The 144,179-nt window shown below is 42.2% G+C and overlaps 1 protein-coding gene and 1 long non-coding RNA gene across 5 annotated transcripts; one reads left to right on the top strand and one right to left on the bottom strand.

The window, feature by feature from the left end:
- Positions 1-36,110: 36,110 nt before the first annotated feature.
- LOC112992013 (uncharacterized) lies at positions 36,111-99,949 on the bottom strand. 3 transcript variants are annotated; one of them, XR_003261428.2, is made up of 5 exons: positions 99,780-99,949; positions 96,201-96,314; positions 82,522-82,569; positions 62,715-62,873; positions 36,111-38,401 (listed from the first exon to the last, which is right to left on the bottom strand). It is a non-coding gene; the product is annotated as an uncharacterized LOC112992013 (long non-coding RNA). The 3 variants fall into 3 exon arrangements; XR_003261425.2 differs by lacking the exon at positions 62,715-62,873 and having other exon boundaries at positions 99,780-99,936; XR_003261423.2 differs by lacking the exon at positions 36,111-38,401 and having other exon boundaries at positions 59,912-62,873; positions 99,780-99,938.
- A 31,038-nt stretch (positions 99,950-130,987) lies between these two features.
- Positions 130,988-142,516, top strand: LOC112991959 (nuclear receptor subfamily 2 group F member 1-A). Of its 2 annotated transcripts, XM_064502860.1 has the most exons (4): positions 130,988-131,507; positions 134,228-134,755; positions 139,442-139,629; positions 139,714-142,516. In XM_064502860.1, the coding sequence occupies exons 1-4, from the start codon at positions 131,060-131,062 to the stop codon at positions 139,720-139,722; spliced, it is 1,173 nt and encodes a 390-aa protein (XP_064358930.1). In that variant the 5' UTR covers positions 130,988-131,059; the 3' UTR covers positions 139,723-142,516. The 2 variants fall into 2 exon arrangements, with proteins under 2 accessions (XP_064358930.1, XP_064358929.1); XM_064502859.1 differs by having other exon boundaries at positions 130,989-131,507; positions 139,442-142,516.
- The last annotated feature ends 1,663 nt before the right edge of the window (positions 142,517-144,179 follow it).

The following is a 144,179-nucleotide window of genomic DNA, read 5'->3' as shown; positions in this document are numbered from 1 at the left end:
ACAGCTGGGTCCACAAACTATCTATGAGCATCTCTTTGGAGCTTTTATAATGCAAATAAGTCAATGCTCCGTAATTTACCTGCTTTTTCAGAGCTGCTGAGCAACTGTAGCTCGTATTGAATCCAATATAGAAAAGTGTCCAAGTGATATAAAGAAGGTGAATTTCATTATTTGTTTGAATATAGTTTGAAGGTTTCCTCTCACAGAGGTTGACCTGGATAGGTATTTACAAAGTCTGCCTGTGGCTAGCAACACTGAAACTGTGCATCTGGAGTACTGGCACTGATGTAGCGGGCTCTGTCATGAACACAAGAAGACCAAACCCTGCTAGAAAAGAGCGGTAGAAGCATGTCACTACTTAGAAGACTATTCATTCATATGGCCACCACTAAATGCAGGCGTGAAGTGGAAGCTGGGAATGAGATGAAGGAAAACAAAAAGGCAGATTGATACGAACATGTACCTGCAGCATCCACTTGGAATTTCTCACTGCAAAGGCAGAAGAAAAATACTGTGCACCAGTGAAAGGAAGCACGCTTGAATGTGAATAATATAACAGTCGGTAATGAAAAGCACTTTAATCTTTAGCAATAACTGAAGAACTTGGACTAAATCCTTAATAAACTTGTTATAAAATGCTATAATCCAGTTTAGAAAACATATATTCATCTTTTTATTTGCGTAGGCTTGTGGATATCCTGGCAAATACAAGCAAACTGATGCAAAAGCTTAACTGACAGCAGGTGGAATCTAATCTCTCAGCCTTCCCGTGCTGCCAAATAGGGTCATATCATTGCTGCTTTCGAACCTGGGCTGATTTGTCACACAACACATGGCCTATTACCTCATTATCTTGCAAGTTTCCTGGCAGAATTTCTACTCTAAAGATATCTTTTTTCATTGCTGAGATTTATAATATTATTATAAGCAAAACTTTGGAGATCTCTGGTGGGAATAGTCTCTTTTTGAAGAATGTTTATCGTCTGCTGTCAGAGCGACAGTCTACTGTGTATATATGTATATATACATGGCTGTCATTGCTTCTCCATTTCTAATTTGCCTATTTAAAAATCATTAAAACCCACAAAAGGTATACTGAAGCCACCGATTATATAAAACAGCTTTTGACGCACTCCCTCAAGTCTTGGTAAAATAACTCGTCCTGCGCTTATCCCTTCAGCCAGTATAACACATGCCCTCTCTCTCCTTCCTCCCTATTTTAAAAGCAAATTACTTTCCCGTTGCAGTCTGCTGTCCCTTCCTGGATCTCCAGGAAATCAAAACTGCTTTAAGATGAGCTTCGAAGGACGTCACATGTCAATGCCATATGTGAGTTTAAGTGGGGGTTGTGGCCAGTTAAGATCTTTAGCCTGCTGTCAGTCTGCTCTGCCTAGTTCTCTGAGTGTATTTTACCTCACCTTGAGTTCATGACAGCGTGTGGTTTTGCTTGGAGGTTCCAAAACCCCATTTTTTGTAACCAGGGTCTGGAAATCACAAGGCTAATATGACTCTCTGAACTGTTTTGTGGCTGTTTCTCCTAAAAATAGGAGAAAATACTATGTAACACGTCCTATTGGACAGTACTTTTGTATCACTGAGCGAAATGACACCATTTCCCAGAAGATGTTGAAAACTTTCCAGAGACATGATATATTCTAGAGTAACAACATTGGAAAAATAGGGGAGTATAGCTGAATATAGTACTAGGAAAGTAAGTGTTTCTGCTCACACGGAACAAATTAGGTCTCTCCCTGTATATTCAGAATCATGAGTTTGACTTCTGCTCTAAAATTTCCCTGGAAGTTTAAGCTAGTTTTTCCACCTCTGGAGTCCAGTGTCGCTAGAACTGGGGCTAGCTTCCTCGCTGTTGTGTGCTTGTGGTTACGGAGATGGACGTAGCAAAACCCACTAGTCCAATCAGTGAAATAAGGTTGCAGCAATGTATGCCAGTTTTTGTGCCAACAGCAGTCTAGACTATCCCCTGCCCAGTCCTTCAGTCCTACTTTGTTAGGTAGTCTTACAATAACCTAGAAACATTTTATTCTTGTATTAATACCAGAACAAATTTTATAGGCCAGACCTCTGTTTCATCAGTTACTAAATGAAAAATGGGATTAAGTGCAATGTGAGTAACCAAAGGAAGATCCTGCCAGACAAACTGACAGATCTTTTGGAAAAAATAAGTGATTTGCTTAGGCAGAAGAAGTGAAGTAAATCTCAACTAGCTAGGCTTTAATTAAGTGTCTGATAGTGTGCCATGTAAGAAATTATTCGTCAGGCTGAAGAGGCTAGGTCTGGTGTAAGAAACACTGTTTTCTGATTATATCAAAGACTTAAATGGTTTAAACTAAATTATTTGGGATGGAGGGAAGTTATTACTGAAGCTTCTCAAGATTCTTTCTTAGGACCAGTGGTACTTAAAACCCCTATTAAAGGCTGGGACACAAAAGTAAGAGTGTGGAAACTGTATGTGGTAACAGATGCTTTAGTGTCATTTTCAGTACAGAAGAAGAATAAAATATCATGTTGGAAGACCTGCATGACCTTGCAGATTGCACTGAGAAGAACAGGGATTAAACATGGCAGGAAAAGATGCAAGGTCAGAGACTTAGGTACCCTGGCCACATCCCAAATCCTTACCCAAAATGAGCCCATTTGAAGAAGAATTACAGCCACTTTTTGAGATCTATGTATACTAGACAAAAATTCTTTATATGGTGTATTGGATGAATTATGGCATAAGATTCCTGAGTTCCAGTGATCAGGGAATAATTACGCTGCATTAGTGAGTAGCACCAATTTTGCCTTTGAGCATGGTGTGGTAGAGAGAGGGGCAAACCCAAGATTTGGCCTTGGCCAGTCCCGTTCTCTTTGGCACGCACTGCAATCTGAAGTGCATTCTCAAAATTCAGGCACTCTCATTCCAGCAGCAATGGATAAAGGTTCTTTATACTCCTCCTCTCATCCTACTGGGTTCCCGTGTTAGCACAAGATGGAATTTGGCACAGAGGGGCTGTTTTATGCAGAGATGCTTACATCTATTTTAGGAACATCTGCTGTAATAAAAAAACTGTGGCATATAGTCCATAGCTTGCCATATAATCCTCATGTGACAAATAACTGAATATAAGATAAATCTGACAAAACTAATAAACTACAGCAATGCCAGGAATAATAATAATGTAACTCTGCTTTTAAGGGATGAAACATGAAGGTCATTTTGTGGCTAATTGCCAAAGTTGCAACCCAAAACATCACAGCCTATTGTGAGACTGTAATTTTAACTTCATGCTCAGTCAGATCACATCAGTGGTATGAGGCTCAGTGACCTTCTGCTAGTTGGCCAAGAACTCAAACAATAGGCCAATGTGGCCATTATTATACCTTCTAGGGCAGTGGCCATTAAGGCTTCTTTTTCCTAAGGAGTCATCAGACAATAATTGCCAGTTGAAACTACATCATGAAGAAATGAATTCTGATATCTGACAATGAATGCAAATATTTGAATTAAACAAATTAAAGGCAATTTAATAATTAGCAGTATATCTTAACAGGGAGAATTTGTGATGACATACATTAGAGCATGCTTTAAGATTTGTATGTGGCAAAAATTCAGATAGTAAGTTGCCCAGAACAAATATGGCAGAATAAATGAAAGCATTTTCATGTCTCAGCCCCTCTTGGCCTGTCTTAAAATCTTGGGGAGGCAGTACACAAACAGAAAATGTTCATAGAATCCATGTGCACTCAATATAATAAATATTAGATGAACAATGCACCTATGCTTCTGTCTTTCACCCCAGTGACCTCTCTGACCCTTTAGAAAAAATAAAGTCAAGTCATATTTTCCTTCAGTTCTTACAGAATGTACTCTGTACAGTATGGGCATAGGGGTTAGCATATATCTAATAGATAGCTGAATGTGTCAGATAGATGAATCAGCCTTCTGTGACCTGATGCTATACCGAATTATTAGATTATATGATATAAAATGTTCAGACATCCAAGGAGTTTTTGACTATTCCATAGTAGCAGCAAAGAATGAGAGAAGTCTTTTGTCATTACTACCTTCTACAAAAAAAATAGGAATGATATGGTACACTTATTATTTTGTTGTATTCTACCTAGGAAATAGGAAGCATTAGTTATATGATATGTGTCTTTTCAAGTTTCCCATAAAATGACCCTGCAGCTAGTCAGCGATGCCAGAAACATGATGATCAATTTTTATTCAGAACATTCCTATTCCACTACCAGTTCAGAAGTCATGAAGACAGCTTAGTCAGCTGTCAGCTAATAAAAGGCTGATCAATTTTTGTGACATGTTGTTTATATACCATTATGTGCATCAAAGGTGATATTTATGGTAGTTGTTTTAGCAAGAACACCTGGTTTCAAAATGATGGTCAGTTCTGTGTGCCTGAGTATAGTATTTAGGAATTCTCTACACCATCAGGTTTATATCTTAGAGCAAAACTTCTTGGTTTTTTGTTGCTGTTGTTGCTGGTTTTGTTTTTTTAAAAAAAAACTAACTTACTTGTAGAGCATATAAATATGTCTGTATTCTGCACTGAGTGTAACTTGACTAGAGGGAGCACATAGATACCTACGCAGCTGAAACTTGAAGAACACCAAAGGCAAAAAACCTGAATCAGGTAACCAGCCTCTTTGTGAGTCTGTGTTGCCGTTTCCTCCACTGTGCTAGAACTAGGCCCTGCTGGGTGCGGAGCTGTTTGGTCCTAGTCCAGCAAAATGTTAAACATGTGCCCAGCCTTAAGAAAGGTAGAAAGCCAGGTAAAGTCAGTGGAACAGTATTTGCATATTAAGGTCTAGCCTGTAAGACTGAAAGCTTGCTCTAAAATAAAGACTCATCAGGTAACTGGATGTATGATGTAACCTTCTTAAGTGAAAAACAAGGAATATCTTTGTCAGGTTGTATGAAATCCCTGACAAAATGCCCCCCAGGGCATACAGCAAGTGCAGCACGTTCTTGCACACCATTGTGGTAGGGATGTGCGTTCAAACTCCCCTAATGGGGGGGCAAGAGAAGTGTGTTTCACTTGATGATGCTTAATGTGAAATCTGTTCCTGTAACTCACACAAGCTCAGAATGGGGATCTGACTTGCTATGGTACAAAAAATGGAATCAGCCATAGATTTAATAACAATAAAAAAATCGAAAATAATCCTGAGAGGTGCACGTCTCTAATTCTCTGTAAAAGTGTCCAGAGCAGTTCAAAAAAGAATTTAAAGGCGCCTTCAGATCATGCAGAAGAATGTAGCTAGTAGGTGGGAATGAAGATGAAATGGAAATATTTAACATTCATTTCTGATAGAAGCTTTCTGTGAAGTGCAGGGAAATCCTCGGACTTACTTTTTCAAAAAATTAAGCAGAGAATGGGTGCCATTTTTTTAATCTAATACAGACTTTTGAAAGCCACATTTTTTGTCGCTGGCTTTTCCTAATAATCTTAGAATTAGTCTTAATTTTTAGAATTAGCCTTATTGCTCTTTCCTGCCAGTCTTGCTCTTCATTCCTATTGTGGAAGAGATCTTTGTGTGACGCAGGTAGTGCCCCGAGTGTTTGATCTTTGACCTCCACTCAGAGACTGTTTTATGTAGAAAAGCCCCGTGATTATTGCCATTACTTTCTTTAACCTACTTTTTCACCTTGAAGTGTAAAGGGTCACAGCTAGGGCCTGGCTCTTATTACAGGCTTTAGAAGAAGCATAGACTATGAAAAGAACTCTGTTTTTATTTCGTAGGAATTATGGCTTTCAAGCCTTTGAATTCCATGAGGATAATTACTGTTTTGGCCACCTTTTTGTCTGATATTTGATGCTGCTGAGTGGAATAAATTACCTATCTAACAAGGAGGGTTAATTGGTAGTTGCAAGCCAATGTGCGTGCTCTCTGCGAGCTCCCTTATTATTTTTTTTTAAACCTTCACGTGAACTGTTGCCACGTAGAATGCCTTGTTGTTTTAACCCTTCCCCTTGTAACACCAACCGTGGATGACTATTTAATTTTGATTATTGTAAACTGGACAGCAATTTAAAACGTTTGTGTGCCTATAACTCTGAGATTCATAATAAGCTGAGTCTATCTGTACATATATAAAGGGAAGAGGGTGAGAGAGTGAGACTTTAGATAAATAAATATTTTCTTAAAGTAGGCTCGCCACCTTACACAAGTCCTTCCCTGGCAAAGCTATGCCGAAAGGAGCGAAATCCCCCGATTCACCCCACTGCACATGACGTTACAGTAAGGCCCACAGTTGTCGTCTCATCGAGGTAACCCCAGATGACGTGACAGCCTGGAGTCAGAGCTGGGCGAGTTTGAAAAACCTGTGTCCCTCTCAGGTTAGCTGGATGCAGTCCCAGGAAGCATGCCAGAGTTCAGACTGAGCCCTGAAGTTTCCAGAAGGTAACTGTACCATCAGGACTGCTTCCTGTAGACCTGCTCCACAGAAGTCCCTTGAAATGAGTATGCTGCTTTTTTCTAATTAAAAAATAAGTGGGACTGAAAGTGCTTCACAAAGGTAAAATGTTAGTGCTAGCATTTACAGATAATTGTTTTGTGTGAATGAAACTTTTTAAGAGTGTAACTCCAGACAAAATTACCTGAAGTAGCTTAGTAAATGCCACAGAACATAAGATATATGTATCAAAAATGCGTTTGGGATGTAGCCTGCAGATTGCATCACTGACGTCCTTATTTAATATTGCCATATTTTAGCAAGCATCTGGCAATGGGAAGGTTGGGTAACGTGCGGTGGCTTTCATGTTGCACAAAATGAAAAATGTCTCACGCTTGGGTGTTCTAATAACCATGATATTATTATAACAATTACACCATTTAATATATAGGATTAGTCCTTCTGATAGTACCATTAGCCATCACTATACCCTATAATAGGTGGCTTCATCTTTGTTATGACATGATCTTTCCTACTGTTTATTGACTTTTCAATACAAGGGGGAGGGAACATTCCCAGCCCCCCAAACCTTTAAGAAGCTACTGTAAAGCTGCGGTTTTATTCTCAGCTGGAATGTTTAGAAACCCTTAGAGCTAAATACCTTGGTGTACTGCTTAAACACCAACAACAGCCTTATGGGGCCTTACCCGACTTTAAACACATCTTTTTTTGTTGAGAATATTGCATTCTGCCGCAATTCTGTAGGCTAACCCTGGGCTCACATTAAATATACCAGCTTCATTGAAGCTTACTGAATTGAACTGAGTTGCTTTTTGTTTTATTCTCTCTTTACTTCACCCCCGACTGAGACTGGACAGCCTTTCTTCTAGTGGAGCGTGCTTTAAAGTATCCCAAAGAAGAGAAGGGGGTGGAGAGGCTGGGGGAGGGGGGCCGGCTGGTTGGTAAGAAAACCAAAAGGTGCAGCTTAGGCCCATAATTAGTCTTGATCCTTAGAGTCTAAAATATTTTAACGCCAGGTTTCTGATTGCAGTGCTGCAAAGTGGATTTGGGAATGCAGAAAAGTAATTAGGTCTGTGCATTGAAGTGTGGAGAGCATTTAAAAGTGAATGGGTGGTTACTACATTCTTGGCAGGCTGTTTTTTATCTTTTCATGCTCCGCTGTTGTTAGAGATGATGGGTTTATTGCAGTTTTAGCACTTTGGAGGTGGCTGTGTTTTTCTTCACCAAGCCTTTCACTTTCTGTCTCTTAGAGGAATACTTGTGGCAGAAGGAAGAGTGAAGAAAATGTGAAATCATAAAAATAACGTAAGCCTAAAATCCCCCAAAATATTGTTCACAGAAGCAGAACAGGCAGGAATAAACCACAGCCCTGCAACAGGCCACTTGCAAAGAATCCGGGTTTAATTAATGACTCATTCTGTACAGAACCAGCTGGAGACAATGGTCACCCCAAGGAGAAGAAAAACAAAACATCTGATTCCCTGGCTGGGTATGTTCACATAGTCATCTGTGCAAACCACCAGACAGAAAGGGCTGGAACCATGAAGCTGCCTGTAACTTCTGACGGATTTCTTAATGTAGATGAAACAAGCACACAAATGGTGTGTGATAGCTTGTAGGAATTTGTAGTTACTGCAGCTACCCATTGCAATTAAAAGGAAAAAAAATGCCACATAATTTTTGCGGGGCTGACTGTTGTGTTTGTCATGCAAAGGCTCACTGGTGCTGACCTGAAATCATAGACCCTTTGTGTTAAAAAAAAAAAATTCTAAATTGAGAGAGGAAACTGTGTTTCAGAGTGCTTCCTAAGGGGGAAATAGGTTCTCTGGCTCTGTCTGACTGCTGCTGTAATTGTAGACTGCTGCATTAAAAAGCTATGACAGAAATATGAAGAAATACAGGGCCATAGAAAAATACAGGAAGGGCACTTATTAGCTCAGAGAAATTGCTTAAAATATTGGGAAAGATCTGCTGAGGTATGGGGAGAAGAACACATGGAAAGTGTACAATAGAAATCTGATAAACAGATAACCTTGGGGTACCATAATTGTGTTTTTTATCAGAGGTTTTCTTTTAACCAATTCAGTACTCTTTGTCAGGGACTTGGCTGTTCTGCGAAAGATATTTTAGGGTTATTTTCATTTGTTTTAATCAATTTTTAAATGATCTACTCTTTTTCTTTTATTTGGGATACCTTAAAAATTTCATTTCATCATTAGAGCCTCTAGATGTTTACTCTCCTAAAGGCTCTGTTTCATTTCCAGATAGGCTTTTGAAGGGGATCTAGTATGTTTTCCCTCTGTTTAGTCTGATGCTTGGGAAGTGTGTTATTTTAATTGGCTGCTTCTGGTAGCAAATATTCGTTTAAGTGATCTCTTGTGTATGAGAACATATGGTAAAAAGGGTTCAGCTCCTCCAGATATCTCTTACCTTTGTGGCTGGAGGAAAAGTGATGCTCTTAAATGTGCCCTGAACAGATGAATGTAATGGAGGCAGATAGAGCTCCATGTGATTTTGGTTTTGCACATGTCCATTGCTAGCTTTCAGCTTTATAAAACTGTCACTAGTCAGGCGATCTTGGCTAGGATGGCACCCACTAGACACTGAGTGAACATTTGCCGAATGACATTGGAAAACAACTTTCCCAGTTTCTTTGAAACTCTCGTGCTTCTGAAGTTCTTCTGTACTTTTTGCTATTGATTGCAGTGGCATGTCTGAATCCCTTATGTATCTTCTGTATTGCAAATACTACTTCTGGAGACACTAAGCCTTATGAAACAGGTTCCAGGAATGATGTTTAAGCGCTAGTGAAACAATAGTGAGACAACACTTCTGGCTCTGAAACATCAGTTTCTGAGAGTACTGTGTTTGAGGAGATCATAGTGAAGTGCAGAAATGACAGTAAAATGGAAGACGACGTAGCAGTGTTCCACCAATTGTTAAGCAGTGAATAAAGCCCGAGAAGCAGCCTGCCTGGTTGTCACCACAGTCAGGAGGGTACGCTCGCAGTCGGAGATACCTGCACTTTACGAAGAGACACTAAGTATCTTTACAACTTCTGGTTGCTTTTTGAAGCTTAGTGTTCTGTTCTTTGGCTATATATTTTAAGCTTGTCTCCACAGAGAAGGAGCAAGTGAGCATGTTAGCTCACTCTTAAGTTGATACGCATGTTTGGGGCAAGCGAGTTAAAAATAATGCTGAGCGAATGGCAGTGTAGAAGGAAGAGCTGGACAAGTTGATCAATAGTGCGAATGACCTCAGACAAAATCATCCTTGCTTGAGTTCTGATCGCGCCTAACAAGTCAGCGTTTACTAGCCTTCAGCACATTATTACCTGAGAATTTCCCATTTTATATATAATTGAACTAATGTTTCAAGAATCACTATGGTAAATGTTTCTGTTGATCTGTGAACTGCGTCTTCATGGACTTGGTGTCAGATTGCTGATGTGTAGGATGCCAGGTGAAATTCATAGGTAGCTGAGTTCCTGGGCTTCAAAATAATAGTAGTAGTAGTAGTAGTAATAGTAATGATAATAATAACAATAATAATAATAACAACAATAGCAGCAGAACAGCAAAACTTGTCATTTCTATGCTGTTTTTCTCACACAGGCCTTAGAGCACTATAGGTGCCACCAGTTTATTTTATCTATTAAAGTGGTAGCAATGTAGTGCTCTAGCTTGTCTGTGATTTGGCCAGGAAGAATCTAGTACAAATTACAGCCCTGACATCAGTTCCCTGAATTGTAGGAGTTGAGGCAAACTTTCTGACACACTCATATTTGGAGAGGGGGAGGAATGCAGTGATGTAGCAACTTAAGGGGAGTGCTGAAGTAAGTTTCTTGGCTATATTTCCTAATGCTGACACTGCAGAATGGAAATGATCTTTGAACCAACTCGGATGACCTCCTTCATGATTCCTGTGGCAAGCCTGTGTGTTCTCTGTAATAGGGATACGTGTGGAAAGAAAAACAGGAGTGTGCAAGCAGGTTGAAAATTTGTGGGCCATTAAAGGGAAAGACTCGGGAGCAAAGAAAGAAATTAAACCAGAATGCAGTCATGGAGGAAATGACAATTTCTTTCTCAAAGCAATCAATCAGTGTGATGAAGCCTGTGTTAAAACTTGTTTAATGTTCTCCAGGTAGCATATCAGTAGAAGCTAAGATTGTGCAAGCCTTTCTATCCCATGACAACTTGTGCCTCCAGAAGCAACAGAGGCTCTAGCAGAAGGTGAGTGAGAAGGAGGTTAGGCATTGCAGTAAAGCCAAAAGCCAGTTCTTTTTGACTGACTGGTAATCTGTCATTACTGATGCTGGAGTTGGTACAGGAAAAAGAAAAAGGGATTGAAAAAGACAGTTTGTTGAAATGGTAAGAACAAAAAATGCAACGAAGAAATAGTGTCCATTTAGAAGTAATTTAGGAGGAGTATGCCATACATCATACTGAAAGTCTGCATAGGTGCTTTGCTCTCTTGATAAGTAATTGGTGGGGTGAACATGCACTTATCTAACATGCTGATCTTATAGAGGTTTCTTGCTAAGATCTCTACCATTTTTATGAACAAATAAAAAGGTACTTAATATATTGAAACATATCAAAGAAGTAGTGCTTCTTCAGAGCCTGCCGTCAGCTCTATGCCTATATTGACAAGCCCAATAATTGGCAAGCCACACGCTTACCAAAAAGTGTGCCAGTGCCATCTAAGGCCACAGTGGTGGATGCACAGGACAGATCAACGTCCTGCTCAGTAATGTAGGCTGCAGATACAGACAGATGTCCCAAATGCAAAATTCCTCATTTTTTGTAAGGTTCAGAATCCAAACCCAGAGCCTGATTGCGTATCTTGCCTTTAGCTCTACATCAGCCGGAGCCAAATCCCAACTCCCGACACCAGTAACCTTGGAAGAACCAAACAGTTTATCTGTATTTTGCAGGGGCAGCCCGTATGATGACTTTTAAGTAGCTGTATGTTTTATATTACATACAGCAAGTTATAGAATACCTGAAATAATTTATCATTTTCTTTTAACTTCAAAATTAAAAAAAAAGTCTCCTAAACAAAGCGTAGAGGGTTAACTTACCTTTAACATGACACAAAATGTGACTGTAGGACAATATTGTTAAATGAAACACACATTTGAATGTAAATACTATTTTGCATCCAAGCATTTCAAAATAATATTCAGTTTTAAATTGTTCAATATACTTATTTATAGAACTTTCTGAATTGTGACATCTGTTAAAATGAGTGATGTTAAAATGAAATAGTCTTAGGAATGATAAACTTTTAAAGTGATGGATTAATTAGGGAAATGGTATTTATTTTGTTTGTGAAGACAAGCACTAAGTTTAGAAAGTCTGAAATCCTTGTTAGCATATATATACTGTGAAATATTTTGGAATGATGCAGTAGCTATTTTCTGCTGCCTGTTGTTTGAATTACTTTCTACTGTAAAAGCCCAGATGTGAAGTGGGATCTGAAATTATGTTCAGAAATGCTGAGAGAGGGAAAATATTTTCTTATGCTATTTTATGTAAGTAAGTGTATAAGTTGCATTTGTAATGGGGTCAAAATAGAGCTAGAACTTCCAAGAAGCCATGAGTTTCCCATAATTAAAGAACTTTGCATATCATCTAGGCAGGAATCTTAAAATTAATTATTATTCCTTTGTGCAATCGCATAGATTTGCCTGAAACTACTATAACCATGACAGATTGGTTACCCTTGCAAATTCTGTTACAGCATCAATTGAATATCTTCTGCAAAATGATCATCATCAGGTAATATTAACCCAAAAATCTGAAAATAAAAAAGAATATATCTTTCCACTCTTGCTTTTAGCTATTTCTTCAACCTGACAGTTGAAAGAAAATCAAGTTTCATTGATGACTGTCATTAGCCTAGGATGGCTAGATCTCAATTTTGTGACAAGTTTCAGAGAAGTCCCCCAGAGAACTTCTATTTTCGCTAAGATGCAGAACCTGAAAAAATATCTTCTCACTCTTTATTTTCTATCCCTGCTCAGCAATTCTCCGAGTCCCGTGAGAATTTCTCTGTTTTTTTCTGTCAAAATCTTGGGAATCTGCTCCTCTTTGCCTTTTTTGACTTCTTCACATGTAGGGTGCTATGTAAGTGTAAAGTGTGATTATTTCTTTAAGAGACATGAATGGAAGTTCCAGAAGACTGACTCTCTTAGAGTTCAAGCCTTTCCTAAGGGCTTGGTTAGGATGAATTAAATTGTTTTTTTCTTCCCTCTATAAGAAAGCAACCACACAAATAAGGTAGTGATTCGACGTCATCCTGCCTCCACAAATGCTACTAATTGTGAAATAATTATATTTGCTATGATTTGTCCAAAACCAGATTTAGTGAAAACAGGGAATTGCAGGTGGCATTGAAGGAACATTCCATAGTCAATTTTTTGTACCAACAATCAATGTGACAAGTAGTTTGCTATTGGCAATCTATAAATCAGGATTAGTGTCTTCCTAGAGGATATGCTGGTGCCAACTACTCAGAGTGCAGCGACAAACCACTCGCTTTCTGGTCCTGGCATATTTCTGACAGTATCCCTGATCTTGAAACTTCCTTGACCACATTCTTAAATCACACTGAAATCACTGCATTTTAAACATGCTTAAAACCAAAGAGGTTTTAACACTTTTCTGAATAAAGACAGATTTAGGTGTATGCTTAACTGATTTTTCTGAACTACAGCATAATCATGAAACTGGCTGATGAACTGATTTCATTGCTGAGAAGAGGCATAGAGTTGAACCAGTAAAGAAGAGGCTGTATTTCATCTGCACACAGTCTGTGTGCCACAGGGCTGTCTGAGGGTAGTTTGTATGTTATCTGAAAAACATAACATAGAAGTCATCCATCAGAAAAGTGTGCTGACCTACTGTCTCCTTAAACTTCGTGTCTGTTCTTCTTTCCCTTCTTAATCCATTTCAGTTGGATACTATTTTCATTGGGTCAAAAAAACAGCACAATGTGGTGAAACCCCACAAGACATTATAATTTTTATTTTTCAAAAATTCTTGTGCCGGATCCTGGTTTTATTGACACTGGCATTCCATGACTAAGAGTTAATTGCTTAGCATTTGTGCTGGATAGAAACACATTGGTCAGGATCAAGTTCGCCAGCACTAAGGCTTCTGGTAGCCACCTTTTTTTAATCATGTGTTTGACAGTTCAGTGGCAAAATCTTTAAGAAATGTATGTAAGGACTGGGATTGATAAGGTACATCTAAAGCCAACCAGTTTATTTGCTTTAATTTAATTGTTATTGTCCTTGTCAAAGTTAGCTGTAAAATATTAAAATAGTATATAGTTTAAGTAAATGCCAGCATCAAAGGAATCCCATCCTATGACTGACACTAGATACTTTCTTTGCGTGACTTTCACTTCTCAAACAGCAGAAAGAAGAAAACCTCTTGAGAACGCTGGCAGCTCTTCTAACTCGGAGCAGCCGTCAGTATTCTCTAATTTAAACTGGAACAAGATCAGCACTAAATTAAGAGAAGAGCAAAGGTGGTTTATAGCTATCTCATTCCCATCTCTGAGCCTCACTGAATTCTACTCTGTTGTGGCCTATAGCTGGTTTGATCTTTCTTCTTATTGCTCTACTTTTGAAATCAATTTATAGCCCAGTGGCAGGCAATGCCAATAGATATAAAGCCCGGTTCATGACTTTTTTCTCCTTGATGCTTACTTCTTCATGCAGTGTTCCCAGGCTCAGGGAATATTTCCAACACTGGTTCTGCTGGGAATAAGACAGCTTCTTTACCATTGCAAAAGCTGCAATCAACAAAATAACCTGGGCTGAAATCAGCAGCTTTCTGAATTCGTAATATCCATCCTCCCACCAACTGTGCCCTCAAAGCTAGTTTCACCAGCTCATACAATGCTGAGGCTGAGCGCATGCAGTGGCTTACTGTGTCATGTCTTTCCTGTTTCAGTGTAACTAAGAACACAGTAAAAGGCAGGGTGATGCTATTAGCTCTTGATTTTATTTATTTATTTGCCATAACCGTACAAGCTAAGTGTACAATCAGCCTTGAAGTTCCTCTAATATGGTGTTACTCAGTAGCATTGCCTTCAATGGCACCAGGCTTAAGAGGCACAGGGCAATAAACATCATTTCTCTTGTCAAGTTTGTGATCTGATGATAGCAGAGTTGTAGCCTGGGTAAGATGTCTGTTGATACTTGAAGGACAGTTGAAGAATGACCAAGGGTGTGCACTTCCCTTTTAAATAGATGATAGCTTATTCTTCTAATGCTCAGCTGTAAGTTATTTGGATATTTTTCATCAGCTGAAAAAATACAGTTCTGTTATTTGTTTCTTTAGAATTAACTAGTTATTGGGCTAGGGAGACCTCTCTGCTGTGAGACCTGTCTACTAGCAAGCTAGTAATGGCCAAAAATATTTGCTACTGAATGTGAAGAACAAGTCAGATTAAATAGTACATGTCTATTCAAAATCAGTTGCATTTTGACGTTTTTTTTTTAAATGGATGAGCTTTAGCTTTGAGTTAGAACAGAATATCAGCTTCCTCTTTGGAAAACCGGCACATCCTAGTCTCCATTTCTCCATTTAATATCTTAACTATTACAAGTTGCTTCAGTCAGTTCTGCTGTTCAGTCCCATTTACGCGGGCTGGGACTTGAGTTGCAAGGGAAACCCCTAGGACCAGTTACTGGGACATATGCTTGTACAAATGGAGGCTCTTTGGCAAGGCCCAATGGCAGGAAGGAAGATCTGTGAACAAGCCCATGGCAAAATTGGTATAAAGTTTGAGATAAACAATCAGATATAACCACCTCCTGTTTACTCCTAAAGCAAAAAAATGCCATTTTCTAGATTCTCTATTTTTTCCTGTAATCTTTACAAATGATCTTTCTGTTCTCACTAAGTGAAAAGATTAAGAAAAATACAAGGTTATGTGGGGAGGTGAGGTGAATCATGTAGAGCCTTTCATGTATGTTATGCCCCAGGTGTATAATACAAAATGCTTTGTGGAGCAAGCACTTCAGATTTGGATTTCAGTGTGAAGGCTGTGCGTGCATACTTTATCAAGGGTTTTAACTTCCCCATTTCAAAGGAAAATTATTTAAAGCTTGGGAATACAGCAACATGTTAGCCTAAGGTTTAAAGAACTGCCACTCCACATCAGTAGATGGAGATTTGGCCTTTGGTCAAAGACTGACTTGTAAATAACCTATTCTTCTATTATTATTTTTTTAAACTGTTTCTGTGACTTTTATGTACATTTCCAGAGGGGATGATCAGTTAGGGTTCCCATTTTTAAGAAGGCTCCATCAGGACATTTACTGACAGTGAACACCAGGGTATTTCAGATTTGAGAAGTTGTCTTGAGGCACTGGGTGACCTGATCCCTTAATCCATTTTGGAGAACTATACTCAGCTAACACACCATTTATTTTATGTATTCTCTCTGCTAGATTTACTTTTATGTGGGTTTCTTTTGTTCAGATGCCCTGCCTTACTCTGACAGAAACCAGTGAAGTTTTGATCAGTACAAAATCAGGACATATTGAATCCTTTCACATTTGAAAAATGGTATCTCTGCTTAAATCGAATGTATGATTCACTCACGGCTGATTTAGAATTTTATTGGACCTTGGGCAAGCAGCGTCTCTGTTCTGTGCAGTCAGAGGAGTGTGTGTCTGCCAGCCCCGTTAAAACAGCAGGCTTTTACAGTCTTTCTCACTGCTAGCCTCCATAAAACTTTAGGACTGCACAATAGCAATAGTGCTTGTTTGTGTTTAATATGAGAATGAATAAATAAATATTAAATCTCAGGAAAATGTTTTAATTATTATTATTATGCAGTAATTTCATATAATAGTTGCGCTCGATGGCAGACTTCAGTTAAGTTTAGGTAGCTAAAGCAAGCAAGATTTGCTTTATTAAATGTTAATTAAATGCAGATTTAAGAACCTTCCTGTTACATATGACTGGTACTATAGAGGGCAATAGAAACACAGGTATTAGTGAAAAGCAAGGTTTATTTTTAAATATGTTGGTAAAATGTCTGTTTAAGTCAGTCCATTGCAGTGTTGCAACCTATGCGCTCCATTATGCCCCTGCAAGTCCTGTGCCATATATGGCAACATAACAAATATTATTTGGGTTTTTACATTGGTGTTACTGAGGTGGTATTTGGCCAGAGGTGTACATAAATGAGGCAGAAGTCCAAGGGTTTGTTCAGTACCTGAATGAGTTCCAGGGGTTGCACCAAGAATAGTCTTATCAGCATTCAGCATCAGTGCCACAGACTGAAGGAAGAAAAACACCAAACCATGAGAAAGAAATGAGTACTCTAAAAGGTTGAAAAGGGATTTCTTAACTGAGCTGAGGATTTTCTGTTTTTCTATCAGGCTTCCTTTCTCAGTTATAAACTGGATCCTCATCCCAGTCCACCAAAAGATAGCCTATCGCTATGTGCATGTTTTGGTGGAAGCTGTACACGTGAAAGAGGTGAAAATTAGATCTTCAGAACAGGTATGAAATGATCTGGGGCTGGATCAGGGGTTGCACGCTGTCAGTTTTGTCTCCTTTGGCCACAGCTGTTTCAGCTAGTATTTTCCATAGGCAGCTGACTTGTATGTATATGCAGTTCACCCACGTGTCATCAGCAAAAAATACATAGACAAAAACAATATTCTTCTGAAAATGAACAAACTTTGTTCAGTTGCTGTGGGAGGCCCCTAATGCAACCATAGTAGTTAGATTCTTATATGTAAGAAGTAGATGGGAATTATGGGTTTCATCATAAAATTTTATTTTGTGGTATATGCACAGTGAACACTGTTAGAGATAAGTATTTCCAGGTGAGATATTTATAAATGTTGTAAGAATCTTTCCCAGTGTCATTTAGCCTGCTCTTAGTCTTTAGCAAGCTGTAGAGACCCATATAAAAATTGAAATTAGACCGTCATTTCCTACAGCTTTGTTAAATTCAATAAAGGCTAATGTATCAAAGTTTCCAGTGGTTCTAATTTGCCCTGATTAGTTCCCCAATGTATAGATATGTCTGGTCTGGCAACTGGGAGAGCACTGAGGATCTTTGTTGTGAAAATATTCCTGCAGTAAGCTATGTACATGGAAGATGTGCATCTGAGGTTCAGTCTGAACAACTTTGCCACATCTACCCATGCTTTGTAAAAACAAAAAAGAGAACAGCTAATGTTCATGAAAGGTCTCATATTTAATAGCTCTGATGGTTGAGGCCTTCCAGGTGGGCATGAAAGGCATCAGCAATTCAACATTTTCCAGCTTTGTACCAACGCCTTTCAATTCTGGCCTTCTATTGAACTGTATTTAAATAAGTATGATTGCAGGGACAAAGCCCACTGTCTTTGTCTGCCACCATTATCAGTGAAAATAGTTGTAATGTAAGGTCTTGTTCTCAGATACTTTTATGATGAGTTATTCAGACCTGGCTGAGTGATTTCCCATGGTGCTCAAACAGCCATTGCAATTTTGGGTGAATATGTCTCCAACAGTTGCTGCCATTACTGCAGTATTCAAATGCTACATGGTCATTCTTTTATATATGCTCATATAGTCATTCATATAGTATTTTCGAGAAGTAAGAGGATGTTACTATTCACAATTTATAGATGGAGAAATGAAACACAGAAGAGGTAAAAGATTTGCCCCAGGCTATAGAGAAAGGCTGAAGGAGTTTCAGGAAGTGAATCCAAGGAATATATTAATAAAATAATCATTGAACAATCCTAACCTAGACAGGTTAAAGCTGGAAACTTGGATGTGAATGCAATGTAAATGGGCAAAAATTCAATATATCACATTAATCCACAGTCTAAATGAACTACTACAGCTTCTGGTTTATTATATTTTAAAATAGATCCCTGTGAAGAAGCCCTGGTGTTTTATGATATCCATTGTATTAAGATGTCTGTATAAAAATCCTTATCTATCTCAATGCATAGTTCTTGCATGATTTTCAGGTAGCACTTTCTTCGTTAAGTATGTATTGTTTCTTCAGTAACGGAATTAAAAGACATAATTCTGCAATAGAGAACTATTATGAAAGTGACAGTGTGATGCCATGTGCTGTTAGGACAGTGCAGTGGACCTGAGATCAGTGGTGCTACCCACGTGCCTGAGTTTGTTAAAGTTAAATTGAATGAGACTTGGTCATGTTTTAATGACAGTATGTGCTACACAGTTGGTCAGGTTGTCTTTTTCATAGGGACTGAGACAATATAAGAGCCTAAAACATATTCTCAGAAATGATCAGGAAAGAAAAGATCCTAAGTTTTTCAATAGCTTGTGAAAATATATTTGAGAATTATTGTCTAGATATCACAGAAAACTGGGCTTTGGCAAAGAGCATAGTGAAACACTGCTGCTAGTTTTGGAAAGTCAGTCCACTTGCCCAGACTCCAGAGCCTACTTTTGAGCTACCAGCTTTGTAAGTCTTGGTCAATGTCTTGAGCCAACAAATACAGAAGCCTAGTGACAGTTTCCTTTCTTTTACCATCTCTTACCACACATGTAAGAGCATTGCAGGAGCAAATGCAGTTCCTCCGTGTCCCAGCACAGAGTTCAGGAACAGAATGGGGCCACTGCCTTGGTTGAATCGCTGTGGTGAGACGGAGATGGTGCAAAGAAACAAATAATCCCTACCTGCCACCTATGAAGAAACACAACACAGTGTTAATCCTGTTTGTGCTGCTATAATAGTCAGCTGGGAAACGAATCAAAAGTCCTATTATCAAACTTTGAAAACAAACTATACATTACTTTTTCATGTTTGTTTAAATGTTTCCTCCTCTTTCCTGTCAGGCAACTAGCTCTAGCAGTTTGGAAACAGAAAGAGCTCTGCTTGAATACACAATAGTCTTGAAAAAGCCCTCTGAGAGTAAATTACAGAAATAACTAAATATTAATTTCATTTTGAAAAATTTAAGCCAACCTTTTAAGATGTAGTGTTTACTGTAGTTGCTGTTTTACTATTGCATAGACATACAAAAAGGGCATTAATAGATTCGCTAAAGCCCAGACAAAAAGCTAAAGCTAATACGGCAGGCACTTCAGACCTTGTACACTCTGTGTTTTCTTAAAGCATAGAGTAGTTCTGTCTTTACATTAACATCGCACGTGTGAGAGAACCAAGTGTTCTGGGAGTCATCTCTGTGCAAATACGCAGACAGGAATAAGAACAATAGCTGTCAGCAACACAGCAGTTACCATAATGGTTCCCACCCAGCGTCTCTATACCTGCACCTAGCAGTGACCAGTATAAGGGGGGCAGAGCTGCACCACAGTAAAAGAAGCAGAAGAACATCTTCCTAATCCCTAGGTTGCCTTCTAAGAGTTTGCATACACAGTGTTTTGCAAGCTGACAGCTCTGCTCAAGCTCTCTCGCTTGGCTCAGCTCTGCTTTAGCTGAAGTACGCTGTGGGAGGCTGTTTCACGTCCACTGGCATCAGAGTACCGGCAGAGCAAGCTCGCATCTGCCTGGAAGAGTCATGGAGAGTCACACCTTAATTATTAGAGATTGATGTAAGACCTGAATGTGAGGCTTAATAGTCCTTCCAAAATGTTTGGTATCTTTAATTATACCCCTGACTCTTCCAGATATCCATATAAATGTCTAATCCTTTTTAAATCCTATTACTTCCTTGTCCTCCAAGAGTCTCTCTGATAAGGAGTTTCACAATTTTTATAAATCTTAAGTGAAAAATTATTTTCAGTTATGATTCTTGAATTTTCTACCTTTTGGTTTTATTGAATGCCCCCTTACACTTCTCTGATGGGACAGAGGGAGTGGAAACATGCGTTCTGCGTTCTCTGGAGCATTCATTATCTTGTATGCTGCCATAGTGTCTCCTCTCATGCATCTCCGCAGTAAAGGTCTGCATTCTGCAGAAAATGGGGTGTAGCGTGAGGTAAGGTACTGCTAAGTTAAAGAAGAACCTGGCATGTTAGAGTTCTTCACAGCAAACATGGCTAGATACCACAGAGCAGCTGACACAGGGTAAGTGTACCCAAGTAATTCATTTTTTTGCCAGAGCTCAGTCACCTGCCACATCTACGTATTCTGTTTTGCTTAGGGACTGTAGAATTAGATAGCCAAAACATGCCAACCAGTAGTGAAATTGCTGCTTGTTAGGTAAATTGGATCTTCCCTGAATAGCTTCTATATATTATTTTTATATCACACCAGCTTAAACTAGGAGTAAATCCAATTAATCTGATTTTAAAAATAGTATTACAATAGAACTGGTAAGAAAGGGCAATTAGAACTCAGTGGGGACACTGTAGAGCGTAACAGGTTAGAAATATTGCCCTGCCCTTTTGCTTCATGATTACTGTTATTACTGTTGTGGAGTTAAGTTGTTGCCTTGCCATTTCCAGTCAATCATCTGTCTCTTTATTCATAATGTGCTGCAGGCATACCTTTTAAGATTGTCCAGGCATTTTGTTTTTATAGCATCAGGTTCTGCATTATCAGAGTTGGCAAGTAAAACCACATGTAATAATAATAAAACCTTCTACAAGGAGGTGGGGACTCTGATGTTTGAGAATAATAATTTTTCACCGTATGTGTAACTAATCAGAAGCTAATGTGACAAAGTGTTGTATCCCCAAAGAGGAAAAGAGATAACAATGAGAAAGTCATAGTTCTCCCTTTTTTCAAAGAATCACTAAGAAATTTTGACCTCTTACATTCATATTAATCATGTTTTATCTAATATAATATTTCCTTTTATAATGTGAAGGTTTACTCTAGCATCCATATAATCTAATGTATGAAACTGAATATCGTAACACACTGGAGAAGAATACTTTGATGAAGTAGATTTTTGTATTATTCCTGAATGACTTAGGAATTTTACTCTCTTATGCTTTGATCCATTTCTAAAATTCAGTATAATTTATGAAGTTGCCATGAATTTAAAATTCTTGATATCATATTCGTAATACAAACAATCATATTATTAATTATTAGCTAATGTGCAGACATCTGCAAAATATGCTGATGTCTGACTACCACTATTTTTTACATGGAGGTAGCAGATTTACATATAAAATACTAAAAGATACAATCAAATACAGTAGCATTTATATCACTTTAAACTTTTGGACTTATCCGTGTGACTGAATTGGACATTCCTCCTTTTTATGTTGTATTGAATTGTACTTTAAATTACAGAATTAAATGCTCAAAGCAGAAACCTTGTCAGTTACAATGTCACTGAATCAAATGCTGTAAAGATGAAGTAGCCCTGCTGTTATTTCTGTCAAAGCCTTCTGGCTATACTTCACATTTGGTGCCTTTATTTGTTCCTCTATTTCTATTTTGCTAAATAAAATGTTGAAGCAACAGCACACACTGTGAAACACAGACTGTAAATATAAGCAGTGAACTTAGGCAGAGGTTGAACATATGAAACAAATACCACATGATTTGGAATTTGCCCCAATTTGGCAAACAAAAGTAATAATAATTTCCAAAGAAATATGTGAAAGTGTATATCAAAACTAAACTAGTGCTGTTATGGCATGTGGGCTGTAAAATAGTTATAAAACAGGTAATGGAGTCTCACACTAACATCCCATACCCCAAAATCTCCCAGGAGTTACAGGATGATTTTGGAGTACTTTCTGGTCTTTCATAGGTCCCTGAGTCTTTTTACCTCCCAGAAACACAGTTGTGAGTCGTTTATATTTCTGCTTAATGTTATTGAGAATATACACAGAGGTGGTACTGCTCAGAATGAAAGAATATTTTAAGAGATTATGTTGTTACTGCATTGTATTTTTCTTAGGTTACAAAGTGCTCTTTTAGAAAATGTTCTAAATAATTATGCTTCATTTTGCAAAATAAAAATAGCATCTTGTATTCAGTTGCTATGATTTCTTTCAAGAGAAGGAGTTGTTATCTAGTAGTCAGTGAACAAAGAGCTTTGCAGATGAGCTGATTACACTCTTACTTCATTTTTAAGACATACTTCTAGTAACACTGGTCTGAAGTTTTAAAAAACGCTTATCCGCTTTATGCCCAAAATTCAATTGCAAATCACCTGAAATTGTACATCAAAATAATCATACACACTATAGGGAGCCTCTTCTTGTAGCTTTTTATGTTTTGGTGGTTTTAGCACAGAAAGGGTCTTTTGCTGACAAATTTGCCGTAGTCAAATAGGATGGATTTGGGGGGACTGGCTGCCGCTAAGCTTGGATTCTACAAACAATTGCAGCAATCAGTTTTTATCAATGACTGATTATGGTATTGTTCTGGGCATGACAACAGAAAGGCTCAGTGTTAGGCTGAGATATTCAAGTTAGCTGTCACAGATGAAGCTAGGTATGGTAGTATCTGGACTATGTGAATATGCTAGCCTTGCAGAGGTGTGTCTACCTAGTACCGTGGTGCGCTATGCAGACATGCTTATGAATTGAAATGCCATCAGTTATAAATGCATCAAACTTTAGCAGTAGTAATACAAACCGTGCCGCATTAGTTTCCCATACCATAGCACATGTTGTATATGCCCTGTAAATTAGCCTAGTTGTCTGCTATATCTAGATGAACATGTATGTCCCACAACCCTGTGGTGAGCAGGTAATGTGCCCAGTCCTTTATGCTACCTTCCTGTGAAGACAAAAACAGCTTAACTGATTCTCAGTGGTCCACCTGGAACGATACAAGAAGAGTGCCTGACTAATTAAATTGTCCCGTGTGAAATTTCTGTGTTGCCAGCAACTCAAGTCTTCATGTGTTTCCTGTCTGCCAGTGCTAGAATTTTCTTTGATGAAAGCAGGGTTAGATCCCTAAGCCATGCACTGGGAATGATGTCCCTGAACGGTTTCCAACTCATAGGCTTCAAAAAAGGTGAAATTTTAGTCTCTGTAATTATTGTTCTAATTTATGATATATTTGACTAAATTACAGGCAGAACTTACAGCTTTTCAAGAGCATGATGACTGCAGTACTTTATCTCTGGCAACGGAAGACTTTAATATTAAACGACATAGATTCCAAACCTCAATCTTTGTATTCTTCTCTTACCCTGTGCAGTATGTGAAGTAAACCATTGGGCTGCCTAGTGAAATTTACCTTTCATTTTCCAGAATCCTTGTTTGTGCTAAACTTTTGAGTCTTGCTCATTAAGAGGTACCCTTCTTTCTCTTTTCTCCCATGGAAACACAAGAGTTTTATTTGTGATTTGACTGGTCGCCACTACCCCTAAGAATCCGCTGAGCAAACTTTCCCTTCAAACCGGGCTCACCTGAAGCACAGACACCAAGGCACTCAGAACATACAGCTGTACTTTTAAAACCAACAAATTCCTGTTTGCTCAGTGCTTACACAGAGGTTTTGCTCAGGAAGGTCTAAAACAAAGGGATAGCTTAAAAAATATTCTCAAGCATGAGATAGGACTGAATGTGCTTAAGAAGAAATGAATCAGAGCAGAACTCCTACCTGCATTTCTCGACCTGGGAAAGTTACTGTGATTCAATTCCTATTGTACAAGCTGGCTCAGCTATGACCTTGACCTCTTTATCTGAAGCTTTAAAAAGTGAATGCATCTAAAGAGGATGTGGCTTTCTGCTGGTCTGGTAAATTAGATATAACCCCCCAAAATGTATTCAGGCACATATTTAGATAGATGCAGAAACAGACAGATGGTTGTAACTTAGCCTATGATCAAAAGGGAAAAGAGAATCAGTCTCAAAAAAAACCCATTGTGTTTTTTAACACTTTCTTCTCCATCATCATTCCTAGCCAATTTCTTATTCTATATGTTCAATATTCTACAATCTTCAACTACAATTACAATTTATTAATATTTAATTGATTCTTAATTCTTTTGCATCTTCTGGCATTTATAATATCCTGAACAATAATGATACAATCATGGCCTGGAAGGAAAGAAGAAAATCTTTAATTAAAAAATGTTTGATTTTCAATTTTAAAACTATCATTTCTCCAAATGTAAGAGCCTTATTCAGGGCACTCTATAGTAGCATGCATTGTTTTTAATCAAGATATCCTTTCATATTTGCGTCATAATCTTATGGCTCTTATGCCATGAAAAAGGAGCATAACATTACCATTTAGTGGTTGCGCTCTGCCTTCATTTATATGTTTCACCTTTAAATATTTACTTGACAGCCTACTTGAATTCAAATATACCTGCAGTTGGGGAAAATAAAGTGTGCCATATAACTCAACCCAGCCGTAATTTGTGGAAATTTTACATGAGCAGATTGACATAATTTATGTTCCAAGTTTAACCCAGAGTCAAGAAACAGCAGGTATGAGTCACCCACTATTTGCCTGCGTGTGGTAATGCTCAACACATAAGACATGATCCCAGAAGGAGTTTTCTCTTTTGATGTTGCTTTTTGACCTTGCAGAGTGTGTGAAACTAAATCCTTTATAAAATACAGTGAATCTATAGACTTCTGAGTGTATTTTATGTATGTCCAGTTGGTGTTTGACAAGCAGACTGTATTTCCCTCCCTGTTTAAAAACTGCTAAAAGAGCTTACACAACGGAAACTCCATTGGAGGGAAGCAGATCACCCTGCCAAGGGCTGTGTGTGTGTATATATATTAAGAAAGAAGGCAGCTTGCTGGCAAAAAGGCCGTGTTCTTTATTCACGCTAGTCCTCCCTCTAATTTTAAGAGGACAACTCTGGTACAGAAGCATTTGTGAGGAGTTAACGCTCTGTATAGCAGGAGATGGACTACCTTAGGCCGTATCTGCTGAGTTCTTTGTCCTGCTAATCATAAGAGGATTACATAGAGTGAGGATTTCCAAGACTCTCTCTCTCCTTGTGCCCAGTTATTGCATACGTTCTTGTCAATGGTTATAGTAAGAGATGTTTAATAGCAGATGGACAACTTGCAATGTGCATTGTGATATCCATATTGTGTATACTTGTAGCAATTTTGCTTTTCTTTTGTTCCTTTTTACTATACGTCATCACCATCATACAGCTCATAGAGAAGTCGGCAATGACAGGCAGGTTCATATTTTTGCCTCAAATATGGTGTATTTTTAATTATTACTTCTATACTGAGGAGCACATGCAAATCTAGTGTCCAGCCTGCAGGACTATTTTTCAGATGTTCTAAGGCTTTGGAAACTGGGTGTCTGAATATGAATTTAGGTGGCTACTTTCAACATGCAAATTTGGAAGACGTGGGTGGGAGGAAGAGTATGTATTCTACTCACAGCGCACAAGCTCAGCCAGCTCAAAGAGCAGAAGAGATGGGGATTACTAAAGTGCATAAGGAATCAGAGGAGGAAGATTATTCATATGCCTATAGACTTGTAATAAGTACAGCCTGTTCCTGTTTAAAAAGAAAAATCAGTTCATCCTTTTTTTCCCTGGATGTGTTTATGAAAATCATAATGTAGGTAATGTCACTGCCGACACAACGCCTGCATCACTCTTTTGTGAGTTCTTCAGACCCAAAGGCACATTAGCATTTCAGTATGTTGTGTTCAGATTAGATCTGTAGAATTATTTGTTATTATAGCAAACTAACTAAAGTATCGTCTTGGAGTTTCAGAATTCTCCAAACTAGCAGGCTATTGGCATATCCTGACAGTTTGCTGCTTTGACTTTCATTTTCCATAGTGAGCTGTGTTCACTTAAGTGCTGCCAAGGTTCTTCAAAGTATTTGAATGAAACTCTTCATAAAACAAACAAAAAATCCATTACCAGCAGCCACCAAATGTTGTAGACTTGACAAATGGCCAACCTGGTAACCTAAAGGAAATTCGCTGAGCTGGAGTGCCTCTTGTGAAGGTGCTGTTTACTTAAGCAGTGTGTGTATACACTGCAGTATCACCGTTTTGAAAGTCTAGGTTCAGCCAGGCTGCTAATTAAAGTACAGCATCAATCCTGTGTGTTTTAGAATGGATTTGTAAATCCAGTGCTGTCAACTCACTCAAGATCTGAATTCATTATTATAATAATGTTTCAAGTTGTGTTGTCTGAGTCAGCCGACATGGCCCATCCAAGCAGCTGCTCTGCGCAGCTAAGGCTTAGAGGCACTTGCCACTGAAAGGCTCAGCAGCAGCTACTCTTATCGCAGTTTGCCCCAGCAGTAGTCACCTACTGTAGTCGCTCCATTGAAAATTGAAGAGAGGAGCACTACGACAGGAAAATCGGAATAAATTTTATACATATTTAAAGCTGAAATTACAAACCTCAAATACATATGCAGAACTGTAAGATATTGACTAAGTAGATTAGTATTGGAAAGCGCCTTAATAAAAGAAATCTTTGGCAACTTATGTTGAAACGCTGCAAAAGCCTACAGGGGTTAAAAACTTTTTAAAATCATTATTTAATAAGAAAGCCGTACCCTTTCCAAAGCAAGTACGCCCTTCTCACAGGACACGTGGTTTAATGTATTCGGCCTTCATCATGACACTGGCCTTGTTCCGCACGCAGTTGTTTTGGTAATGCGTGGTATCATTTTTTAGTTTTGTTTTTTGTTTTGCAAAGGAACTAACTGAACAGCCACTGGTCTCCATTTCATTTGGAAATACACAATTCTCTGTCTGTAACAGGCTGCGAAGGGGGTTGCCATTTTCCCATTTGTCCATTTAAATCTAGGAACTTCTCTGATTTCTCTGGTAGGAGTGATATATCGCTCAGCTTGTAGGCTCCTAAATATTGCCATAACATCCTTTTACCCCTGGCCCTGAAGAGATGAGGTAGTCAAGTAGAGTTTCATTTGTCTTCAGGTAGGTGAAGATTTAAACCTGAAGGTGGTTCAAACGTGGGACTTCTCTAACGTGTTTTAGCATCAGGACCAGGGAGCCAGTCACAGCACCAGGGCACGGGCGAGGCCAGCGAACACGACTCTCCTCTGAATCGCCTGCCACAGCCCCGTTTCGAACCATCCAACCTCTGCTTCTGAGCTGCTTCCAGAGCTGCCATAGGAGACATGATCTGGGAACCGCTGGCCTTGCCAAGTTTTACGCAGTCTCGGTTCCTCTGTAGCAATGGAGCAGGCTTGCACAGAAGAGCAGCTGCTGCCGGGACAGACGGGGCAGGAGGTAAGATGGCCAGCAGGACGGCGGCACCACAGAGCTGCTGGTGGGTACCTCCTCCCACCTCCGCAGCCCCGTGAACTGTCCCAGGGGCACAATGCAGAGCTACAGGATAATCTCAGGTTCAGGATCCAGTAGCACTTGCAGTACCATGCCCTTCCTGATGAACTGATCTCAGGAGATTGTTACTGTTTTATTGCTGCTGTTCTTACAGGATTATGACACCGTGAAATCCAAACCCGAACACTAGCGGCAATTAGAAGTAGATGAAGTAAACATAATTTAAATGTAATGTAGGCATCTATAGTCCATCACTGTGTAAAACCAAACTGCAGCTACCTGAAACAGAATAAAAAGCCAAATCCAGCTTGTTTTATGCACAGCCTCATTGAGGGTGGTAGAACTAATGGAGTGAGGAGGGTGAACAGAATGTAGCACAAATATTTTGCTTTGAGTTACTTGCAAATACCATGTCATGAAAGGGGAATTTCACACCTCACTTATTAATATTGTAGCCAAGAAATAAGAAATACATTTGCCTTCAGTGGACTCAGTTTTCCCAGTTGCTGGTTCAGCTGAATCTCCCCTACAACAATATTTATATAGGCCCTACAAATGAAGAAATGTCTTATCCAGTCCGAATGTATGAATTTCAAGATGCTTTTAATGCCCAAGTCAAGCTGTGTGTCCTCACAAAGAAAACTATACTATTTATGATGGCATATATGTGGAATTTAGGAACCTAGAGATTTGTATGAGGAAGTGAAATGTTGGTAACACCTCTTTTAGTCCTTGAAAGACAGATTGTATGCACAGCAGATGTCTTTTCTGTGGAACATTGTTCAAAGGGGCATTGTACTGCTGGCCCCTATTTGATTGCCTCTAGCTATCATCCTAGTGAACAGGAGAGAGGACTGTGAAGCAGCTCAAGCATGTATATACCAGTAGTAAATAAGTATTAATGATACCGATCCTTCCCTCCGCAACATACAAAAAATAAGCATTTTTATCATGTTATTTTAATAGGACATTTTCAATTACATTTTGGTTTGGGGCATGCTAGGTAAAATACTGACATGCCCATTCTCACATTTTCTTCCATATAATTTTAAAAAATGTCACAAAAAAATGATGTGTGTGTCAGAGAGTGGTTTTATCCTCATCCCCCAGAGATATAAGAATTAAACCTTCCTTTAAGCATCAATGAAATCTGAAAGTGTAGGAATAAAAGATCTATTTGCTAATAGTATATTTTCCATGTCAAAAGCTGTGTTTAAAAAAAGGTATGTATATATTCAGCCCTGGAAACCTCTGCAGATTTTTGTTACCCTGCAGTATATTGAAATATTAACAGAAATTGCCTCTATGGGTATTTCCTGTTAAAATGCTATAAGAATGCTCATTCTTCTGGTATTCTAGTGAAAAACAGAAGATTCTCCTCTTGGAAAGGAAAACCATTCTATTTAACTCTGTTAGTGTCCGAAGGGAATCCTGCATGATAATATTTATTTCTTCTGGGAGACATTCTAGATGCGCAAAGATGGGGCTTGGTCACTGGGAAATGATAGAAGGGCAGCTCTGAGTCCAAGACTGTATTTTATGCCAGTTGCTACAGTAAAAGGTTTTTTCTCCTGTAGAATAGCCAGTCCATAGTAAAGAGAGTATAGAGACATACAGAGCTCACTAGCTTGCTTACTAACATTCCTCCCTCCTATTTCAGCCTTTTTCAAATTGTTTTAATGAAAACACATTTTTTTCTGCTTGTAATTTCAGGAATTTTCAGTACTTGAGAATGGGCACTAGAGAATGAAATCCTACCACAGATTTATCTACAGATCAGGTATGGTATTATAAGCTTCTCCACAACACACACTTTAGTATTGACCCATAACACCTATTGCCGGGCAAGATTTGTCTCCCATTAATGCCTAAATGATTTTGTCTCTATTCGAATCTTTACATAAAAATGTGAGGTTTTTAAAGTACTTTGCTGCTTCCCTGAATGTAGTTCTTTGGAACCCATAGCATTTGATAGCTTTTCTTGTAAGTGGCAATTTCCAGCACTAACAGTTTGTGTTATAATTTTGGACTTAATGTAACCTCTATTGCCTGAGTCAACATAAAAATTTGACCGGTAGCACTTATTAAAAGGTAGGTTGTCTGGGACTTAATTATATATTGTCTGTCTTTCCTTTTCCTGTTTGTTGTCAATTGTAATATGCTGAACAGTTAAGGTTAATGGAGTTTTTCTAAGTCCTCTTTGAGGCTTTTGTAGTTTTTCTCATATTTATGCTAGCCTTTTCCTTTAATTATCTGTAAATTATTATTCTTGGCTAGGCTACACTTTCCATCATGAACTGTTTACCTTCCAAACAGGCCCTGCTTCCTTCTTATCTTTGCTGGCTTATTGATATTTCCTATTCCAACAGCTCTTTTCCTCTCTGCATACTGTGCATGAACATTCTCCTCCTAGCCAGCCACATCCTCACCTTCACAGCTCACTTCTTTCTCTCTTTCTCTCTCTTTTTGAATAACAAGCTATTTCCTCTCTCATTTCCTCTCACAGAAGATGTTTTTGGGCCCGTTCCCAAAAATGTCTGGCATTAAATTATGCCCATTCCACTTCTGTGTTTCCAGTGGGCAGGCTTCCAGATGTGTTTCATCAGTCTAGGCCTCTTGGCCTGCAATCCAGGGGTAGATCTGGCTTTGTAAATCATGTTCATTACTTGGTTAGCATTTCTGGCATCCCTGGACAGTGGTGACAGCATTGGTGGTGCTTGTCCCCCCTGGCAACAGGCTCTGTGGTTCATGTTTTCAAATCAATTGCAAGAAGTCTGTTGTGGTATAATATGAAACCAGGGCTTCCTTTTTATTGCAAGTGAAAAGGCTATTAAACTGGGAAGAAGAATGCTGAGTCAGTTCTATTTACACAGCTAAAATACATTTCTCAATTTATTGAATGGTAAGTGTATTATCCAATTACCTTCATATCCTTAACAAAGTTACAGGTCACTTGGAAATAAGTTTAACAATTCTAGACAAAAACAAGAAAGATCTATAAAATGAAGGATTCCTCATAGATAGAACTAAAGGAGATTGTATTTGAAAACTTACAGCTTTGGAAGAAATTGTATTTACTCTGCTTTGTATGATTTTAAGCAGTTCTATTTTGGCCTACACATTCGTGGCTACAGAAAAATACAAATAAAAAAAGAACTGTTTTTCTGATTTTTAGTTTCTAATTTTTTTTAATGACCAAGTGAGTGTTTAACTTATATCTGTGTTGATTTTCATGTGTGCAGTTAATAATGCCAATTTAGAGTGACTAGGCAAGTAAACAAATACATAAAGCGAAGGTCTTATACAGCCCAAAATGCACTTTTAACTTCAATGTAACTTTACACTTACAATGTTAAATGATTGTGATCTTCACCTTCAGATGCTGACAACTGAAGGCCTGAGTGTATGAATAAATTATCATCGGGTAAGCTTTTCTGTGAACTTACAGTGCAGCAACCACTCCATCGCAACTACCTCTGTACGTGACTGGAATAAAATACAAGGTGATTTGAGTTAGTTCTTCCCTGCCAGCAAAGGGGAACCCTTCACCCTCCCAAATACTGTTGGATAGGAGTGGAGATGTAGGAAGAAATTTTAACACCAAGGGCAAGAAGTTATCTCTTTTTGCCTGAGGCTTAGGCTAGTGCCCCTGAGCCAGCAGGGCCATACCCTCACATAAGCGCTGTTTGCCCCTGCCCTCCGATGCCCCCCCGAGAGCTGTGCCACTGCCCAGCCCAGAGCACAGGCACCGCTCAAGAGCAAGGCTCTCCCTCCTCAAGCTGCGGGTCAAACCTGCCCCCAGCAGCGCTTGGGACTGGCAGAGAAACTGCAAGCAGGGGGATAGATTCCAAATTTTTCCTTTCAAGTCCTTCTCTAATCCTACAGAGACTGGATTCCAAAATTCATCCTCTTCCTGGAGCCAGGGTCCTGTAGCAGAAACCTGTGAGCCATGGCCAAGCCAGGAAAATCGGGGCTTACGCAGAGATGCCTCCTTGGTGCAAGGAATGGCGCGTCCAGGTAGTATGAGCACCACATTTTGGCAAATGCGAATGCAAGTCTCACTCCCATTCCCAAAGCTCCAGTATTCAGTACAAGTCTTTATAGCTCTCACACTGCCCTTGCTACAGGTCAAGGTGAGAGGTTGTATGTTGGCAGTAAATGATGTACTGTGAATCCATATGAATTCACCTTGCACTGTCTCAGCGGTGACCTGCATTCTGAATCTCACTCTTTAATACCAGCATTACACTAGTATAGCCCAAGTAGGTGGAAGGGCACTGCTGAGACTCTGGTTTTAACAGGTGGAAAACTGATGTTTGGGATAACAGAGTGGAATATCATGCCCCTAAACTAAAGTGTTTCTGAAAAATAACGCAGTTTGAATGGTACTATGAATTTGTAAAAAAACAAACTGAAAAAAGCATACATTCACTTGGAATTTGGGTCAACTTCGACTAATGCTACAGAACAGGTTTTTTATGAGACAAGTTACTGTACTTCCATGATATGGCCAGTGGGCCCTACCCTCCAAATAGTTAGGCGCTGAATTAATTGATATTTCCTGGAATGAGACTTAGTCTCCAAATACCTTGAGAAAATGGCTGTGTTACCTGAAACAACAAGTTTTAGATATCCTAATTAATGAGAGACCTGAGGTTAAAGCTCATTTATAAACTCTTACAATGTTTAAGTCTGAGTTGCAAACAGCTTGTTTTAATAGATAATGGAGATGCAAAGAATGAAGTGGTAAGGAGGCCAGCTTTGATCCCAAACTAAGTCAGATGAGTTATAACATTGTAAAACCATCACAAGATGTATCAGAATTAGAGCTTGTATTTCAGTTTAACAGCTTTTTATTGAAAGGAGAGAAGTAGCATATCAGAATTACGTTACTGCCTGTATTAGAAGTATGGGGTTCATGTTTCATTGTCTGTTTTCCTCATAGATGATGCTGATTACCTTGTATAGGTTTTGTATTGTCCCCGCAGTTTTGATGTTACCCATTACAAACATAATCTCTAGGAACAATATTGAGACTTCAAAGCTTTGTATGATGAAAAACTCACTTCAGAGGTGGGTTAGATTTGGCCCATCTTTTTTTCCTAAGCAAAGCTTCCTACACTTTGCAAGGTATAATGGTTAACAACTGGACTAAGTAGAACTTTGTATTGGGCAGCTGATGTATTGATTGGCCTCATCATTGAGGCCAGCCCTGGGTGTAGATGTTAAACTAGGAACCAGCTGTAGAACCATTTGTAAAAAAAAGTGATTAGCTTTTGCCATGATTTCTCTGGCTTGAGCATTTCACTGAGGACCTTTATATCTGCATCTTACATTACTTTTCTATTTATTCCTTAAGATCAAACTTGCAGTCTTCAACATACTCGTTTGGCTTTTTCGTCAAAAATTTGCTTTCACAAGGGCCACAAAATGAGAATTACTGTGCCCCATTATTTCTAGATGGGCTTTTTTTTACTTTTCTTTTTATTCACAAGCAGTTATTCAAAACAAATGACTCAGTGTTACAGAATACTAGAATCACTTTTAAGCAGTGCCTTCACTTTCAAGACATAAATTGTTTTGGATGTTCACTTGGTTACCTCAGCATTTTCAGGAGGATCTGAGCTAATAGTCTACTTAAACTAGAGACTGAGAGGCATTGATTTGCTTATACTTTTTGAAAAACTCTTCATAGCTTCCCACAGGGCTAGTCAAAATGGAATAACTTCTGTGAAGTTATTTTCTGCTTTTACTTCCTGTTTCCATATAGGTCTAGTGTTCTGGTCTCTGTACATAGGTCTCTGAAAACCATTGCCTTTGATTTTGTTTTTACACTTTCTAGAAGTGGATGCACTCACCTTAAGCATATTGGCCTTTATCTCCACCTAAGGGAAAAGAATGTTTCTGTTTCATCAGATGTTTAAGCATGTGTTTCATCTGCAAAATTTCTGCCTATCCCCTGTTTTTCTCTGTGATGCTTCACCATTTTCCTCTGTGCATCTGATCCCCCTCTCCTTTAAAGACTGTCAAATTCTATGAGGTTTCAATGATGAGAGGAAAGAGAGAAGAGACCCTGTCCAAAATCCATGAACGTTCAGTTCATTAAGCTCCTTCTGTCACTTCAAGCCTCCTCCCTCACATGAGGTACCACATATTGTTCTGTTCTACTATTGCTTTCTGCTTTCTCCAAATTACCTGCTGTCATTCTTTGCAACCATTCCCCCAAAACATCCTTGTGCCTAAATCCCTGTGTAGATTCAGCCCTGAGTGGACTTGCATATTGCACAGCATTAGAAATTAAGAATGACCGTATTGTCTTTAACAGTATGCAGTTTCTTCTCCACAAGTAGCGAGATTCCCAGAAGAAGATTATAACAGACAGAGTAAGGGGCAGTACTTCACCTCGTGCGCTTGCCCAGCCCCTGGCATTCCATGAGTGCCTTTGGGATCTGCAAGTTTCAACCGTTAGTAGCCAGTAGCAAATCTATCAAGAAATTTATCCAGTTCTTCTCTGGATTCCATTATACTTTGGGACTTCACAGCATTCTGTGGCAATGAGTTCTGCAATTGTATTATAATGATAAATAATCTATAACTCAGGTGCTTGAATACTTTAACTAATAGTTTAACTGTTCTTCCTTTCTTCTCCCACACAAACAATTCAAAAAACTTTCACAGTAAGGTTTTTACAAATATAATTCCAAAGTATTATCACCATCCTTTTATGTGTCATCAAAACAAATGTTTTTTGATCCCCTTTGGTACAAATTACATGTGAAAAACATTTCTTTGTGTTAAATGTGATAGGAAAATTATTTTAAAACTTTATTGAGCAATTTAAGGAGGGAAAAATCCAAAGACAATAAAATCATGTTTTGGAGGACACATCTGTTTTCCTGTTCTCTTATTCAAGTGTCTGTTTCAGATGTTATTATCCCTGTGTCCCGTAACAGTCTCTCACTGAACATACCAGGGAGAATTCGTAACAATGGTTATACGGAATTACTTGGCTATGTGAAATTCCCACACACTTTGAGTAGTTCCACCTATAAGATCCAGATTCCAGTGATGCCAGCACTAACTAGTAACTTTCAAGAGCTAGTCTAAAAATGAACAATTTGTGTAGGATCCAGACAGTGATAAGTAGAAAACAGTGAAATAATAAGTAATTCCCATCGTTACATTTCTAACTTCTGTATCTGCAGCACCTTCTAATTTCAGTAAATAAGGAATAAATCCAATACACATAACTGTCTGAAAAGTTTGTAAAAGAAAAACACTGTTCTCCAACTTTAAGGATGCATGAGAACAGGAGATGTATGGAAGTGTCTGCTCTGACCTTGACAATGGCAAGACAGCCAAAGCTGCAAGAAGTCTCAGAATAGACAATTTACCTTGAGAGTAGTTTCTTCACAATTTTAGGCAGTTTGTGCTTAAGTCCTGCTAATTTTCTGATTTTCTCAGGATTTAGGCATGTTCATTTAATATTATTCTGGATATTCTTATCTTTAAAAGATTCCTCCTTTTCTGATCCTGTCAGTCTTTATGTATCAGTAAATTCTACAGAGTTTTTGTGTGAGAAGGGAAATTTCTTTTTATTTGCTTTAAAATTTTTGCATTTCCGTTTTACTGATTGGCCCTTTCTTTATTATAAGTGAGAACACAAAATGCGATGGACTTTCTCTGTAGCATTTATGCATGCATACATGTTTGTTCTTTCAAGTCATCTTCTGTATCTGTTCATGCTGCATAAAGTCAATGAGAGTTTTGCCATTGACTCCAGGGAGAACAAGATCAAGCTTTTATTCATTTTCTCTCTAATCTAATTGATCTCCTTTCACTTTGTCACATCAGGTCTTCCGAAGCTTCTCGTTACTTTCCCTACTAGTTTTGTTGCAATTAGCTATATGTTTTACATGATTAGTAAAAAAAAGGTTCCAATTTATATTTCAATGTGGGGTTCAGTAATCTAACCCCAGGTGCTTTTAAGAAAACAGTATCATTTTGCTTTTATTTCGTTCTCTGAGGGGTCTGAACCCCTCTCCAAAATATTCTGGGGTTTTGTAATCATGATTTTAGAGAAAAGAAACTGAGGCACAGAAGAGTTATGTGATTGATGCAAAGTTTTGCTTTGCAAGGCAGCAGATGAAACAGAAGGCAGATCCTCTTCATCTCACTCTTGAATCTTCTGTACTGTTTTAGAAAGAGAACTGGTTTTTTTGACTTTTTTTTACTTTATGGATAAAAGCTACAAATGATGCACTTAACTAAACCAACTCATATCATATACAATGATATACTAACTAAATTGACCTCTGAGGCTGGACATCTTCTCCCACCAAATGTCTAGTGAATTTTCCCCTATAACACAGTGACAGCAAGGAATTGTGACAGAAGAAAACTGTCATGTAATTTTAGTGTACGTATAAAATCCAAAGGGTATATCAGAGTTTTCTGTGCACAAAGGTGATGTGCAGTAACTGTTTTGCTACTGATGTTGTTTTTTAGACTGTATATACTCTTTAAATCTTAAAATTAAGAAAATAAGTATCCTGTGGGTGGGATGGGGCAGGTGGTAATGAAGTGCTTGGATTGTAGTAGAATCATTTTCCTTATCACCAACTACAGAGTCAGTCCATTAGTTGGCTGCCAGCAGGTCCAATCATGCTAAATCCATGTGTATTAATGGATTTAGAGTAACGGGTCAAGAATCACAAAAATTCAGATTTCTTCTTTCCTACTCCCTCAGTGATTAGTGTGGGTTTAGCACCTGGGAAAGCATCCTTAGCTTTACACTAGTTTGTCTTAAAGGGCTGGATAGCACAAAATATAAGCAGTAAAAATTGCTCTGCTGTTTTGAATGGAATATAATTTACAGAAGCATTATGCAGCATATTGAAGTTTTTCTTTCATTTTCCTTGCAAATAGAGCAAATACAGCAAAAGAGGTAATAAGCAGCATGTGCTTGGCAGTTCTGCCAGCAGTTCTATCCACTGTGACAGACAACACCTGATAAGCGTATGGCTGATGGCACCTTAGTTGGGTAGCAGCACAGGTAGTAGCAATGGAATGCAGTGGGTGGGAACATGAAACAGGGGCACTGGGAAATAGGACTAAGCTGCTTATGGTATATCCACTGTATGTAAGTATTTGAAAGTATGCATGCAACTAAGTATATTTTTAATCAAACCCCAGATGTTGTTCAGTATAGCCTTGGATTACAGCATGTTACAAATTCATTGCCTTGGCATCTATCCAGTATTTGACACAGTCATGTCTGAGTACTGATATGGGTAATAATTACATGATTTTGTGGAACTACTTCTCCTAAAAGTAGTTTTCTGCAACTACAATTCCAGAAATGTCTAGGAGTATGAAAGGCAATTAGGTTACTATCACCAACAACTCTGACTTGGGACTAAGCCCAAAAAAACAAAAGCATGAAGTGTGGTCATTCTTTTCTTTTAAAGCATGGCCACAAGAACAGTTGTTTTCTCTTCTGTCTTGGTAATAGCTCTGTGATGGGAGAATTTACCCCACATAAAGTCTGTCTTCTGCCTCTAGTACTCAAAGCCACTGCCTTCTCTTCCCTGAAAAATGTCTTAACTGCCATACCAACTCTTACGCAGAATATGCTCCACTTTTCTTGTTGAAGCAGTTACATCACCCAGAATAAAATTCATCAAACCAAACAGTAAAAGGCAAAATGTGACAAAGACAGCAAAAAGGAGGAGTTAGAGACAGCTGAAAGAAGCTTTCCCATTAGGATGGTATTTGGAAAGGATCCTGGTTCTGTCCCTTCTTTAAGGACAGCTTGTTAGTTCGCATGAAACAGTTTGGGGATCACCGTAAGGATGAAATTGGCTTCAAGCTCCTCATCCGCATGAAAGCTGAGGAACTTGTGGGCAAAAAATGAAAGCAAAATATTAGTCTTATTAGAAAAATATAATGTAAAGCTGTTACACTTACAAACTTCAGATGCAACTGAAACACTGGCATTAATTTTAGGACCATTGCTTTGGTTTTAAGGACACAACACAAATCATAAGTTTAGCCGATTATGAGGATATTGTAATCACAATTACAGACACTGGCTGGCTACCAACAAACCCATTCTAGCTCCTCACATTGTATTTTTCAGTTTATTTTTGTTTGTCCATTAGATATTCATGGATAGCTGCGATGGAGAGAAGAAAACCACGGAAGGAAATGGAAAGGGAAGGGGCAAGATGGTGATAAATGCATTTTTATGAAAGACAAGAAATGTATTTGGAAGTCTTACAGTAGGAAGCAGTACAGTGGGTTGCAGATTACTGGGGAAGGAATTGGAAAGAACAGTTAGAAGAGGATATATTCAAAAGGTTTGAAAAAACTTCAAGTCCATGCCCAAAGTAGGAATAACTATTTGTGACAGATCCATTCATGACAGATCTTTGTCTGACCTGTCCTCAATACATCACTGTGTTATGGTTATGGTATACTCCCATAACTACCTCCAAAAATCTGATCTGTTGCTTGCCTTTCTGGAAGAAAACTTTTTCCAGTAGCTAGCCTGATTCCGTCTTCCTGCAATTGAAGCCTATAATTAATTGTTTAATGCTCTTTGTTCAGAGAGGACAAATCTTTTTGCTCTTTTGCACCAAGCCTTTGAGTGTGGGAAGACTGTGACAGTGTCCCTTGGCAGTCTTCTCTTCTGTAGGCTGAATAACCCCAGTTCATTGTTTCTTCATAAATCATATTTCCTCGACCTCTGCTTGTTCTTGTTCCTCTCCTCTGGACTTTCTCCAAAGGTCCTCAGTCATGTAGCATCTGAAATGAGATAACATACTATAGGAGAGGCTCCGTTAATGCTGAGTAAACTGGAAAGACTGGGCATCCTAGACATTTAAATCATCGTGTCCCTCTCTAAATCGAGCCTCCAAATATTTGAGGTTCGCTCATTACCATTCATGACAGCAAATTCAAAGGATGAAGATAGAAAGCATATATATGTGTGTGCATGTTCTGTCTGATATGCAACATACAGCTGTTCTGTTTTATGTCTGAAATAAGGGGAGAAATCATAACGGAACTATTCTCAGCAAGCATAATTAATTCCCTGACACAGTGGTATTTTTTTTTTCCTGACAGATAGGAATTTACTGAAAGATTGTTTATCAGTCTAAAAAATACCATTCTAATTAATGTTACCAACAGAAAGATTCAGCAGGCTCACAAGAACTCTGCCAAACCTGAATAGAACTATTAGCCCGTAAAACCAGGTTTAGCTGTTTGACAGAAGCCAGTTTAGGACTTTACATACACAAGTATTGTCATGAAGGTGGGCTTAAAGCAGCGAAGTCCTCTGTCACTGCTGCCTGTTAACTTTTCAGTCTGCTGTTCTTTTTTTACCTATTTATTGTTTACATCATCTGTATAGTCTTTACTGAAGATTTCAGAAAAATCTTTGTAACTTCTGCCTCTTTAGAGATTTGTTTCTTCATGTTTTCTCACCTCATATTTTTTGACCCACTCTGATTTTGTAAGATTGTTCTTTCCTTTCAGTGACACAAATTTTCTGTTTTGCCTATTTCTGTGAACGGCAAGGTATAAATACCTTTTCTAAACTGATCACCCTCTGTTTGTGTAAAAAAAAAAAAAAGTCATTTCCAATATGGACCCACATTGCTTCTTCTATCAAAAGGCCTTGATTTTAATATAGCAACATAAGCAGGGTTATCTTCATCTAGTAGAAAAGAGAAATTTAAAATTAAAGCATGAAAAGTAGCATGGGTCTAAATCACCATTGTGATGAAGTTTTCTTGCATTCAGTGAAGTTTTTCTAGCGGTATAGTTGTCCCTGCTTACCTAGATTTAAGAGGCATTATTTTAAATTCAATTAAAATATTAACACCTAAATTCAAATGAAGGGTCTCAGTGCTGCAGAGCTTTTAAGCGTGTGTCCATTTCGTGTCCGCATAGCACTCAAATCTAAGTACATGCCTAAGATTGATTTTGTACTGCTTTGTCAAAGAGGTGGTTAATTTGTGCACATGTTTAAACTTAAGTTCAGTCTTGTGTGTTTCACAAAATAGCAATGTGAAAATTTACGAACTGAAAAAAAGCCTACGGAGTTTTAATAGAAAAATTTCTCATGACATCAGTGTCTTGAAAGATCCTTTAGGCACCAAGATATAGTTCCAAAAAGAGGAAAAAAATAGTGATGGCTGACGAGTATTTTTTTGCAAATGCTGGTTTTCTTGTTTCAAGCATAGATGTGCTATTGTTTCACTTGCTATCAGATCTATGTTTTCCATCATGATAGTGTTAAGTGTTAATGTGGGAATACTTAAAGGAAGCACTTTTATTTCCACAATTAGAAAGTTCCCAAAGGCAGATATAATCACTGCAGTCTTTTGGGGGCTGATGTTCTAAACTAGAAAGGTCTGTGGCTTTTCCTGGAGTTGGACTCTCAATATTCCAATGTGTCATAGCTGAGTTACTCTGTTCGCATCCCCTGACATTGAGAAGTTTTGTAAGCATTTAAAATGCTAAGAAATTTGATTTAATTCCTAAAATCTCTGTCACTGAAAATGGTCTCCTGGGGTGCTGAAAACAAAGTAGTTCACCCCTTGCACTTACTCCCACGATCAGATTAGCATATTTCTCTATATATCATGTGACTGTCTTCAGAGCATGAACCTCAAAATTCTGATTTTTCAGAGAAAGGTTCTGTGGGCCCATGAACTGAATATGCTACGTTATTTTTTTAGTTTTATTCTTGGGTGGCATTAGGGAAGAAAAGTTGTGTCATGTTTAATAATCAAGCAGAGAGGAAAAAGTTTCAAATGCTCTTCTGACTCAGGTTTCCTGTTCAGCTGCAGGGCAGGTAGGTTCTTCCTAGAGTTGCAGACTAGTCTTTCCTGCAGCGTTCACCCCTTAACTAGGCGTCATTCTCTCTTAATGAGTGAGCTCTGAATGTACAATCCAAGCTCGTTTGACCCTTGGCTGCTTTCACCATTAAACCATTCAGTTGCATGAAGTGGTCGCGGCTCTGAAATGTGTACTGCTGATCTGTGGGGACAGGGGAGAGCTCATCAAACTCATTGCACTCGACACTCTACTCTAATCTGAAAGTTGAAATAGAGTCTTGTTGCTGAATTGAAGTGTCTGTAAATTGCTGTCTAACAACATACAAATAAATAGACATATAAATACCTGATATGTTCAGGCCCTCCAGTAAATAACTAACATGCCTTAATTTAATTTGCATGCTACTTTTCAGACTTCTGTTGATGAACCTCATCACAGACAGGAATTAAAAGGGATTGTTGGCAGAAGAGAGGAAAAAAAAAAGACGATTTCTTCAAGCCACTCAAAACCCAGAAAAGCTTGAAATTTCATATCTGCGAGGTATGGCTTGTACTTGTGCAAATGCTTAATCCAGTCGAAATAAGAGGAGCTCCTGAAAGTTTATTACCGCTAAATGTTCTTTAAAAGCAGAGGCTTACTACGTCAAGAGGCAGAAGAGGTGGAGATTAAATGAGGCATCTGGTCTCTTGGGTCTCGGAAGTCGTAGGGGAAATGCCCTCATCCCATCAAGCACTACCAGCAAAATACACCCACACAGAAAAAGAGGCTTTTTATTCTTGAGGTAAATATAGATCCAGTTTTCTCTTCATTGTTCAAAATGTGTGGGATTTTATAGCTTAGTGCTAGACAAGCTCAATACCTGCCTGAAATAACCTTAGAGAAAGATACATATTGAGGGCTGAATTCAGACTGCTCTGTGAAAGTACATCTGTTTTATATGAGACACACAATCTGTCTCATTCCAACCTGCATTTCTGGGTCACTTGAGACATTTAAACTGCACTTATAATTAACAGCTATTTTTAAACAGCGAAAAAATAGAGCACTGGTAAGGTACAAAAGCATTAAAATTGCCCCAGTTTTGCTTTTCAATAGGACACACCACTGCAATATGCTTCAAGATCAAAGAGAGCTCAGAAAAAAGAGACAGGCCGATCAGTGGGGATAAATTGTTCCCATTATGATGGTGTAAGAATAGGGTTCTTTCAATTGAAACAATTTAATAACCACATTCATTACATTGGTGTCCACTTGGTTTTATCTGAGCAGTTTTTGCATAACTGGGGAGCAAGTTCAATTGAGCTTATTCTCTAGAAATTAAGATGTGCAGGTTTTGACATTCAGAAATTAGGCACTAATAGTCGGCAAAGCAGTTGTCTTGAGATTCCCCCTGGATGTAGCTGGATCTGCCTACCACTAATTATGTCAAATGCAAATGTATTCTCTAAAAGACACACCAAAAAATTTCATTAGCTCCTTTCAAGGCAGTTAAGGTTATACTAGAGCAATGACAGATATCAGAGCATTATTTTTTTTCAGTGTTCATAAAACCACTTTCACAAAAGCAAAAGTCAAGTAAGTACAACATTGCTGCTGGTAAACTTTTTTCTCTACCATCAACAGTAAAAGTATTTTTAAGGGCCAACCTTTAACAGTCCTAAGCAAAACAACCAAACAATGTCTCCAGGGTGACATTTCCAGAAACAATTTTATAAGGAACAAGAGAGTCATTGATAGATTTCTGTTTTCTTCTAATGCTGACCTCAGCAGTGGACACCTATGTTTTAGAAAAGAGGTGGATTCTCTGCCAACCAGTTTGGCTGCGAATGATTAAGTTCGCCAGTTCTCAGCTGCACAGCAGAGCGTAATGTGCAAAGTGAAGTGCAGTTTATCTTGAAATACTACAGATATATTAAGAATGAATCTACGCAAATGTTTCTGTGAAGAACTGAATCCAGAGCTTGCACATGACGTATATAACCTACCTTATCCATTTCTGTCTGCTAACCTCACTAGTAAATGGAACATACACAGGAACATTTAAAAGACATTTCCCAGTGTACACAGAATCCTTTCTTGTTTTCTCACTGCTGCCAAGCCAGTGAAGAGTAAAGAACTGTTGAAGCATGCATTGGGTGGCAACTTCATAATAGCAGCATTTCTTCTCTCTCCCTCTCCCTCTCCCTCTTTCCCCTTCTTTTTTATCAGAAGACAAAGTGTAAAAACTGTGAAGTTATCCTTGCCTCAGTGAAAGCTTTTAAATGGATGGCTTTTCCAGAAGCAACAGTGCTTCTCTTACTTGGCTATTTCCCCAGATGGGATTTGCAATATAAAACCATACATGGATCCAATATTGAGGAAAGGGAATAGACTTGTACAAATCACTGAAAAGATAAATATGCCATATAGATCAATAAATAAAAGCTAGTCCCCAAAAAATCAAACTCCGGCATTCCAGTCCAATTAAGATGTTATTTACTGCTTATGTGATTGCTAGTTTGATGCTCTCCTTATTCATTTTTAGACTATAGGCATTTGTTTTGTTGAAAGATATATAACTGATTTGTAAATAGAAAATGATATAGGTAGATTTTATGTCTCATAAAACTGTTAATCTGTGCTCCATATTAAATATATACGGTAGTATTTTTTTGTATTTAGACACAGTTCTAGTATAATTAAAATAAAGTATGCTGGCTTTATTTTTTCAGTAGGTCGTTTCCAACCATAGAGCTCAAATAACAGTGCAACTGCAGCATGAAATGTGGTTATAATAGCCTGAGACCACATTTCCTGAAACTAAAACATGGGAGATAATAGTGTGAAGGTACAAATTAAATGCAAATAAAACAGATTCCCCATTGTTGCTAATCCCTGGATTGGATTTCAGTGAGGAAATTAGCTGTAATATTTAACCTCTTTGTGTAGTAATCATTGACATATTATCAGTTACATTTTCAGAGTTTACGTAGAAATTATTGCACAGAAATTTGAGAAGGCCACCTTTTATATCCTAAATGGAACTATTCTGTGATAAACAATGTAACGACATATAACAGAGATAGATAGTCAATTGTGATAATTTTGTAGTTGATAAGCATTTGGTTGCTACCACTTGACTTTTCGGATGTAGCCTAATTTAGACCTCGTCTTACATAAAAAGTTGCACCTGTGCAACTGCTATTTTAAAAAAGAATTAATTGGTTTGAAAGCCTGTTAAGATCACATTTATTTAGATAAAAATCTAGCAAAACTCAGTAATTCACCAAGTTCATAAACTAGTATAAACCCAGAGTAAATTTATTTAAACATCCACATGAAGCATTTGCATCATTAAGCCATTCTTTTTTATCTCTTTGAGAGTTCTTTTAAAACAACGGACGTTAACATAGCATCCATTCCTTCTGCAATCACTGTTTACAGTATTGCAGAACCATGTGGCATGATAAATTTGCAGCATGGCTTACCACTGTGGATAGTTTGATGTACATTTGGAAAATACATTCAAAGGAATTGGGCAAATTACTTCGGAAAGCCCTGGGTCAAAGAATTTATGTATTAATATTTGAATGGGCTATTTTTTTCCTATGAATTTTCAGGTATATTTACATGGCAAAAATATGACAGGATACATGCATTTTTCTTAATTATACTTATTTTGACAAAATAAATCACTGTTTCATTTCACTTCCAGTTGTTAGTTTTTCCTGACTTCTTAATATTGTGGTTAGCTTTCTAGTATGAGATTTTGAAACTTAATTTTGACCTGTTGTTCAAGTTCTAAAGTATAGACTCAGTTCCCACATTCTTAGACTAGTTTTGCAGGTGACATATGAACCTTGCAAATACATGTTTCTCTCCTTAGCCACACTAACGCAAGAGCACATGAAATACTGCAAGGCATCATTAGACTGAAGAAAATATTCTTAAAAGCATTTTGGAGAGACTCTTCCCATTCTCCCTTTCTTTCCAAGGATCTTCAGAAGTTTGGTAAATTATCCAGTGTCATGTTTCCGCTGACAGAGAGCATGGAATCTCATCTAAATCCACTAGGATCAATGAATAGAGTTCTACTGGCCTGAGTATGACCAGACCACTCAAGGCATCTGCCTCCGTTCATCCGAATAGTATACCATGAACTTTGAAAGCTGGTAACTGAGAATAGGCAGTGATTGATATATCTCTTTGCAGTTTTCTTCTTCACCACTCCTTATTCCATTATCTCAACAAGCATGGGGACAACAGCATTGCAGGATTTGGGTGAAGTCCCACAAAATGGGACTTGTCATGGGAGCTATGGCACAATATGACTGTGATTATAGGCTTTGGCTGACTATGAAATGTTGACAAATATCAGTTTAGTGCCAGTCAGTGCTCAAATATTGTCCGCTCTTCTGTTTCAGGTTTTGACTCTAAATGTGGTAAAGGTGTAAGATATCTGTACAATACAATGTGTTGCACAAAATCTGTACAATATCTGTACAATGCAAAAATACATGTTTGAAGTGCCTCTAAAATTCAGCAAGATTTTTATTTTTGACTTTCATCCAGAAAGAACAGCTATTATCGTCATCTGAGACAGGTAGCTGACATACAGCATGATAAATAAAAGCTACTTCTGAAATATCAAGCACCAGCATTTCAGGACATTTAAGATATTATTTGTTGCTCATGCAATTGCTAGCTAGAGTTTACGTCTGACTTGCAACCCTACTACAAGACCTTCCCAAGAAAATCGCCATATCAATGATTCCATTGTTATTCATATGAAGAAAATTCCCCACAGATAGATGAAAGCATGTGAATCCTGTACTCAGTGAAAATAGAAATAGTGGCTTAGTTCAAGAGAATGGCTGAGCCCAAACAAACAGAGTGTTCTCTTCCCTAAGGAAACATATCTTTGCAGTCCTCATGCCAGCTAAGATGACAAAGGAAGGACAAGGATTCAGTTTACCTCAGGGATGTGTGGCTAAGTTTCTTTGGCAGTTTGCTGTCAAAAGCTTATCATGTACCAGGACAGAGCCCAGACCACTTTGACGACCGAAATCTGGCTATTAAATGACACAAGTTGTAAGTCTCCATTTTGCTTGTTTTCATTCTGATACAGTGATGGGAGCCCAGGCCAGAACACACTGACTTGTCTTTGAATGAGGAAAAAAGCAGGATGTGACTTTGGAGCTGGACCCCACTCCTCCACCTCACTCGGTTTCTGACTTGGGCTTTTGTGAGTCTGGCCTCGTGCTGGGGTTGCCCTGACATTTTTGGAACAGGTGTTACTGTACATTTTAAATCAATGGACGTGCATTTTTTTCCCAGATTCCTGTATATCCAGTTAGCTTCTGGATTCATGAGGTGAACGTGTGTGCTGCCTATTCTTTCTCCTTTCTCTTTTATACCATCCTTTAAAAACGAACAGATCTCCATGCCTATGAAGTTGCAAATGATGCATTTTTGAGTGAATTCGTGCCTAACCTTATGTTTTTAAGGCAGCTGGTAGAGTGAAGCTGAAAGCAGTCCATTTGCTGTGAACAGCATCTGGCTTGGCTAAAAGGGAGGGGGAAGGTAAAGTGATCAGGTAAAATCAGGATTGAAGTGGTCCAGAAATAAATGGGAAAACAGCTGAGAGCTGACTTGGATGTTAATGGATCAATGTGCATGTTACGGGATGGGGAAGAGCCTGCCATATGCTGAAACCTAGTCAAAAATAATTACTTGGATGTACCTGCCCCTTGTGAGGTACAGGGGTAAACAGTTTCCCGCTCTGCTTTGTAAGTAAGCAAGTTGTTGGTGTGTATGTGCAGGGAGAGAGAGAAGAAAGATGTTAACCGATTGTGTATGCTGAAATTATACATGCTCAAATTATTACTAGAGCATCCATACACAGTTAAGTTAGATATGGAGTATTCATCTCTTTTTCCAGCCAGAAGGCTTTTTTGATTCCCATTGTCCTCCTCCTAGGACTCCATAAGTAGTTGAACTACTGCAGCCTGGTTTCCAAAGCATCTCTTTGGCATGGATTCTCAGGAGTCTCATAAAAGTTGGGCTCACAAGAAGGTCTGTTGCCGGGCTGCCAATTTGCATGTACTTCTAGATTCACAATCTCTTCCATACCTTTAGCTATTCAGCTGTAGTTAGCTAGTGAGTTCAAAAGTCATTAGGACAGTACACAACCGCTCAATGATCACAAAAGCTTTATTTCTTAGAAACTAGGGTAGAAAAAAAGCAACAAAAGAAATATTCACATTGTTATGCCTTCATTTTTATAGGCAAGTTATGCAGAGATAGAAGCAGACTGCATCTCCGACTATCACAGATGGCTGCAACAGTAACAGAGGTTGGTTACATTAATCAGGTTTAACTTTACATGCAAAAGAAGCTTGCTGTGTTTTTTAAGTTTTGCAACTTGTATTTTGAACTTCCTTGCAAATAGCTGTGTCATCGCATCCTTCAAGGCCAAGGAAGGTTGGTCTAACGGTCAGCTAGCAATACTTAAAAGGTGAGCTGAAAGAAAAGTTACAAATTTTTTCTTTTTATTTCTTTGGGGTTTTTTTTTCCTTTTTCCCCTGCTTTGCTTCTTCCTGAATATCAAAGGTCACCAGTATCTCAGACCAAGTCTTTTTGATATTATTACTAGTGGTACCAAACTGACATGGACCTGAATCTCATTATCCTGATATATAGCTCTGCTGAAAGCAAGGGAATTTGGCATTTAGATTGACATCTACCTAAGGAGAGAAGGTATGAATAGGAATGTCTTCCTTACCATACAACGTCAGCTTTGATGTGGCGGCAGCTCAGTTTTTGTTTTTGCTTTTATTTCTATGTGCTTTTGAATGTTTTTAAAGTATAATTTGAGGACAGACTTGTCTACCTAAACCTGAAGTATGGTGTCTTAATTGTTTTCAATTCCAGTAGCAATGTTCTTTCTACTCAGTCCTGGTATTGCAAAGCGTTTCCAAACTTTCACTAAAGGAGAAAAAAGTTTAACAAAGAAGACAAATTCAGCAGAGAGGTAGAGCGCACTTAACCAGCTTTACACTGACCATGCTCCCTACATAGAAGTGAAGTGTTGAAGTGTCCTTCAGGGAATAAGGATGGAAGAGAGCTAGCCCAGCAACATGGAGGAATATAATCCAGAAGAAGGGCTGTACATGTAAGGATAAGGCTAAAATAATTACATTCACCTATCAGTGATTTGGGATATCCACACTGTAGCCTTCAGTGTGAGATCAAGGATACCCAAGCTAGCTTTAAGTGAGTTAAGGAACCGGAAGCAGTCTATTCCCAGCAACACAGAGCTAAGGACAAACACGTTTACCAAGCCAATGTGCTTCCCACCCACAGCTGGTTGGCAGAGAACTTCTCCTGCACTGAATTCTGTGAGAATGTCGTAAGGGCCCTTCTGACACACAAGCCGGGTCATTTCAAGTTTGTGTACCTCTAAACCATATTGCAATCGCCTGTAAATTAGATGTGCCTGTTTCTTGGGGAAGCAAACCAGTCTTTTTAGAAACAAGAAACAAATGAAATAACTGCTGCACAAAACATTGAAACTATGCAAACAAGTGATAAAACAACAGACCAGGATTCAAGGTTTTGGTCACACGATAGATGAATTATTAGTTTTTCATGCATTGCACCTACATCTGTCATACCCAAAGACTGCCTTCTTTTTTATTTTTCTATTTCATCTAAACATTTCTGACCCCCAGAAGAGACTTTCCACTGTGCAACAGAACATAAGCAACATCTCCATCCATGCTTGAAAAGTATTTCTCTCCATTTTGGCAAAATACTTACATAAATAATGAGGGGGCAAAGAAATCTTGCTGACATAATATTTAACTCATGGAAAACACATGACTATAGTTAATTGTACTGAAATACATGATTCTAGTAAAGCTGCCTCCTGTCCTTGGCTTCCTCTTAGGTGTTTCCATCTTATTCACTCCTCCCAGTCAGATGGCAAAGAAAGCCCCTCTCAGATCTGCAGAAATGAGATTATCTGTATGTTTTTGGTTTAGAGCTCCTGCCTCTGCCACCAGTTGTAGATATAGCTCTGAGTTCCTCATCAAAACCCTCTTCATGCCAAGAAGCAGAAAGAAGTGGGGTTCTGAAGGAAGGGAGTGGTACAGTCTTAACATTGGGACTATGTAGGAGTTCCTACTAACCCATTTCTACCTCATCCCAGCAGACCTTTCCTGTTCCTGCTATAGCACCTACTAGTTGACCACACAGTAAACTGGGGACTATTGGGCCTGAATGCATAAGATTGCATAGTATCATTAGGATTAAGTTCAGCTCACTCCTGTCCTGCTTTGATTATTTTGTCATTGTTCCTATTATCAGTCTCATAAGAAATGATCACTGACTTCCAATCATGTGCCCCCTTGGTTTCCTCTCTGGAATCTGATACGCTTCTGTTGTGCACTGAGTTCTTTTCAATTTTGACTCTCAATATCTTTGGTGTTCCTATTCTAGGAACCTGATAGCTGTCCTCCTTCCCTACCTTCCAGCAGCCTGACCACCTATGCCTTATTTAAGTGTAGTTATTTAAGTTTTTCATTGATTCTGACATAAATATGAACAATATATTTTTAAAACCCTCTCCTTTTTTTCCTATTCTGTGTGTTTTCTTGCTATTTAAAGGTTTGAAACTCAGTGCTAAGGAGTATGGCACCAATCCAGAAAAACTCTTGATTGTAAACCCCACTGTTTTAACTGTGGGGTAACCAGCTCTGCCTGTGACTGTATGTTTAAAACTTAATACGTTCAGGGCGAGTGCCAAAATGCTCAACATCTTGCAAAAGTTAGTTGTAGCCCGGTTGTTAGGAAAGTGTCTGTTATTTCACTTAATATTCTTGACCAATCATAAATTTGTCAATCTGGAAGCTATCTTGCATGCATTTCTGTCAATAGAGTGATAAACCATGGGAGACAGCTTCTCTAGAACTGCCTGTACAGTACTACCTATGGTAATTGTGGAAATGTTATCACTTCATTCTGAGATGGCCCTCCTGAGAAGACCACAAACCATTGCCTGTGTGTCTTGTTGACCAGAGTTACTGAACTTCTGTTCACAGATCTCCAGTACTGACAGTGTTAGGTGTTCCATTTTGAACTGGTGTGGAAAAGTCTCAAAACATCAGACCAAATTTGCTGGCATTTGCTGGCAATATGCTGGCCTAAAGAGAATGAGGATAGTGCTTAATCCTGAGGCTATTAATTGAACTAGATAATAATCGATATTGAATTAATAATGGCAGATAAGCCATGCATTCTGTGGATTGTACCTGTTATTGTACTGTAGCATAATTCTTCTCTCGACAGTTCTCATTTTAGGCAGAAACACTTGCTTGTTTATGTGACAGGTGAGGTTTTTGCTCTATTAGGTGGTTTAATCTGTTAAGATTAATTTACTCCTATGCTGCAGTTTTCTACTATTATGGACTCGTGGTATTAGCAGATTTGGGGCATTGGTCATCGTAATTGATATGTAGATAGCTACCCTTTAAGTTAAAATTCAGAAACCTTTCCTTTTTAGAGCATTTGAAACCAAATTTCAGTATTATAGTCTTTTTTGTTTGTTTAATTAACTTAAGAACTGTTTTCAATAAAGCATTTTACAGGTGCCATTGTATAACAAAGTTGTTTAAGAGTATGGGAAAAATGCAGTACAAGAGAAATGCAAATCTGCATAAGCCTCATTGTGATTTAACCCTTTTAGAACTGGGTATAGCATAAAGGGCTTGACTTTTTTTTCTGCAGATGTATATAGACTGCACACAAGCTGAACCTCTCACTTATACTACAGCCTTGGTAATAATGTGTTCAGTTAATCTGCACAATGTAGAGTCATCCTCTCAAAAAAGTAATTCACTTCTTTAAAAACTAGGAGGAAAATAAATATGGTGCAGTAAAATTGTTGAGTAGAGGAATCTATCTGGACATTTCACAAAACATTTCATTATGCTGATAATTCCCAGAAGTGCTCTCAAGAGTGCTTTAAGCTGAGGATTACTGCACTGGATCTGATGGACTTTTTTTGTAGCCCCTTTAAAAGGCAGTGAACCGTTTTTCTATTTTATTTAAATAATGCCCCTTAAAATGGATTTTTAGAGGTATAATAACTCCTTAAGAGTCAGTTATGCTAAACAGTTTCTCTTGATAGAAATGTTGTAAAACTCGTTAACTGCACAATTTCAGATGCCGGCTTGGTGAACACTAACTGACATGTGAATGGCCAGAGTTTGTAAAATAAATTGAAATAGTTGTTGTATCACACAGCTAGCAATGCACAAGCTGTAGGCCACAAGGGGCTCAAACCTGACAGAAAATTACTTCAAGATGAATGAAAAGTGCTTGTTTCTCTTTATTAGTTTTTAGAGAACAATGAAAATGTTGAATTGTTTACAGAAGGGCTGATTAAATGTGGTCAGCAGGGCCATGTCCCTACTGCTAACTGTTAGCCTTCCCCACCCCCATCCCCTTCCCTCCACCCCATGCATCTCCTTATAGACTATTATGGTCACACATCTGTGTGTGAAATGTGCTCGTTTTGACATTCCTCTGCTGCTCTGAGCTGCTGAGGCCTTTGTTAGGTAAAACACTGTTGTCAAGCCTAACAAGCAGGTCATGCAATTTGCTGGACACTGCAGCAGAGAATAGCCTGCTATGAATTGCTTCAGCATCTAACAATGCTCAGTTCAATATCGAAATACATATGTATTTTTTTCTTTGTTCAGCCCTGGTACTTTCAATATTTGGAAGAAATACATATTTTGCATTTTAAAAAAAGAAAGGGTTTGACATCATAGTACACTGTTTGTTTTATTCTTTTGTTGTTAGTTATATTATGGTGGGAGGGGAAAAAAAGAGAGACTTTAGCTGTCCTTTTGTGACCTAAATTCACTTTCTCTGTGGTACTAAAGGCACAATGAGGGGATGCATTGTGCCATACAATATTCTACCAGATTATTTGGTCTGCTTTCAGAGCAATTCAAATTAAGGCCACTTTAGAAGACGTGGTATTTGCACAAGATGGCAAAAACAGAATATGTCCCTTTAAGGCAGTGACTTTAAAAACAACTTCTTAAAGATCAGGTTCATTTAGCAGAAATCAGGAGAGCGAAAACCACTGGATATATTACCGTGGCTGTTGAACAAAATTGTCTTCCTTTTTTTTTCTCCACCCTTTTCCACAGTGTTCATCCCTCCCCCTCTCTCTTTCCCTAGAAGAAAAATCAACCACTAATGTGCAAGGATTTGAATGCTATTTGTGGCAATCTGTCACTTTACATAGTGTACCGCCCTGATGTGAAAGCAGGATTTTCTTTTTTTCTATCTGCAGAACATGCTTTTCCAGGCCTATTATGCGTATAAACAATGGCATATGTAATTACCTTTCTGGGGTGGCAATTATTTCTCTGCATCAACAACTGAGGTTAAGGCAACCCGTGCCAGTGTCTCCCACCTCCAAAAAAAGGATATCCCAAATACCAAAAAAAAAAATCCAAAAACATTTGGGGATCAGATCAAGGCTGGTTATGTCAGCCTTGGAAGGGACAGATACTATCACTGCAGCCTTTAAATGTCAGCATGATCTTTTTTTTCCCTAACAGTAATTGCTTTACATTTTGTTTCAGATTGAGTCATTTCAACCTTTGCCTACAAGCCAGTTTTTGCACCCCACCTCCTTACACTGAAAACTTTTGCACTTTTGCTAGGGCGGATTTCCTTGGCAATTCTGTGGGTAAGAAAATACCATACCTGTCATGTCAAAGCTGTCGGATGGTGTGAAATGCTGACTTGCTTGTCTTGCTTCAAGCTACAAGAGGTTATGCAGGGTAGTGGGCTGAGATAGTGGGGGATGAAGGAGAATTTTTCTTTTCTTTCCGCCATCATGTGTCTGTCTTGCTGTGTATGGTTATAGTCCTGAATATTACTGAGGAACATCCACTCTTTGACCTGAACGTTCATGGACAGATCTGTCATCATTTCACTATATCTGACAGTTTAACTTACCTCTAGGTTTCTACTGGTGCTTTAAATCAAGGGCCTCATCCTTCAAAACATTATGGCTATGTCTATACCAAGAGTTCAGGTCATTCTACTCTGGACTGCTTAATTTCATTGTGTGAGGACGGTCCCATTGCTGGTCCTTTGTTCACCCTCCCATTGCTGCTGCATTTTTCAAGCCTACTACAGAGCTGGAGAAACAAACCTGACCAGCAATGCAGTTGTTCCCTGATTTTCTGTCTGCTGGTTTAATTCTTTCTCCTTTGCCTGAAAGCAGGGAGAAACCTAGAAGAGGAGGCTGAGAGTCTCTTAGAGTACTGGAATGGCTTGGGGAGTTTTGTCTTTAATTGTACTGAGAGAAGCTGGGATACTTCTCCATGCCTTTAGTGAGACCATACGTGGACAATTTGGCGACGGGTAACTGCTTCAAGGTTCCCAGTAGGCGACAGTTGTGGCTGATGTAATTCAGGCTCGTTAGAGCAACATCTTTCTTAACCAAAATCAGAGCATATATTGCCTAACCACTGACCTTTTATATCCAGGGAAGTAGGAGCTATGATGTTAGGACTAAAATGGGGGTCGTACAGCAACATTCACTTCTTTTTTCCTGCTGAGTCCGAAAATGTAGTCTGTTTAGCCAGGAACTGCATATGCCTGTATTTAAAAGGGTCCTACTGGTCTCAAATGGGTTTAAATGAGACTATCTTTCCTGAGTAAAGATAGTCTGAAACATACCCCTTAAACATACCCTCAATATTTCTCAGGAATTAGGGCCAAACTGAAGTTGAAACTAAAGTTGATAAAGTTTTTGCCCCCAGTGATGCGGTCTTCAGCATACCTAATAAGGTACTCCTAATGTAGACATGGTTAAGTGAAAGATGTTTTAATGATGGCTTCTGCATTCTCTTCCAAAGCCTATGCTTTGGGAGCCTTTTTGGTTCCAGCTCCTAAGTGAATGTAATTCATGTATTTTTTCCTTCATAAACTAAAGAACTAAGGGAAGAATATGACAAGAAGAAAGCATAAACTGAGAGCCTTAGAGTAGTGCCCACTTATTTATTTTATATAGAAGGGCATTTTATTGTTCATGAAGGTGTAAATTGACAGAGGCATACATCCTAGTTTTCTATTTGTCTGGCAGAATAAGTACTGCACAGATAGAGGAATGCAGATGAACAGGTTACAAATTTCCTTTCCTTTTCTCCTCCTCTCTAGTTCCTCTGCTGAAAGAATGGTAAATAATGGAGCATACATAGTTACATACATTCTCCAGTCCAGGAACACCACTAACATACTAACTGAACTGAATACTCTAAGTAGCTTTTCCAAATGTGTATCTGGTTGTGATGTCAATAGCAGGAGATAAGAATTAGTAAAAGTCTTTGGGTTTTTTTCTGTCTGGTAATGGATAAAACAGAAACAAAAATCTTCAACAAAATGGAAATCACAAACAGCTCTGCTGGCAAATACAAACACAGCTTTGAAACCTTTCTTTCTTTTGCTTTTAATAGCCATGAACATAAATCACAGGAGCCACCAGGATCTGTCTCTAACGATCTGCCTAGCCAGTTTGAGTAGGTGGTTTTGGAGTTACCCCAAGTGCTGATTCCATCATCGCTTAGATTGTTAATGAGCTGTCTCAACTAGAAAACATTTTCCTTTGTCTCAGTGACAGTTCTAATGGCCTTGTTCACCTCTGTTCCTGTGCAAATAGTATCTTTATAAGATATGAGTTAAGGTCTGTTAATGGAAAGGAAAAAAAGGGGATATTGTAAGGTGATACACGTTACCTGCCAGCTAATCTCTAGTAATAATTACAGTTCTACATTTCTGTGTAAAGGTATAAGGATCTCAAAATGCTTTGTTAGCATAAATCAAGACTGTTAGCCTCACTATGAGATTGGAAAGTGTTAATATATTCATTTTTGGGGGAATACAGCAAAATGCAGAAAAAATAAATGGCATTATGAAGACTACCAAGAGAGTCATTGGTAGGGCTGGAGATGGAACTACAGCCCCAAACTACAACTAAGTAGATCCTCTCCTTCTCTGGTTCATGCTGTTATAGGTAAGGAGTAATTCCCACAAGTCACTAAGTTATACCACCTGTGTGCATTTAGTTATACCTGTTTGCAGAATCAAGAAATGGCTGTGAAGTCATACTTCTCTGTAAAAACCTACAAAAAGATTTTCAGTTTCTGGTTTGCTTCTTACTAAGCACTTTGTTAAGAAAGAGAAACAAAAAGCACTGAGAGAATAGAAGAGCTCTGCTTCTACTCAGCGTGGTGTTTACCCTGAAACCTAACTGGGAACTGTTACGTACAACTGACACCATCACTACTGACCTTTTTAACAGAAACATCAGTCTGGTCTGGAACTCTGTGTGCAATATTTGCACATTGTCAGTAATCCTGGAACAGAGAGTGATGACTTCTGCACCAGTCTATCCCCTATAATTGGGAGTGGCTTCAAATTTTTTGAACAGTGATGTTTTCTCAATTATGGGGTTTTGTCTTGTGAATACAGCAAATATTGTGTTTCTCAGTTTTGGGGGGGTTGGGGTTTTTTTTGTTTGTTTGTTTGTTTGTTTTACTATTTAGGCTTCCAAGAAAACACCCTAGATGACAGTAAGGCTGTCTTTCAGTAAGACACCCAGAGTACTTCTATTAGGAAACCCCTAATAAGTAGATACCTCACTGCTTTTATTTCAGCTCAACATATGTCCAATCCACCAGTCATTGAAGTAATTCAATCTTATTTGTTCAGATGATGGGTTTTGACGAACTGCATAAACCTGTCATTAAGGGGAGGACAAGTTATAGTCACTACTCAGGATGTTACAGCTTTCTTCAGTGTTTATTGCAGCTGGGGTAATCTAGCACAAGGGGAGACAGAGAAGATGAAAGTAAGGTTAGTTAAACACTGAACTACTCTGTGATTAAAAAGAGTGATAGTACTGGGACAACAGTTCAAAGGTTCAGTATAAATATTGTTCATCTGTTTGGCCTTTTTCGTTGTGACACTGATTAGTGTAAAGACACGAAACTTCCATGTAAGACAAAACTTTAAATTTACAGGAGAAAGCCACACACCTAAAAAGCGGTTTCAGTTCCCTGGTACAATAATAAAAAATTCAAACCTTTGACCCCTGTAAACAGAGGTTACTCCTGGTTTCCTTTGCCTATGCAGGTGCTTTATGTCTTTTCACAGCTCTTTTACTCTAGTTTTCTTATTGGCAATTACTTGCACAGTAATTCAAATCCAATTTCAATATTGACTAGTATGTTGTAAGCTCTGTGTCAAATGCCAGCTCTCCAGCATGTTCTGTTTCCGTTAAGAACTTCAACAGACTTAAGAAGGGGAAGGTAAAATGCATCTATAGCAAGTGATGGCAGTGAGTCAGTTATGCTTGTGTTGCATGGTCCTCTGAGCTCACATTAAACTTATACTGCTCCTGATACTTTAAAAGGAATGTGTCTGTTAAAAATTAAAACAGGTAAGGAATGTCTACAGTGCATAACATAAAAACTTACTTTTTTGAATCTGGAGCAATCACAGCTTTGTCCATCTATACAGAATGTGTTCCTCCTTGAATGCTTTCACAAGCATTCACCAGGCCACCACTAATTAGCCTTCTTTGGGGCCCTTCTTTCCTGCTCTTTGCAGAGCCCAAGCGTCAGAAAGGCACAAAGGAAGGAACATGCTTATTACAGACGCACGGTCAGTGGTAACAGAACTGTTCCTGGATGGTCCAACAGCTTAAAAGAGGAGCAGAAGCAGTTTATGTAATGCCACCCAATTCCACAGATAGGTCAGTTCTGCACCACTGCTGCTGCAGGAAAATACCTTGCAGGTGATGGCCTGCCCCAAAGAGGAGAGAGCAGAGCTGGATTCCCCTTTCCTCTACATCTCCTTAGTCTGTCTCAGCCCAGGCTGTTTATATGCATTCAGCCCAGGCTGAATCAAGGAGGTCAGTTAGCCCTGGTATTCACAAGGATGATGCCTGGAGGAGCTGCCTTGGTGCTGCTACAAGGTGCAATTTTACTTACACTGCAGAGCAGCTCTGAGTCAGCCCTAGTCAGGTCAAACACAGAACCAAATGCATTCTTGCTATAGTGCAGAGATGCCAGTGAAGTAACAAAAGGGATGAATTTTTACCTCAAGAGTTCAGAATCACTGCTAGCGTTGTCTTAGCAGGGCTGTAAAGTTTCTCCAGTTAACTACCTACATTGTAAACTCTTAGATGCAGAGAACAGATTTTTTGATTCTGTGTTTATACAGCATCTGGTATGGAGCAGTACTAGCCTCTGGCTGCAGTGCAGTTTCCCTTTTCAAATACTTAAAGTAGCAGACAGCGCTGAGTCCTCATCACTGAATATATGTGTATTCAGTGTCCTCAACAGTTGCCAGTATTCCAGAAGGCTGCTGCCCATCACAGTCTATAGTCCATAATTAAATGCCTATTTCACAGATGCTCTCTATGCCTGACCTCAGAAGTAGCCAGGGAAAAGATGCACTACATCACAGTATTGTCTCCATACTCTGCTCTGTGGCTTTCTTTTGTAACATAGATATTCCTGACTACTAAACAGAGAGTTTATGCTGTGACTTGGTGGATATATTTCTCTGTTCTGCTCTTGCAGTCATTTCCTGCTTCCCTGGAGGTGCCTTCGAAGAGAACATCCTTGTTCTACATTAAACCACTCCCAATGAATGCTGTCTAGTGTAGTTTGAGGGATTTCTCTGATTTCTTCTTCTGATCATTTCCACTTTTGTTCCATGCAAGGTTTATAAAAGACAGCTGTTTTAGCTGATGATGACCAAAGTATTGAAAGCTTCTCACATCCTCCCATTTAGTAGCATCACTGAAAGTGAGAACCATGTATCATGATCTTGAATGCAGCTGCTTGAGAGCTGGCTAGGAAGATAACTTAATATGCTGATATCACTTGTAAGGAGAAATAATTGATTCTGTCAGGTTTTCAAAAAGCCCTCTGCTTTCCTTTCCACCTGGATACTTGTTGGTAGCTGTCCCAGGTTATTTGTGTGTCACTGCTCTCACCTGAAAACACTGGATTCATTGTTCTGTCTCTGGAATTGAAATGCATTTATGTTGATAATAACATGAAACATAAATGAACATAAATCCATCTGATTGATGTGAATTGTTTACGTATGTACATTGGATGGCCTGGCTGGTATTTCGACGACAGCTCTACTTCCATAAATTCCTAGACTGCATTACAGCTACCCGTGAGCCAAATACTGCTCTGACTTTTGGAAGTCCTTGTGCAAAAGAAAGCAGAATTCTGCCACTTTCTAAGAGATTCTTTGTTAAGAAATTATTTGTTCCCAGAAAGCAGCAGCTTCCTTTTTCAATAAAAGTTCAGGTTCTCATCGCATCTCCTCATGCCAGACTTTGAGGAAAAAACACCAATATTGTGAGACCAGTACAAGAGTTTGCAGTCCTGCGGCTTTCCCGCCACCTGTCCCACTGACATTTTAAAGTTATTTTATAATTCTATGACCTGCTCATCTGTTTTCTAGGTTTAACACCAGCCAAATAAATACTCAGAAGCATTTTTCGTATACTTGAATATACTGGCTAGTAAGTCCTGGATACCATTTCCAGTTTCCAAGGGCTAGGTCTGGGCTCCTGTTTAATCTCTGCTTATGCGCTACTAAAGTTGTGCTTCATTTTGCTAAGTGTAGAGGCTGGAGACATTGCTGATTCTCATGCAAATCAATCTACTCCGGCTGTCTCCAAAGAGGCTCCCAGCTTTGCTTCCCTGTTGATTCTTTCATTGTCACAGGCATAAGACTCGCCATCTCTTCTGACACCAGAAGCCACAAAGATAGGTTCTGGTGACAGTGACTGGTAGTCAGAAATGAATTTTCACATAGGATAGAAATATGGTTTTATTTAAGAAAATAACCATTCATAGTTGGGCCTCTGTCACTTTAAATTTTAATGGTAATAGTAGTACTGGAACTTTAAATTACAGCTTTCAGTGGCTTCACACTGAATCTCTCAATTATTCTTCGTAACTACTTTCTCAGAGCATGTGCACCGTGACATTGATATCACAATTCAAATCTAAATTCAAAACTGACTGCAGGGCTGTGCGGTATGTAGTTGCACGTATTCTGCCTTGCTTTATCACTGACAATCAAAGGGACAAAAGGGAAGGTATCACTTCCAGAGCAGGAGCCAGCTGTTTGCCAAAGGTTTGAACACTGGCAGGCAGATCCTACTAGCCTCACATGAAGAACCTTCACATTTTTGCCCCGGGTTGAGATCTAGCCCACCTGCTTTCTTCCCACTAGGGCTGCTGAGGACTACTCCTAAAGGCATGGTGTTTGCGTGGATAAGGCCTACATTATAATCTATGCAAGGGGAAGAAAGCCAGTCCGGATGCAGCCTTGGGAGAGGTGAGCTGATTCTGATATGATTATTACTATTATTACTGTGGTGGTTGTTAAGGGTATTATGGTATACAAGTCTCCGAGTCAGGTTCATGATATAGAAGCTCTCCGGACTTGCTGAGTCAGTGAGACAGTAGGTGTCTCTCAGTTGGGATATCAGGCAAAGAGTGGAAAAGAATTTTACTTCAACAATATCAAAATTGTATACAGAGTAGTTCTAAGAGGGTGATAAAAGTTAAGAAAGGAGAAAGTTTCAAGTGGGTCACTTCCTGATGTAAATTAAGTCCATACTACGTACTTTTGCTGTTACTGTCTTAAGCTGTGTTTATTCTATTATTTCATCTGTTAACGTGGCAGATGAACATTTTGCTTCTGGGTGTACACACAGTGACCAGGCCCCTCACTGGCAGCTCCAACCTTTAACCTAGAGATAAGTGCAAAATTGGCAAGGGAAAAGTTCAGTTCTGTATAACCAGAAATTACATTTTTAAACCCTAGGATGCTAGAGAGTCCCAAAAATTATTGCTGCTGAAAGGACTGTGTGAACAACTAATGTTGAAAATACATGGGATTGCCCGTAAGGAAGAATTCCAACAGAAAAGATGATGTTTTCTGCCAGTTACAACCGACGAGAGTTATAAGTGGCTGAGCCTGCAGTTCGCAGTAAGTGGGTGGGAACAAGACACCACTTTGTCCTTCTAGTAACTCTGTCCAGATAACTAGAAATCTGCATACAGTGGCTTAAAACCAGCTCAGGCAGGGCTCCTATCTATTCCCACTTCTAGCCTGGATGAAAAGCATGAGGATGGAGGTCACATAAACACACTCAGTTCATTCAGTTCAGAGCTATTTGCATAATCCAAGCTTTCATTTTAAACAAATTAAGTGCCTGGCACTTTATGGTTGTGAAGAAACCTCCCCAAGGTGTGAGGGAAGCATAGAGTCACTGAAAGCAAAGTCCACTGCAGGTGGAGTGGGGAATGGCAGTGCACAGGAATGAATGCTTCATAATGTAAACCGAAGTGTAAGAGAAGGGAATTTTTTCTCATTTTATTAAATCAGACTTATACAGTAGTTGTTGAAAGCAAAAAACACTGAATTATATTTAGATAATCGTTCCATAAATAATGTGTGTTTTCATAGCAGTCACAAAGTCTGGAATTTATGTGCTAATTACAGACCCCAAATCATCTCTGCACAGATTTGCAATTAAAACTGAAATATTTTCATATACAATGTGAGCCCTGTATTCATAGCAACAGCTAAGAGACATGCTGGTTACAGTTTGCTCAGTAAATGTGAATATTTTATGTTTGAACACAATCGTTTCACTATTGTTATCCTGATATTCAGTATTTTAAAAGCTGGAAGAGTTTAGAGCTGAGTGCCACATTGTGGATTGCTATTCTTTTTAGAAGGAATATTCTCTATATAGTAATGTCTATACTGTAACATTCTAAAGGAATAAATGATCATTGAAAAATATTGAGAAAGCAAAATTCCTGTGTGTGGTTATCTTCTTAATAAATATTGTAAAAACACAGACTTTTAAAACCCTGCAGTGACAGCAAAGTGCAGGAAGAATGCAAAATTGGGGAGAACGTTGAATAATTCAGTAGCTTGTTATGTGATTAGATCTGATTGGTCCACACTAAGATGCTGCCCATAAAAATGATTTCCCATGGTAGCATTGGTCTAGGGGTGGGGGGTTTATGATGTCCATAAAATGGGAGAACAAGGCTTACTGGAACTAATAATATCATGGCTGCGCAGAATGATTGATGGTCTTTAAAAAGGTCCAGATTGGTTTCATCTTTCTTCAGATTTTATCACTCACTCTTTCTTAGTCACGTGCAATCACTAAGGCCAAGAGAGGTAACAAGTGTTTGATATATGATACTTGAGCCACTTTTGTCAGAACTGCATTTACTTTAAGCTGCACTTGTATTTGGTACTCCCAACATGTAGATGTTCTTTGTGTTTATTTTTTTCTCCAGCTGATGAGAACAAGCACTCCTGGGGTTGGGTCAAGAGGTAAGCTAAGCTCACATTAGAGTAACAGTGCCAAAAATCGCAGTCAAAATTAAACAGATCCTCCTCCTTGCACTGGGACCATTTCCATTACTGATTAAATGGATTAAGAATTGTGTGGGGCTGACAACTTCGTGGGAAGACCTCATATTCTTTATTATTTGCAGTATGTGCACACCTTTCAGAATGCTACTTATGCCTCTTAGAATATATTATCCATTTCAATTCACTCTATCCTTCACAATCTGCAGAGAGTCACAAAAGCTCCTTTTATGTCAGAAGAAATTTCAGGTGAATAGAAAAAAAATACTTAATTTAACCATTTGGGAAAAAGGGTCATTTCCACTTCTTTCTGAATGCTTTCACATCTCCTCAAGTACTACAAATCAAGCCAGATACCTTAATCATTTGTTGGAAACATCCTCATCAGTAACTTATTCATGAAAGATTGCAGATGTGTGAACTGCAAAATGTTTGGCAGGGTCCCAGAGGAAAAAGAAAGAATATTAAAGGGTTGATCAAATAGCATTGTACTGCAGTCCTGTTCATTTGGAGAACTTTCTGTTGTCCCTGTTTGTTCTAGTTGGAAGAATAATAGATAAATCAACAGAAAGTCAGATTTCTGAGACCTGATTTCACTGATATGTACATGTATATTTGTCCATATGTGTATGTATGATTAGAAGGCTATATGCATATCTACAGTACCCCTATGTGCCTGTGAATTGTTACGCGTGGTATATAGACATACAGGTTCTTTTCACTCGTGATGATTTCATCTCCTGTAGAGTTTAATGGTTTTCTGTTTTGACAATTTAAACACTGTCTCAACATTGTTTAACAAAATCAAGAGCAGTTCTTGGCAATTAATTTCTGCAGTCAATAGTATTCTCAAACTGGGCAACTCCCCTTGGAACTGGGAGCCATAACAGAAAAGCCTGTGTGAGTGAAAGAGCAAGACAATTCATTAGACGATTTTGCAGCAGCTAAAAGTGGCGGGGGATGTCAGCCCATGCTCCTGTGCTTCAATACTAATGAGAGTCATTGCATATTCATAACCCTAAATACAGTCGGCTTCTGATAAAAACTTTTGCCATCGAAGCTTCACAGCAAGAGCAAAGCATTGCACTCTTCGTGTCGTGGCACTTCCGCCAAGTGAGTGCAAGAGCAAGATTGATTGTTTTGCAACGCAGCCTGACAGGGAACTAAGAGATACTGCCCCAAGGGTCCTGAAACTAAGCTTAGTTTGATTACAAGGCTCCAAGTAATCAAAGAACCAAAGGGGAGGGGAGTGGGGGGCAGAGGAGGAGAAGAATGTTGTTTTTTCTTGTTGGTGTTTTGGGTTTCTTTTTTTTAAAGATAAAGCAGGCTCTAAAGGTGTAGCTTTCCTTATTGAGTGTTCAGAGTAATTATCTGCCAGGCATTTAAAACAGTTCATATCAATTTTTATCACTGAAGAAGAATGGTAGGCGCTAACAAACTTGTTCTCATGTTGTAGGAACACTGCTGCATGTCTTAATAGATACAAATCTCTAAAACCGTATGAAGTTTCACGTCAATGTGAATAGCAAAGATTAGTGAACTCAACCTGTCAGATATTAAAATCAGCTCTGCCAAGTGTTGTGCTACCCAGAATTCACTTCTTGCAGGTTCCTTTTCATTTTTGTTGTCAGCTTCTTCTTCTTCTCATCATTGTTGCTATTTTTATTATTAGTTTTGAGAAACTACCTATCTACTTTGCTCACAGTCAAATCGTAAAGGTGCAGGGCACCGCTAGCCTTTGACCTCACGATACCTGTCCACTGGGGCAGCTGGTAGCATCCCCTGGAGTCAGAGAAGAGAAATGTATGTTTCAGCACCCACTTTGAAAAAGCCTTGAGCATTTTCTCACTCATAATGATGTCTTCAGCTGGAATGCCGGCACATTTCCACATCGTTTTGACAGGCAAGCAGACTATAAAATATACATAAAATTAAATAAAACAGGACATTAACACAAAGGTTTCAAAATCTGATTGCAGTGCAGGGTTGGAATTTTTTTTCGGCACTTTTCAAATCATGCATTTGCAAAAAATAACTGCATGGCTCAAGAGAAATCATGAAGGATTAAGGATGGGGAGGTTTCTCTCTAAACTGTTAAATATCTCAGTCATATGTATACAGGCTTTGAAAATAGAGAAATCTTGTAGTTATGATTGATTGAGGTAACTGATTATCCACAGATATTTTAAGTGTTGAGACATTAAATTGTCAGCCATATCAGTTTGATTGCAGTAAAACATGAAAACATTGACTTTTGTCTAGTTAGAGAAATTTATTTTTCCCAGAATGACAATCCTTTAAGTACAAACCAGGCAGCTTGCCAGCTCTCCATGTCATACATTGAAGTTTGCAAATGCAACCCGTATTTTCAAATGTTTTTCAAGGTTCAATGAATGGTGCATAGGTCTTCTGCAGATAGTCTCCTAATAAACAGATTTCCGTATACTGCTTCAGTCTTCCTTAAGCCTGGTGCAGACTACTATTTATTCATTATGAATAAATGAATGGCATAGATGGTGGTTTGCATTCAAGGCATATACGTATTCAGAGCTCTTCACTTATGTAAAACATTTCTCTAAAAGAAACAGTAACCCTCCTTGGACTGAAGCTATAGGAACAAGTTTGATTAATATGTTTTACAAGCCTGAAGTAAATGCTCATCATAACTGTCAGCAAGCTGACAGCTTTCAAAAAAGAGCCTTTGTTCCCAGAATGAGTAATTTGTGTGATCTTACTTTAAGATACCACATTCAAAACCTTAGAGGGAGAAGGTGTTACATTCAAGTGAATTCTACTCAAAATGTGATTGCTGTTAAGTCTGCTTTGTATTCTAGATCCCTGATACGCACACAGTATTTGACAGAATAGCAACTTTTTTTTATTTGTTGTTCTTGCTTGTCAGAACATCTGTGCTTTCTCATTAGGCAGAGGTGTATTCATGGAATTTTGTACCTACGCATATAGGAGAATCACAGTTATTGAATGCTATATGTTAGCTTTGTGTTTGTTTGTTTTTTAATAAATAAAGCCCAGATTTAAAGATTTACAGCATATCTTTAAAATTAGATTTGAATGACTGAAAGTGTAACTGAGCTAGACAAAAAGTCAGAGGACAGTAGAAAGACAGATGATTAACTTATACCTTGAGAAGCAAAGGGAGCAACTATTAAATGTTTTCTTGAATGTTAAATATTTTCTCCTAACTGGAGTGGTAACAGCTTTGCCACAAAGGACTAGATAATGGCACGTTCTGTCTCCAGTGGTAACAAGCAAGTACCTCAAGAACATGTCAGCCACTGAAAAATGAAACTGAGGTTACCCATTAGTGTGGGAAAATATTTCCTTCCTGACCTCTTCAGGCAAAAAGGTTACTGTACAGCATAAAGCATTCGGTTTGATTACTTTTAGATAGCCAAACTTCGCTCTAAGTTGCAGAATTTTGAAGCTGAAAAAGAGCATTCACCCTAAATAGTCACATATTTGTCTGTTTATATGAGAATACTTATAATGAATACTAATAATGTACTAATCCAACCCTTTAAAAAAAATCTAGTCCAAATATCTGAGTGAATGGCAGTAGATTGCACAGTTTGATTTCAAGCCAGATAGGAGAACAATCCTTTATTTTTGTCTAATCGTGTTCCCTTTTATTTTTTATATCGTGGGTCTGAGTATAACTGAGGACATGCCCTTTGGTTTTTTGCCTACCCCCACTGACCTAGCTTTACCTTTTACAGACTCTGCATTAAAGCAGAGTCTAAAGCCAAGTGCAAGTGTTTCCACTGATGTCAGTCACCTCAGACCGAGGCCTAAGTGCTTGTTTTGCAATCTGACACAATAAGTTAAACCTATGTTCACGGTATCCTTCTCAAACATACCTAGATGTGCTCCTGTAGCCAACAGCATGTGGTTAGTATGATGGTATGACAGTAGTGCCTGTATCACAGGTTTAAAACACCCAAAAACCTTATCTCATTGCTGGTCCAATTTAGTTATTGTTACATTTTTAAATATGAGATTCCGTAAAATTTGTAGCACAAGCTACTTAGCTGCTCTTTGCAAACAGATCTTGCACAGATCTTCATCAGCATTACTACCCTGCTTGTAGGCTCTAGAGTCTGCTCCTGCAGAACAAATCAGGAAAGCAGAACCAGAGCTTAATGCCTTTCCAATCAGTAAGAAGGAGGGGACTGTGGGGGGGAGGGTTATATATTGTTATTACCGTTATTATCTTAAAAAGACAATATTTATCCCTATCAATACATATTGTACTTAATTTTTACCTTCAGAATTCTGGAGGGAGATTATTCAGTCCTGGCAATTTGCTATAACTGAATCCCTCAAAATGCTCCATTGTTTTTATGCCATACATCAGCCTGTTAAGACCACATTTTTATTTCCTGTGAAAAGTGACCTTGGAATAGAATATAGAAACAAAAATGCATTAAGAGCCTGGGGAAGCTGATTGGCTGGAAAAGATTATGTTCTAACTGTTGGTAAGTGTTGACCATGAGGAGACATGATAAAACTCTATAAATATTTGAAGGCTTTAAACAGTAATCATGGGGAAAAAAATAATGAGAGAGTTTGCCATTAAAATACCTACCCTGGTGTCGCTATCCTATCAGAAAAAATGGGCTCAGTATTTCAAACACTGGTGTGGTAACTGGGGTTAATGCTGAATCTTTAATGACAACCACTGTAAGATAGTAAACTGAGATAATGGGATGAGAATATGAAAAAGAGAATAGTAACGTCTAGAAATATTATCTGAAATCTGATTTCTACAGCTATCTCTTAGACTGATTTGTGGAATCCCCATTAACTAACTAAAACTCCACTGAAATGTATGGTAAAAAACAGCCCTTCTTTGACAGGTGAAGTGAAGTGAAGTGAAGTGAAGTGAAGTGAAGTGAAGTGAAGTGAAGAAAGGAAGGAATAAAGAAATTTAGGTATGTATGTCCTCCGTTAATTCACCATTCTACTTGGTTGTCCTCTGTCTTTGGCATTCTAAATGGCATATGTACTGTCTACACATATACCCCTTGCATTCTTAACTAATTTAAAATTATGATTTCTTTTCTAGAAATCTCTGGCTATTTTTATTTCTCGTAGCTTCTTTGATCTTTTATTCTTGACTGTTCTTTGCCTGTCATAGTATATGTTCTAGTTTATGTTACCTGTCAGAATTTCAACTCTAAAGTTTTTCTGAGTTCTTGAGGTCCCTTCTTAAGTTTATATTTTACCTAAATCCAAATCAAAATAAATAAAGCTGAGACAGGATTGTTTCCAAGTGCTTTAGATAAAACATGAAGTCATAGGAGTTAGGAATCAGCTTAGTCCTAATGATTGTCTTTCATTTGGCAAAAAAAATGAAAGCTTAGAGGAGAGGTAGACCCAAATAAGATTAGGTGATCACAGATAAATCAGTTTTAGAACCTTTTAATGGTTTCAAGTGTATTGTTCAACTGGAACAGGTTGCCCAGAAAGATTGCGAAGTCTCCATCCTTAGAGATATTCAAAAGCCATCTGCTCAGGGTCCTGGGCAACCTGTTGCAGGTGACCCTGCTTCAGCAGGGAGGCTGGACTAGATGATCTCCAGAGGTTCCTTCCAACCTCAACCATTGTGTGATTCTGTGATTGCATACTTTTTTTCTGTTTCACTATTTACACTCATATACCTTATATTTTGTTATTTATGTAAGAGAATACTTTGTACTGCCATCATTTCCTCTAACTGTAATAACTTAATGTTAGCTAATCGTTGCTGCAAATGGTTTAATCACTACTGGATAATATACTCCTCAACTAAATAGACATCAATAAAATGCCACCCTTAAACTAAACCACGTTTTGATTAATAGTCCTAGAAAGTTTTTCTTTTCACCTTCAACTCATCCACAGTGACTTGCAACATTACATACAGATGAGATTTCTCCTCAGGTTGCCATGACTCAGTGGTAATATTTGGCTTATTGAGGATAATACTAAACCTGCACCAGTGTCTGCACCTGGTAGTGCATATGTTACCGGAAAGTTTGGTATTTTTTAATTAAAATAGATGAATGTGTTGGTAATTGTTTTTAAAATGTCCATTTTTAAGGTGTTACAATCTATTTGATGTATTTCTAAATATGTAAGAGTGAAAATAATGGTTTGGTTTGGTTTCACTACCGTTATTTTTCCTTTGGGATAATGTATGCTAGTTATATACTGCCCATGGTAGTAAGAAAGAATAGATGCACCGCCCTGAGGAAAGCAGTGGTGTGTTGGCTTTCCCAGTTGCAGTGGTCAATCAGGTTGCAAAATCCTTTTATCAGTCAGATTTTCTGTCTGGTGTCTGGGAAGGAGTCTGCCTGCTCTCTGCCCCTTTTTCTCATGCTTTCCAGGGTTGAGATCCTGGTCATCTAAGCCAAAGCTATATAAGATGCAAAGAATTTCTGTGGCTTCCAACTTTTTCATATGGCTCTGTTAGGTCTAGGCATTATCTGGCCCTGTATGATCTCATGGTAAAAATCAGTTTCTTGTAGAAGGAAAAAAAGCAGTTTCTTGTAGAAGATACTGCATATCAAACAAAGCTGAGGAAAAAACTATGGACCTTCTCATCAGTGGGAATAGTTCCTATTGCCTAATAATTCATTTTTTATTTCATAATGCAAATCAGCATCATTATACTTGGAAGGCAGAAAATCAATTACGTTTTTATTTTGAACAAAAATCGAAATGAAATAGGCCATTAATTTAATCCTTTTCTTTTTCCTGAATCTATTGTAAGAAGTTATGTTAACGTTGAAATAGATAATAAATTACAGTGCCTTCCTGTGTCTACCATGTTCAGTTATTGTTCTACCCTGAATGTCATCAGGGCTTTTAATGATATTATTAGGAAAAGAAAGCATGGAACTGGTCAGACAAAATATCTTTTTGAGGTTTTAAACCATAAAGAAGAATTTGGAAGAACATTAGAAAGCCAAGATGGTATTCCATCTTTAATTCATAGGCGATGTCTGGTTTTTAGTGCTTTTTGAAACTTTCTGATGAGAATATCCCAAAAAAAAAGTATAAAGCTGAGGGAAGAACAATTCTTCCCTCCCATAAGTGTTTTCCGGTTCAGCATTTTGGAATTCTGTCACATTCTTTTGTTTATTGTTATTGTTATTATTATGCTAATCATGTGTGCAAACAAAAAATACTAAACAAATCTACAGAGAACAATTTTCAGAAATAAAAAACGCCTTATTTTTTTGCCTTTCCAGACTTTATAGTCTGCTCCAGAAAATCATAGAGGCCTTTTGGACTCCCGGAACTCCACTGTTCCTTTCCTTCATCTCTGGTGGAACCTCTGCTGAACCAGCCACACTGTCAATTGGTCGATGTTTTCCTTGCTACTGCTTTCCACTTCCTGCAGTGGCATAGCAAACTCGACAGGTAACCATACAGTCCAGGCATTGATTGGCACAGGCAGTTAACCATTTGCTAATAAATGGGTATTTTATGTGGCACTTTATGTGTACTTTGTATTTTTATAAAGTAAATATTTATATAAATTGTTTATATAATTGTGTGTGAGTGTATGAAATACGTGAAGATTTTTTATAGTATATGACAAAAGGTTATGAACAAATTGAATTCATGGAGAGGTCCATTGTGATTAGGAAATCCAATATAGAAGTAATTGCTTCTCAGATATTTCTAAAAAACTGGAGACAATCTCAGTCTGTTTGGTGATAACCAAACCAGTGGATCTTAACCTCCTGTCCAGGTTCTTTAGATTAAGCTGGGTTATCTGGTGCTTAAACAGACTAGGAACTTTTACAAAATCTGTTATCAAGGGGAAGTAACTTCTACCTGAGGATCAGGAATGAACATCTGAGGGCTGTAGTTTTTAAACCACTCCAGTTAGGTCCACAAAAGCACCTGTTAACAGTTATTTGCAGAATGTGCATGCATGCGCACGTGCCTCTCAAATATCAGCACCACAATCAGCAAGGGTGAGAAAATCCACATGGGAAAGGCAGAAGTTGAGATTATATATTTCTTTATGTTGCATAACATATTATGAAGTAGGAAATTACTCTCTAACTTTGAAAAGTGAGGAGAAAATGGTGGGATTTTTTTCCACATTAACTTCCCGTATGTGGCATAGATGTAGGGATGGACAGTCATACAATGTAATCCATGAGCAGTGTTTCAGTTTACAAGAAACAGTCACCCTGAAATCTGCAAGTCCCTCATGTTCTGCAGAAAGGAATTCTCCATAACTGAATGCAGTGTCCTATGATAAATGCTCCGATACTAATATTTTGAGAGAAAGGGAGAAACACTTGGTTCAGTGAACTTTTTTCTCCTTCTCAGCCAATCTCTGGAATGCATCCTTGAGCCAAATAGAATGGCTGTTGGATAATACACAAAATTACCTGATGACATGGCATGACATGATATCAGTTGCTATGATGAATATAAAGATCTATGTAGGGCAGAGAAGTAATCATTTTGCTTCCAAATAATTTTCTTTTCATCCCTTTCATATGCCAGGAAAATGACAGAACCTCTGCAGACTATCAAACACCATTTCAATATCTCTGATACTTATCAATAAAAGGAAATTTAAATATTACCCATAATTACATAAAAACCTGAAAAAAAATGCAACTGTTGTACTGAAGGTCTGGAAAAATATCTCTATGAGGAGATGGGCAAGGCCTTTTCTGTTGAATTTCCGGCCCAGTCTAACTTTTTTTTTTGTATTTATACCAAACCGTATTGTGCTATCCTTCATGACTGACCAAATGTGCTAGTACTACTTTTATATTAGAAGAGGTTTGCAAAGAGGTCCTAGCACGTTTCTTCATATTTTTTCACTAAACATAACAAGTCTTCTGTAGAACATGCTAGCAGCCTCTTGGTTTATTATGTAGTTTTGTTTATTAAATGTATTCAAATGTAGAGGGAAATGATCTGTTTTAAAAGTACTTGTTAATTATTTTATATCTAAGATTTTAATATTTTGTTGTAAACATTAAGATGCTATATTATATTTTGATAAATTTATTTTCACATACCTTTTGAAATTATGCAGAATGTTGCAATGGTTCTTTTTATTTTATAATCAAGGCACGTACTTTTAACTAGCCTATAACCTCATCTATTGCACAGTAATTGCATGCTATGCAACAGCTTACAATATTTACATAAGCTGTTCAGACGCAGTAAACACTCAGCAGAAACTTTAATAAAGTCAGATTAAATCTTGAAGTTCTTAATTCATTTTTAGTCAGTTCTTACATGTATAAGCATTCAGGAAAGTGATTGCAGAGAGTAGGGAATGACCTCAAGATTCCACCCAGTGCTAATAGATTTATTCTGAGATTCCTTCTTTGCTGTCAGACAGTACACAGTTCCATTATCAATTAATCTGAATGTTTGCTTTAATACAGTTCTTTTATAACTGAGGTTTGAAGATATTTCCTAGACCTACAGATACTTTAGTAGTTTAATCTCATAATAAGTATTAAATACAACTTGACAATAAAGATTATCAGACTGAATGGTTTTAATAAACTTAGAGTTAATTTGCTGAAAAATTATAATTACTTCTTTTTTAATCAGAGCATGACTTCATGGAGGGAGGAAATTAACTCACTACATACAGCCAAATCCTGATTTCTCCAGTTCAGGCAAAATTCCCGTGGAACGCAGTTTTGCCTGAGCAAGGAATGAACAGGGGTAGCAAGGTTTGCCTGTGGTAAATACAGCCCTCAGAAAAAATGCTGTCTTTTCCTGGTATTACTATCAGGACAGTTACTATTCCACACTATGCTTCATACTAAATTGGCTTTGCCAAAGTATGCTAATGTTTACAAGCTATCAGTACCTAATTTATCCTATTCATAAAGAATGGGGCAAAACCAATTCTTGGTTACCATAAGTCAGTTACTTTTTTTTAATTTTCCAAAGATATGAGACTAGACTGTGTGTATCTCAGCTACCAGAGCCATAAATGATCTTGTATCAAATTAGAAGAAGTAGGAATTTTTGGCTCTAAAGTTTATCCAATAAATTATTCAAGATGTGCGTAAGAACAAAGCTCATACATTGAAGAATGCCTGAGATGAGAGATGTGGGCTGCTACCAGGTCAAAAGCGTTTATTGTTGGAAGGCCCCAAGGATAAGATTTCTAACAGAAACTCAGAATTTATTTGAGGACATGTTTCTTCATCGTCTGTTTTACTCATCCCAGAGCTTTACATGGAGGAATTTTAGCACAGAAGATAATTGATATTATCAATATGAGTTTGATTATGATAAAAATGATTTTTTTTCTTCTTTATTTTAAAAATATGAACAGCAGGTAGAATCCATTCCTTGTTATTTAACTCTGCTTACCCTGATGAGTAAATTTTCAGAGTGCAGGTGGGTTGCGAAGGGATTTTGGCAGTGGATTCAACATATTGAGAAAACCTGCTTTTCCTTCTAATATTTTCCATTGTAAGTCAGTCTCATGCCAATGTTTGTGGTGACTGCCACTAAAATGCAGGCAATAGGCGGAGGAGAGATCCTTTAGAAATCAAACCATATGAAGAGTTTGATTAAAATGTGTTGTATGCTGGGTCTGTTTCTCTATTGTTCCTCGCATTATACAGCCACTGCAGTGTGGGTTTGAAATTACCAAAGCCGAACTTTGGTGATTTCTATGTCAACATGGTTATAATGAGTAATGGCTATGTCAACATGGACAGCTTATCCTGCTCTCAAACTCAGAACTGCTTGCAGCCCCACCCAGGTCTCTCTTGGACCTTTAAAATGTGCAGCTGAGGTTTGAGCTCTGGGAATGTTGGCCAGTCTTGAAGATTAGAGCCCTTGTACTCTGCATGGTATCCTGTGGATGTCCAAAATTGCCAGGACTCATATCCAAGTAAAGCAATAAATTGCCATTGCTGAGAAATGGTGTATTGCCATTTCTTCTGGACAAACAGTTAAACTGCTTGCAAATAAGAATCCCCTGGTATCCAGCCCGGTGCTTGGGACTGGCACAGGCAGAGCATTAAACGGCTTGCACATAGAATTCCCCCAGCTCCCCTGCCTCTCCTCCCCGTAGCTCAGACCTGGCACAGGCTGTTTTCAGATAGCACAGTTTTCACACTAAGAGTTTGTGTTCTATAACAGTATTTCAGACTAATTTTTTGCTAAAAGCCTGTCATTTTAAAACACTTCATATATATGTATATATGCAGATTTACTATAGATTTAATATCTATGATGTGAAAAGTGGGAAATCGTATATATACATATATATGTGTATGTGTATATGTGTGTGTCTGATCTCTCCTGCTTTTCAAGTACTGTGAGAAAGACTTGTCAGCATTTTACTACGGAGATGAAAGGGGGAGGGAAAGTGGCTTATTAACAACTGGAGTATCTGGACAGGCTTAACACACACTGAAGATGTAAGATTTGGACACAACTTTCTGGTGTGTGATCCCAGAGCTCAAGCTCAATTGCTTGAAGGCATGTCATAGCCAGCATTTTACACCCACTTGGCATTAGTATAAATGACTACACAAGGTGCAGAGCAGTAGAGAATTAGTCCCACTGAGCTTCATAAAAATCTAGGGGAAAAGAAATCATGCTTTGTGGAGCCCTGAGATAAGTATGTCTTTTATAACTTAAAATGTTCTGGGACGTGCCAGTATAAAACAGAAGGTCCCAGTATAGCCAAGAGGAAAGTATACAACACAAGTAAAAACATATGGAGTCATTTAGAAACAAGCTAAAATTTGTCTTTTACAACCCCCCGAACACACACTCTCCTGTTCTTCCTGCAGCTTGCTAGGAAAGGGTGGTTCTGGATTTCCTTCCAGATGGAGAGCTCAGCAGCATAGTCCCGTTCCAGCATTTCTTACAAAACTGCTGCATTATCCTGCTTTTTTAACACATTTTAACAATTTAACTTATTTTAACAAAATATTTCACTGTTATTCTGTCTTGCTCAAGGTAGAGGAGGAAAAGGACACCAGCACTGTTAAAGGTTGCACTCAACATCTGTGACTGTCATTTGTGGAACAAGCAATCCTCGCTGTCACTGGGTTATTTGCAGAAAAGTGTTTGTTTCATGGACACCGTCCAAGGAACAGCAGCAGCAGTACAGGTACTAACACTTCAAATTCAGTGTAAACGGCTAGACTCATGGGATTCCTTTGACCACTCTTTCGTTTATGATTTCCTCTTTCATTGTATGTGACATTTTGAAGATAGAATGCTGCTGTTGCACACAAGTAGCCTGTGGCAATGGGTAAAGAAGAGGCTTTTGCAAACCTCTTTGCAAGAGGAAATGCATTGAAAATGTAAACCATACTAACTGTCATATATTTGTTTGTTCAGGTGGTTTATTATGATGTAGCCTATTGTGACACAGTGAAATCTATTATATACATCTGTGATTGTTTAACGTTATACAGCTTTCATTAAGTGTGTGTTGACCTAGGTTCTCTTTGTCTTTCAAAATTCAGCTTGGTTCCTGTAGACTGATTGTTGTGGCGCCATAAATCTCAGTCTAGATATTTCCTTTTCCCACTCCTTGGCAAAGGTAGAGCAGCCTGGAAACTGGTTTATCCATCCTACTACAAGTAACAGAGCCTCCAGAGTGTCTCCATATTACCAGCTCGGACTTGCCACAGATTTATCTGTGTCCATGTGGGGTCCAAACCACATGCCCCAAAAGAGTTTACCTGTAAATAACTGTGTGACAGAAAGGACTGGGATGTGACAGCATTTGAATACGCTGGCAGACACCATCCTCCATAGACTGAACTCCCTTGTCAGCTCCAGGTGAGAACATTGCGAGCGCAATGCAAAGGAAAGAGGGCTTCCTTAGAAGCAGCCTATCTTGAGCCGTTAATTCAAGTATGAGTTACAGAAGCCTGTTTCTGGTATTCTACGTAGAGAAGAGCAGGGGTCCCAGCTGAAATACACTGGGGCTATCCAAACTAGGAGTCTATAGCAACTATAGATTCTGTAGCTGTATGTAGGTCCTGCTTGCCATCTCCTGTTCGCAGCCCTGTATCTGCCTTTCCAAAGGTGACTCTTTAAAAAGGGACATTGAATTACAGGACAACAACAAAGTTGCTCCAAAGGTCAAGGATAAAGAGACAGTATTGGGCATGATACGGGAATGGTTAATAATAGATTAAATAAAATAAAACAAGTTGGCCTCTTTTGCCCTCCAAAACTGAGACAATCGTTGGCAATAGATTCACCATACTTAGGCACAAATTTCCCAAAGGAGCCCAAGGGCTGTAATCCTTCCTGCTATTAGTGCTGACCTGTACTGTGACCTGTCACGTAAAACAGAGCAGCCACACAGCAGCATGGTGCTCCCCATTTAGATGAGCACTATGTCCATCCTAGTGGCAGTCATTTACACATGTCAATGATGAAGAGTGGATCCACCACAACTGCTTATTAACCCTCCATATCCCAAAGTGTGGGTCACGTTCTCTCTTCAGGGGTTGAAGGTCAGTGAGATGGACGTAGAAGGTATTCTAAGATGTATGAGGTAAGCCCTTTAATAAAATTTACTGATTTGGGGAAATTAGGTTGTGGGATTATCCTAATTTTCCTGAAAGATAGATGTTTCCAGACTAACCATTTCTAGATGTTAGAAAAAACTTTATCCCACAGATAAGAAATGAGTAGCATTACATTTCTAGTCACTGTCATCTACAGCAATACGAAAACTTAAATAGATACACCTTTTTTTACCTTGGATATTAGATATTTTAGTGCTTCTACCTCCCCACAGAAATTATATTCACACAGTACAAAAATTTCAAACAATGGTAATAGCAGGAAAAAAAATGTTTTTCTTTTTTTTTTTTCTAACTTGGTGTTAACTTAATGATATGTGACATTGCTATCAGTGCAGTGCAATAAAAATGAAATGGTACCCAATGTGCACAGACACTATGGAAATTTCAAATGACAACAGCAACAACAAAAATTATACTTTCCCTTTCCTTTCTTATGCCCTTTGCATTAACGTAAGGATATGTGACTTTGCTATCCATGCACTGCAATAAAAATGAAATTGGTGGCCAATGTGCCTAGACAGAGCCTTCAAATAAAACAAAAATAAAATTATACTCCTTTGCATCATGTAAAGGATACATGACGCGAAGCACAAATTTCACTTCGCAGCCACATCAGAAATAATACGCCAGCTGAGAACCTATATTTCTTTCTCATCATGAGCGATAAAAAAGATGTACTTAGAAACAATTATTTTTTTAATTTTTCTTCATTTTGTAAACACTAGAAACATGTTTTAAAACAGTGTCTTCTATTAGACTCATATTGTGTTTATACACTTTCTAAATGAATGCTTTTTTGGTAACGTGTTTGTGTCTAACATTACTCATATAAATAAAAATATACAGTCATTTTATGGGATAATAGGCAAACAGACATCTGCATGCAACATTTCCCTCATTAGATCTTATCATGTTAGCATATTTTTATGACTTCACTACAAAATACAATGTGCTGATTTGAAACCTTCTTAAATGTAACTTATTATGTATGTTAACAACCCAAATGCTTTAGTTATGCTTGGAGAATTATTTAATAAAGGAATAGTTAACACTGATGTAGCATGAGGCGATGTGACCTGGAGGAATATGCCTGTAGATACCGTGTGAACTAGAATAGCAGCTCATAATCTATGATCAGTGAACTGCTGATGGTCCACCAATCACTTCTTAGACAAGATGGGGTAGCAGGCTGACTGTCCTTGTTTTCAGCTACAAAATTGCATTACAAATAACTGTACATATATTAGGTACCTTAGCATTATTTTTTCTGTGTAAGCAGTATATATTAGGTACCTTAGCATTATTTTTTCTGTGTAAGCAGTTTTCATCATTAATACAAAGATGCATGGTGTTTATTGGAAATAGCCTGTGAAATTGAGAGCAAGTTGTTCAAAGGACCATAATTCCCTAGAAAAACTGGCTTACGCTTTAAAACAATGACAGTAAATTAAAAGCACTGGTCTGGAGGACTCATCTTGGAATTAGAAACTCTCCCAATTTAATGGGCGGGGGCTACATTTTTGGATGCTGTAAACTGATTGCTATAATTGCTTAGCACAAGCACAACTGTCACGGCTAAAAACCCTTCCTGAAAAAGGAGCAAGGGACTGAGAGTTCAGCCATTGGCAATATCATGTCAAGGAGCCAACAAGCACATAAACAGATAAAAGTATCTGCTGTTTTGAATTACATCTGGATGTATACTACCAACAAAGTAAAAAACAAGGAATTAGATGAGTTAATAATTTGGCCACAAAAATGCACAAATGCACTGCTTGAATGCTGTCACATCACACTGCAGAAGTATTAGACAGGCCAAACTATAGAGACCAGAAACTACCAAGGAAGTGATTTACACACTGGTCAGTCTGCACAGACTGTCTGTTCTGCATGTACTTAAATGCTTTCTTAGCTGTGATTGGAAAAAATGGAATGAATCCCCCAAACCATTAGTTCTTTCAGCGGGGTTTGATCAAATTGTTACACTCTCCATGCCCAGGCTCTGAAAGATGAATACATAATTGAGAAATTCTCTTTTATAAAACATTTCTTAAATCCAACAACAAAAGAGTTTAATCATACAGTTACTCCCTTTTCAGGGGTAGTTCTGCCATAGCTGTTTGGATAGAATGACTGGAAATCAGAGCTACAGTCATTTAAATAATCTGTTAAAAAGCTATTAAGTTTCCCTAATGCTAGTCATTTTTAAATGGCTCTTGGTTTGATTCATGAACAATACATGAACAGTACATGATTCAAACGGGCAATCTTTATTAAGTACTCATTCCAGAATGAATGTCAAACTGGGTGAAATCCATTGTATATTGTAGCATTCTCATATATTTTTTAAAATAGTTATTCCTTAAAGTTCAACTTCTCACAGACTAAACTTGACGGAGAAGTTGGGACTGCCACAGAAGATCAAGGAGCCAACAGAGGCTGAAAGATATTATATAGATAATTGTAAAGATCTTGCTACAGTACCTGTGCTTTTGCAGTTCTGTAATGACTTTTTGCTATCAGAACCTGTCAGGTTTAATTGAAGTCAAAGCTTGCTACTTAATCATGAGATCCATAAGTGTGTAAATATTAGTGCTGCTGCTGCTGAGCAATGAATCGTCTTAGTATTAATTAGGAAGAAAATTGCTTGTGCTGCTTTAAGGATACGGCACATAGTGGGCTGTGCTGAGAGGTGCACCGAGCTGCTATTAGTATATTTACAGAGAGGTACATGCAGCAGAAGGGAATCAGGAGCTTCTGCTCGAATTCCGTTTTTAACCAGCATGGCTTAAGGCTTGAGTAGGTTATTTTCTCACCATACAACTGTTTCTCAGTTGTCCCAGCTGTAAGATATGGATTAGATAAATTATTACTCACCTGACTGTGATACTGCAGGAACTGAAAAGTTCACTGTAATCTAACATGGAATTTCCTACAGTTAAGAGCATTTCAGCATAATACATAGTATATAAACATAAAGGCAGTCACCTAATATTGTATAACTTCTGTGGTGAACATACCCATAATTCCTGTGCGCAGCTGATGTTGGGATGATATTAAAGGAAGGGTTATGGCTACTTGCCATTTTGAAGCAAACAATATACTACCAGTTGAGCAATATGATCAAAATCCAAAGCATTGTTTCTGCCATATTGTAAAAGAAGTTGGGTTATGCACTTCAATGTCAAAGTGACTTAGATCTGCTTAAGTAATTCTAAATTATGGTAAGTATTTAAACTGATAAGTAGAGATTTAATGTGGGCCACAATAGGATTAATGAATAAATATAAGGGTCTTATTCTAAAATGTGATTGTAAATAGGTAGCATAAAAAGTAGCAGTACAATTGTTAATTTATACTCAAGGTACACTTTGTACAGCATGGTGGGCAGTGAAGTGACAGATCTGCAGAGCTTCTTGCACGATCTAAAGAACTTCCAGGACACAGTTTTTCAGTTCAATAGTTCATTAAGTTAAAGTTCATCCACTACTCAAAGGTTTTTAGAAGCCTTAACACACATTTTAGCACGCAGCGTTCTTGCAATAGTATTACCAATCACATACCAAAATGTTGTCCTGGAAAAAGAAAGGGTTTGGTTAGGATCCTAGATGAAGTATACTTCTAGAACACTTTAAATTTTAATGAATTCCAATTATACTCCATTTTGGGCAGCGATGCTTCTTTTACTGTTGAGTTACTCAGGCCCATAATCAGGTCCCTAATATGTTCAACAAAGCATCAGGATACATAAAATATCTTACCAGATAATCCTCTTTGGAATCCACAGTTCAGTTATTAAGTATTCCTTTCACTAATCTCTGTAATCCTCTGTTGATATAGGTCAGTAAAACAGTGGCTAAACCTCATGATAAAACCAAGTCTAGATTTTGTATTCATTTCTTTTACATTTTTTGTTATATTTTTCTCAGCTGCTCCTATTCCTGAAGACACATCACCAGTGTTACAGGTGTTGCACATGGCAAACCCCAGAAACCAAGGGGGGGGCTTACATAAGTCATGAATCAAGGGTCATCAGCAAACTCAGACATATTTATAAAATATATGTGAAAGTCAAGACTAGGATTGTATGCTGTTTGGTAACTGAGATCACATTAGTTCACTAGTGTTTGCAGCCACTGGATTAGCAATCAGTGTTAAATCTTCACATGCAATGAAAGTTAACAATGCTGGTTTTATATTGTCCCCAAAAAATCATTGAGTCTGTTTTCCCTTTTTGATTACAGTTCATTTAAGGGAAGAACGTTACTGCATGCTTTGAAAATGTTTTATGTGTCTTTGGCTGATAGAACACACAAAACGTTTGAATAGGCCCATTTATTTGAGCAGACGTATTAAATAATACTTTAAATGTGAACATGCATGTCATAAATTTTGTAGTCTCTTTAAAGTAGGATAAATCTGTGTATTTAAAATAGTCTTTCTTCAAAGCCATCTTTTTTTTTTTTCAGGCAGTCATAAAGGAAACTCTGATTTGTGCTGCATGAACAATGCCAGCATCATCATTTTAATGTTATCCATATGGGCTTCTAATAATAGATAAGAGACTACATTTGTATTGTATGTCTTAGAGACATTTAAAATCTTGATAAGGAAAGGCTGATTTCATTGGCCCCACAGTTAAAGGAAAGCAGACCCTAATTAAAAGAATTCTGTTCTGAATTAACTAGTTTGACATGTGCTAATTGACAGTTCCTGTGAAATGGTTCTAATTAAAGTCAATATGTCTTTTTCAATTAAAAGGAAATTAAGAATATACTAATATACATTAACAACTTAATCTGCCTTCAATATCCCATACATCAGCTGCTTTTTTTCTAATGTTATTGGAGAACCATCTGACATGCATCTTCTACTGTTTGGTTATGGTATCTCATTATTACTCAACAAGAATGCAGGCACTGGTGTAGGTATCCTAGAGCAAGATGGTAACCTGCCTATACTTACTATGTGCAGTTCTTTATCTCTTGTCTGATTAAAGGTAGATTCACCTTTCTGTGCAAAAGAAAAACAACTTTTCTTTAGAACAGAAATGTTCTTACTAATTGCACATGGGGGCAAGTATTGACAATTAGTCAGTGAATCCAAACTTCTAATGGAAGCTTTAGAAGTAATGGCATACTGCTGAGCCACTCTTTCATTGTTTGGCCCAAGTAAAGGCAGAATTTTGACTTTTGAGAGCCATTTCTCCGCATGTTCTGTTTCAGAAGTGAACGCAAGGCAGAGTTCTCTGCTGGGAATGCTTTTAATTGTATATACAAGAAGAAAATAGAAAACATGCCTGCTTGGTAGAGCAGTGCTGAAAACCATCCTATTGTTGTTGCTGGAGATGTGACGTGGCTGTTTATAGCCACAAAATTAAGTATTCAAATGTGCAGTTGACTTTTTGCTACCATTTCCATAGCTTTATTGCTACTGACTTCCCTAACTGAAACACCTCTATGAAAAATATCAGGCCCCATACTCATAAAATCACTATCTCAACGTACAGTGAACTATGCAGAAGATAACCATTTGCTCATGCGAACTTTGCTATTGATTTTTCATAGTTTTATTGTTTGGGAAATAATACAAGAGTAACTTGATACATTTTAGGGAGAGTAGAGTCAGTAGGGGAACAAGCAGACTAATTTACTTAAGAGGTAATTAGCTGCTTAAAAAACCCTTCTTATGTAGGCTGTTAAGAACACAATCTCAGTTCTGTTAAAAATTTTGTATCTCAGGGAACACTACTTCAGCTATGAATATTCACTCTGTGGAATTTATCATGGAGAGAATATATTATCTAGCCAGATTTCACCAAATGTTGTCTCGGCTCCAGCAGTTTTTAAACTTTTATTTTTTAAAAAGTGACTCTCTTAAATTGTAGCAAAAACATTTATCTTTTTAAAAATATGAAAATTCAGCAAAGAAATAATCATTTACCTGTGCTATTGTGAAGCAAATTAAGTGATGGACACAAATTTTTGTAGTTTGAGAAACTGAACCAGAAGGTTGTTGAGAGTGTGGTTAAACTTCAGAAACTATGTAAAATGCTTTGGGAGGATTTGTGGGTTGTGGTGAAGGTCTGGGTTTTTTTTTTTTTTTTTTAATTTGAGGTTGTTGGCTTTCCTGGTATTTGTCAAAATTTATATTCATTTCAAGAAGCAATTAACATCCAAAACATTACATACTCTTGAAATAAAAATGATCATGTTGCATGTTATTATCTGGTTCTGTTTAACAGAAAGTATACAGGCCAGATTTTCAAAACTGTATGACCAGATATCATATATGCAGTTACTTACTTTTTGCATGAAAGCAAATGTTAATGAAAGGTTTAAAACTTTGTCCCAAAGTATCTACTGTGATGCTATCTACTACTACTGTCTACTAATTAGATCAAAATACCTCATCTCAAAGCTAAGAACAGTATTCTTGATCAGTTTTCTTAATACTGTGTAGCAGATTTGTACAACGTTTTGAACACAGCAAGATACTTGGGCCACTTGTCTTGATTCTCAGGCTAACCAAAGCTTTTTGGCTAATTATGAGCCAAATTAAAGGGTCTCAGAAAGATCTTAATCTTATTCTCCTTACTTGGGTTGCTAGTGGGTCCCTGGGACTCTGAAGAAAGATTTAAAGGGAAGAAGAAAAATTAAGAATACAGACCTTTAAAAGTCACTGCTAGGTTCTATCAAATGGAGTTAAATACCCAGCTGCCTTTGAGGACCTGGGATGAATGGCCTGTTTGCATTACTTCAGTGCGAAAACTTTATTGGACCAAACCAGGTGCTAAGCTAATCAGGTACTAAAGATGTCCTGGTCCTAAGCTAAAATAGCCATAAGTTTGCAATAGAAACTCAAATCTTATCTTAAATTTATCTTTTATTTAAATGGAGAAAGCTCCCATAACAAATGGGGCTAGACTCCTTGACACCATAGCTTTGTCTATTGAAACCTTTTCATATATCATTGTTTAAGCTGTGAACAGTTTTTTCAGAGAGCGTGTCTAGGAGCATATATGATTCAGACACCACTCCCTTCTCAGAGTGCGGTTTTTAACCACTGCCCCAATATCACGCTGGTGCAGATGCACCACTAAAGTAAGATGTTAAATATGTCTCTAAATCAGTAAATAAACAAATCTCTGGGAGACGGCAGAAATTCTCACTACTCGTATTCATTAAAATTCCATGGTACTTTGCACAAGAGGAATGCTAATCCTAGAGTCTAAACTGAGGCCCAATCCCACAGTCTCTTAAGATATGCTTAAAATAGAGTAAGACTACTTGCAAGATTCAGTTTAAGGAACTAATTGACTGCACCTCAGCAGTACTCTGCCTGTCTGAAATGCAGCTTGTTTTTCAACTGGCTGCATTATTCTTTCTTCTCTTACCTCCTTTCACTGTTGTTTTCCTGTAAGCTGCTAAGTACTTGCTGTACTTCAGCCCAAAGTAGCTGTATTTCTTGCACAAGTGAGAGAATGAGGAAAATGATATGTAGTACTCAGAAAATTATTTTGCTTTTACCACCCTAAACCTGTTTCAATATTTCAACTCCTTGGTCTAAAAGAGGGGACAAAAGGGGAAAGGGGCTGGGGCACACTTTATAAAACAATTGCCTTGATTCTGAAAACACTTATGAATGAACTTCACTTGAAAAGTAGTCACATTAACTTCAAAAAGTCAGGGGTGTGTTTGCTGGAGTGTGCCAGCGTAGTGCATTTCCAGGACGTGTCAGAATCTTCTTCTTGTAATGTAAACATTTAAAGTGAGCTCAGTCTTGGTAACTCTTGAGTACTCCTTATGTACACAACTAGTCTCAAAAGCCAGGGGGTCATGCAGGAAGAGAGGCTTCTTGTCTAGATAAAGACCTGGCTTTATATAATTACCTTACTATTATATAAGCAATATCATTAGTCTCAAGAAAATATATAACTACACGAATAAAAGTAGTAAACTTGCAAATTACCTTCCTGTGGATGAAGGTCTAGATGCTTTTCAGCTGAGTCTGACAGCCCTGTAAGTTAAAAAGAAAGTAAGACCAAAAACAAAAAAATCAAGTTCCTATGAACCTTCCAGAATGGAGCTATCTTTGTCTTTATATAAATAATTAGTGAAGCAGTCTTTCTGTTTATATCCAGCCTAGCTAGATAGAGTTGTTTGTGTGAGGAAGAAACTGCTGTGTTCTTGATGCAAGCCAAGCACATCCTATAAATTCTAGAGTCCAAGAAAAATTTTTCTTGGCAACAGGTCTGCTCAAGAAATCAGCATGTGGGACATGGGATGCCATGGTCCATGTAAAAACCTCTGGTTAGCAAGTTTTTTCTGCTCAAGCGTCTGTCCTTAGCATTCTTTTCTTCTCCCCCCTCCCCTCCATGGCATTTATTTTATGTAGTCACATTTTCCTAGCCATGAATGCTGTGAAAATTATACATCCTCTTAATACATACATTATGGAAAGTGTTTGTTTTCACTGTTAGAACAGATAAACATATTTTCACCATGTATTTGTTCATGAGCTGAAAAACACAGTCATGTGGGGTGTTTTTAATATCTTGTTGGCTTCACTATTGAGAACATTTGGCCCCAGGCTGCCTTCATTTACATACCATGTCCCACATCTTTTCTATTATCGTTAATTGAATATTCACATTTCAGTTCTCCTGATTCTGACCCCCATTTGGTTTGCACATTCCTCTGCACTCAGTGGCATTAATTTTTCTGGCATTATTGTTGATATTAGCATGCAAATAATTGTTTCATTAGAGTTATCCCCTTCATTGCCAGGGAAAGTGGCTTAAAATCTTTTTGGACTGATAATATCTCCCTCTTTTCCATATGTATAGGTAAGATTAGTATTGAAAACAAATATAACTAAAGAGTTATACTAGTTTCTTTTTTAACCTCTTACATTTAAGTATTCAAACTTTTCTGACCTTTACATTCAAACCTTTACATTTAGGGCTAAGCTTTGTCATCTTGATCTTTGCCCCAAGGTGTCTTTTTGAAGCAAAAACAAGAAGCTTAACTAGAAGGATGTACTTTTTTCTAATCATAACAAAAGTTTCATCTTAAACAACTAGCTGAAGATAGTTGAAATATATCACGAGTAACCTTCCAAGAAGCATTACTTCCACTACAGTAGTGAAATCTGATTCAGATTCTGCCTTCATCCTGATTTTGATGGCTCTGTTCTGTGCATTTCAAGTGCACAGACAACGGAGACTGTGCCAGACATGTGGACAGGTAACTTAGTTGCTGAATGGAAAATGTACAGAAGTGATAAACAGGTAAGAAATCTAGTGTTTGTCCTGATTAATCTGTGCAGACTTTTTATTATCCAAAGGATCAGCAGAGCTCCTTGTAAATCCAGCTAGGAGAAGGCCCTCTGGGATGCCCTTCAAAATGCTCTGCAGCTCCTGATGGCCATTGAAATGACTGTCCAAAGTGGGGTGTTGGATATTCTCTCGTAGTTCCTGAAACAATGGGTTACTGAACTTCTGCACAAGTTCTGTAGAGAACTACGTCACTTTTTGTGAGCCAAAGAAAAAAATGCAGAAAACATTCAGTTCTGGATGGATTCTTTTCAGGACCTTCCGGTCCTGCTCTAACCCAGAAAACCAGTTCTATGTACGTAGCACATCAGCATTGCTTTATGAGCCAAAGGAGCTTTGAAGTCCCAGAGCAAAGTTTTTCTGGGCCTTCCACCATTTTTGCTTACACCCTACGGAAATCTGTTTAAAAATTGAAACTATAGATATGTATGGACTTCATGATGGTGTACTTGAAAGTCAGTAACCAGAAAGGTTAAGATTAAACTAGTCTTGATACTTTAGAAAGTAATCTTCAGTTATGTCACTAAAGATTATCTCATCTGTGGTATGACAGGATACTTTTATTCATGTCAAGCCCAAGTCTTTCCATTTGTAATGTCATTCCTGGCGGCCATGCCAATGTGTGAGTCCCACTGGAAGAACAGCGTTCATGTGGGTGCATCAGCCTACCAGTACGCCATGTACTAAAGGAGTGAGGGCTTTGATATGTCTGTAAAAAGAGAATAAGAACATACTGCACAGAAATCAGTGAATGAGCCAGATGGAGTCCAGTTAAATGTATATGAAAAGTACACTGTAAAGAGTAGTTGTAATTCTAATCCCAGATAATATTAAAATGGATAGTAGTGAAAACAGGTTGGCACTTTAAGTCCGGTAAAATGTGTAGGTACCTTGTTTCACTGATGCAGAAATTGCACCTCTGTGTAAGGGTCTGTTAAACTTCTGGGGCAGCTAATTTACCTTCCATACCCAAGATACCGATAAGGGAGATTGTTCTGGTGGATGAAAAGAAAAATATATGCTGTAGATTTCAGGCCCAGCTCAGCCTGTTTTGGAAGTCAGTGGGAGACTTTCCATTGACTTCAAAAGGTGTTGGCCCAGAATCTACCTTACTGTGAGAGCAGATCCCTCTGGGATACGAGAACAGTCAGATCCAGCCTCTAAACACCAACATCTCCAAATCCTGATATGTAATGCTAGAAATCTCAGCTTCAGCGCCAAAGTGGCAGTTTTTTGAGGTCACATCCATCTTTGTGTGAACTAAACAGCATTCATAGGTACTTATTCTTTCTGAAAACAGGTGTAACTTTCAGTTAGGCACCTAAATTGGAATTTGGATGATAAAATATACACAAGCAAGTTTGAAAACTTCAGTGTAGGTAAAGACAAGGAAAAACAGGTGGCGCAAAAGAATTCAAAGGAAGATTCCCATAGAGAACAGGTATTCTAAAAGGGTCAGTTCTTTTCTGTAGGCGTTACTGGTCTATTGCTATTGTCTGCCTCAAACATACTAAAAACTACTGGTTCATAATACCTATAATCTTTGTGTGAAGTTCATCTGTCCTCTTAAAGCCATGGTAAAACCATTTTATCTTATTTGTGGAGAAACAGCACACATCCGTGAATCTAAGAATTAATGTAATCTAAGAAATGTCAGATGAAAAGTTGCAATGGAGCTTTGTTGTGTTCTTCTGGGGGTATTTAACTTAACCATTATGGCCTTGATCCATGAAATGCATTCTAGTGCCAAAAAAGCAGCCCACTAACACCAGCTAAGTATGTGTGTGTCTATGCACAGATCAGATTGCAGGACTGGAGCCCTGGAATGCCCTTAAAGTGAGACCAGACTGTGGTCTTATGTAAGACCTCTTATTCAGCCCAGTTGAAATCAGTGGGGCTATTGGATGAAAAAATACAAATAAGCAAAAGGAATTTCCAGTCCAACCTTAATGTTCCACGTGGTTTGTGTATGTGCATACTCAAAATGCAATGTAATTTTATATTTTATCATTTGAATCATATAAAATCTGCATAATTTATGCAGGATCCCACATGCCTGTTAAATAGTCAGAGTGCTTTTCATGAGAAGAAACTAAAGACAGAACTGAGATGTCTGTCTCTATGTGTATGCATGCAGCAAACAGACCCAATTTCCTGAGAAAAACTAAGTGGAAAGGAACTCTCTAGCTGCAACATTTTACACTGGTTTTCAAAAAGTAAGAGGCCAGTTCTGATCTGTATCAATAATTAATTACGAGGACTTTTTAATTCTTTTTTTCTTCTGTAAACATAAAGCTGCAGTTCAGTAGGACGATGCCTTCATGACTAGGGGAAGCATTATCCCGCAGTTCTAGAAGGCTGAGGTCAGTGATGTAAAATGACACAGGAGCATGTAGACTAGTTATGTTTTAAAGTATGCAGTGAGCCAAGTGTGTGTCCGGAATGCCACAGCAGGAAATGACTTGGATTGCAGCGGAGACATTATGTTGTGTTTGTTTAAGTTGGGGTGTGAAAGGTGAGCCCTCCCAGCCCTTTCATCACTGTGGCTGTGCTTAAAACATTGTCTGCCTGGCACTAAGGGTAAGGTGCGCATTCTCTTCAAGCAGCTGTCAATCTTTTAGCTTGCTGGTTTGCAGGCTGGAAGAGGAGACACGTTCCTGTTTTCAGCATGTGGGCGAAAGATCACGCTCTGGCAAATTAAAGTGGAATGAAAACTGAGTCTTTTCTCTAGGTTTATATTATAGCTTCCTCTTTATCTCTTGTATATACTCTTTATCTCTGCATATACTGCAAAAGTGACAGCTACAAGATCTGGGATAGTCCTTCACTGAAGTCTTCTTTCTCACTGCTATGCAGAGTGCATGCTTGTACATTGTTGTGTTTTGCTGTTGTTTCTTGAGAAAGGATCTATTTATTACCTATGTATTTGAAATGTGCACACATATATTCAAACAAGAGCCAATGAGCATTCACTGGTGAAATGTAAATCCCATTCTACGTAGTCTGTGGAAAACATCTGCAGATTTTAATTAAACTCATGCACTGCAAGCAGGGCTAGAGAGAAGATCTTTAAAAAAGTAGTGAAAAACAAGCAGACAGACGTGTATAGTGGAGCTATAGTCTAACAAATGAAAACATCCTAAGAACCTGTATACCAAGTATATGCATGAGCAATTTCATTAGTGCAGTCCAAATTATACATGATGAAGAAAATATTCAGGGTTCTTTTAAGAACGGCATTTTCAGGTCTTTGCCAGTGTGCTGTCTAGAAATTTCTGTATTTTATGTATCTGCTGTTTTGCATGGACCGACCCGTACAAAATATTAGTAAGAAAGATACAGAAAAAAAAGAAAAGGAAACAAGCTCAAGAAATAATATTGATCTCCAAATAAGTTTTAAGATTTGCGCCAAACCAAATGACAAGGTAAGGAAGCAGGCCACAGTGTTTTAGCTTCAGTGACAGAATATAACTGCATGTAAAGTGTACATTGTTACTGTAGAGATTCTTCTGATCCTTCTCTGTGTTTCTCTTTGCAACCATAAGATGAGGGGGTGATCACCAGTGGGAAATGAACAGTCACTGCAGTATCAGATTGGGCTGGAATCTGTCATACTTGGAAACCAGTGTGAATAGCGTGGTCTTACACTCAGAATAAGAAAGGAATGTTAAAGTTCTGATTGAGCAAAATGATACCCAGATAAGAATAAAGCAAGATCATTTAGTTCTTGGCAGATATTTAGATCCATTTTGACACTTCCCATAGCTAAAGGTTATGCATCTTTTTAAAATTTTGTTGTTTTTTTTTTTAATAAAATAAAAAAATAGCTGAGTGTTTGTGAATTGCTCAGGACTCATCCTAAATATTCAGTGATATGTTAGAGGTAGTTTACAGTGAGGACAGTCTTACTGAACCCTCGTCTTTAGGAACTCAGTCCTTTGTAATGTACGTTCTAGCAAATAATTGCAATGGAGGATGCATGGCCCTTTCCAGAATGCACCATGCACAGGCAAGTCCTAGCATAAATTATTTTAGGTCAATATATTAAGTATCTTTTTACTGATACCACATTTGAGCTAAGATAATATTTGTAGTGTAAGAAGAGGTCATGGTGGTTTAATCTAGGAAAATGATTATACTTGGTTGAGGTACAGTTCTTTCGGAAGAGGTTAATGATATGTTCCCTTTTTTCCCCCTCCAAAGCGACAATTTATAAAGTCATTTAATCAAAGCAGAAGTTAGGGTCACCTTCACACCTACTTTTTTGTCAGCTTTGTTGATGTCAACAAAGGTTCTGTATGTAGAGTGACTGCAGAAAGTCGAGTGATGCACACTGCAGACCAGAAATAAGCATTTTACTCTGAATGCCCTATATGGTGTTGGCTGTTGGAATGATTGATTAGTCTTTGTGATGTTGTCACGCAATAGACTTTCTAGTCAGGGCTAACCTTTCTTGTAAGGAAACCATAGTTCTAGCAATAATGGTTGAGCACTTACCTCTTTGTGTGCCTTTTGTGGCCATATTGATTTTAGGCATTCATGACCTTAGCTGTTTGATACATAGGACATTATGTCTGAATGAAGAAATTTGCAAATTTTATGTGGAAAGCTTGTCCCACTTAAGTCAAAGCAAAGTTTGCATTTGACTTAAGTGGGACAAGCTTTCCACATAAAATAAAAAGCAAAGTTTGCATTTGACCCTAGCAGGACCGGAATTTCATCTTGATTTGCCATCATTGACGCCTCCAGTGTTGTATAACCCTGATGTGTAGAAATGCTCAAAGTAAATGCAGATTTTCTCCCCAGAACACATGCCATGTGCATATGCCGAAACACAGTTTGATAATTGCTTACCTACATTTATTAACTTCTGACCAATGCCAGGAATCTAAATGAAGCTAGAAAGGATCCCCATGAGTCTAATTCTCTCCTTAGCCTAATCCAGCATTCCTAGCATACCTAGTCCAGTCCTTTGGCAGAATTTCTAAGGATTTTCAAGAATACAGAGTCAAGCTGTTCTGTGCAGCCTAGAGCCTTGTGCTGTCTTTTTCAGCTACTGTCATACATGAAATGATGTTATGGCCTTTTGAAGCTTTGTCATGTCTTTTGGGAGATGCATAGGTGCTACCATAAAATGCTACAAAACTTCTCTTTATTTGCCAAGGACTTTGTTTTATATTGTTCATAGAAATACCTTGCTGCAAAAAATGCATGGCACTCAAATCACCCAACTTTACCTGTCTAAAATTTAGTTCCACTCATCTAGAAGTATTTAGTTCTCTCCCTAGACATAAAAAGCCAGGAAACAAAGAACAGCATAGTAGTTGATTTTGTGTTGGGTTCTCAGTCAGTTCCTCTTTATCATCCAAATGAAATTTCTCTGCTGAGCAGGACTATTACAGTGCCTTGTAGGTGTCTTGCATCCTGTCAGTGCCATTTTGAGTTGTTAATGTTTTTCTGAAGGTTTCGGGTGCAGAGGGCCTAGAAATAAGGAACAATTTGGGGAACTAAGGACAAGGGCTGATCTAGTATGTGGCTTTATGTATTGCTTCATGAAAAGGATGGAGGGAATGAGGGTCATCATGGAGCATAGATCTTCTTTGGGCCTCCACCCTTTTGTCAGAAAGACAGATTAAGTCTAACATTTAGGTTCACATCCTAATTATTTGAACATTATGGGAGAATGGACTAATGAAAAATGTTTTTTTATTCCCTCAGCATCTTTGGGACCATTTTTGAAACCAAAGTGAACCAGTTTCATGTAATGTTCCTTGAGACCTGTTTATCCCAAACTATTCTCATTGTTTGTTTGTACTAACAAAGCTGTTGCCACCATATGGGTGCCACAGGTAAATTATGTTTTTCACTCCCAGCATAAATTACTCAGCTAGTTCTAGTAACCCTCCACAATATCTTTCTTTGCTTGTGCATGTTTTAGAAGCAGAACTATATTTTCAAAAAAGTCTAGGGGATAAAACTGCATAAAGTAACCTAATTTTACATTGTCTGGGAAAATTCTTAGCCATCAGTTGACTATATTCCTGATGCGTTGGGCACTCACTCACCCTGTCTCGTTCCTTCTCCCTTTCTGTCCTGGTTCATAAACACATGCTCTCAGTGAAACTAAACTGGTCTGGGACAAAGGCGGTAAAGTAACCAAAAAAGGTCAGTGTAGGCTTGGCTCCTAGCACTGCTCACAAACCTCTCAGGTCTTGCTCCTGTAGTACAATTACTGAATTGAGCCCATGCTCTGGTGGACCAGGATTCACTTTGTCTGCAGCATAATTTTCTGAAATTCTAGTACTGGAGATATTTAATCAGTTACATACACTCATACATAGGTTAATAAAGGAGGATAGATGAAGTGTCAGGTTATAAATCAGTTGAAGAGTTTGAGTGATCTTTCTCACAGGAATATTGGCCACCTCTGTCGCTAGAATATAAGGAGGAAGCTTCACTCCCAGTGCTCACCTAGAAGTAAGACTTACTGCCAACCTACCATTGTTTTGCAGGGAAGGGAAGGGGGAGAGGGAAGCAGAGGGGAAAGGTCCTTTTTCTGCAGTCCCACAATTTTGCTGAAGGGGACAACTAACAGAAGGAATATTAGCTGGCCTGCAGTTTAACACTGCTACCCTCGAAATATCCGAGTTCTGCGTTCACAGCAATCAGGCATGTCTGACTGTACTTACGAGAAGCTCTGGCTCTGTTTAGGCAGGGAATGGCTTATTTGTATAAGAAAAGGCTGAGTTTTAGGAAGCTAAAGGCTTAGAAAACTATGATGTGTCAGGAAGTTACGGCCTAAAATATTCTGAATTCCTCACCGTGGTCAACTGTATCTGTATGTCTTTAGCTTTTCTGCAGATTAATCTGTGTTGTACTTCTATTACCAAAATTAATAAATGCCTTACAGGCCAGTAGACAACTTGAGGGTGAACTGCAAAGTCCATCTCTTCTCATAAGTTTGCAGGGAGTTGTGGGAGATTTTGTTTCTTTTTTGTAGGGATGGAGCTTGGCTTTGTTGGTATCAAATGGAAGACACTGTGAATACTATTAATAACTGCAATCACACAGACTCCTCTGGGGTGAAGGCAGTTCATGTTTCCACTGTTGCTTGTTTTATAAGATGTTTGTTGATGGTTTTAGTTATCATAAACCTCGGGCAAAAGGATAAATGTACATTTGTTTATATAAAAAGTCTCTCCCTTTCTGTAAATAGCTTGTATTTCACACACACACACACACACACACATACACTCTAGAAATCAGCAGAAATCTAGATTCAGTGAAAAAAATGAGTAATTCTGTGGGAGCAATCCAAGAATTTCCAATTCAATTCACCTAATTCTACAGACCGAACTCACCCACAGCACAGCCCTACTGACTGTAAAGGGACTACACCATAGATGAAGCTTGCCCTCACACACTGCTGTCAGAGTGCAGCGATAGCTAGAATTGCACCTGCTTCCCGATCAGGCTGCAGACGTACGGCTGGCACTGGCTCAGTGTATGAAAACTCAGTATGTTCATCAAAGGGAAGACCAAAATGCTCTATATGGCTTTATTCATGAGTGAGGGATTATTCTTCTCATCAGCATTTCTCACCTGTGGATCTTGTCTCTTTAATTAAAGGTAGGTGAGCTTGTGCAATGCGCAGACTTCCAAAATGTTTATTTGCTTTCTCTGATTTTTATTCTCCCAACTTCAAACTTGCTAAATGAAAATAATGGGCGTAGATCTAAAATGGAATAAGTAATTGCTTGATAGTGTCTTGCTAACTCTTTAAAGTGCTGTGCAGCTGCTGATGTATGTTTGTGCTGGCATCGCGGAGTGGAGCCCTGGGAATAGGGAATCTGATTTCAGAGAAACAAGAGCTAGCTTCAAAGAAGTGAGCAACTCTCCCCAGCTGATAGAACTTTTACTGAAAGAAAACAACAATGAAGTAAGAAACACACCAGTAATATCTCCTGTTACTCCTCTGCAATCCTTTTCAAAACTTTCTTCTCAATTATCTGATTATATACTTCCGCTTCTAAATTCTCCCTTGTGGTAGTTTTACCTTTTCTGTTAGTTTAGGTGTTTGATTGTAGATTTCAGTGTGAGACCACATTACTTCAAAGCACATTATATTAGTTATTAAAGGAAAAAAGCCCTCCTGTAATTGCAGTATATCCTTGGAGGTCTCTTCAGAGTGGGAAACCAATTTGGGGGTATTATTCTCTAATAATGAGCTAGTCCAGAGTTTTTGTGCACTGATGCTAGGATATTTAAATATTACAGCTAATATAGTTTTATCATATTTATCTGGGAATGAACTGGTTGGAATAAACACATTGCCCACCAAAGTGTGTGCTCGACATTGAGAAAAGGCTGAAAAATGTAGGGTGTGAGAGGCTATTTTGAAAACTAATTATATGCTTTAAAATTTAATTTTTCAAATGAGAGGATTTTTTAAATTAGGAGGACCGGTCCTCCTCCCATTTCATTTAACACCAATTTGGCAATTTAGTAAGGAGAACAAGTCCAGATCTTCAGAGTTACAGATCTGGTCATCCTGTGGTGTAAATTCTTGACCCGAACAAAATCAATAGATCTAGACCAGTTAAGATGTTCTAGTTCACACCAGCTGAAGAACCGTTCTGATATATTTATGTAAAGAGCTCCCCATGTACATTACTGATGTACAATAACATTTTTGCCTTCACTTGTGAAAGATATTTCTTTTTCTTATACTTCTCTGAGCACAATTTCCTGACACTAATAGGTTGGGATATTTCCGTGGGAAGGTTCTATGGAAGTTGTTCTTTGAGTAGGGAGAGAACAGCACCAGTTTGTGTAGTTATTCTGAACGTATGATGGATGAAATGTCAGAAATAATTCCACAGACTGCGGATGTGTAATCCCAGGGGACAAATGCCTGCATTCGAAATCCCACTGCAGGTTTAATTTGCCCAAATGAATCACAATTGCAACACCCTTTGTTGCTTTTGCAAAACAGTAACAAAGTAACTCTGACAAATTACAAACCAAGAGCAAAGTGCCTCTGGAATTATTACATATCACTCATAACTAAATGTAGCTGATAACTCTTAATCAGTTAAAAGAGCTGTAACTAGGAAACACTTTCTCTGGTCCTGATCACTTTTGCTATTGGATGTCTCTGAATTGCAAAGACTTCAGTGACAATTGAGGGCCCAGGGACCCTCGGGAGGTACAGCCAGTGCTTAACTCATTGTATTATGTATAAAGAGCACATGATTGTTCCTCTCAATTTGAGAATGTGAAACAGTGAGAAGAAACCACGCTAAGCCTTCACAGCAGTAAAGTAATATATTCAGCACAAACCTGAAAACTCAAAAATGGGCTGGTCTCCTCATGCTGACTGAGTTTAGAGAAATAGTGTCATTAAGGGCTAGAGGGAAAGCCCCATTGCTTAGGAACTAGAAGGGATGGATGGTTTGCTATAAAATGGTACAGGAAAAAGAGATCGGGGAATAAATTCCAAGGCAATTTGATTATACATTTGATACACATTACCACAGACAGTAAATACCTATTGTCTTAATATAATCTGAGAGTTAGTCTTCTCTTAACTTTTATGGTCTCCTGGAGACTAAATCCAATTAAAAAATGTGGACAGTTATTTTAAGATCAGCCTGTCCTTATTTACTTCTTAATAACTGAGTCTGGGAGAAAGGGTTCTTTTCACCACACCAAGAACACAGCTGATGATACCAGCCCTAATTTTCAGAAGTGCCCTCTGATTTTCCAAGCATTAGTTTGCACCCACGACTGACTGGGTGGAAAGAGAACTGTTAGACCTTCAGCCCACATGGCATGCACACATGGAGGGTCTGGTAGATGCCCATTTTTTTTCCCTGTGTTATTGGTGTATAGTTATATACTTTTATAAAGGCCATGTCTGTGAGCTTGCTTGTGTATGAGAAGTCTTATTCCAAATAAGAGTACATTTAAAGTGGGAATTCAAACTCTCATGGGTATGCATTGCATTTTATGGAAATGGCTTCAGAATTCTGGTCCCTGAACCTTAGACAGCTTGGTGGTCAGATGGTGCTTCTCCTTTTCTTTGCTTACTAGCGCTAAATTTCACTTACAGTGTAAAAATTCCAATTTAAGAAATACACAAATGTAGTATACATTTGTAAATATCACTATTCCGTGTAAGCAATTCAGCAACTGCTTTCTTGGAATAGCAGTAATGCAGAAATATATATTATATTTTAGCTGTCTTTTTGTTTGCTATAGGGATGATGTGTAAAGATCCTGGATGAAAGCAGAGATGCTTCACAAGATCTTTGACAATATAGGAGTTGGTACATGTGATTCACTTGGTATTAAGAGGTAAGCTATTCTATAAAAGAGTTTGAGATCATATTCTGTCCACTCTGGCTTATGGATATTTTCATTGTGCGTATAAATGTCTAATCCTTTTTTTGAAGCCTGCTAATCTCTTGGCCTAAGTTATGCATAGTAGCAGTGAGTTCAACAGGTTAATTATGGCATTTGTTTAAAAATGAGAAAGGAAAAAAATACTTCCTTTTACTAGAATCTTTTCTGCTTCATTAAACTTTTTTTTCTTGAGTAGATAAACAGAAGAACCTGATTTACCTTCAGTATGATTCATTATTGTGAATAGTGTTATTCTTCTTACTTCATACTCATTTTTGTCAATTGAGTAGTCCCAATCTGTTTAATTTTCCTTCACACAAATGTGTGCATTTTATACTTTTTGTGAGGCACAGTTCAGTTGTGTGGGTTATCGGAAGGCAGCGAAACCATGCTATTGTGCACTCCTGCTCCCAGGACTGTGTATGGTTACATGAAACAGTCTTTAAATAAAACGCAGAAACAACCCTGGGAGCAGAGAGTGGAACCAAAAGGATGCCCTAAGCATTAGAGCTGTGCTTCCTTTTATGTTCACTTACTGGCCCCATGAATCCTGAATTCTCTCCTTGACTCTAGCATTTTCCCTAAAGGGTGGGAAATGTGAATTTGAATGCCCCGAGGCAGAAGGGGAAATGGGACCCACGTGTCCTTCTTCCTGTGTGACTGCTCTGACAATAAAGCTATTACATACAAGAAGGGGGAAGGCACTATCACTTTCTGTCTCCTCTTCCAGAAGTATTTTAACAGAAAACAGTGATCCCTTCTCAGTTCTTTGGAAAACAAAGAAAAAAGCATGTAAGATCTACACTCAGGAGATTCTTTGGCTACCAAGTGAATAGACAGTTCTGTAAGCTCTTTTGAACCCATTTTGAGGTGCTGGACAGGAAACACAGGCTGCTCATTCAGTATTTTGGATTTCAGTCTGGGACCCTTTTGCTGTAATGCCAGCCTTTGAGGCACTTAAGACTTAGATCACCTAGACGTCTTCTGAAGTCAGTTATCCAAAGCCTGCCTCTCTCGGGCTGCATTGACTCCTGCACATGCCTCTCTCTCTTCATTGGCAGCAGAGGCAGTTTAGACTGCCAAACATTTAAAAGGATGAAATTAGGTAAAATCCCACTTAAATGATTCTGCAAGTTTCAAGGCAGTAGAGAGAATTAAAACCTTGAAATCAGATTTTATACCTTAGCAAGGAAGTACAGAGCTGACTTTCCATTTTTATATTATTATTTTAATGCAGTTGGGGTGTCACCAGCATGGTTTTTAATCTGAGCATTTTCTGCTTGCAGCAGAATATCTCTAGCTAGCTTTGTCTGACCATATTGCACCTTAGCAGGAAATAAGACATACTTAGTACGTTTATTTGACAAGTACAGTTCAGTTGTAACCATTGTAATACTTCACCACTTGTTGCTAAACAATATGCCACGTGTTTTGTTGGAGTGATGGCTTCTCACTAATACGTGTCCTACTAGCTCATTCTTTGCTCTCTGTGTCATCAGCTGGGATAGGAATTTCCCTGCAAACATATAATGGGAGTGACAGGAACTTTTCATGCCATATCAAAATGCTGGCACATCAAGCACAGAAAAATGGCTATCAACGGATGCTTCTGATGATACTCAAAGTTGTTCCCAAACTGTCTCCCTCATAAGCACAGCTGTCCAAGTACCAAGAGAGAACTGGCTTAGTATTTATTTAGCCCTGTCTGGTTTTGCTGAATTGCAGTTCCTGTTTCAGATTATATTTATGCTTTTAGCTGGAGTTAGTGTCTTTTTACAGGAGTTGACTGGTCTTTTCTCACCTGTCTGGGAAGACTAAGACCAAAACAAGATTATCAGCAACAAAAAAGCACAGTTAGATGTTTACTTGGAGAAACTGTGTTGTGACATCTGAGGAATAGGTTTACCTTTGTGCCTGTTACTGGTGTTGCAGACTGGGTGAGATGGGAGGTGCTGGAGGCTGCAGACTGCTTCCCTTTGTCAGTTTTAAGGCATGTTGGTCTTGAGATCCATGTAATAATCTGTGAAAGGAATGGTTTCTGCTGCTCTGCTCGAAAAGCAAAACAGAGGTTTGTTGTTCTATGAAGAAATTATTTACCATAAGTGTGACATTCATATATTAACTTGATGTTTATATATTTTATATTTTATATTTATGTTTATATTTATATATTATTATGTTTATATATTATATATAATATTTATATATTTTATATCTATACTAATGCCCAGACTGACTTGACCAGAAAACTGGATGCAATTGCCCCTCTTTTTTTTTTCCAAAGACTTTGTTTTCCACAAGGTGAAACTCCTTTCATAGTAATGACTGTTGATAATGTACATTAAGAGAAAAGATGTGAGGAAAAAAAGTGGTACGCATTTTTTTCTCTGTTTGTAATAATGTGTAGAAGTCTCACAGCATCTGTATCTTCAAAGTCCCTTTCAAATATTATATACCTATCACCCCATCTCTCAAAGGCACACTGCATAAGGCTGTAGCTACAAGCAGACAGGGTTAAAATGCCTGTTGACATTGCCTGGGAGCCTAGCTATACTAAGGCTCTCAAAATGCGAATTCTTGAGGAACTGCACTGGACTTAGTAATGGCAGGTGATCCTCAAGCATTTTCCTCACTGGTGGTGAAGCGCTAAGGACTAGCTTAAGAGCATAGCTAGCGTGTGTGCCAGAGCCCAAAGTGGAACTTTTGGAGCACTTGAATTCCATCCTTTTCCTCAGATCATAATGCTTTTATGAAAAGTATGTTAAAAATGTCACTAACAGCTTTTAATTTAACAAGCTCCATCACTTTCTAATGGTGTCATGTCAATGAATTACAGCATTAGTACAGCAACTATTACTTGCAGGGTTTACAAGCACATTATCTTTATTTTTCTCATAATTACCCACAAATCTCAACTATCCTGGAGAATATAATCTACTGCAGAGTACTTCCTAATGGGACATGTGTGCCAGAGATGAAAAGGATTCTATAGCAGCAGAGAGCTGTACTTACTATGAAGAAGACCTTGATTGCAAATTAATCTTTTGAGTATCCCTGGCATAATGTATAGATCCAGCAAAGCAAATAAATCTTTTATGGCTGACAAGCGCATTAGAGACCTCTACCCTGAAACCTTTCTGTTGCTGACCATAAAGAACCAAAAGAGGGGGGCAGTCCTTGGGCGACTTGGAGGTGGAACAGCCATCTGCTCTCAGGTTCACCTGGTGCAGCTGAACTGCTCCAGTAATCCTTGGAAAGTGCTATATAGCTCCAAGGGATTGTTAATACAGCCTTGAGGATCCTATAATGATCCAGAGAGTCAAAAAAATGCAGTTCAGTCAGCTTTGTGTCTCCCACACTCACCTCACTAAAGGCCCAGACTAATTTGACCTAAAACCTGGAGTGAATTTCTTTCGTGTTTTGACTCTCATATATTTCACTTCTTTGCACTAAAAATTAAACTAAAAGGAAATGCAAATTTTTATGACGCTAAGCTTTGCCTGCATTTTCTTTCATGATATGCACCAGGTCCTACCACTCAATACAAGTGCGACATATGCTGTTAGGTGGGCCCATTAATTATGGTAGCTCACTAGACCTTTAAAATGAAAGCTACTGCCTTTGGTGGTTTAGGTGGAACAGAGATATATAACCTCCTAAAATATCTGCAGTAGCCCCAAGTTAACAGCCAGTATTTTTTAATCCTTTTAGTTATATTAATACCCTATTTTTTTCTGAAATGGAGTTTGCCAATATAATTTGCAATTATTACTTTGCATAATAAATTCATCATTTTGATCTTCTGACTCTGAAAAGCAAATCACCCTGAATATATTATCTGTGGGAAATGAATTTGTTTGTGTGTTTCACTAAGATATATACAAAATATTCCTCCTTCTGGGGTGGAAAGGAAGGGTGGGATAGATTTTAATAAGACAGAAAAAGAATCAAGACAATTTTTATAATAAAATCCTGTCTAAGCCAAGCTCTCACAGTAACAAATCCCCTGGCAGGAGGCCTGTCAGTGGACCGTTTCCAAGACCTCAGTCTGAACGGCAGCCAGAGGCTCTACAGAACAGGCCCAATATGGCTTGTCACCTTTCCCCTGTGACTCCTCACCCTGCTGCCTCATGCTTTGTGAACTCGAAATCTTGAGAGAGAGTACTTTGCCATCCTGTTTACAAACAGCCTATTTATTCCTCAGGAACTGCTTCGAAGGACATATCCAGGTCACCTAACCCTGTGTTGTCACAGAAACCATGAGCTTCTGACTTTTCCTGTAAGTAAGCCAAAAAGCTGGAAAATTGACTGGCTGGCAGTGGTACTGGATTGCTAAACTGTCAGTCCTCACTTAATTCACTATGTACTATAAACCCTGTCTTGAGTTTTAACGTGTAAAGGCATACTTAAGCCATAACTGTTAAGAGTCTTGCACTCATCAGCTTTGCGTGAAGCAAAGATGGATGTGGATTTTTTTGTTGTTTACCTCAGCTTCGCAAGATAATTTCAGTAGCTGTGCTTTCCTTTATTCTTCTTGAGGTTTAAAACTGTGCCGGCAGCTTCATGCACATTCTTTCCCTTATTAGTTCAGTTCCCAGGCTGACATTTTTGTCTCTGTTACAATTTTCATTTAAGCTAACATCTTACTTGCTGGGTTGCTCATTTGAGTCAATAGTCATGAGGGTTTGCTGAGAATACTAGCCAGGAGGCAATTGCTTGATGTTGTTTTGTTGTTGTTTCAGAAAAAGAATATAATAATAATTAGAAACAGTGAGTCAGTGCTGGTGCTCTTGTGGTCAGATATCATTTCTTTCATGTTAACACAGAACCACTCAATGACTTTTACAGCGTATCAACATCTTCTGTGGGCTGTATCCTGTACCGATTTACAGGTCATATTATTTTATTTACCTAATTGGTGTTGTACTGAGTGGAAACTGGTGAAGAATTTGGCCTTTTGAGCTCTGTATGCATTTAGAGAAGAGCCTTAAAAAATCTTTCCTACTTCTGATCTAATTCCATCATTTAGTAAATGTTCATATTTAGGCTTGTAATCTGACTTGATAAAATTATTCATGTGTATCTTTTCTTCCCACCAATACTTTGGCACAGGAAATGGATAGATCAGTGTACAGTAGTAAGATCTTGAGTTGCACATAATGTTCATCTGCCTCTTTGCAGACTGCATGTGAATACAGTATTCAATAAGTGCATAAGGAAGTATTTTTATTAGGCTCTTTTTTGCAAGGCACAATGGGCTAAGGTGGCTTTTTTTTTTTTTTTTTTTTTTTTGTTAAGAAATGAGACTGCCACTTCCACATGTGATATTAAAGAGCTACTACCCCCATATCTTTTACTTCTGTAGTCAATGCTGAGATCTCAGCCAAGGGCACAGCCTAGGCATTTGCATGTCAAGATGAAAATAATCCATTTTGAACCTCTATAGAAAATGTGGTAATAGTGGAAGAAGCTCAGAAAACATTACCCGTCGCTCTGTGCCATGGAAGTCTTGAGGGAACAGCATTCCAAAGCAGGGTGTGATGCTGCAGTACAGCGTTGCCTGTAGTGCTGGGAAGAGCACAAAGGAGAATTCAGACACAACAGCAGTTATCCTGACAAAGATTACATCTATGCTGATGGGAAAAAAATGTCAGAAAAAGAACTGCCGAAATAAAGGCTGGCTTCATCCTATTTAGTGATACCACTTAACTGAGATGTCTAAGCTAAGAGTGCTGTGACCACAGACTCCCCCAACCAGTCAGTGGGGAGAGAGAGGGTTCTAAGTTAGATATTAAATGTAGGTGGGATGAATTGAAGCCAAGACCTATTAGACAGGTACTGCAAAGTTTGATCTATGTCTAGACTTGCAGCTGGCTGTGCACTGTTGTGTTTTGCCATCAGATCTCTTCTTTTAGAATGCGTGTTACATAGCTGGTGCTGATCTGGCTGAGGCATGTGCTGCTCGGATGGAGTGATATGCACCAGTATGCCATATTGTCCTTCGCTGTTCTGGAGAAAGATGCATATGTCCTTTCAGAAAACCTCCAGAGAGTGAGAACCACTGTTCCTGCTGAAGGCCTGCATGCATGATCCAGAGCTGAAAGATACAGCCAGTCAGCCTACTGGAGGTATCATGCGTGTGTGACAGGTAGTCACAATTTGCTATAAATTCTGAGTGTGCAGGAAGCTGGGAGATCTACCATTTGTGGAGAAAATACCTTGCCTTATAAAACAGCTCAAATGCAAAATTCAAAAGGGACTGCTTCAATCCTACAAGCAAAAACCTTTTCCCTTATGAGTGACAGGGTTGTCAAGGCACCACTGAGCTGGAATTCAGCTCGTCCTCAGACTGGAGTCCTACCTCAGTGCTTTTTTCTTTCCCTTTGAACACTCGTACGAAGCCCGACTTGAGCTGTCCTATAGGTCCCCAGTCACAAGGGTTATTCCATCACAAACTTTGCCAGATTAAAACCTTTTAAATGTCCCTGGGAGGAACTGCAGCAAATTTGGACCCCCAACCTACAACTCCATTGCTATGTTCAGCACTAAACTACCTCCCTGCTTTCCAGGGTAGAACTTAGTGGCAGCTTTCTTGCTTTTTAGCCAGCGGGGCTCTCAGATGCAGTACATGTCCTGTTCTAGCATGTGGAGGTGCTGGGTTTGGTGATAGTATGTGCACCATCTGCACATTGCACAAGAAGAAAGTAAAACTCAGAAAAATTTTCTCAAGGGTTATAAAGTTCTGGTGTGGATGCACCCCACTGTCCACAAGGTAATATCCATTCATGGTAGGATTTATTGCTCAGTTTGCTCCTGAACTCTTTTGCATTGTGGATTATGGAGGATACCACATATCTTTTCTTCACCCACTGTCTCATCTGTAATTATCTCTGTTTTCCTCTTTCTAGCTGGAAGTGAAAGCTTAGCCTTCAACTAAGCACAGGAGAAATTTTATTCCAGTCTTTGGCAGGACAGTCAACTTCTGAATCTGCAGCAATTTGCTGAACCTGTGCCCAACAGGACTCTTCGTAAGAGTGAATACCAATTCTAGACTTGGCTCTCTAGAGCCACTCCCACTAACTGATGTACGTAACTTGTACCTAAGCAGGTTTAAATGATGGGTGTGAACTGTGGAGTCCAAACATACATAAAGACAAAGTTACAGAAAGAAAAGCAGCAAAGAGAAAAGAGTGATGAAGTCCAGTGTTTTATACTGTCTTGTATCTCCTCAGACCATCAGCTTTTTCAGCTGAGGCCTCAGCATGTTTGCACATCTGGAAACATCAACAATCCTGATTTTAAACTTGGCCTTTTCGATATCTGCAAAGTGCTGAAGGAAATGCTCCCACATAACTTACTCCCGTGTAAACATACTGTCTTTCAGGTTCTGGGGAGGAAAAATATACCACTGGACAAAAAAAAAAAAAAAAAAAAAAAAAAAAAAAAAAAAAAAAGGAAAGACTTGGGATCAGAAGAGGCATATAATATGAAATAAAAATTGTGGAAGACAATGTGCAAGAAGTCCACAGGCTTAGCAAGAAACTGCTAAAGACTGCTTTTTAAATAGAAGAGTATGTGTGTGTATATTAATGAGGCAACTTTGTTGGCAAACAGATACAAGGATGTATGTTTTATGTTATATTTTAGCTGTTATCCCCCTGATTAAAATGTGCCCTTTATTTATTGCTAGAACAGAATCTTCAGAACAAGCATACCCAATCTGTAGGATCTAACCTGAAATTTGGAAGCCAGCAAAATTACTCTCAGGCTCTCTTTTTGCCTCTGTTAATCCACAAGGATTCCTCCTTTGAAACAATCTTTTGTTATTCTTCTCCAGAACAGAACTGCTCCCATGCCCTTATTCTCTAGCTCACCTGAGAATTATCCAGGGTCCTAAATGTTAAGATTGAGATCTTTTCTGCAGAAAAATCCTATTTAAATCTCCTGGATATTTGGTAGGAGGCAAAGACTCAAAATCTGCAAAAATAATATGTGCTAAAATTTGCGGAAGGAATAAAATTAATGCATATGCCATGGCACTACCCTGTACTACTTCCCATCTGGGAGGAAAGAAATAGGCATTTCAGCTTAATAATATGCATGGTTCTCCCATTAGATTCCAGAACCTCTTAATGTAGATACACATCATTTTCTGGATATCAACAAACCACTTGAAGTATTATTTATACTCAAGGCTAGAATGATTGCCATGAGAATAATTGTGTAAAGGCTGGAATAGGAAAACAAAATTAACATTGCTGAATGGTATTCAGGCCTCAGTGATTTGGCAAACGTAGCAAAGATCACATGTCAGTTAAATGACAGATACGAGCCATTGCAAAAAATATAGTGGTATTTCTTGAAAATCTCTGATAGAGTAAAGGTTAATCTTATTAATGTTCTGCTTTGTATGTAGTTGTATGAATTCCATATGTTCTTTATGATTTCTGTTTTCAAACATCAATGATATTTGATTTTTTTATTAATAGTGTGTAAGGATGTATTGATTTTTTTCATTGCAAAAATAATTAAAGCTATTAAGCTTGGAAGAAAAAGATCTAAACAGATTAAATCCCAGCCTACAACATAACTGAGCCAATAAAACTAATGCTTCCATCAGTAATTACAGTGTTTTAGCCTTCATGATCAAATTTAAATGTATTTTATATTTTTCTCTTCAGGGTGCAAGAGTTGCTTTCTCCCAGCCAGCCTCTCCACAGCTTTATTTGGGGTGCATAACGTTTTAGATTCCCCCTGGGCACCCTGAGCCAGTACCAAGCTTATGAAACCAGCAAAAAGTTTCAAAAAAGAGGAAACATGCACAGTCTGCCTGGTATCAGTGATCTCTTGGTAATGCAGGCTGATTTATTCTGCTCTTCCTTAAAGCTGTCATGTAGATTGCTTTAATTCGCAAATGATGGTTGTGTAACTTTCAGGAATTCATGTGCAGGCGATATGCAGAGAATAATCTCTCTGATGATAGTCTTGTATTTAAGCCTATTTTTACCAGATTGTCTTTGTCCATCTTTTAAACAAAGATGCCCGACCCAGGTCATCACTTCCTGTTAGTTTAAGTTCTGGATCAAGGTTTTAATTTGCTTGTATATCTTCCTTCTCTTCAGTCTCAGCCTTACAGGCACTGGTTTGTTCTCAGGTCCGCTTTAGAGAATGCATAGGGTACTGTAATTTTCATAATTACCAAGGACTCTGGAAATTCCTCTCATATGTGAGTAGCTTCAGTTACTTGCGCAGAGTTTAAAGAATAGAAGTAAAAATACCTTGACGGGGTTTGAAATACATTAGAGCTATGTTCCCATTAAGAGAGGTGGTGTGCTAGGGTCATCATATGTAAAGCCATGTATGTAGCTAAGAGGAGGGAGATGGCCCCAGGAAAGCACCAGAAAAGCTGCACTGAAGCAATCCCCTGTGAACGTTTGAAAACAATAGGAAAAATAGCCCAACAGAATTTATGCTATGCTGACAACCAGTGAGTTGCAAACCAAGTGCAAGGCTATGGGAACAAATGCTGGAAAGGCACACATTCAACATCTAAACCAAATGCATCAAAGCCATTGCTGTCTCAGTGCTGCTCAACACACAACTTTCTGCCAAGATGCCAGCCTGAAGGCTATATGAATGCTTGAGACCTGCTCTGGTGTGCTTGGGCATGTCAGGGGACACAATGCTGTCAGACGTGGTAACACTCTAGCAGACTTTTCCATGTCCTTTCATGTTCCACACCTTTGCCTGACAATGAGCAATGTGCAGTCTGTTGACCCGTAACGAGCACTTTTTCCCTTTCATGTTTAACCATATTACATCTGGTGCCATTCCACATGATTTCCATGAAAGACAGGCACGTGGCCTAAAGGTAAGTGCATTTTCTATTTGAACCATTAGTTCAGTTTTTGACCTGCCACCTCTTCCATTCTGACCAATCTTTTAATCCACTAGATTTTAAAACTGCGTGGGCTTTGATTTTACCTCTCGGTCACCCTTTAAATCATTTCTTATCCCCTAATTCAATTAATACAGCTTAGTTAAAATTGTTACAAACATCTTTTGGGGGATTATACTCTTAATCATAATTTTTAAATGAATAGAATATTCAATAATCTGTATTCATGATGTGATCAGAAATAAAAAAAATCCTGTGAAAGCTATTTAATAATATTCTAAACGACTCAGCATTTAATTAAGGTTATTAGAGGATTAGAACTGAGATAGAAAGATGAATAAGAAATAAATCTGAAGTCTTTAAACATTGTTTTTAAAATGAATGACCACATTAAGATTTTCCAAAAAATGAAGTGGTAATACATTTTTTCTCTCACAAAATCCTGCTTTAGAGATATGTTTTTTGTGTTTGGGGGGAAGGGGAGGAAATTAAAGTCTTTGAAATTGTTCTATAAATAATGTGGACCCATTGAGTATCAGTCTGTCCCTTTACCGGAGCCAAAATAAGCACCCAAACACTGGGATTGTCTCTCTAACCGCAAGAAAAATCCTCTCCTATCTGCAAAATTAGGAACTCTGTTGAGGCTTTTGAACAGAACCCAGTGTGGGAAGATGTACTGTTCAGTGAGTGTACCAGAGGACGTTATGTACCCTTTCTCTCAGACCTTGCGGTCTATCGTGTACTCCACAGCCACACCATTTCCAGTCCATATTATTCCGTGCTTCCTTGTATGGAAGTTAGCTTTGCTGCCCGGGGCAGACACTACTACAGTCTTCCCCCTGCACACAAGTATTAAGAGATGTTATTTAAGACTGTCAGACCAGCAGTTGGGGCTGCATCTGATATACAGATGCAGGGCATAAATGCTTTTTATAGTGGTTTTTCACCTTGGACACTCTCACAGATTTCAAGCAGCCTCAATCTGGTTTTCATTTTTTTAACTTGGGTTCCCTGTAGCCATTCGAAAGTAAAATGCACCTCACTAAACCTATTCTAGGGGGGATTTAGGATCTGATTGTGCATTTGTTCTACAAATAGCTCCCACCCCAGTCTGTCCGTCATTCCACTTGCATAATTTCCACAAAAGCCTGAGGGAGTTCTTCGTGCAAAAGGACTTGAGGGTCAAGCACACTTTAGAAGAGATTCACTTTACTTTTTTCAAAGTAAACTTAAACAGCTTTAAAACTGTCCAGCATTTCCAACCTTAGATCAGGGCTAGTCACAAAAGGGCAAAATGTCGCCTGCTATTTAGATGTTTGAGGCTTGTTTTCCACAGGGCATAGGACCGGTCTGAGTCCCAGTGCCACATTTTCACGGAGCTCAATGTGCATTGAGTGTGGGTGTAAGACACTTAAAATAATTTCAGCAAAGTCAAATACTCAAAAGCTGTGTCATCACAGCAGATTACACTCTGAGAATAGCAGGAAGGAATTACATTGCACACTGTTAAAATGTTAGCAACCACATTTCATTTTTGAGAAGGCAATTTATTTGTCCTGAAATAAAGAGTTGATTATATCTCTTATTACTCTTACAAGAACTTGATATATCACAAAGTGGAAGAGTTACAACATGTACCAACTCTCAAGCAGGAAAAATGAACCTGATTCATAATTCACTTTGAGAATGTCTAGTTAGTCAATCAAGTGATTTGTAATCATAAAGGCTGCCAGGAATTGAATGAATAATGGACCGTACTAAAATCCGTGGATTTTCTAGTATTCTTATTTCATTATGTGACTTTTATTGCTATTTCTGATAGTTGTCTCTCTTTCAGTAGAACAAATTAAACTATTCATATTTACTGGAGGGAATATATTTGAATGTTTAATGTGCATAATGAATATACAAATGGAGTGACTGCTGTATGTAACAACCAAATACGAGATTTTTCTCCACAGAAGCTAAACCTTTAGGACATGAAACTTAGATGGAAACAGTTTTTCTCTTTCCCCCTCTCTGTTTTTCCTCTTGAAAGGATTTTTAGGGTAATCAATCCTAGCATAGATCATATTGTTACAGTACATTTTCTCAAGTTGTTTTATAACTATAGAAATGACATAATTCATATACCATAGCATCTGTTTAAGAGCAGCTGCTTTACCCTGTTTCTGTAGCTAGGACACTACAGAATCGTACGCTGTATGATTATCTAATAAGATGTGACCTCCAACTTTGCATTTTTAACAGTGATCTGATAGAACTATAAACAAGAAACAACCATTCTAAATCGGAAACTGTTTCTGCAGAAGTCATAGCTTAATACCTGTGTTGTTTAAATGTAGAAGTGCAGATTTAAAATACGTTTAGGTTTTTTTTCAGATTTTTGCTACAGATCAAAACTTCTCAACCACACAGGTAGCATTACACATTGAAATTTCAACTCATTGTTTTGATATTTTATTGTTATCTTCTAATTTTCTAAATATGTGTTTTTGGTATTCTGACAACTGAATCAGACAGTGTTGTGATCTAAAAATGATCAGTGCACCCACTTCGTGACATACCTTATTCTTGGCATGTTCCCCTGTGTACAGAGCAGATCTATTAACAAATTTTTGCCTCTTGTTCTGTTTTACATTTATACTGATGTAATTTTGTTTTACATGGTGAGGGGTTTATGTATGACAGAGAAAGAAGAAGTGTTAACTAATAAAATGCATTTAGTATATATTTTTACAACTGCACTGATAATACTTTAAACAGAAGGATTTTAAGTGTTTTGCTGGTCCTGTATCTGCAATCCAGATGTGAGGTTTAGACTTTCCTATTAAACCCAAAAGTTATTTCTTCATTAAAAGAATACACAGGACATGCGCATAACTTCACCTAGCAGTGAAGTACGTCCAGTCCGTACTAGAATGTGACCAACACAACACGATTTGTTTTGAGAGTAGGAATATCTTTTGTAAGGGGCTGATCCACTGAAATTGTACAGAAAACTGATTTCAGTGGTATCAGTAGGCTTTGGATCAAGCTCCCAAATAAACCTGAATTTAGCAAAACAGGATGCAGTTAGCCAAACTGGAATATAGCCAAGATGCTAGGGTGGTCATCCCTACTGTTACAGATGTTCTCATGCTACTTTAAAATAATCACAACGGATCAGAGCCTACATTTTCCACCTTCTCTAAGGCTGTTGTCTTTTTAAAGGGACAGCATCAAACCAAATCTGAACTACAGTGGAAGTGTAACCAGTTGCAAAATTCATGTATTCGAACATCTTTTATTTCCAGTAAAAATGCAGCATTCTGAACATAAATCTATGGAAATATTTATTGTCCAGATGGGATACTGTTGTGTCAGTGAATGAAAACAAGAACAGAAGTTCGAAAAATGAAATAGCAAAGTTGACTGGATTATTCTAGCTGTGTCAACTAAGCTGAGAAGAGAAAATTTAACATAATAAAATACTGAAATAATTTTATCTTTACTATTCAACTGCCTGGGGAAATCCTGAAATCAGAAGTTAAAACACAGTTAATTTTGATGGAGAAGTAACAAAGTTCATTTTTAATGTCATTTCTCCCTGCTAATGTCACCTTAAAAATGGCTTAGAATGAAAAAAAAAAAAAAAAAAAAAAAAACACGAAGTCAAAATATAGTTTTAGTCTGGTGTGCAGTATTGACTGGATTTAGGTTTGATGATGCTTTTTCCGACTGAAGTCACTGCCAATAAGTTTCTAGCTGAATAGGGGCCTTTAGCAGTTGTTGTAAGTTCTTGTTGACCACTCTAGAAGTGGATGTCCAGCAGGGATCATTTTCCAGCAGTCATGAGCTCATGCAGAAATTTTAGGGTTGTCATGTTAGAAAGGAGTGCTTCCTGGGATCAGACTGCCGCGCTTCCCTTTCGCTTTGAGCAAACAGCCGAAAGGAACTTACAATATGGTTTACTAGCGACAGTCTCCCCAGTATCCTGAAACATAGTACAGCTGAAAAGTTGCTTGGAGCCAGAACAGTATTTCTTTAGCACTGTTTAACGTAGTGTAAAATGAAAGGAATGGTTGGTGTAGCTAATTTTAATAGCTATGTAAAGCACTGGAACTATGTAGGATCCCACCATTTTTAACACATTGTCTGTGGTCATAGTAATGAGGCACCCATGTAATAAGCCATGTACTTTTAACTTTTTGCTCACTGAAAAGTAAATAGATGTCTGTAAAAACTAAAACAAGAAATCCATGTTCATTCATACAGTGTCAGTGTTCATGCCCTTCGCAGAGAAGTAGAAATTTGTTATTCATTAAACACTGAGTTTTAGCTAAACAAATAGATTTAATTATGCTGTACTTTCCATGTTTTTGCAAACTACAGAACTTTGATCTTTGATATAACAACACATACAACAGGGAGGTGAATTTTACTGCTGCTGGTATAAATGCCCCATAATAGCAGAGGTTAATGGGTGGGCAAGAGACCATACTTCCTCTCTAAATACTGCTCAGAAGTCTGAGAGTGTTAACCACTTGAATGCCATTTCATACATTAGGCAACCTCATTTAAATTTCTAGCTGAATATATAAAAAAGAAAGGAAAGTTGTAGTTAAATCGCAGCAGACTTTTAGACACCCACAACATACCAGCTGTTGCTTGTCATTGTCTGTTTCAATGAAAAATGCAATTATTGGTCTTTGTTGGGAGAACATATTTTCTGTAGAAGTGGTGGTGCCCACTTTTTGGCAAGTCTGACTGTGTTTGTACCCTGGCATACCAATTTTTTTCTGATTTTTCATTGGGCAATTTGAGCTTAATTTCTTAGAAGTAAACTGACAGCAACGTAGGTGAGATTCCCTGAAGTTTCTCATCTGCATAGAGCCCTGGAGATCTCCATTACTTTCATTTATCCATTATTTTTTATACTTTCATTCTACTCACACACATAGTTAGGGATATATGGTCTTCAGTAAAGAAGAAAGCTACTCCCTGCTGTTGAACATGGCAAAAATGAACTGTGTCAGAGGTCTGACTGCATGTTTACCTTTTCAGTCTGCATATTCCCATTAATACTATCCAGAAGTTGGGCCCAGGGCCTAGCAATTTTCTTATACAAAGTATATAAAGAGATGGATTCAGGGTTAGCAAGACACTATTCCCAGTTGTACCCATCAGAAAAGGTGGCTTTGTTTCTCTTCTCCATCAGTTTGTTTTGCTCTGTGCCTGTTGATAAGGGCCAACCAAAGCCAATACTTGAATCATCGAGAATTCTGAGATTTTATGCCTCTAGCAACTAAAAACAAAGTTCAAGACTCTCAGAAAATGTCAGAAAATTGTTAAGTATACTCAAAATACACTGTTTTAACCTTAATGAAGAATTCATTTTTAAGACAGGTTCTTTCACCTTAGTCTTGTTTCTTGTCTTTATATGAACTAGACGTGATGGATAAGATTTTGAGATTGCTGTAACAAAATGTTTTGATGCTTCCCTATTTAAAAAAGTGATGAAATTGATTATTCTTCTGAAACATGCTTCTGTCAAATCAGCATTGTCCTTGGAAACTGTTCTGTTGGATAATTTTTGGCCCATTAACAGTTTGGTCGGTTAGCAGTGCACTGTCTCTACACTACTGCATGTGTTGCGGCTCCATCTGATATATCTCACATTCGACCTCAGTTTTCTACAGTCAGACAGCTCTGTATGAACTTCTGGATCAGGTAAGTAGTATCTCCAGAAGTGTGCTTAGGATAAAAGCTTCCAACACGTGAAGGATCTCCCCAGTATTTGTGCCTGTGGCCATTTTTCCAAGCATTTAGAGTGCCCAGCCTTGTAGCCCTGCAGTATGCGTGCAGGCCTTAGTCACGTTTAGCTCAGTTGCTGAGATTTCAAGTTTATTCTGGTCGTGGGCCTGGATTCATGGATTTGGGATTCTGCCACCTGCCTCCATTTGCAAGTACCACAGAGGAGCCATTTTTTAGGTATTTGATGAGCATTTGGTTTGGTTGTTGCAAATTGGAAGCTGATGTAACTTTTCCTCTGCCCAAAGGGATTTGAATACACATTGTCCACTCCGTATTGCCCCCTAAAAGAAAACTCTTAACAGTTAAGCTCCAGCATGTCTTCTCATGCTCTCTGACCAATTTGTCTGGAGACAGTCTATGCAGCTTCAGCGGGAAAAAATGAATATATGACTTGCTGCAGCACACCAGCCGAACAAAGTGTTGTTCACCAGACCTTTCTCTCCAGCCACAGGCAGTTACGTTGATGTGATCCAGAGAGACAATTAATCAAGGTTTAATATTTTCCGTAGTTCATCGCTCTGTTTTGTTTCGCTTGTGCTAATGAAGATCGGATAGCACTGCCTGTAGGAGACGTGTGTCCACAAGTTCCTTTGGGAAGGAGAGGGGATTCCCACATTCTGGTAAGTGTAAGTAACCACAGCACTCTTGGATAAAAAGGTGCCGATTTTATCTCATCACCTTTGTTACCTTTTCATCCACCTGCCTTGAGAAGGGAACAGCTTAGGCACCTAACTCTGGCAACAGGTTCGGTATGAATCTGCAACGGACCATGCTGCAGGTTAGTACTCCCTGAACGGCTGCTTGCTAGGCATGCAGGCTTTGATGGAGTTTGTTCTGAAGGACGCACCCCTCTCTCTTTCTGTGGCGTGCTTGGGAGCCCACAGCACTGTCATTTCTCCTAGTATCAAGGGCTGGAAAGTTCAATATTGAACATCCAAATATTTGTGCGGATATAACTCCAAGAAACCATTAGTGTTTAATATACAGGATTAAACAATAAGCATTTATTTTCATTTATATAACTAAAATAAGTATGTTTTCAAAAATGCACTGAACCTGCTGTTACATCTGTGGAATTCGTGTGTTATGAAAACAGTTAGACTAACATGAAAATAGGGTGTGACCCAGTGTCCGTATCTTATCCAGTGAACCCTAGGAAACAATGGACCTGTGTTTTCCTAGCATAAAGTTTTCCTACTTAATGGGAAGAGAGTTTGACAAACATAATATTCACCTCTATTTCTTCTTCTTTTTAGATAAAGGGAGAGGGATGGAAAATCCTGGAGACAAACAAATCTCTTCTAAATTATCTATGTGGGAATAGATATGCTAATATTGCACAGCCGGTAAGAATCCTGTGGGGAGTCTAAACTTTATGTGGGCAGAGTCTAAGTAATGTTCTGCTATGTGCAAATCCAGCATTGGCATAGGAAGATAGGTCTTTTGCCCAAAGATGTACTGATCCCAGGGTCACAGCTGGAAATTGTGTGTGTGGTCTGTATCCAGCAGAACCTCGCAGTGAAGCATGCAGAATTCGGCTAATCTGTGCTTTGAGTTCCAGAAACGAGAAGCAAGTTTTTTTAAAGTGCATCGTAGTAGAGCACAAATGGCTTTGCTAGCTCTAGTCTGTTTTGTTCCCTAGTGGAAAGCATGTCTTCACACAGACTTCTCCCAACTGATAGAGTGGCAGCCCTAATGTATCGTTAGTGTATGTGCGAGGGTCATACAGCTGTCCCTTCAGTAGATATTAATCCTACATCCAGAGCTATGCGAGAGGTCAGTGTTTGCTAATCTAAGAGACTCTGTTTCTCTCCAGTCCTGCAGGGATGAAAGGATGCGAGCTTCACTTAAGCTTTTTAAGTTTGATCTGTGAGGGATTCTGCCTGTTTCATTGCAAATGGGAAGGACGGGGGTGGAAATCTGTCTCCATTTGTAACTCAGACTGTCCAAGCCAAGAATATTGTTGTTATTATTTGCCAAGAGCAAAACTTTTTTTTGGTGTCTGGCAAAGGAGCAGAAAATTTGCCCTACGTGAGCTGAAAAAGATCAACAAGGAGGAAGGGGTGGAGAAGATGAGAGTGTTTGCTCCCAAGCAAGGCAAGTCCTGCTTTTACCTCCGAGCCTCTCTGGGCCTGGCTGTTGGAGCAGGGAAACTGCCAGCTGCTGCATTTTGTGCCTTTCCTTTCAAAGTTGCTTGACAGTGAAAAACCGTCAGGATGCTGGGCCAAATGAAGCTGTATTATACCAGGAAAGGGGAGGCTCTGTAGCACCAGACAAGCCTTTGAAGGGAAGCTTGTGGCTTTCCCCAGGACACCAGCATTTTCCAGGCTGCTGTGCCTGCGGCAGCCACCCTTTCCTTACTTCAGGCTAACCCGCTGGGAAGACATTCCCTGGAGAATGTCGGATTTGCAGGGATCCCCAGGAGCGAATACATAACCCTCCTTATGACTATTATTACAACTCCTTCAAATGCTACATTAGATGGAGAAAAGCTGGACTTTACGTGACATAGAGGGATCTCATGCAAGTAAATATACGAATGGTGCTCAGGCAGGACAAGGAATATTTTCTTGCTTTATAGCAAGAATATCTTGCTGTTACCCAAGCGATGGATTTGACCTGAAATTACAGTAAATTAGCATAGGAAGTAGCAGGCTAACATCCTCCCAGAAAGCAGAAAAAAATAGGGTTAAAACTCTAGCATTTCCTAGGTTTGCCATGCACTTGTATCTGTGCTATGCAGTACAATAAATTTGCTGTCCCTTTGAAAGTAGCTATTGAGCTACTCTCATCATAAGGCAGATGCAGAAGTGAAACAAATGCTTCTCTACTCTCAGTGCTATCCAAAAGTGCTGTTTCGGCATGGCATAGCTTTGCAGAAGCCCGAACTGGAAAGACATTAGCACATGACAACATTACTTTTTACCACATGACTAATTACATCTAAAGTTTAACTTGAGAACACTAAATCAATACAATTTTTAGTGCTGCATTGCGAAAACAAGTAGAGTAGCACAGCTGACCCATGTCTGCAGACGGTAAAGCAGTTCTGGAAAGGGCAGTGCTGTGGCTTGACTACCAGCAGCAGGCTGCAATATGGGATTTTTCTCTCCTTCCCTCGCCCTTCCCCATAACATGCACTGGACAGGGTCCCCTTTTCCTGCCACATGGCAGTGTTTCAAGGCCTTAGTTTGCGATCAGCTCACCCAAAAGCATGCAGACGAGTTGATCTGAGGGAGCCCCGTCCCGGCCACCCCCACGGCAGGCCAGGCTCTCTGAGACCCGACATAACCGCGTTTCTTCGCGGTAGCCCAGACAGGCAGACTGATCGGTAGTAGATCAGCTATAGAGGGGCCCCGGATTTTAAGAAAGAATTGACTGTGAGGTGTACTTAGTCCATCTAGGACACCTACCCCGGCTGTTAAGCATGAACAAAACATTTGTTCAAGACCGCAAATACCCGTCATTTACCTGCAACTACTCGCTGAAATTGCTATTAAAACAGCCCCTCCAAAGGGCCCTGCAAGCTTTTCTGTAACGGGGGGAGGGGGTCGGAGAAGTCGGACTCCCTTTTAAGAATCGGTAATTTTACAGCACAGCAAGGAAAAACTTCTTTATGGCTTTCCTGGGACTTGAGGATTTTGTGTTTCTATTTTTACAAGAATGGGCTGATTTGTCTTAGGCTATTACTGTCTATTACTGCTGGAAGTCCCGGGGAAAGGTGGGAAGCAGAGAATTCTGGCAATCTGCCTAAAGAGAAATCAATGAAACAAATTAATCCTTCGCAGGCTGCAATGACACAGTAATCCATCATTCAGAGCTGCTTTTATACACCAAATCAGAGAGCGGAGGAAAGAGCCCTGGGGGACATCATAGACAACAACTTACAGCAACACTGGGAAAATACTAAGGAATCAGTTTATTTAAAGAGGATAGATTTCAGTTGATTGCCTATTTCGTTTTATAGAGATTTTTCTTCCGTAGTGCCGTGAAGCTCTGGGCGGATGGCTCTATCTGCTGAGCGCCGGCTCCGCGCATCCCCTCCGCGGGGTTTCAGTACGGCTGGAAAACACGAGTCCTTTCGGCCGTGCTGGGCGGGTGCTGCTACGGGACCCGTGGAGGGGCCGTCGGGGCGCCGGGGCCAGGCGGCTCCTCGAGGCCCCCGGGGGCTGCGGGTGCCCCCGAGGGCGAGGAGGCGCGGGGGGCGCGCTGCGGGCCGTACCGCGCCGGCGGGTGCTCGGGGAAGCCCGCGGGCGGGGACGGGGAAGCCGGGCGGGGGCGAGGGCCGGTGCGCGGCGGTGGTCGCCCGCATGCCGAGGGACGGCGAGAGCCGGGGCCGGGCGAGGGGCGCTGACCGCCCGTCCGCGAAGGGCCGGGCACCCCAGCCGCTGCTGCTGCCGCCGGCGGCACCGCCACGCACCCGGTGCTGAGAGCGCGGTGCGGCGGCGGTCGGGCGGCGAGGGGTCGCTAACCTTCCCCGGCGGCCGGCAGCTCAAGGCGCCGCTGGGCTCCGGAGGCACCTGCGGAGGGGCGGCGGGCGGCGCGGCTCCCCCTCGGCAGCGGGGAGCAGCGGCGGGAGGCGGCGCTGCGCCCGGGCGCGGGGCTCCGGGGGCCTCTCCTGGCCGGGAGCACCGAGGCGCGGGCGGCAGCGCTCGGCCCCGCTCGGCCCCGCTCGCCCCGCCGCGGCAGCGGCTCTCGCAGCGGCTCCTCGCCGCTCGGCGGTGCGTCGCGCTAGACCCTGCTGAAACCGAGGGGCAGAACAGCCGTTAGGTAGTCGGCGGTTTCGCGACACGCTCGAAATCCGTGCAAAACGCGCAAAACAGCCCAGGGAAGAACCGCAGCGGAATGACTGAGCCGGGGAAGGGCCGCCCGTGCTGCTGAAACATAAACACCAGGGTGCTGTTAGGAGGCTTTTTTCCCCGGCCCTTAAGGGCAAAGGAGTAATTTTGGTAGCCCGCTTGCGTGTTGGTTTCACCACCGCGGACACTTGGGAGGCATGTTTTATTCTGACTTTCCCCTGCTTTGAAGAGATGGATAATGTAAAGACCTGGCGGTGCTGCTGGGGTCAGGAGAAGTATGCTAATTGGGGAGCCTAATTGCTTCAAGCAGTCGTGCCTCTAAACATGGAGAGCGCAGTTGATGAAGTCAGTCTGTTCCTAATAAAATGAAGAAGCACTGAATTAAATTCCCAAGAAAGGGACTATAAAAGTTTCCACAGTGTAACTAAATGACTTCACCTATACTATTACCCCTCAGATGACATCTTGAAAGAAGGCAGACTCGATAGAGCCTCCATATTCATAAACTGGCTGTGCTTAGGCCAGTAAATCTGGATTGATTTAAAAAGGCTTTTTCATCCTCCCAATCAAATGAAGTCATTGTTAATTAGATGTTTTCTGTTCACAATGTCACTATTCCCCGCATTACCTGCTCACACGTTTAGTGAACTTCTTACAGCATCTGGAGCCGCCGTTTTTGCGGTATCGGGTTGAAAGGTGGTTTCCCTTTTGCGACTCCCCTTTCAGGGCGAATGCTCTTCGTCCTGCTCTCGGCGGGATAAATACCGCCTCTGGGTGGTTTTAGAGGTGACAAATGTTCCTGACCGGGCTGCGGAAGCGGGCCCCTGCGAGCCCCCTGGGCTGCCTGCGGAGCGGGGCACCGCGGCGGAGAGCGAGGGGCTCCCGAGGCAGCGCCGCGCCGCCCGTGGGGCCCGTGGGGCGCCCGCTCCTGGGGCCCGGGAGCCCGGGCGGCGCCGCAGCCCAGCGGCTGCCCCGGCCGAGGGCGCAGCCTCGGGGACGAGTGCGCGGCGGGAAAAGAAGCCCAGACCGCCACTTTCAGCTGAGGGTGCCTGGAAACAAAAGGAAAAACCGAAGCTCCGGTTTCTCGGGTTCTCCCCGTCGTGGCGAAAGGCGCAAGGTAAATGTTGGTGTGCAGCCCGCTTAGTTCAGTGGCTTTCTAAAACGTGCGTTTTCCTAGCCCGCTTGTCTGCTTGGAGAAACTACGCCGATGCTACTTTAGTGTGTTTCTCACTTACTATCGAAGCACGACTTGATATTATGCACAGATTCAGCATTTCACAGCCCGGCGCAGAGCACACGCCTAAGAAACAGGATACGAGCTACACCCCTCAGGTCGTGATCCGAGACGAGGGTATCCTAATGAGGGGCAGGCGACGTGTGCGATGCTGAGCTAACTCTGCACCGGATTGCTGGGGAGCGCAGCGGTGCGCTGAGCAGTGCACGGTTTAGCCACCCCTGTCTCAGGCTCGCTGGAGAAGGCAGAGGCGTCCTATTTAATTAGCTACAGCAGGTGTTTTGCCAAGTGCTTTGCACCGAAACCGGCGACCTCCTCAGATTTTCCCCGCAATCTTTTGTGCCATGTAAGCCCATCTTCATCCCACTTAGAAAGAGTCAGTCATGTTCTTCGTGTGTCTCTCCCGGAATTGGCTCCAAATAAACGGATCACAGATGTAAAACTATCCCCCCAAGACATATGACTAAGAATTGTCAAGGAGACTTTGGTCCACTCTGCCTGTCTATTACGCCAGTCACTCACAGTGATCCCTGCGCGGTGCCATACGTCACCGTGACACTGATCCATGACACACTTTAATGCTATTCAGGGATGCTTCGGCACCGCCGAGCCGGCTGCCTCCACCCTGCACCTTTGTAACTCGCTGGAAATGAATCCTCTGGCTTCCTCTCAAAAGGGCCATTATATAGCTTAAATTAAAAGCGACCATCTCAGGCACTTTCTAGCCAAACCGCGCTGTTCTGGGGTTTTAGCCATTTCCTTGGCCTGGGTCTTTGTTTTGGACTCCCCCACACACACCGCTCTCTTCTTTGCCTGGGCTCCCACGCTCAGGCGCTACCCCTGCCCTCCCTTTCCCCACCTCTCGGCTGAAGACAGCCTCTATTCATCTCGCAAGGTCGCTGCTGCCTGCCATGCGTTGCACCGTGCGTTAGACGTTAAGCGTTCCTGCAATTAAACTGAGAAAATGCATTTCCACAAACGAGCTATCTATAGCGAGCGTGGGCGGCCGCCAGCCTCCCCGCGCTCCGGCGCACAAGCGGGGCGCCCGGGCAGCGCGCACGAGCCGCCGGCGGCAAAACCAGCTTCTCCCCCCGCGCAGCGGCGTTACCCCCCCGGGCCCCTCGCCGGCTTCGTGGCGGGACCTGCAGCCCCAGCAGCGCCCGTGCGCGCCGGGCCACCCGCGGGCAGCTGCACGGCCGGGTGGAGGCGTGTCGCCCCGGGCAGTGCCACGCGTGTGCGGGGACTTGCCGCCAGCCTCCCCCCGCGGCCACTCGTGCGCCGGCCGCCCACGCCGCTGCGCGCACGGCGCCGAGCCGCGCTGCCACTCGCCCCCGCCCCCCCGCACGGCGTCGGTGGCGCATTCGCGCAGACCCAGCTCTCGGGGGGGGGGGGGCGGGGGGGGCACGCAGGCTGCGGGGAGTTGAGCTGCCTCCTGCCTTCATCCAAAGCGGGAGGGCTGAGAGGCGGGCGGGGGAGTTCAAATGGAAACGGACGGGATGCCGCTGCTTCCCACAGGCTGGATGTGCCCCTTGCACCCAGCTAACGCTCCTCGGGCAAAACGCCTCGGCCCTCGCAGGCATTTCCAACGCAAGAAAAAGAAATCCCAGCAACATAGCGTCCAGTGGTGGCAGCTCCGCCCGACCGCGCAGGGCTGAGCCCGAGCCCCGCCGGGATCGTCCGTCCGCTACCGCGGGACCGGGCGGGGAGTGAGAGCAGCCCGTGCCTCCCCGCCGCGCCCCGACCCGCCGCGCCAACTGCGCCCGGCCGCGGCGCCAGCGCCGGCTGCCCCGCTGCTCCCGCAGCCCCGCGAGGCCGCCCCGGCCCCGGCCCCGGCCCCGGCCCCGGCCCCGCAGCGGCCGGCGCGGGGCGAGCGCGGCAGCGGTGCGCTGCGCTGCGCGCCCGCCGGGCTTGCGCGGGGGCGGTGGGGCGCCGCGGCAGGGCGCAGCACCGGGCACCCCAGCAGCGGCGCGGCGGGGGCCGCGGGCCGGCTCCCGGTAACCGGGACTTGCCTGCAGCTGCTCCTCCCCGGTTAAAGGGCTGCGGGAGGGAGGCAGACAATAGCCGCAGCTGAAACACCTGCGATCTATCACTGCAATAAAATATGTACAGTAATGTGGAGTAATTGCTCTTTCCGCTTCCAGAGGGAGCTCAAAGCCGGAAAATCAAGGTTAGAGTCTTCCAAACTGTAAACAGTTTCCACAGGGCACATCCAAAGCGTGAGCAGATAGACAGGGAGACAGACAGACAGACCCGCTTGTCTCAGAAGGGACTTTAAGATTCATTTAACATTGTGCGAAGAGGGATAAAGAGTCTGTCAGTGTATATTAATCTGTTTAGCTACAGCACAGGGACGTGAAACTTTTACCTGTGTGCAATTCAACAGAGGTAGCGGAAAAGCCACGAGGTAGAAGGGAAAAAAAAAAAAAACAGAGCCGGAGGTAAAAGGTGAGCAGACACCGAACAGATTTACGGCCGGATTAGGACCGTAATAATGAATTCACTGCAGACCACAGGGTTGTTTAGCAAGTATATAAACTCTGGCTGGAAATAGCTACGTACTTGTGCGTATCCCCACAGGGATCACATATGTGTGTCTACACACACACTATGCACACACGGCTGTATGTGAACGCTTGTGTGCCCTGTGTGTGCAGGGTTTCCGGATCTGGGCTTGGATACATGTCTGAGTACGAGCGTGTTAAGTTATAGTATGGGATTTGGGTATATCCATCCACCTCTGTGGGTTTACGTGCGTACATTTCTGTGTATGTTTTCTCTCCGTGCGGCTGATGTAGAAGTATGCGTGCATCTGTATCACATGTTTTATTAAATGCACATAATCCCATTCGGTGCTTCGCCGTTCAATAACGGCTGACGCTAAAAATTTAATGCTGATTCCGAAATGGCAAACTCTAATTAGAGATAAAGAAGGTGCCTCAAAGGCAAACCCGCCGGAGAGCGGATGGGATTTGCTCGCTGGGGGAGAGGTTGCTTTGCTGGGGCCCTGGCAGGGACGGGCGCAAGTGGCCGAAGTGACATCCGCGCTGCGCGGAGCTCGGGCAGCGCTCGGGAGGGCAAAAGGCTCCTTCCTGCTGCTGCCCGGCCCCGCTGCCCGCTCGCCCGCGCACCCCGGCTCACACACACGCAACCACACCCCCCCGTCCCTGCCGCCTGCTGCGGCCCGGCGCGCCCCACCGCGCTGCCCCAGCCCGGATCCGCCGGCGCGGATCCGCCGCCGCCGCCCGCCCTGCCGCCGCGGCTCCGGCACCGTCACACTCTGCGCATAAATCACCCAGAACAAGTTGCAGGTTTGTTTCCTTCGGGGAAAAATAAATAAGTAAAAATAAACAAATGAATCCCGCTTTATTGCTCTTTTAGCAGAGAGATGGCATGTCGGTGTTTACAAAAAGGGAGGGAAGGCGGGGGGGGGGGGGGGGGGAGCGCATTAGAGAATCGCGATCGTCTTCCTGGCAAGTCATTACGCCTTCATCCCCCGCCAATTAACCGCACCTCGCAGGGCTGCTGCTCGCAGCGGCGCTGGGTTTAGAAGTAGGGGATGCCCCTGCGTGCCGGCGCGGTGCCCCGGCTGGCGAGGGGCGCACAGGGGCCGCGACGGCGCTGCGGCCCCCGCGGTGCCGGGTCAGCCCCGGGCGGGGGGTGCGCGCCCGCGGGCCCCCGCGGCTCAGGTGCGGAGCGCAGCGCCTGTAGAGGAGGGTGAGCGGGGCAGCGACAGCTCCGACCCGGGATGCGCCCTCACAGCGCAGAGCCTGCAGGACTCCTCCTCGAGCAGGCAAAACTTTTATTTTTCCCCTTTTTTCCCTCCCCTCCGCCCCGCTCCCGTCCCGCCCCGCAGGCAGGGGCAGAGGCAGCGCCAGGCTCCCCCGGGCGCGGGGCAGGGAGGCGCTGGGGAGCGGGGCGCCCCGGCCCCGAGAGCCACCGCTTTCCCGGAGGGAGCAGCAGCTCCCGAAGGCGCCTGGCGGCCCTGCTGGCATCAGCCACGGCCATCAAGCAGGGCTTCCACCCACCCACCCCCCCCGCAAATTCTCCTATGTTTTCCTTTTTTATTTCTCCTCCCCAGGGGTACCCACCCCGTGATGGAGCCTTGATCCATAGCAGCCCAAAAAACAATTCTGTTTTATCTCCTTACAACAGTAGTTTTGTGCACTATAATGCCACATATATAGCAATGAATATGCATAGAGAGCTCTGAGAGCACACGAATGCATACATTAAAATGTCACCTTCCCTACCTGTTCTTTCTCTTAGTTAGTTCCAACAAAAGGTATCCCGGATGCTTTTAGTAACAGTGAATTAATTCCAAATATTTGGTACACAAACTTCGCAAGTCTAAAGGAGATTAATTTTCCAGAGTAATCCAATTAAAAGATTTTTAAACTAATCTTTTTGCAAAAAAATAGTGGAAAGCTAAGGAGGAGAATCGTTCTTACAGCAGTGATTTATTGCGCTAGTTTGATCTATGGAACGAGGTTTCCTGACTTGGAGATGACCACTTCTCCCCCTGCCCCCGCCCCAGGGTCGCAAATGTACCCCAGCGCACATGCGGCTTATTTTGATATTTTTATCTTTTTATTATTATTCTTGGGAAGACTGTCATCCAGGACTGACTCTCGCCTTTAACGCACCAAGGAAGGGAGCTTGGTTGCTTACAAGTACCCTAGACTTTTTAAAGTGCTAACAGATTTATGGTCTCTTTTCCGACGCCCATCCAGAGTAATTAGCACATATGTTCTAAATAGATGATAGTTTTGTGAGCAATAAAGCAATTACCCATCGCTGGAGCTGACAGTTCCTCCAACTAAACTCCAACCAGCAGCTAATTGGAGAAGTCATTTCAGCTCCATTGTCTGCAATTAGTCCTGCTAAACTATTACACCCAAACTACCTGGTTTGAGGTTTATTTATTCATTTCTATTTGCATTCGCAAGCGCTTCCCGAGTCACGCCTAACTTTCCCGGGCGCCCGGCGCCTCCGGGCTCCTTCCTCTCCCCCGGCACCGAGCGAGCCGGGCTCTCGCCGCGGAGCCCTTGCGCGGTCCCTGGGCACCGGGGGGCTCCGGGGTCGCCAACATTTGTCCGCGGTGCCCAGCCGGGCTGTTAAAACAGTATTTCCTCGGCTGTTCAGGGGCCGCAGCCGGTTTGGCCAAATGGGCGAGCGAGGGCGGCGGGGTGCGGGGAGGAAGCGGGAGGCGGCTGGTGGGCTAAGATAGCGCCGAGCCCCTTTCTTTCAGCTGGAGCTCCGCATTTGGGGGCAGCCTGGGCGACCCCCGGCCCCCCAGCCCGCAGGGGCCGGGCCCCCAGGGGCGCCCCTCGGCGGCGGCGGGGCACGGGGCCAGGTTTGCGGTCGGGGCAGCCCTTTTCTGTCAGTGCTCGCAAATGCCCCCTCCTCCTCCCCCTCCTCCTCCTCCAAGGTGGAAAAAATTAAAAGGCGGTGCAGGCTCAGGACTTGTGCACAGTGAGTGGAAAAAATGTGTTAAACATCGGTTTGACGCCCCACCGGAGCTTCAAAATATATACCGGCTGGATTTCTTCTACTTAATTTAATCTTTACTGGGCTGGGTTTCTTCTCGCCATCCTCTGACCAGAGGTCCCAGCAAAACGTATCACGGGAGAGCGGAGGGAGGGGAGGAGGGGCAGGACTGTGTAGTCCCTCATTTGGACTGCAGGCTTGAGCAGGTATTTAGCAGGGAGGCACTCCAAGGAGTTTGAAGTAGGTTTCTTAAGTCAAGACTCCTGCCCAGGGCTTGGGCTGGTCCTGGAGTGAGCAAGATTTGTGTGTTGGGATGGGAACTTGTAGCCTTAGCAACAAAGTAGTCACTTAAAGGAATTTACAGCGAGAGCATCCTGGACTCAGCGAGAAATGCCAGTTTCTGAGCGGCCCGAGGGGAGGAGGTGGTGTCCTGGCTCGGATCGCGAGGTCCCTAGCCCCTGGAACACAGCTGCTTCTATTGGCCAGCGGCCCCCAGTTTTGTCTGCCTTTCCCTCCCCCCTGGCTCTCTAAACACAATAGCCAGCCTTGGAGAGACGACCGCTGTGGGCGACAGGAACCCGCACTCACCTCCCGCGGGCGCTGGCGCACGACTCGGGCTCAGGGACTTGGTACCACTGGCCGCAGCCCAGCGCCCGGCGGGCGGGGGGCGGCTGGGGAGGGGGCTCCCGGGCCCCCCCCGCCTCCCTCCCTGCGGCCGGGGGGAGCAGCCGCCCCCTGCCACCCGCGGGAAGAGCTACAGCAAGCCCGGGCTGCCAGGGTCACCGCCAGCGCAGCACCCGCAGGGCTCCGCGGTGCGGCTCTGCCCCGGCCGCCGCCGCTGCCCGGCTCCGCGCCCTGAGCCCGGGGCAGCCGGGCCACGCCGCGGCCACGCGTGTGCGGGGCGCGCAGGGGGCGCGCAGGGGCCCCGCGGGGGCTGCGCGCCCGGGGCAGCGGGGTACGCGTGCACACACACGCCCGCAGCCGGCCCGGCGCTCCCAGAGTGACCGCGTTTTCGTCGCTCCAGAGCCCTCTCTCTCTCCTTTTTTTCTTTTCCATTACGAGCGATTAGATGGTGTCTATTCAAAGTTGCTGATCCAGAGAGAAAATAGGAGTAGATAAAAGGAGATTTCGAGTGACCTCCTCGTCCCTTTCACACCAACCTGAGCCCCAGAATAGCCAAGGATCAGCTCGGACAAAAGCCCTTTCCTTTTCCCTTTCAGCTTCAGAAGATTCAGTGCAAGGGGTTAACAATAAAACATATAACTCTAGCCCGGTTTGGTAGGATCATGCAATTCTGTATACTTTATTAACGACACCGTTGTATATGCCCGGGCTTCGCCCCTAGAAACGTGTGAATAAAAAAGCCTTTGCGTGGTAAAATACATAGCAGCCATTTACAGCTTTTGTGCTGGGCTGGAGCGATTTGATACGTTTATTCTATTTCGTTTAAACTTTACCTAAAGCTCATCCTCGTCCTCCCCACGCAGCTAGAATACGCCATAATAAACATATCTTACTACTGACAGTTTAAGTGAAAATGCTAAGGTTTATTACTTAGATCAACTTCTGACGAGGTAAATATGATTATATCACCACTGTTGTTACCAGCCACATTTCCCGAGCAAAACACTTTTGCACTGTTTTATCTTAGAGGCAGGGGAGGAAGTGACATTAAATGCTTTAACGTATTCGATCTTTGGTCTGCGAAAAGTCCAACTCAGACCTACTTCTGATAGACTAATCTCTGCAGTAAAAGAAATGGGATCTTTGACAGGTAACTATTAAGGAGATGATTATATAGTACAGTCGATTGCATCGTCAGGACAATCTAGCAACTTTCAAACTCGTTTCCAAACGTCAACTCTTCATCAAAAGCTCTAGCCCAATTCAGAATAAGAAATAACACCGAATTCATCCCTAACAGAAGTCGAGGATTTAAAATGCAGTCAGATGTGTTTCAACGCAAAGCCTCCTGTTAATGGCTTTTGTACACTTTTGTTTCTTTTGGCTTCGGCGCTTAGATGACCGCGGCTTAATTTGTGCCGAAAGTAAATATTTGGTCCTGGATTCACCAGCGTGTTGAAAATGATTCCCAGATTTGCCTTATATAGGAAGGTTTGATTTGCATCAAGGGGTCATCAGTTTCTTTTCCTGGAGCTTACTTGGGAATTGCCATGCTCCTTTATACCTCTAGACAAGTGGCCTTCGCTTTGGGCGCTTGCTCTGCCCACCCCGCGCAGACGCTTTTTTAACTTTCATGCACAGATTTTTACTTAATTTTTTTTTTCGAGGCAGGCTTCGGATGCTCAGGCGTTGCTGTTCGGGTGGATGGCGAGCGCAAAGTTGTGATTCAGCGCCCTGCTTTTGCAGGCTGACGCTGGCGCCCAGAACTTTTGAGAGCGAACAAATGACAAAACCCAGCTCGCAGCAGCCCCGGCTGTTGGGGAGACGGCGCTGACGGCAGATTGCCTTGCCGAGGGGGTGGCGGGGAGGCTGCGGGAGTGGGGGGGGGGGGGGGCCGCTGTCACGCTGCGTTATGCCAATGAGGGCTAAAATAATTCCCGGGAGCGCGGGCGGTGGGCGCGGAGGGAGGGCGGCCGCGCCCGGGCCGGGCACACGGAGCCGCCGAGGGGCCGCGGGCGCTCCGGGGGCCCCGTCGGGGCCCCCGGGGCCGCCCGCGGCCCCTCGGCGGCTCCCGCTGCGCTTGGCCCCGCGGAGCTATTGCTACCTGCCGCGGGGGCCTGAAGGCTGCCGCTGCCACAAGTGATGCTAGAAAATTGGGGGGGGGGGGGGGGGGCTATTCTCGCAGTGGTTTGCTCCCCTGGGTAATAGAAAGGGGTCTGCATAAAGAACTCCCCCCCCTCGGGGTGTGACCCACCGAGCAGGGGGAGCAGGAGGGAGGTGCCGGGCAGGTGCTGCGGGCTGGCTGCAAGTGAACAGCCTAAAAACCTGAGGAGAGGCCAGCCATGCCCCCCCCCCCCCCCCCCCCCGCCCCCCGGCTGCGCGGGGTGATACAACCCACCGGAGACTACTTCCCAAAGCAGGGAGCGGTCGTTTCCCCCTTATAAAACACAACCTGCAGTCAATATATCTTTTATTGTGCTGTTAAAAGCTCTCGGTTGTCCTTCAGATGTGGCCAAAGCGGTGGGGGAGGGAGAAGGAAAAAATAAAAAAAAATTTTTTTTTAAGAGGAAAAAGGCCTGGGAGGAAAGGCCCCGGCCCTGCCGGCGGGAAGCGAGGCCTGCCCGGGCGCTGCGCCCTGCCGAGGCCTGGCCCGGCACCGCCGGCTGGGGACCGCGCCGGGCCCGGCCGGACGCTGCAGCCTGGCGCGTCCCCCCGCTCCCCGCGCCCGCAGCTCCGCGGCAGCGCAGCCCGGGGGCGGGTTCACGCGGCTGCTGCCCTGCAGCGCCGGCGGTCACCCGCGGCGGGGGCGGCAGGGACCGGGCAGCGCACGGGCTCGCGGAACGGAGGTTCAAAATGCCAGGGCTCTTTTATAGTTTCCCATCTTTAACGCATTTTCTTGTCCGAGCAGGGGATGATTAGAAATGCTAAAAGCTGGGAACGAGAAATGTATTTTTGCATGGCAGAGCCGATCGCTGGGTCCTATGACAGCAGTCTAGGTATTTATTGCCCTTCATGTACTCCACCGCGTATGTATGCGTATGTGTGTGTATATATATATATATTTATATGTATGTACGTGCGCGTGTGTGGTGTGTATGTGTATTTATACATATTGCTTTGTGGAGCTTGGCAGGTGAAGCAGGCACTTAACATTTGTTTTGAAAAATACAGAATACAGATCTCGACCCCCAGTTTACATGTAGCATTCTCCTGTGTTATTTACAGAATAATACCACCTTCGACTGGGTTTTATGCTTTCCTCCCGCTTCCCGTCAGAAAAAGGTTTTAGAAGCTGTCACCACTAATTGCCAGAATTAACTTTTCCTTTCCGGAGGGGACAAGAGAACTGCAAAGCAGAGAGGAGCTAGCGCGGTCCCGGCTTCGGTCACTCCAGGAGGGAAAAGGAGAGAGAGAGAGAGAGAGAAAGAGAAAGAGGGAAAGGGGGAAAATCCCAAACAGCAAACTATAAATCGTCCCCAGAACCCTGCGACCTCCAGCTCCCAGGCTGGACCCTCGCCTGAGGAAAGCGGGGTCTGGCGAGGGAAAGTGAACACGAAGTTTGAGGGAGTCCCCAGCCTCACAGCGTTGCTAGCGCGGTCTCGTCTGCCCATTCCAGATCCGCTGAGGTTAAAAAGCAATCAAAGCTCATTCCTCAATTAAATGTGAGTTGTGACCACTTTCAAGTATTCCTGTAATTTGTCGGGGAGAGGAAATGCCTCCTGTCGATTGAACTTTGCTTTAACCTGGGCAGCTGAGGAATGAGACCAGTTTTATTGATAGATTCACTCCGTCCCAGCTCAGCTGCTACCAGTCTCCTTCCCCGCACAACAACAGGACACAGAAGATGGACTTTTCCTCGGGAATCCCGCAAACTTTACCAGTCCTTGAAGCCTCGGCTTTTTTAAATGCATATTTAATAGTTGCTTTCTACAAGCAGCAAATGAAAATCAGCACCATTTACAGCAAGGAGAGGGGAGAAAACACCTCCCCCCAACACACACCCTTCTAGACCAGAGCAATGCGAGTGGGTCTGGGCTTCCTCCTGCCTCAGTCCAGCTCAGAGGAATCTGATTGCTGCCCCTTTAATCTGTTGACACTATCGCCCAGATAAACAGGCTGCCATCGATCTTTTCATTAGGTGATCAAATAACAAACAGAGCAGGTGAAAGACAAGAGCATTAGTATGCTCACACTTCCTTACCGGGCAGCCGGCCGCCGTTACTAGCAGTGTAAGTCGTGCTCGGTATTTACGCGGAGTAGGTGCTTGTGCCTGCAATATCGGCGCCGGCCAGCTCCGATAAACACTGCGCTGTCCGAGCGGGGGGAATACCGCGCACGTCTCTGTGCCCGGGGGCGGGGGGGGATGTCATGTCCCAGGACAACATGCTGAAAGCTGCGGGCTGCACCTATCCCGCCCGCTATCGCCCCGCCAGCCGCCGCCCGCCCCCGCCGCACCGACCCCGGGACCCCGGGCCCGCGCCGGCACCCGGGGAGCAGCCCGCAGCCGCCAAGGGGGAGAGCTGCCGCGGCCAGGCGGGCCGCCGCGCAGCCCCGCGCACCGCCCCGCGCAGCCCCGCGGGAGCAGCGCCGCGCCGCCCTCCCCGGCCCCGGCCCGGCCCGGCCCCGGCCCCGGCCCGGCGGAGCGCGGTACTTGCCTGGGGTGGGCTCGGCCGGGCCGGCCCAGCGGCGGCCGTGCGCGCTGCGCGGAGACCTCGGCGGCGGCTCGGTCCGTCCAGCTTCTCCCAGGCTGTCTCCTGTCTGTGCCTCTGTCTGTCTCTCTCTCTCTCTCTGCGTCTCCCTCTCCCTCTCTCTGTGTGTCTTGCTCTGCCTCTTTTACTCCCTGTCTCTTCACAGTCTGGGGAGTAAAATCTGGATGATATACATACGGAGCTCGCTTTTTTGTCTGATTTAATCTTATTCGTTTCACCTTTTCACTGACCAAGAGACAGGACCGAGAGTTTATTTGGAAAGAAGGAGAGGGAGGAAAGGAGCCTACTGTTGCATAGTCAATAACATCCTTTTTATCAATGCAATGTACAATAGAGACGGCTTGGCCAAGGGACTCATTGAAAATCTCTTCATTATTTCAGGACAAAATCGAGCGTTTATTCTGGGCTCAGAAATGATGAAGGATTCTCCTCTCCAGGCGCCTCTCAGCCTCAGGTTTCAGCGCTGACACAAAAATAAAATTGTGATCGTGATACATCAAAGTTGAGGCTTTCTTTTTTTTTAATGAAAGCAACATCTCTTTACAAAAATAATAACAATAAAACTTCTGTCATATATTTCATCCCCTTTCCCCCTGCAGTTTTTTCCCCCGGCTTCCAATCTGATTATAAACTTTTATGGGAGCTAAGAAGAGGGTAGTCCCTCTCCCTCTCTCTCCCTCTCTCTCTCTCTCGCCTTTTTTTTTTTTTTTAGGGTTTGTTTCTTCTTTGTCACAGACAGGATCCCGACCTAAGGCAAATTTTAAACCTCTCGCAGAAGGGGGAGGCTTCAGGGAAGGGCGGCTCGTGAGAAAGGAGGCTAGGAGAGGTACACAGTTAGAAAGAAGGGGGTTCTTTTCCCCAGTGCAGTTGCTTTAAAAAAACAAAAAGAAGAAGAAGAAAGGAAAAGGGGGGGGATAAAAAGCCATAAAAAGATTTCGTGGCTTCCTACTGCTTCAGAAGAGGCAGCGGCTTTGTGCGCGGCGGAGGGGGGCGCGGAGCCGGCGGCGGCGCAGCGCTCGGCGGGCGGCCTGTCCGCTAGATGGCAGCCGGATCCAGCGATTCCGCCCCGCTCCGCGCCGCCACCGCCACCGCCACCGCCACCGCCACCGCCGCCGCCGCCGCCGCCGCCGCGCCCGGGCCGCGCCGGGGCCGCGCCGGGGCCGCGCCGGGCGGAGCGGAGCGGAGCGGAGCGGAGCGGAGCGGGCGCTCAGCGCGGCGCGGCGCGGCGCGGCGGAGGGGGCGCCGCGCCCGCCCGCCCCCCGCGCCCGCCCCCGCCGCGCCGCCCTCCGCGGGCGCGGCCCCGCCGCCGCCGCGGCCCGCGCTCCGCCCGCATCGCTCGGCGCGGGCGGCGCGGCCACAACTTACTTTTCGGGGTTTATTGCTGGCCGCGGGGCCCCGCGGCGGCGTGCCGCGCTCCGCAGGAGGGTGCGCGGAGGGCGCAGGGACCCGCGCGGGGTCTGGTCCAGGCCCTCCCCCATCCTTACCCCCTCCCCCCAAAATGCTCTCCCCGAGGAAAGAAGGGTGCTGATTCCTGATCCCGCTTCACGGCACCGTGAGCCCCACGGGGCGATGGGCAGCGTGATGAGAGGAGGGTGGACATATTAGGTGAGGAATGAGAGCGCGAAGGAGCGACAACAAAAATAGCCCAAAGTGGAGCGGGAGTATATGCAGATGTAAATATGTAAGTGAGTGTGTACACACACACACACGCACACACACACTCCTTATTGTATGAAGCATATTTCCTTCTCCATCATTAAAATCCCTCGCCTGGCTTTTGCAATTGAAAACAGACACAGAAATCCCATTTTAAAATATGAAAAACTTTTCACGGTGAGCCCAAATCGCTCCCTTTTAATTCCCCTTTCCGCCTATCGCAATGCATCCTCCGCTTTTGATGTGTGTGCCGGGGTGTGTGAGAGCGAGCGGCAGCGAGGGAGACCATCGCCGACCCATACTAATCAGGTCTCAAAGTAAATAGCAGCGCAGGGCGATCTCAATGTAAATTGTGCTTGTCAGAAGAATCCCCTCTCCCTCCCTCCTCCCTCTCCCGCTCCCCCTCCCTCCCTCACTCCCCCCTCTCTCCTCCCCTCCCTTCCCCATCCCAGTCAGTAGGTAGCAGCGAATAAAAAAAAAAAAAAAAGGAGGAAAAAAAAAAGACCTGGGGGGGGGGGGTAACCAATGGAGTGAAGGAGGCTTGGCTAACCTTAGCCTCCCATTTTCTCTCCCCCCAATTCAGGGCTCTGACCAGTCAGTCGCCTTTGATTATCAGTTGCCAGCAGCCCTTCTCTTGGCTCCTTGACACGAGCTCCATATAAGGCAGCGATCTCCATAGAAACGTGTCAGTTTCAATAGTAGTGTCAAAGTTCACTATATACAGACATTCGCGCAGATCCCCCTTTCGGAAACATTGCTCTGCTAGGCTTCCCGTTTAAACGCATTCATTTTTTGGGTCTCTCCCTCTCTCTCTCTCTCTCTCTCTCTCCCTCTCTCTCTCTCCCCCTCTCTCTCTCTCTCTCCCCTTTCTTGCATATTCTATTAGTTGTTTTTTTCCCCTTCCTCTCCCTCTTCTCCTTCCTTTTCTTCTTTTTTCCACCCTTCCTCCTTGTGTCTTTCGCTTCATTTCTGCAGGAGAAGAGAAGAAGAGAGAGGTGAAACTAAAAAAAAAAAGGAAAGAAAGGAACAGGGGAAAAAAGCAGAAAGAGAGAGAGAGACAGGGGGAAAAAAGCCCGGAGAGAGAGAGAGAGAACGCGTTCACATCTTAATACCGTTATTATTTTGACTATTCTTGTCTATTTTTTTATTTTGGGGGAGGGTTTTGCTTCTGGCTGATGAGTTTTTACCCGAAATACTTTTTTTAGGCAAACAAACAAAAAAGAGAACCTTTTTGGGGGCGATTTCCACCGATTCTTTTGCAACCGGCGCCGTGTGCTCTCACAGAAGAAGACGGAAGGGGCAAGGAAGAGGAAAAGAAGAGGATTTATTTATTCGACCTACTTTGGATCTCTCTTTTTCCTGCGTGTGTCATTATTATTCCCGTTCTCTATTTTTACACTTCGCCGTGAATTCGTCTCCTCTGCGAATTTAGTCACATCCGATTTTTTTTGTATTTTTTTCCTCAAAAAAAAGAGAGACAGAGCGCGAGCGAGCGAGAGCGCGAGAGAAAGAGACGCGACCGGAGCCTCCTCCGCCACCACCGCCACCGGCACGAAATCAAACTGCCTCAGCTCCCAGCCCGCCTCCACCGCGCTCCCCGGCACGGCCGCCCTGCATGGCTGACGGCGCCCTGCCCCGGACCTGGCCCCCGGACACCTCCATGCCCTGAGCGCCGGCGGCCGGCTCCTCTCCGTGCCCCCAGCGCCCGCCCGGCGCCCCCGGAGCCCGCGGCGGCGGCGGCGGCGGCGGCTGCAGCGGCGGCGGCGGGAGCCTCCGCGGCGGCGGCGGCGGCGGCGGCCGGGCCCCGGCGGCGGCGAGCGGCGAGCGGCGGCCGCGACCTCCTCCTCTTCCTCCTCCCGCGCCTCCTCCTCCTCCTCCTCCTCCTCCTCCTCCGCGCTCCGGCTTCCTCTATGTCTGCACGGGCTCCGCGCTGCTAGCGCCCGGACCGCGTGTGCGGGTGCGGGTGCGGGTGTGTGCGCGGCTGTGCGGGCGCTGCTCTGTGTGTGTGTGTGTGTGTGTGCGTGTGCGCGGGTGTGTGCGTGTGCGCGGGTGTGTGTGTGTGTGTGCGGGTGTGCGGGCGGGTGTGCGCGCCGCGCCGTGAGCCGCCCGTGTGCCCGGCGCGCTGCTCTCCTGGATGCCTCTCCCGACAGCCCTATCTGCCGTTTCTGATTTTGCAACTTGAAGCGGTGGCGGGGGGGGGCGGGAGAGGAGCCGCCGAGCGGGCCAGCGCCGGAGCGAGCGGCGGCCAGCGGCGAGCCGGGCGCTTGCCGGGAGCGGGGAGCGCGGAAGGCAGCCCTCCGTCGCCCCCGCCCCCGCCCCGCCGGCGCCGGCGAGGCAGCGAGCGCGAGCGGGGGGCCGCGGAAACCCCGGCAAAGCCCGGGCACGGCCGCGGCGGCGGCGGCGGGCGGCGGCGCGCGGGCGGCGGCAGGCGGCAGGCTCGGTGCCCTCGCTCCGCGCGCGGCCGCGGCGCCCGGCCGCCCGCCCCCCGCGCGCCCCCCGCCCCTGCGCGCGGCGGCCCGCAGCGAGACGCGCCGCTCCCCGGCACTTCCGCGGGCCCGAGATATGGCAATGGTAGTTAGCAGCTGGCGCGATCCGCAGGACGACGTGGCCGGCGGCACCCCGAGCGGCCCCAACGCCGCCGCGCAGCCGGCCCGGGAGCAGCCGCCGCAGCAGCAGGGCGGCTCGGCGGCGCCGCACACGCCGCAGACCCCCAGCCAGCCGGGGCCGCCCTCCACGCCGGGCGCGGCCGGCGACAAGGGCCCGGGGCAGCAGGGCTCGGGCCAGAGCCAGCAGCACATCGAGTGCGTGGTGTGCGGGGACAAGTCCAGCGGCAAGCACTACGGCCAGTTCACCTGCGAGGGCTGCAAAAGTTTCTTCAAGAGGAGCGTCCGCAGGAACTTAACGTACACATGCCGTGCCAACAGGAACTGTCCCATCGACCAGCACCACCGCAACCAGTGCCAGTACTGCCGCCTCAAGAAGTGCCTCAAAGTGGGCATGAGGCGGGAAGGTGAATATTTCTTCCCTACTACGCTATCGCTCTCCTGTGCCTCCATATACGTGTGTGCGAGTGTGTGAGAGAGTGTGTGTGTACATGCGTACACACACGCGCATATACACACACACACACACACACACACACACACACACATATATATATATATTTACAGCTCTCCGTGGCGATCTAGGTCTCGCTATATTTACATGCACATGTCAATCTCTCCCTGTGTCTGCACTCCATCTGGCAGCTTTGCACCAGGTTTTGTTGTTATTGTTGATGGTGGTTGGTGGTGTTTTCTTTTGCTTTTTGGTTTGTGCCTCCTGCCCTCCTCCTGCTCCTCCCCACCCCCTTCCCCAGCACCGCCACACTCGTCCCTTCCCTGCTCATTGTGCCGAGAATTTATTATTATGATCGCTCGGTAAATATTTATCATTTAGCCGCTATCTCCGCGTGTGTGTGTGTGTGTGTGCGCGCCTCTGTGTGCGTGTGGATGTGGTTTTGTCTATTGTTGGCATGAGACTGGGGGGGAGGTGGGGGGAGATGCATCCCTCTGTACGAGATGTGCCTCCATTCAGCTTCCTTCCCCCCCTCCCGCCCCATCATTTCTTTTAAAACCCGCAACGCTTCTCGGTAGATCCATTCCCGGCCTCATCTTTCCTGAAAGAAAGATGAAAGACGTGTAAGTAGGAAAGAAAAGGGGGGAAAAAGAGAGAGGGGGAAATGTGCTGCTGTCCCTGCGCTTCCCCGTGCCTCCCGTGCCCCGGCGTGTGCTTCTGTGCGAGATGTGGCCTTGTTTTCACTCCACGCGTTCAAAGGAAAGTTTGTGACTGAACCGGGTTTCTGTACTTCTGTCATTTTTTCAGCACGCTGCTCATTTTATTTCTTCATCAAACTCCACCCTCTCCTTAAAGCCTGCATACAAATTGCGATTTATAACCTATTTACCGATCCTTCTCATTTTAGCAGAATTCATAGTCCGCATCTGGCAGTGGGCTCCTCACCATTTCCAAGTGCTCCGTTATTTATTTCTTTTTCTTCTCCTTTACGAGAGTTGCTGTGGTTTTCCTTGCATTAAGGCTCATTTTCGCGTAGGAAGATTTCCTGCCCTCTTTTCTCCTCGAAATATATTTCTCGGTTTACAGTTAAAGTTTATCCGGTGACTATCGTTAAAGATGTCTTAGAGTCACATCAGCGAAACAGTCAGTTTTGCGGAGTGGGGATTACTACTGCCTTAATTGGTTTTAAAATTATATTTTATATGCCACAAGAAAAGGGATGGAGCTGCTCCAGATCTGAAAGAGCTCGCAAATATGACGACTTCATTGGTAGCTCCAGGGGCTGTTGGTAGGCGTCTGGGAAAAAAAACAAACTTAGGATTGTGCTTGCAGCTAATTGAAAAATAACTGCCAAGTTTAAAAGCAGATCGGAGAGGGAGAGGTGGGCTGGAGGGCAGGCGGAGCAAGGTCCGGCCCGGCAGACGCGGAGGGCTCGGGGGGCAACGTCCGTGCTCTGCTGACCTGGAAGAAAAGGGAAAGTTGGGAAAATGTGGCATGCTGCAAAGATGAATTATCCGTGTGCGGGTGCGTGTGCATGCGTGTGCATGTGTGTGCGTGTGTGCGTGTGCATGTGTGCATAGAAATAAGCCTGAGCAGCCGTATCTTCTCCTTAAGTTACCTTTGTTTACAAGGCATGCGGTTTAAAACGCTGGCACTGATGAAGTGAAACACACACTCACACACACACACACACACACACACACACACACACACACACACACGCTAAAAAAAACTTTGGTCAGCTTTCGGGACTCGAGGCATGCTTACGCTCTGTGTGGAGATGGTTAATGAATCCAGTGTTTTTGCAGTTGCAAGCTTGTGCATTCACTGTGCAACGCTGACTGCAGGCTTTTGCAGTGGCGACAGCGCACCAAAGATATTAATTACACCGTCCCTTTTTTTTTCCACGAATGTTTGGCTATTGTAAGTTCGGAGCTTTTTGTTTTATTTTCCCCCTTCCCTTGATAATATTTAATCTTTCTCTTCCTTTTAGCAGGGAGAACTTTGCCGGGCGGGGGAGGGGGGTCCTGTACGGAAAGCTTGCTCTGTGTAATAAAGTTAGCGGTGGGGAGCTGGGGGGCTGTGACCTGTTCCAGTTTTAAGGGTAACGATGTGATATTTTTGAAGAATGTGGCCGCATTTATTTTTATGATTTAAAAAGGAAAAAAAAAAGCATCTCAGCAGTTGACTTGTAAATCTCAGTGCTACCAGGGCAGTCGGCTGGGATGCACAACAGAGCTTGGCTATGTTTATAACAGCTGGCTGTGATTTTTAACCCCACTTTCCTACCACCCGGAGGATTTCTTTGATTTTATTTTTACGTGCGGGGTTGCCTTTTGTTGCGGGCGGGGAGGGGGCCGGGGGCGGATTTGTCTTGTTTGCCTTGGCTTTTTTTCCTTTATTCCCCCCCCCCCCGCCCCGTTCCCCTCCGCTTTTTAATCTGTGTTTATTTTGCTAAGCCTGCCCGTGGCGGGGGGCGGGGGGCGCTTGGCTGCCGCTGCCTGGGGCTGCCCGCGCCGGGGCGGTGCGGGTCGGCGCCGGCTCCGCGGCCGCGGCCGGCGGGCGCGGGGGGCCGCGGCGCTGCGCGGCGCGGCGGGCTGGCGGCGCGGCCGGGCGATGCCTGCCGGCCTCCCGGATGCACATTTCCTCTGCTTCTCTCCTTCTTTCCGTCAGCGGTTCAGCGAGGAAGGATGCCGCCCACCCAGCCGAACCCGGGCCAGTACGCGCTGACCAACGGGGACCCCCTCAACGGGCACTGCTATCTCTCGGGATACATCTCGCTGCTGCTGCGCGCCGAGCCCTACCCCACCTCCCGCTACGGCAGCCAGTGCATGCAGCCCAACAACATCATGGGCATCGAGAACATCTGCGAGCTGGCCGCCCGCCTGCTCTTCAGCGCCGTCGAGTGGGCCCGCAACATCCCCTTCTTCCCCGACCTGCAGATCACCGACCAGGTGGCCCTGCTGCGGCTCACCTGGAGCGAGCTCTTCGTGCTCAACGCCGCGCAGTGCTCCATGCCGCTGCACGTGGCCCCGCTGCTGGCCGCCGCCGGCCTCCACGCCTCGCCCATGTCCGCCGACCGCGTGGTGGCCTTCATGGACCACATCCGCATCTTCCAGGAGCAGGTGGAGAAGCTCAAGGCGCTGCACGTCGACTCGGCCGAGTACAGCTGCCTCAAGGCCATCGTGCTCTTCACCTCAGGTGAGCGCGGGCGGCGGGCGGCGCCCCCGGCCCGGCCCGGCCCGGCCCGGCTCGGCCCGGCTCGGCTCGGCTCGGCTCGGCTCGGCCCGGCTCGGCCCGGCCCGGCGGCGCGCAGGGCCGGGGGCTCCCGCGGCGGGCGCGGGCGCGGGCGCGGGCGCGGGCGCGGGCGCGGGCGCGGGCGCGGGCGCGGGGGGGAGCCGGCGGCTCGGCTCGGCTCGGCTCGGCTCGGCCGCGGAGAGGGGGCACCGCGCACGCGGCTCCGAAACGCCGCGGCCCCCTGGGCGCCCCGAGCGGGGGGCGATGGGGGCGCGGGCGCCGGGCGCCGGGGGCTCCTCGGAAACGCGCTCGAGCTCGGGAAAATACCCAACAACGTAACAGGAGCAGGAAGTCGGAGGGGGCCCGTCCCAGCCCGGAGATAAATCTTTCCGCCGCGCGAAACCGCACAAATATTGGAATTTTAACAGATTGCCTAAAAAAACAGCAAATTAAGTGGAGGCGGTGGAAACATGCGTGCATGCATGTTAACAATTTTTCTTATGATAGATGGTTCAAATTAACTAGCAGGAAAGTGCATTAACATCGCCTTTGAAGTGCTCTGGTTGTAGCCTATAAGAATATAATGCATCTTTTATTATTATAACCTGCGCGAGAGAAATTTATAAACATCAAAGACGAATGATATGGAGGAAACGTAGGAAATAGAAACAAGGCGAGATAAGAAGCCTCGCAATGTCACTTTTTAATTATTATTCTAATTATCGCCGCGATGGGGCTAATTGCCACTTTTGGGGCTGGTTTGTTTTTCTTTTTTTCTCTTTCCTCCCCTTTCTCTGTCGTGTTTCGGTTCCTTCTCTTTTTTGTTATTAAACTGACCTTCCGAGCTGCTAATAAATAAATAGTTCCAATAAATCTGACTTAAAACTAGGCCGAGGCAAAATTAAAAGCATTCCTGAACAAAGATGGCAAATCGTTCAAAGGCCTTGTTTAACAGTAAGCAGTTTATAATCCATCAATATTTGTTGCCTTTCATGCATGAAAAATAGTATTTACATTGTATTAAAATGACTCTTAAATTTGCACAATATTGTAATGTAGCAAATGTAGTATTAATATCGATTTGAACATCAGATAATTTATTTAGACAGGAGTATCTAATTTGTATGCAGGGTGGTCGAAGACATGTACTGTGACTGCCCCCTTTTACTTCCAGTGCAAATGCAGTCTTAGTGTTGGAGGGAATATTTCTTTGCAGAGGATAAAGTGCAGATCTTAAAACAAATGGAAGATTTACTGAATAGCCAGCTCGACATTTTAATGCATTTTATCTTAATAAGTCTTCTTGATGGAAACATGTTTTTCAAAAGTGACAAAGAGACCTGGCAGCATTTATCAGGCTGATTTAACTCCAGAGCCTGCCTGCAGCCTTGCATACTTTCCATTCCCATTCATTTCAGGATGTTCATCAATAAATAGGGCCAATCTGGGAGAACCCTCCTGTTTTCAGACCCAGCTTCAGGAGATTATGCCTAAATAGCGAGAGGCTGGACTGGGTCTGAGCGCTTCTCTCCGCAAAAGGTCCCAGGAAGGCGGTTGCCCCAGATGAGGACACTTTGGGGGGATTCCCCCCACACACACACACTTTCTCTTCTTTTCTTCTTCTTTTACCTCCCTCACACGATCGACCTCGGCCAGAAATGTAGCTAGTGGCTTTAGAAAAGCATTTCATTTCCATGTATTAAAAGCAAACGTAATAATTAAATGTTTAGTAGGGGAGAAGCCGCGTCCCACAACCGCGCAGAGCCTGGATGGAGCTGGGAAAGGGAACAATAATATTATTTTGGAGCAGGATCGCGTGGGGCATCTCAGAAAATGGAAATACAGCTGTCAGGAGTAATCTCCCCCTTCCCCTTACCCCCATCCACACATTTCCACTTCTGACTAAACTTGTTTTGATTGCTTAGCCAGAGGGGAATTCATGGGAAGCCTTTCTCAAAGTCATCCAACTTTTAAACAAACTTTGACTGATGGAAAAGACATTTTTAGGCATATTGTCCTAAGTCCTTCGCTGAGGACTAAGTATTTAAAGCTGGCATGGGTTTCTCCTGTTGTGGTTTTTACATTTGGGCTCCGGATAGTATATTTAATCCGGAAAATTCTGGAAGCCATCCAAAGACTGGGTCATGACCCAAAACCTGCTGCTTTCTTGCTTCTTCTTCTTCTCTCTTTTTTTTAAACGTTATTAGTTCATACACTTACCTCTTTCTTGTAATAAATAAATGTTTCCAGGAAAGGACCAGGCTAGATAACATAAATCCAATAAATCTATTTGCAGCGCAATAAGAACTTTGATTTCTAGTTAGATGCCAGCTGATTACACCTATATTTTCTGAACACTAAACTCTTCTGAACGCGTAACATGAAATACATTCCCACTACTACAAAGGGGAAGGCTGGAGTGTGCTGAACAGTAATGGTTATTTATTTACATAATTTCTTTTCCATAGACTGCAGGAAGAAATATAGAGCTTTCCCTTATTGACACACTGCCACATAAAAAAGTGAGGCGCACAGAATTTTCACATTGCCCCGCTTTCTTAGATGGGGTAATAATTCACCTTTGGTAAACACGTATTGCATTATTTTTTCCATGGATCACTTCCATGGATCCCACCTCTCTGGAATGAATAATCTACTTGAGCTTTGCATCCTTTAATTATTATTTTTAATCCCGTTTTAAATGGAGAATTAAGCTACCACCACCCCCCACACCAGCTTTAAGGATGCGAAAAAAATCCAAATAAACGCATATGCCAGACCATTTAAAATAATTAAAGCTCAATAGATATTATCGGCGTGAGAAAATCCTAAGCGTTTGGAAATGTAACACAAAACCCAAGACGCATTTTTCTCTCCCTTGCTGTCACCTTCCTAGCAAGTAACTCACTCATCTACACTGTCCAGTGACCTGCAGTATAGGTGCACCTATCGTAAACATCTGATAAATATTTTACTAACCTTAAGGGTATGACATATGGGGCATAAAGAAAAAAAAGCCCTGCTAGGGTGTCAGTAAAACCCTTTCATATTGCATTGTTTGGAAGTTGAATAGGATCCTAATGCATAATGGGCAGATAATGCATGTAAAATAGCAAGATATATGTAAATATGGAGTGTGATTTGTGGCAATCAACATATGAACAGGCCTGTGGTTCTGGTATATGTTGGAAACAAGAGCAGGCCTGTGCTTTTGATACATATATATGTTGCAACCTGGTGCTTTAGATGTTGCAAAATATCGTTGCATTAAAGGTACAGTATGGATTAGCAGAACAGCCTGGCTCAGAAAATTGTATATCTGAGGGATGCCAAGTCCACAGCTCAGGTCAAAGGTTCCTTTCTTCAGAAGTTCTTGAATTATGGCTTGTTTTATTTGTATTTTTGCTCGAGGCCATAGTATTGTAGATGAAGGTGTTCAGAAATCTTTGTAAAGCCGGTTCTTGATATAGAAAGACATAAACTTCAAAAATGCAGATGCTACAGATTTTTGCTTTGAATAATTTGTTGTGTCTTTCCAGGGTCGTAATTCTACATTCACAATTTTGTAATGTCCTTTTGGGGCCATTAACATGCATTAATTCATATACAGATCTATATATTAGCAAAGTCTGGCTTTGATCTATATTAAACCGCACTGCCGGCTGACTGCCTCCCTGTGATCCTTATGCTTTTTTAAATATTTATTATTAATCCGCGAAACAATGTGGATAGGTGAACTATGGAGGCAAACCCGCCACGTTTCTGTGGCTGTGGGTTCATTTGCTGCGTGAGTCTCTTGCTGAGCAGCCGCTGCACAATTATCCTCTGTTTGGGGTTATGCCCACGCAGAGATAGGGGGGGGGTGTGCGTACAGACATGCAGAAGCATCTCTCTCTGTATATGTGTGTATATGCCTCTGCACACATACACGCACAGGCGTGCAAATATGTAAACGTAGAGGTTTGCAGGGCTCCAGGCTCTGCTCTCAGGTCGGTGTGCCTTTGCCTAGCTGGTGCCGTTCCGCAAGGTGCGCGGGCCGTAGCCGCAGCTCCGCAGGGGAAACGCGCCGGTACGCGCGGGCTGCGCCTCTGGCCGCGCCGAGGCCGCGCTCCCCCGCGGCCGCCGCTCGCAGCTTTGTGTCGGGGAGCTGCAGCTGCCTGGCGCGGCCGGCGATGCGGGCGCGCTGCGCCGGGCTGCTCCGCGGCCTGCGGGGCTGGGAGCGGTGCGCGGCCGCGGCCCCAGGCGGGGACGGGCGCACCCGCCTCCGCGGGGGCTCGGCGGGGGGCCGCGGGCGCTGCGCGGCGCGGGCCTCTGCAGCCATGCCACCACGCTCGCCGCGTGCGCGCACCTTGCCTCCCTCATTGCCTGACCCCTCCCCGCCCCCGGCCTTTTTCTTGTGGTTGCTTCCCGCGCCCGCCGGCGGGCGGCGGCGGCGGCGGGGGCGCGGGGCGGCGCGGGGCGGCGCGGGCGCGCGGGCGCGCATCCCCCGCGGGCGCGCATCCCCCACGGGCGCGGGCGCGGGCGCGGGCGCGGGCGCGGGCGCGGCGGGGCGCCGCACTAACCGCTTGCCCCTTGCCTCCCCGCCGCCGCGCCGCGCCCTGCCCTGCCCTGCCTTGCCGCCGCGCTGCCGCGTGTGCGTGGCCCGCGCAGACGCCTGCGGCCTGTCGGACGCGGCGCACATCGAGAGCCTGCAGGAGAAGTCGCAGTGCGCCCTGGAGGAGTACGTGCGGAGCCAGTACCCCAACCAGCCCAGCCGCTTCGGCAAGCTGCTGCTGCGGCTGCCCTCGCTGCGCACCGTCTCCTCCTCCGTCATCGAGCAGCTCTTCTTCGTCCGCTTGGTAGGTAAAACCCCCATTGAAACCCTCATCCGAGACATGTTACTGTCTGGGAGCAGCTTCAACTGGCCTTACATGTCCATCCAGTGTTCCTAGAGCCCGGCCCGCACCCCCGGTACGGACACTGCGGAGCGGCACAGGCGGGAGCGCACGCACCGAGGGGCAGTTGGGGTGCAGGGGGGGCCCGGGACGCGGGCGGGCCACCAAAGACCCGATCCCCGAGGGGGATCACGCGCGTGGCCGTGTTTGGGAGGCAGAGAAAGGACCTGGTGTCTGTGGAGGTTTTTGGAGAGGAGGAACAACAACAACAAAAAAAAAGACAAAAAGCAAAAAAAAAAAAAAAAAAAAAAAAGAGGACCGAGGGGATTTTAATAAAACCAGAAGGAGAATAATGGATCTTCCAGGATTTATTGAGGACTGATGTGGATATATTCTGTACAGAAACAATCAGACAAACAAAAGCGCTGGAGCCGAACTGAACCTTGTGTAGAAAGCAGAACAAACAAACAAACAAGAAACCCCACACGCAAACACTTACCACGAACATTGTTACTCATTTTGTAAGATATTAGTCTTTATTTTCATTTTTTGTAAAACTTAAAACATCGTATGCGCATAAAGGAAAAAAAGAAACAAGAATTAGGGGAAAATAACATTTTCCAAATAATTATAAAAAATTGTCCTGTGTCTATGTATCTATATCTGTTTTGTATTTTTTTCTGGTTCCAAACCAGGTTTTCTGTGATTCTATACTAATAATTTTTGATATAACCCTTTGCTTCTTATAATGAGTGCGATATATGTTGTCGAAGCTGTTCTTCAAGAATTAAAATTGAAGTGAGAATTTAAACAAAAATAAAAGAATTTAGCAAAAAAAATCAACTTATCACCCCACAACCCATGAGTCTTGTTGCTTGAAACATGCCAACAGTTCACCGAAAAAAAAACCCAAAAATGTACTCCCTCGATCTTTAACTACTATACTGGCGTTGGAAGGGAGAACTTAAAAATGCTTGTTAGGGGAAACAAAGTTGTATAAACCACGTGATGTTCCAAAACTGACTTGACTGTGGGAGTTCAGGGCTGAGTTGTCGAGGCCTAGGAAGAGACGACTGGAGACAGAGGCAGCGCAGTGCCGTAGGTGAACTCACCCCGCCTGGGCTGTGCTGTAGACGTTTCGCCACGGTTTACGTGCGTGTCGCCCTGGCCTGCACGTTTGGAGCCACCTTTTCCCGTCAGCCGGAGTTTCTGCTGAGTTCACACCCGGCTGTTTCCCTGTAGCGTTCATGGCACGGACTGCAGTCGCTGTGCGCTGCCCTGGCCGTGCGGAGGTGCCCAGCGCACGGCGTGCCGCGGTCACGGCTCCGGTTGCTCGCTTGCTACGGGCTTGGTGGTCGGGGGGGCGGTTTCTTTCCCCAGGGAGTCGAGGACCGGGAGCGGGTGCTCTGAGCCGTGTGCCTGTGTGTTGCGTGGGCTGTGGGCTGACAGACCGCCCTTGTCCCTCGCTCCGGCCACCGCTGCGTGCGAGCAGTGTTCCCAGCCCGGTAACACCGAAACCTGCCCGGGGGGTTGCTCGTCGCGGGGGAGCGAGCGCGGTCCGTGCGCGCTGGGCTGCGCGTGTGGGTGCGCACTGCGGCCGTGCACACCACACGGACAGTGACTGCGTGTGCGCACACCCCATGTGAAGCACTGTACCTACAGCAGGAACCGGAGATGTGTGCCAAAAGCCCTGTATCGTTGGGGTTTGGTTTTTTTGTTTTTTTTTTTTTTTTTTTTTTTTGTAAAGAAAATTAAAAATCGTTTCTGTAATGGAGCTCCTTTGAAGGTAAAGGCTTCACAATGCTTCTAGCTGGTGGTGCAGATCTCTGTAACAGCTTTCAGTGCATTAATGTTTTATAGGATCTGAGACGGAGCTGTAAGAACACATACTACCAAGGGAGCTCTTTCTTAACGTATTAATAAAGCTGGATCTTTAAAAATAACATTCCCCCCCACACGCAGACACCTCCTGCGCCCTCCAAACAAACCCGGATGAGGCAGGCTTTTCAATTTGTGGAGTCATTGGCAATGTTTTTCTTTTAATTTGCTGTCCTCCATACTCTCCAGATTTTTTTTTTTTTTTTTTTTTGCATTAACAAGATCCTTCAATCCAACCCGCTTGGGGTTTTTAATATTCTAGGCGCAGCAGATCCGAGGCGAGAGCAGCTCTATACAGTAGGCTCTTATAGCTGGATAATCAACATCGCGAGCAGATCCTCTGTGGGGGGAGAGGCCATTTCGGTGGGGAGACGCGGCCTGTATTCATAGGTGCTGTAGTGGGGGGGCTGGCGGCTTCAAACCTGGGCACACAAGGACGGAGATCAGCACCTCCCCGCCCGGCTCACACGGACGCTACATAGGCGACAGCTTTGCTGCTGGCAGCGGCCGCCCCCCCACCCCCCCCACCCCCGGCGGAGGGGTCCCGGGCTCCCGGCGCTGCCGGGGGGGCACCGAGGCGCCCAGCCCCGGGATGTGCTCGGGCAGCTCCTCGGCGTTGCCTGTCGGTGGGGCGGGTGACTGGGGACCCAGCTGGACTAGCGGTAGAAAAAAGCGGGGGGTGGGAAGGGGGGGAAAAAGGAAAATAGAAAAAAAAAGAAAAAAAGCTCTCGGTTTCTTCCAATGAGATGTAAATATATTCATTACAGTGTTATCCCACTGATGAAAACAGATAAACTTTTTCGTAGGTCAGAAACGTATTTTTCAATTAATTTTCATATTTATGAATAATAATAATCCACCTATTGCCAAGAAACTTGCAGGTGTAGAGGAGGTGTACGAGATGCACTTATTTTCATGTATGTGCCTAGAACGAAGTGTTTCAATCCCTTATTAAACTTTGCTTATAAGACGGTATTGTGTTCTGAAGTGTTAAATATCCAGTCTCTGTTGTGTTCGTGGATGTTCTCCTTTGCCACGCTCCAAGCTCTCGGGCATCCATACAGTGGCTAAAAATATTGTATGATCTTGTCACCAAACACTTTATGCTAAAAATGTGAATGTGGAGAGGGGCCAGGTCCCCCGCGTAAGTTTCTGCTGACTTGTTCTTACCTACAATATACTGTTTTAAAACCAACTCCAGTTAAATCTCTCCTGCCTTGTTATCGCGGCCAGCCCGCCGCCGCGCTCCGCGGCCGCGCCGCCCCCGCGCCCCCGCGCCGCTGCCCGCGCCCGCGGACTGCTGCGCCTGCCCCGCCGGGGGCTCGCTAAGCGCTCGGGCAGCACTTCGAGGGGGAGGAAAAAGGGGCTGGGGGGGGGAAAGGCGAGGAAAAAGGCCACGGCGGCGCCCGCTGCGCGGCCCGGGCAGCGACGCGGCTGGTGCCGCCGCTGCGCTCCGGCGAGCGACCCGCGCCCAGGCCCCCCCGAGCTGCACACTGCCCGGCCCGCCCCCCCGCCGCCCCCCCAGGCCTGCTCCGGGCACTCGGTGCGGTACGTGGATGGTAGGTGCAGGGGGTCGCGGGCGGCCGGCCTAGGCGCGGAGGCCCTGTGCGCGGGCGGCCGCGGAGGTCCCGGCCGGGTCCCCCCCACCCCGGCCGCGGCGGTGCGGGCTCGGCCGCCTCGCCCTGCGGGGGGAAAGCCGCCGCAGCGCCGGGAGGGCAGAGGGAAGCCCCGGCCTCTCTCGAGCCCCCCGAAATTAGTCGGGATTTAAAAGGGGAAAAAACGCAAACCGAACCCAACCTCCACCGTAAGTGACCTTTTTCATTGCACACTTAACACCACTAAAAGCGGCGAGCTTAATAATGAAGCGGGGTCGCCTATATGCAAAAAAAAGAAAAAAAGAAAAAAAAAACACCTCTTCTACTACCAAGTAAATAATGGGTCTTATACGGAAAGCGTTTTATCGAATGCCTGTGGCTTGGGGTCATTTTAAGTGACAGCAAAAGTAATACAAGAAAAGTACATTCTACTTTGTTTCATGCGAAGGAAACTCCGTCTGGCTCCCAACACAAAGAGAAATACATATTTTAGCAGATGGAAAGGGCTTAATACAAAGTCTCTGCCTTTTTTTAAAAATTACCTGTGACATATGAAAGTCAGACGTTCCCTTTTCAGCAAAAACACTCACTGAGCGTCTGAGAACTTTAACTCCTTTGAAGTAGATTTAAACTGTTGTGGATGTAGACACAAGCTCCGCTTATAAATCAGAAGGGGATCTCGGGGAAGGTGCCCCCGAGGAGCTGCCAGGCGAGCAAGCCTGCACTGCAGCCGTCTCGCAGAGCAGCCCTGCTGGAGGGGACGGACGCACGGACGGACAGGCGGACGCGGCTAGGCTGCGTGTCGCAGCTCCGCCACCAGCGATGAAGGGCTCAGACACCGAGAAACAATGTCCCTAATGACACGGGCACGGCTATTACCCGGACTGTGCATGTGCTTCCTCCGGTTTCATGCAGCATTTTGACTACTCAAAGGGTTAGTTTTTGAGTCCCGGAATAGCGTTTTTAGCAGACCCGATCCTTAATCCTGTCTACTTTGAGCTTTATTGGGAGAGATGAGGCTCGGTCTCCCCCTCTTCCCAC

Source organism: Dromaius novaehollandiae, chromosome Z (assembly GCF_036370855.1).
Source record: "Dromaius novaehollandiae isolate bDroNov1 chromosome Z, bDroNov1.hap1, whole genome shotgun sequence".
Classification (NCBI taxonomy): domain Eukaryota; kingdom Metazoa; phylum Chordata; class Aves; order Casuariiformes; family Dromaiidae; genus Dromaius; species Dromaius novaehollandiae.
Note: the sequence above shows the minus strand (reverse complement) of the source record. Positions and strands in the feature narration are given on the sequence as shown.

Coding starts and splice junctions, on each gene's coding strand:
- LOC112991959 (XM_064502859.1), top strand. CDS start 131,060: ATGGCAATGGTAGTTAGCAGCTGGCGCGATCCGCAGGACGACGTGGCC. Junction 131,508..134,227: donor AGTGGGCATGAGGCGGGAAG/GTGAATATTTCT, acceptor TCTTTCCGTCAG/CGGTTCAGCGAGGAAGGATG. Junction 134,756..139,441: donor CATCGTGCTCTTCACCTCAG/GTGAGCGCGGGC, acceptor TGGCCCGCGCAG/ACGCCTGCGGCCTGTCGGAC.